The sequence below is a fragment of the Megalobrama amblycephala genome, linkage group LG16 (genome assembly GCF_018812025.1).
Source record: "Megalobrama amblycephala isolate DHTTF-2021 linkage group LG16, ASM1881202v1, whole genome shotgun sequence".
Classification (NCBI taxonomy): Eukaryota; Metazoa; Chordata; class Actinopteri; order Cypriniformes; family Xenocyprididae; genus Megalobrama; species Megalobrama amblycephala.
In genome coordinates this window covers 27898410-28011816 of record NC_063059.1, presented here as the reverse complement: position 1 = coordinate 28011816, position 113407 = coordinate 27898410, and the positions used below count along the sequence as shown (strand labels likewise).

Here is a 113407-nt window from a genome sequence, read left to right as displayed (position 1 = left end):
TGAACATATTTAAACAGATGTTAAACAGAGTCAAGACTTCGGTTTTAAACAGTTGGTATTTTGAGTCTTGCAGTTTCGCATTCATTTGTAGATGAGTGATCTTTCTCATCCTGTGCTAATTCTGAAGAACAGTGTTGTACGTTCTATTAAATATCTGAAGAATAACAGTTCTTCTTGAGTATAGAAAAAGAGATAAAGCTTGATGTATCACAATGGTGACTTTTTAAATTCTGCCATTTGTTTTCCTTCCTAATATGAGAAAATAATTGTACTAAACATATTATCTGTCTGACATATTACATTAAATCACTGCTCATTGTCTAAAGCCTCAGTATCAAAAGCTATCTGAGGAGTGAACCACACATGACTTGGCCTGGCGAAGGCCTCCGACTGAGCATCCACTCAGCTACACGTTTATTTTCAGCCTGACCAAAAAAAAAAAAAATCGCTCTCCCCCTGAAAAGCTGCTCAGCACTGGTTAGATTTACCTCCTCCTCCCACAAACGTTTTCACTGGGACATCGCAAAAAAACTGCTGCTTCTAGACCCGCTGTCAAAACAAATCCCTCCACAATGTGTTGAAGACTCGAGAGGCAGCAAATTAGTGCAGAAATCCTTATAATTCAGGTGAAGGACAAGGGGCTCTCTTATGCTTCCCTAGCCTTTTTTTAGCAGCCCTGAGAGCTCTTGCCATGGGATACTTCAATTGCTGTATCATGAAGTTAAGGGTCTGTTGTAGAATGAGGGGTGAAATGCAGACAAGCATAAGAAATATTTTCTTACTTTTTGACCTTCTTGAGTTAAAAAAAGGACGGGATGCCCATTGAAAAAGGACAGGATGACCATACAACTTTTGAGAGACAAATTCAGGTGACAGTGTACATAGAGAGAAGGTTTAGATAAAACTACATGGCTTTCTGGAATACTTTACTGTTTTACTGCTTCATTTTACTACTGTTCGACATTCTGGTGATACTTATTCCCTCTATTTTCATATGCAAAAATATGTCAAAACAGTAATTGTTTGTAAAAATTGATTGTTTGTAAAAATGGCTTGGATTGCAGATTAAGGGGGGGTATAATGCTATTTCATGCACTCTGATTGTGGACATGTTTCACCAAAAAATTTTTTTGAGTATGGCCCTTTATCATGCAATAAAGGGCGGAATTCCTTGTATAGGCACTTCTACCTGATAAGCGTGCACACACACATCACCCCAAGCAAGAGCACGTCCATCAACATGCTTCGTTCAGGTTACGGAAGCCGAGAGATTTTTCAACAATGGCTGTGTCCCAATTCAGAGGCTGCACCCTTCGAAGGCTGCATACATCATCAAGGCAGTCTCATTTAAGAAAAATAACCATTAGATTGCAACGTAAGAAAGAAATTACAGTATTTTACACCTCACAATGAATATCAGTCAATTTTATTATGGTTACTTTTCTTAAATAAGACATCCTTGATGACGTATGCAGCCTTCAAAGCGAACTCCGGAGGACGCAGCCTCCGAAATGAGACGCAGCTCCTGTCACCAAAGGAGTTTGTTTTTGTTTGTTAGGGAAAGATTACCTTTTTCAGCTTCCCAATAACCCAGCGTTAAGGGAACAGTTTGTTTTTCCGGGGCAGCAACGGAGTTGTGCACATATGTTTGTTTGTTCCCGGGATTTCGGTGATGAATGTTTTGTAAATGAGTCCCAGCATTTCAGCATTGGCAGCATCGTTTCAACTAGCAGCAGTGATTCAATCTGCGTCTGAGGAGATTGTAGATGGGTGTTATCAAAGTCCCTTCCCTTTAAGACAAGTCATTTCACTCGGCGGCCATCTTTGAAACGCCTCTCGGGCATCCTGGGCAACTATGGAGTTCCATATCTCTTTGAATGGGGAAACATCAAATTCTCCAAAACTGTTCGCCAACCTTACGATTAAATTTCATATTTGAAATCACCAATGAAATCTAACAACAACCGGCTCATAAATTTAGTTTCTAAACGCTCGAATCATGACAAAAAAAAAAAAAAAAAAAACTGTATTTTTCAGGCTGGATCAAGCTAATGCGCATGCGCAGACCTAAATGCGCGTCTCTTCGGAGGCGCGCGTCTGACTGTTTCTATAGAAACCGGTGATTCTAACGGCTGGTTGTTTTTTATAAAGTGATGAAAATGTCCTGGTTTTCATTGTTTTTCATTGGGCCATTAAATTGACCGGTGTTACGAGATTTTCGGTTTCTGAGATTTTCGGTTTCCGAAGGCGGAGCATACATGAATATTAATGAGTATATTCATATATTAATAATGCACGTGCAACTGAGAATATTACTTCACATTGTATCTCAAGACATTAGTGGATTATTCCATAAAGGTAACTATTCTCAGCGTCGCGGCTGACTTAGGCCTATGCCTAAACTACAGTTGTTTACTTCTAAGTAACAGTTTATATGTTTTCATTAGTATGCACGATTTGTGCAGTCGTCTGTAACTGAATAACAGATACTTCGTGTAACAGCAGAGCAACCTTCAGCTATCGTCTACAGTGAGTTCAGCTCGTTGTGCTCTTCCTTTGTACCTTGCGATGTAACAGCTGATAGGCCTATATAAATTTCTTTTTAACTTTCATGCTTGTTTGTTAAGTAACAAAAAACAGCTGGGAAAGATCAGCTCTACAGCAAAATATAGATGGGCAAACAAGGAGGATGAGGAAGAAAAACAGGATGAAGAGGAAAACGAGGATGAAGAAGAAAACTAAAGATATAGATATTTTTTGTTAGTTAGTTTTTGTAAGTTTGTGAAAGCTATTTTTGTTACATTTGGATTGCTAATATAACAGGTATTTTTTTTTAGTTATTATTTTTCTAATACAGAAGAGACATTATTTCTATCATTATTTCATTCGTTATTTTTGGAAACTTGTCATAATAAAACATTTTGAGTAACCTCTGAGAAGCCTATCTGAATTTGTTTCTTTGCTATAACAATTTTCTATCCATACAGAGGAGGCATAGGCCTACTTTAAATGTAGCCTATTGAAATTATAAGGCATCTTTGAGTAAATTGCCGGGCCGAGTGTCCTGGTTTTCGGTAATCAAAATGGTCACCCTAAGTTACTGGATTTTTGTATCCAGATTACATGTATTCCGTTACTCCCCAACCCTGCATATATCCGAGAGAAACTGCTTCTCGAACAAGAAAAAATGTGAAGCGGGTCTTGATTTTGTCCATCGGAAATTGATTGGATCGTTTGATGGTTGTGGATTGTTATTGCTGTGATCTCATGTAAGCGACAGATTGTCCCGCCCTCGCGCCACCTGAGAAGAGATGTTGCTGCAAGAGTGGGGAAGATATTTTGAAGATTAAGAGAGCACATGATTTAAAAAAAAAAAATAATAATAATCATAAATCATTTATAATAAATACTGATATATTTAATTTAAAAAAATCACTTCATGGTGATTTTAAGTCAGACATTATGGCAAAACAAACTGTGACAGAGTCATCAAGATCCCAACTCGGAGCATCTATCCTTTGCTTAAAGCCTCTTCAGAGCAGTGCAAGGTTAGTCAGAAAAACAAGTCAGAAGGTGGAGATGGAGGAGAGAGACTGAGATAGCGAGACTGTAGGTTTAAAAAAACACTGGATTTTCCACTAATTCCTCATGAAAGTGATTTAAAGTGGGCTGGGGAGGGAATTAATGCCTTTGGACACAACTCCTCAAATACATTATATTCCTGCTTGTATACAGTGAGATGAGAAAGCAGCTCGCAGCAGGAAGAGGACATGAGGCGGAAGTAACCTGGACCAGCTGGGCCTTCACAGCCATCTAAACAGCATGTGATTCCTCACAATAATAATCAAAGTAAGAAGAAATTTTTCAGTCTGTCAGCAAAGGTTTTTTAATTGGGTGAAACAGTATTGGTACATACACAATAGAGCAGTGGTTTCAAATGGGTGGGTCGCAGGTCTGTTCTGATTGGGACGCAGACATTAGAGTTAGGGTAGCATTTTTTCAATGCATTCATTTTAATTGTGTTTCTCTTTTGCATGTTTGGATTATGTTAAATGTATACATAATGTGTAATTTAAAATCTGAGTACCTGAAGGACGACCTGTTGATAAGCAACTGCAATATCTGTGAAGCCAAATGTCAGCTGAACTTGTGTGATGAAAACATTTCATACAAGATTTTACATTTAGGGTCAGTCGATTAGTCATTTGGCTCCCAGCAATCTGTTGTTTGAGACGAGAAAGCAAACACAGAGGGTAAAAGTGTGTTTGGACGGCGTTGTGAATGGAAAAAAGCGGGCATGGCGTGGGAGGAACAGTCACTTAGTGCTCACATTCATAGCCACCTAACATGCCAAGGTTAGGGGTTAATGTGTTTCCATGGAAACTGAAACACTGGAGCCGTGAGACTGAGGAGAGATTTCCCTTCGATTTCTTTCTTTTTTTTCAGACGAGATGAGAGGACAGATGACAGAAAGTGACACAGATCTGGAGGGAGATAATTGCTAAAACGTAGTGACCTAGATGAGGATTTGGCTTTGCCATAGCAAAACTTCAGTGTCATAATTTTAATGCAGTTATGATTTTTTAAAACAGAGGTGGCTTTTATGATGTATAGGATTCTTTCAACATTCAAGTAGATTCACAACCATTCAAAATTTTGGGGTCGTTAATATTTCTAAATGTTTTTGCTCACCAAGGCTGCAATTTATTTAATCAAAAATATGTTATGAACAATATGGTTTCATTAATTGACTATATTAACATGAACTAACAATGAACAAAACTTCTGTAACTTCTGGCCCTCTAGTGGTTAAAAAACAAACCTGCATGCATTTTGGGGAAGAACATTGTTTTGGTTGTGCTTCGGCTCTTCACGAATATAACCCTTAACAATAGATAATACTTTACAATGAACTCTGAGCTAGGCTACATATGGCATTTTATCGGTTAAATAAATCTGGTATTATAAAAACGCTATCTCAATGTATAAATGCTGTAGATGCTAGACACACACGAGCGAGTGACATATGTACGCAATTTCCTGCGAAAACCATACCGCACAGTCTAAAATATAAACACTTATAATAGGTTTACCATAGTGAACCAGGGTACGACAAAAACACATTACATAGTGTACATTTAAACATATACTTATACCTTTTTAAAAAGTTATATTTGTTAAAGTCCCCCTGTAGTCAATAATTTTGTCCCTTAAAACTCATCATTGATCACCAAAATTACATATTTAAAAATTTCTTCGTGCTTCAGAATAGCTTGAATGTAATACACCCTTGCCTCATTTAGTACAGGCGGGTCTATGAATATGCTAATTAGTCCCGCCTCCACTCACTCACACGTGCTCAGAGATCCACTAGGTCAACTTACTGAGGTAAACGCTGCACAATTGTATTGCTTTTTACAACGTCAGACACATAACGGTAATTAATATGATTAGCTTTTTGCTTGACTAAGTTATCAAACATCTAATAATGTGTTGCTAATGTTACACAAACCATATTCTATTCGCCATCTCAGATTCAGACAGTTCCCTCCTAAAAATCAATATCCTTAGAAATGCTTTGAACAACTCATAATGTCAGTGGAGAAAGGCATATAGTTCATCATAACATCGTAAAACACCCGCCTTATTGCTAAATCTCCCCGATTTTTCATATCAACAGAAAAATATACAGGGATAACCTGGCTTCTTTTGAGACTCCCTTGAGTGGTCGGTTAATGATATCCTAAAGCCTGCCGTCACATTGACCTGATTGGTTACAAGGTAGTTACGTCTTTTTTAACTGCAGTTTTAAAGGTCCCGTTCTTCGTGATCCCATGTTTCAAACTTTAGTTAGTGTGTAATGTTGTTGTTAGAGTATAAATAAAATCTGTAAAATTTTAAAGCTCAAAGTTCAATGCCAAGCGAGATATTTTATTTAACAGAAGTCGCCTACATCGAACGGCCAGTTTGGACTACATCCCTCTACTTCCTTCTTTAATGACGTCACTAAAACAGTTTTTTGACTAACCTCCGCCCACAGGAATACACAAAAAAGGGGGGCGTGGTCTTGTTGCGCTCCCACGGAGAAGAGCAAGAGTTGCGTTTGTAGAGTGTGACGTGACCGCACGTCACTCACGGATAACTGAAAATGGGCAAAGAGGCGGGACGAAGTTGGAGCCCATGCGACTTGTTGCTGAAACCACGCCCGCCCTAGCTATCTATCTTAGATACTATCTAAAATATTAATAAAGATAGCAATATCATTAGAAAGTACTAAAGGATTACTGTCAATCTACGGTGATTTTTTTACGATAACGTTATAGATGCTCCAACACCAGTAGGCTAATTAATTTGTGTGGGGTGTGCAAATAACAAATCAAATGGGATTTCATACCTTTATAATGAAATAGAGATCGCGAGATGAATCCAATCCGTGGCACTTGGGTAAAATATATATATATGTACCAGATGTATATCTCTCAAATGTTCTCTCAAACTAATGAGCACGTATCCAAAGTATAATTTTTCAAAATAGTGCAGCAGTTTTAGTTATATCCAAGCAGTGCTGTCGGAGTTATCCTCCTGGTATTGTCATTGTAGTAAATCTCAGGAACAAAACTTTTAGCCAATGCCACGACGATCCAACAACGTGTGTTCCGCATGCGAGCACATCTACACAGACTGACATCTGTCTCGAGTATGCAGCAAGCCATATATTGTATAAAATAATACAGAAAAAAGCACAAATACGAGTGAGATGCCAAATTCAGCGGCTGAAATGAGCTGCTGAGGTAACATGACGGCTCACAGACAGCAGCGGCATACCTGTCACTCAAGTGACCACGCCCTTAATTATGCAGAACTTTAAGGCTTAATATAATTTAAACGGATGAGCTATAAAAAAATTCACCCCCCTCAGAGTTGTCATGAAGGGCAAATTCGCAGTATAGACCAAAACCACAATATGAACCAGACCGTAAACATGTTTTTTTCTGCTGTAAACTTGGCTAATTTAACATGATGGTCAATGAGATTCTGCTCACTTCTGCAGCCTGTCCCTAGCGGTCAGTCGATGAATTGCAGTTTAATTCACTTCCGTATTGGCTTCACGAGAAACAGGGGGAGGTTGCCGCTTGGGGAAGAGGCGTGACTTTTCCGGGCACGGTGCGCTAAACTGCTGTCGAATCACAACACAGGAACCGCTGGCACAATCAGAACTCGTTACGTATTTCTGAAGGAGGGACTTCATAGAACAAGGAAGTCATCAGCCCGTTTTTATGACAGTGGAAACAGCGGTATACAGATAAGTAAATTATGTGAAAAATACTGTGTTTTTTTACACGCAAAACATGAACACATGTTATATTGCACACTATAAACACAATCAAAGCTTCAAAAAACCACGAAAAACGGGACCTTTAAAGAGAAAATACTCAGCAATGGTGTTGACATATGAATTTGCACATCTTAAAGCATATTAAAAACACCACATAGGCATATAAACAACATTAAAAACTTGATTTTCACCACAGGGGGACTTTAAAGGTGCCCTCGAATGAAAAATTGAATTTATCTTGGCATAGTTGAATAACAAGAGTTCAGTACATGGAAAAGATGAACAGTGAGTTTCAAACCCCATTGCTTCCTCTTTCTTATGTAAATCTCATTTGTTTAAAAGACTTCCGGAAAACACGCGGATCTCAACATAACACCGACTGTTACGTAACAGTCGGGATCATTAATATGTACGCCCCCAATATTTGCATATATGCCAGCCCATATGCTAGCATTAGACAAGGAAAGGCTGTATTAACGTCTGGATCTGTGCACAGACAAGGTAAGCAAGCAATAACAACAGCGAAAAATGGCAGATGGAGCAATAATAACTGACATGATCCATGATAGCATGATATTTTTAGTGATATTTGTAAATTGTCTATCTAAATGTTTCGTTAGCATGTTGCTAATGTACTGTTAAATGAGGTTAAAGTTACCATCGTTTCTTACTGTATTCACGGAGAAAAGAGCCGTCGCTATTTTCATTTTTAAACACTTGCAGTCTGTATAATTCATAAACACAACTTCATTCTTTATCTCTCCAACAGTGTAGCATTAGGCGTTAGCCACGGAGCATAGCCTCAAACTCATAGAGAATCAAATGTAAACATCAAAATAAATAATTTACTCACATGATTCGATGTATGCACACAGCATGCATGACGAACATCTTGTAAAGATCCATTTGAGGGTTATATTAGCTGTGTGAACTTTGTAAATGCACTGTAATATAGTCGAGAGCTCGTGTGGCAGAGAGCACTCGATTTAAAGGGGCGGTGCGCTGAAAAAATCAGTGTATAGTTAATGATGTCCCAAAATAGGCAGTTAAAAAAATTTATTAAAAAAAATCTATGGGGTATTTTTGAGCTGAAACTTCACAGACACATTCAGGGGACACCTTAGACTTATATTACATCTTGTGAAAAAGCATTCTTGGGCACCTTTAACATGTTTTGTAACATTTTTACTAACATTAACAAAGATTTATGAAACAAATGCATGCAATATGCAATAGTCTTTAGAAACAAATTGTTCATTGTTAGTTTATGTTAGCTAAAGCATTAACTAATGTTAAGACCTTATTGTACAGTGTTACCAAAAAGTAACATTGTGAAATATTAACATATAAGATAACAGTTTTCTATTATTATTCTTCTGTCACTACTCCAGTCACATGATCCTTCAGTAATCATTCTAATATGCTGATCAAGATACATTTATTATTATCAATGTTTAAAACAGTTGTGCTACTTAATATTTTTATGGAAACTGTGACACATTTTCCCCCATGATTCTTTGATAAATAGAACGCTCAAATAAAACAACAAGGCCTTCATACTACTCCATACAAAGAGAATGCACACAGCTCACTAGGAATGCATACTAGCAACAGTACAGCGGGTTGATGACCTCCAACATTTAAATCGATGTCATTGTAAACGCCCCTTCAGGCAGTAATGCATGGAATCTGTCATAGAACGTGGTCAACCCTGCTAAATACAGAAAATCCTGTTGTCAGGCTATTATCAATTATGTGGAATTTTGTTAATCTTAACATTCCTTCTACAGCAATTATAGTTTTATTTACTGAGAAATTCTGCCAATTCTAAGAAGTCCTCCATCATCCAGCTTGACAAACTAGAGCAGATGTGTATATTTGCTGTCAGCTAGGCCTATGTATTAGCTTTAAGTCAGATATATTGTGTAACAGCAAATGTAAAGCTAAAAAAATTATCACAAGGAAGAATGTGTTGGCTTTTTTTGGCGCAGCCATTTGCGTGATAGATAACTGGTAACTTTATATTATGTGGAGGAAAAATGCTCACACATCACTTGGTTTCTCTGTCGAACCGGAACCTCTTTATTTATTTTTGGTCTATATGGAAGACATGTGATCAGTATGAGGAAATACAACAGATTTAGGGTTGCATTATTGTATTTAAATAAAATGAAACTAGTATTTAGCTCATCATTCATTTAAAGAAGAAAGGGGAAAAAATCACAGAAAGTGTAATCCACTTTATTGGTTGAGAAGTGTTTGACATTTAACATGTTCATTATGACTGTTTAAGGAAGAAGCATGTGGAGCAGCAGTAGGACTAATAATCAAACTGATGAAAACGGCTTTGAATTGCTGATTTAATTAACCCCACATCTTTCTATTGTAAAGATGCAGTCATCCTCTTGTTTATAAGCGATTTTAAACTGTAAGAGAGCGCCATCTGCTGAATATTGAAGGAAATGGTATTGTAGATATGAATTGAAAAAAAGGACCAAATGTATCAGACTGTTGAATGTAATCTAAACTATTATAACTGTTATCTATAAAATTTAATCAACATCAAATACATAAATAAATAATTAATAATAAATCCATATAATAACATTAAATGCTCTAATTGAATATATTTTAAATAATTGGACAGTCTCTATTTTATATTAATCTGAGATCTCTACCATTTTGATATTCATTGTTTTAGACTAAACAGGAATAATATTATAACTAATGTTAGATATCAAATAAAATCTGAGGAATTCACTACAGTTATTTACTATTTTTTTTACCTTTACATTCAAAATACATGTTTTTTGAATTATGTTTTTTTTTTAATCTTTCATTTAGAAAGATTAAGAAACATTTAGAAAACAACTTTGCAACATCACTAAATCACTTTTGATCAACATTTTTGTTGAGGTGCAAATAAACAATCTTTTCTTTGTTGACATCATTATAAATGAGTAAAAGCTTATTAACATAAATGTCCACGAAAGCTAATGTTCTAAAGCTCTCCGTAAAGTACACAGCATAAAGAAGATAAGCTGGAGAACAACAAGAACAATGCAAGCATTGTACTGCTACATGACAGAAATAATGCTAACTTGTCCATTTAGAAGATCCAAATGTGCAGATTCTGCACGATTCAGCAGTTCAACAGCACAAATTCTCTACATAAGTAGAAAAGGCCATTTAGACAAACCTTATTACTTGTATTTAGAAGATTAAAATGTAGTTTGTGTTTTAGAGTATTTAAAATGTTTATCTTAATCAGTTAGAAAGCAAATGCACATGCTAAACATGTTTTGTATTAAAATGATAAAAATGATAAAAGTATTCTATATGATATCAAAATGATTCAAAACAGTTACACAGTAAACAGCAGTGTACGCAGAGGGATCCGTTGCTTCAAACTGGAGTCTTCTGTGGAAGTAGAAAGGAACATTGATTATAAACAATGACGCATTGTTAGAGCAATGGAATAATATTCAGTAATTAAGCAAAGCTTGATCCAAACGGCAGTCTTTTGGAAAATACTCATTAACCGAATAGACAAACCATGACCGAAAGTTCAATCACATACCATTTCTGAACAAACTCATGACACAAAATGCTTAAATATGGAATAAATGACAATGGAACATTATTATAATTAAATGGATACCCAAAATGGTTTTCACAATGGCTGTTCATTAAATTTTCAATAATCTAAGGGTTCGTTTACATGACAACAATGCACTAAAAACGGAAAAGATTTTCCTTTGCGTTTTTCGCATACAGGTGTAACCCCTCACCCAGGTCCTACTTGCCCCGCTCTGCACGGGCCTCAAATCTGGGTCCCTGACATGGGAGTGGGACGCTCTACCAAGGAGGCTAAAGACTGCAACCCCTAGCGTCAGTCGCCAGAGCATCTCTTGAGATCAGAGGAGTGAGGTTTACTCGCACAGCGACTACTAGCTGGCCTCCGTTTCACTGGCAACAACATTGTCAAAATGATCTCTGATCACACCGATCCACAAAAAAGATTAAAAACACTGTATTATTTATGCCAGGCCAGTAGATGGCGATGTCACTTGTAAAGAAAAACGAAGTGCCTTTAGACTGAACACATAATACATATGCACATGACATCACCGTTTTCAAACATTCACGTTTTTGTAGTTTACATGAAGACAACACTGGTATCGGGTTTAAAAATGTGCGCTTTGAATCCCGTTTTCGAAAGTTTGCGTTTTCAGGCCCCCCAAATGCTGTATGACTCCAAAATGCTTTTCATGCTTAAAAACGCATACAAAGTTTTCCGTTTTAATTTGAAAACGATGTCATGCAAACGACCCGTCATTATATGTTCTAGTTCCATAGGAACCTGTTTTTCTTAAAAACATTTTTAAGGTTTTCTGCCCTAAAATGCTTTTTGCTGTAATAACCTCCCCTGATTAAATATATCTAATTGCTAAGAAATGCTTGTAATATAATATAGGTGTAATTCAAACAGTAATCAACACCCGTGAAGGTGTGTTAACATATCAGAATCAAGAATTCAACAATGACATGGTATAAGCTGTAAACCATTTACCTAAATCAGCACAACTATTAAGCCAACAAGCAGGCCAATTGCCAATATGGTGGCGATGACGGCCCACACACAGACGCCACTACAACTGCACAAGCGATGCTGCAAGAAATACTTGGCCTTGCGCAGTCGGGCTTCTGTTAGTGGAGGGTAACGGGCGTCATTCAAACTCTCCATAGCAAAAGATTTGATGAGACAGGCACGATGATGACTCAGCTGGTCAAATGTGTGTCTCCCATGATATCTGCCCATTCCACTGTTTCCTTGGAGAGAAAGAGTGAGAAAAGTGGACAGGTTGAGATGAACCGGTCAATATATCATTAAAAATAAGTTAAACCATTATATATATATATATATATATATATATATATATATATATATATATATATATATATATATATATATATATATATATATATATATATATATATATATATACACACACACACACAGTGCTCAGCATAAATGAGTACACCCCCTTTGAAAAGTAACATTTTAAACAACATCTCAATAAACACAAAAACAATTTCCAAAATGTTGACAAGACTAAGTTTAATATAACATCTGTTTAACTTATAACATGAAAGTAAGGTTAATAATGTAACTTAGATTACGCATTTTTCAGTTTTACTCAAATTAGGGTGATGCAAAAATGAGTTCACCCCACAACAAAAACTACTACATCTAGTACTTTGTATGGCCTCCATGATTTTTAATGACAGCACAAAGTCTTCTAGGCATGGAATGAACAAGTTGGCGACATTTTGCAATATCTATCTTTTTCCATTCTTCAAGAATGACCTCTTTTAGAGAGGATGGAGAGTGATGCTCAACTTGTCTCTTCAGAATTCCCCATAGGTGTTCAATTGGGTTCAGATCAGGATCCACTGAATCACTTTCACCCTGTTCTTCTTCAGAAATCCAACAGTGGCCATGGAGTGATGGTAGCATCTTCTCTTTCAGTATAGAGCAGTACATCTGTGAATTCATGATGCCATCAATGAAATGCAGCTCCCGACACCAGCAGCACTCATGCAGCCCCACATAAGGACACTCCCATGGTGCCACCACCATGTTTCACTGTAGACACCATGCATTTTTCTTTATATTCCTCACCTCTGCGATGCCATGCTGCTTTGAAGCCATCAGTTACAAAAACATTTATCTTGGTCTCATCACTCCAGAGTATAGAGTCCCAATAGTCTTCATCTTTGTCAGCATGGTCCCTGGTAAACTCTAGGTGGGCTTTTTTGTGCCTGGGCTTTAGGAAAGGCTTCTTTCATGGATGGCACCCATGCATGCCATTCCTCTGCAGTGTATGCCATATTGTGTCATGGGAAATAGTCACCCTAGTTTGGCTTTCTACTTCTTTAGATAAATGCAGTGAACTTGCATGCCGATTTTCTCCTGGACGTCTCTGTGAGATGGTTGCAGTTTCAGTCTTTTTTTAAAAATTTTGTACCACTTTTGCTACAGTATTCTGACTGATAAGTAAAGCTTTGCTTATCTTCTTGTAGCCTTCACTTTTCTGGTGTAAAAAAATTATTTTCTTTCTCAGGTCTTGTGACATTTCTCTTCCATGTGGTGCCAATTGCTGACAGCATGAAATGGGAAGGGGTTTTAACACCCTTTTATAGTCAGCTGTCTGCTAGTCACCTGTGTAATGAATAATTAGACTCACCTGTGGTTGAATTCTTGTTAAATTAGACATTTGTAGTCTAAAATTTAACTTTGCTCTAGAGACTTTCAGTGGGGTGTACTCATTTTTGCATCACCCTAATTTGAGTAAAACTGTAAATTTTGTTTAGTTATGTTATTAACCTTACTTTCATGTTATAAGTTAAACAGATGTTATATTAAACTTAGTCTTGTCAGCATTTTGGAAATTGTTTTTGTGTTCATTGAGATATTGTTTAAAATGTTACTTTTCAAAGGGGGTGTACTCATTATGCTGAGCAGTACACTTTCTTTAATTCATTTAATAGTTGTATATCACCATTAATATTTATTATAAACGGAGTGATATTTAATTTCTTATATTAGAATAAAATATTTTAAATATTAAGTGATTTCTCATACATACAGATATAATCAATTAATATTTAAAAATTATAATATTTAATGTTTTAATATAAGAAAATTGACTCATATAATTTAATGTTATATAAAATATGATATTTATTTTTCTAAATCAAAAGTTGTATATTCTAAATTCAACCTTACTATTATTTTGCCATTATTATTTGTCGAGTGATTTCTTATTGGTTTGCTTACCAACACCTCCAAAAGGTAAGGTATCAACAGTGTAATGCATCAAGACATCATTAACAGTCACTCCTCCACTGGTGGTTTCAGTTAACATACGCTTGATCACCTAAATGGAACAAAGATCAACTTGGAGATATTGAAATTGACTTAAAATGTGAATTTCTGCCTTCCAAAAAACATTGGTAATCAAAAGAATACCGTTTTATCAGAGGAAAACACATAGAGTGCCAAAGGCTTTTCCCTTGTGTTGATAAAATGTATGGCTTCACTCAAGTCATTAACAGTGACAATGGGCAGCAGCGGTCCAAAGATCTCTTCTTGCATGATTTTGAAATGGGGCAAAACATCCCTCAAAACTGTAGGAGCTGGTGGGGAACAAAAAAATTTTTTTTTTTTTTTTTGCTTTATCAAAGTCAAATCATAGGTAATTTCACTCTTTGCCTATAAAAGTTGGCCTTACCTATGTAACACTGTGAGCGATCACTCTCTCCTCCAAGAGCAATTGTACATTCATTCATCAAAGCTAATACTCTGTCGAAGTGACGTGTGTTAATGATTCGGCAATAATCTGGAGAGCTTTTAGGGTCCTTTTGGTAGAACTCCTGAAATGAGTTAAGATTGTAGATCACGTCTAACTACCAACGTGTGAATGGAACACAATTTAATATGAAAAAAAATTAAAATAAAAATACACACCTGCAGTGTGTTTTGAATCTCTTCAACTATTCTATCTTGGATGCTTGGCTCACACAGAATGTAGTCAGGTGCAATGCATGTCTGGCCACAGTTTGCAAACTTCCCCCAGGTTATTCGTCTGATATAAAGATGGACATTTGGAAAGCTGTTATTTTTACTGACAGTCTGTTTCCCAAAAGCTTTAAATTGCTTAGTATTTAAAGAGTTAGTAAAAATGAAAATTCTGTCATCATTTACACACCCTCATGAAGAATTCAAATGAAAGTCAATGGGGTCCAAAACAAAACTGGATCCCATTGTCATTGTCATGCAGGACAAAATCAACATTGAGACATTTTTCAAAATATATTTTGTATCGCACAGAATTAAAACAAACAAATCAAACAGGTTTGGAATGACATGAAGGTGACTAAATGACAGAATTTTTATTTTGGCTGAACTATCCCTTTAACATAAAACTGTATAATACCGGCATGCCACAGCAATGTCACAGTTCTTGTCAATATAGCAAGGGCTTTTCCCACCCAGTTCTAAAGTCACTGGTGTGAGATGATGAGCTGCTGCTTCCATAACCAGTTTCCCCACAGTGCTGCTCCCAGTGTAGAAGATGTGGTCGAAACGCTGCTTCAACAGCTCCTGGGTCTCTGGAACCCCTCCTGTCACCACTTGATACATCTCCTAAAATTATTCAAGAGTTTGTCAAGCTGTTCTCAAAGAACTTAAAACAAACCTGAGACTGAATTATAAAAACATGATGAGTTTATGGACCTTATCTAGATACAGAGGAAGCAGTTCTTTCATAAGTCTAGCAGAGTGCTCACTCAGCTCCGATGGCTTCAGCACGGCTGCATTGCCTAAATAACAAGAGGAAGTGAAAAACACTGCGTGTGTGAAATCTCATTTGGTGTTGGTGATACTTCTCAATGAGCTAAAAGAGATTAAAAGTCAACATGAAATCAAGACACCATTTACTTTCTTAATGCACATGCCTAGTCTTTCTTCAAAATGTAATAATTTGCACCACCAAATGCATAGTTCAGTCATGAAACTATTCCAAGCTGATTAAGTAGGACAAACTGAAATTAAACAAATTAGTTCAGTCAAATTAACTTTTATAAGTATTTAGCGCTTTCATTTTCTTTCAAGTTCACAGAACTAATATATTTTAAGTAAACTGTTATATTTCATTTGTTTTGAGTTTTATTGACTTATTACTTTTAATTTAGATGAACTTAACGTTCCAAATCAAGTCTTGCCCAACATTTTCTTCTGTTTGTAAGTTTCATGTTGGCTGTAATTAGAATAGATCCTAATACCAGCTGCAATGGCTCCAACGAGGGGTTGCAGGATCATGGCCCAAGGGTAGTTCCAGGTTCCAATTATCAGCACGACACCCAAAGGTTCAGGCTTTATGTAAACATCATCAAGTGCACTGTTGAGATTCTTCTTCACAGGCTGTGGAGCTGCCCAGTCCGCCATGTCACTCTCCGCCAACTTGATGTCATTCTCAATGCCGATCAGCTCAAAAAGTGAATTGTTATACGTATTCTGTTTGATGACAGTGACAATAAAGATTAAAAACAGTCAGTGTTCCTAAAATGGAAGATTTTTATCGTTTCAGGAAACAATAATCATTCAGAATGGCTGCTGTACCCTGTTGAGGTCTTGTTTTAGAGCTTGGTCAATGTCTGCTTGGCGTTCAGTGATGAGCCGGTGCAGGGCTCTGAGCTGCTGTTTTCTGTACTGCAGGGGGCGGGATTTACCCGACTGGAAGGCCTTCCTCAACCCATCAACAACCTGCTTCTCCATTTGTACAGCTGTGAATGATACTTTTCCAACAAGATTGAGAAGAAAGAAAGAGCTATAAATCAATTAAAGGTTTAGTTAACAGAAAAATGAAAATTCTGTCATTAATTACTCACCGTCATGTCGTTCCAAACCCGTAAGACTTTCATTCATTTTCGGAACACAAATGAAAATATTTTTGATAAAATCCAAGGGCTTTCTGTCTCTCCATTGGGAGCCAACCAACTACCACATTCAAGGTCCAGAGAGGTAGTAAAGACGTCATTAAAGTAATCCTTGTGACTCCAGTGGATTAACCTTAATTTTATGAAGCGACATAAGCGCTTTGTTTGCAAAAAAAACAAACAAAAACATTACTTTATTTTAGAAAATACTGACCTGCAATCCAGTAGGGGGAGCACCACGACGCATGCGTGTTTTGTATTGACTCAAGACCGGAAGCTGTTCCGTGAAAGCACTTTTGATATTATTATTTTGTAAGTGGTAAATTATGTTTTTTTTTTTTTATTGGCGCAAACAAAGCTCTCATTCACTTCATAAAATTGAGGTTAAACCAGTGAAGAGACATGGATTACTTTATGTCTTTAATACCTTTCTGGACCTTGGATGTGGTAGTTGCGTCGCTCCCAATGGAGGGACAACAAGCCCTCGGATTTCATCAAAAATATCTTCATTTGTGTTCTGAAGAGGAACAAAGGTCTTATGGGTTTAGAACGACACGAGGGTGAGTAATTAATGACAATTTTTATTTTAGGTGAACTCACCCTTTAACACTTGGATTTAGCTTGAGCAAGAATCTTTTTTAAAAAAAATCAAACATTTAGATATAAAACATATTTATACTGTCTTTTTGCAAAACATTTTGTTACAGCTGAATGAACAAAAATCAACGGCCTAAAGAACACTTATATGAGTGTCATGTTGTGGCTGTAGTGAAGAGCATGATGCAGGAGTAAACAAACTGTCTTAATAATTATTGTACTAATAATTAAATAAGGCACATTTAGGAAAATCCCAGGAATATAGGATATTTAATCAGAATTAATACTGGACAAAGGAACTAAGGAAAAAGGGCTTACTGTCACCGTCACACTAGTGAGACGCCTAAGTTTGCTTCACTATATTACAATTAAATCCTAATCTAATCATGACAAACTATATTTCGTTGGAAAGGTCTAAGACTCCTAAATAGATCTATTTTTTTGTTGTTGTTGTTGTTGTTACAAATTATGTAGGAACAGTAATAGATTAATTTATGACAAGAGTGCACATCAAAAATCTACATCATAACAGGAGTTCTGACCTTTGTTACAAAAAGTCTTTTTTTGTTGTTGCCTTTTTCCTTCCCCATCACGTTTTAGTAATCATCATAAATTATTTATCATTTGAAAGCTTAAAAATCTCAAAATTCAGACTGTGAAAAACATTTTGAAATCATTACCATGGAAATGTACTTCAAAATCTTTTAGCAGTCTCCTCCCCCTTAGTGGGGGTTGTCATATTACAAAATGTATTATATAAACTAAAAAATATAAATTTATAAAATACAAATATTTTATACAGTACATTTTCTTTACAGTATATTTAAACTTTTTTATACTTTCATGTTTTGAAAAGATTTTTCTCACTTCTGCAAAAATCTGCTGATTGTCCAACCTTAGGTCTGCATTCAAAAGTGTTCATGAATTAGAACAATATGAGTTGAGTTTGACAGTTAAGGGGATAAATACATGAGGAGCGTCATCAAAATAAGTAACAGGTGAATTAAATCAGTAACTAATTATGGGACAAAGAACACAGGCAAACCAGAACAGGAAACAAAACGAAAACGGAACATGCATGATACAAGAAACTTGGTTTTAACAAAAATATCAGCAAAACAACTAGACTTATAAACATTTCAAATAATGTTAAAGACATTAAACATTCAGTAATAAAATAAGAACAAATAAAGAAATTAGCAAAACCACAAATAAATACAACTGAACAACGTCCAAGAAATCGATAAGACTTCATTTGTTAACATTAGTTAATATATTAACTAACATGAACTAACCTTGATCAATATATTTGTTACTATATTTGTTAGCCTTTGTTAACTTTACGCCAAAGTCACTTGATTTCAGCCGTTGGCAGTTTGACACGCGATCTGAATCATGATTTGACACACTGATTCATTTATGCTCCGATGCTTCCTGAAGCAGCGTTCCTGAACCACTGTTCCTGATAACAGTCTTGATAGATTTCCTCCAAGGCAGTCTACTTCTGTTCATGGAGAAGTTTGACTTAATTGATATTTGGAGGGAGAAGTTCGCAAATGCTAAATCTTACACATGGGGTAACAAGAATCGCTCAAGACATTCTCGTCTAGATTATTGGCTTGTACCACACTCTTTTAAACATCATTATAATGTTTCAGTTAGTATTCTTCCCTCTCCCTTAACGGATCACCACACTGTTCTCCTTTCTACTCCTCTATCCGCAGGACACTCAAATAGAGGCTCTAGAGCCTCTTATTGGAAAATTAATTCCTCTCTATTTAAACATGACAAATTAAAAAAAAAAAAAGAATTTCCTTTCTGATTCGATACTGGGTGAAAGCTTCTTCTGTCAAAAAAATTTGGCCTAAATTGGGAGTTGCTAAAATATGAAGTAGGAATGTGCATTAGGCATTTTAGTAGCAATTTGGCAAAACAGAGAAGGTATGAAGAGAAGATGGTCATATCAAAGATCTTAACACTTCAGAGCAAAACTCAGGATGGCTGACCTGACAGAACTTGCAGAGCTCCAATCTATATTAGATAGTATTATAAATACAAGGCTGAAAGTTCCTATGTCCGCTCAAGGAGAAAATGGCTAGAATGAGAACAGAGTTCAGCTTCTTTTTTAGAATGGAAAAACACAACTCGAGGAATCTTACCATTAGTTCGCTGCAAATTAATGGCATTTTGACAGATAATTCTAAGGTAATAGCCTGTTTTTGTAATAATTTCTATTCAGAACTTTATAAATCTAATTACTATAAGGATTCAGCCCTTCTTTTCTTTCAGTCATTAAAGGAGGTTAAATCAATATCTAAAGATGAGCAGCTTGCATGCAATAAAACTTTAACTATCGCGGAAGTAACTGAGGGGATTGAGGGCCTTAAAAATAACAAATCTCCTGGAACCGATGGCCTAACGCTTTTATCTCTTCAAAAGCTTGGGTTTGGTGATCCATTCTGCAAATTTAAAACAACTCTTTATAATAATGCCAACTGTTCCATCAACCTTAAGTCGGGTACTTCACCTAGATTTCAGTTGTCAAGATGAGTTTGTTAGGGTTGCCCTGTATCCCCTTATTTATTTCTTGTGGCTGCACAACTTCTTTCCTCCTCTCTTTTGAGTAGTCAACTGCAAGGTATTACTATTGACAACAAACATATACTTATTAGTCAGCTAGCTAACGACACTGTTTTTAAAAGATGAATCACAGATTCCGATTGCCATACAATACATAAATTTTTCCTCTAAAGCCTCTGGTTTAAATTTAAATCTTAACAAATGTGAGCTGTTAGCTTTTTAAGCCTGTCCTTCTTCCTCCCTTTACGGTGTAAGGATGATAAAGTGATAAAGATGGTAAAGTCAGATGCAAATGGAACTTTGACCCAGTTACTGGGAAAACTAAAAGGAAATTCAATTCGTGGTTACAGAGAGATTTATCTTAGAGGACAAACCCTTATTGCTGAGGGTATCTCAAGAATGACGTACCCAGTATGTTCAGATATAGAGTACCTCAGAGATGACGTGTTTTTGTAGGCCAACCCAGAAGTTGGCGGCGCACGGGTTCCCTCGATCTAAAGCCTATGCATTTTTCCCATAGACTTTTGGAAAATCGCAAAAAAAAAAAAAAAAATGCTCTGTGTTTAACAAAGGGTTATGACACTTACACAATTTGTCTATCAAGATAATCTTTACAAGTTAACACAACATTTATACATTTTGAAGCCTAAATAAAGTCATCAGATATAAAAAGTTAACAGTAGGCTATAAACGGACTACAGCACACCATGGTCGCGGAGCCACGTCGTCACCACCAAGCTTCCTCAAACTTTATTTAAAAAACAACGTTATTTAAAAACATGCTCGCTGATAATGATCTGTGCTGTGTATGAATACTTATCCACTTTTTCATGAGAAATGCTGTCCAAATGTCCTGTTTGTCATGATGACGTCTAAAGTCCCCGCCAAAGGAAGTAGTCCCTTTTAGCAACTTGTTAGCAACCGCCGTTTTTAAGACACAATAAAGATTTTTTAAAAAAATCATAAGCGGGTTATAACTGGTGTGTTTTATGTCATAGATTTTCTGTGGAAGCATAAGAGGCATCATGTTAAAAAGTCTGTGGTTATTAATAATACTTTCAAGATAAATTGGCTAAAAAAGTACTTAAACCCTGTTTCATTCTGGAATATTCTTCCTATTCTTGTTTTCTCTAAGGTGGGAGGTCTCCCTTTCTTATTGTTGTGTAACTACAACATCATTAAATTGCCTCTTAAATTATCTAATTTTCATAAACAAGCACTTTTGGCCTGGCACCTAATTTATAAACACTATTTTAGTCCTCACCGGTACTTTATTTGGAATAATTGTGATATTCTTTATAAAAAATAAGTCATTGTTTTTTTCCAGATTGGGTGAATAATAATTTCATTTTGGTCTTTCAATTAATCAATGCTAATGGACACTTGTATTCATATTCACAGTTTTTGAACAAGTATAACAAACCTGTCACTCTACGAGATTTTGCTATAGTAATGGATGCCATTTCTTATGGAGAAATAACTCTTTTCAGAGACTCAGATTTCTTTGTCAGTTGCTCATCCTTTTGATACAATGATTGGAAATATCTGTTTTTTATCTAACTCTTCTGGTTGGAAAATGAGAATTAGACAGTTATTTCAGAAAGATATTGCTTCTCTCCCTTACATTGAGTCCTACTGGAATGGCGAATTTGTCAATATTCCATGGAAAGTGTGGACTTTGTCATCTAAATATTTAATAACCATAAGGTCAAGGATGTGTCCTACAATTTACTTTTTGTACAAATTACATCTTTTTTATCCTCTAAAGCTTTCCTTTAAAAAAAAAAAAAAAAAAAGTTTCCTGACATTGATTCTTTATGTTCGTTTTGTGGTGCTGAAGATGAATCTATTTCTCATCTCTTCTGGGAATGCTCATATACAAATCTGTTCTAGAAGGATTTCTGTATTTTGGTATGCACATTTTTATCACAAAGTTTTTCTTTATTATACAAAGATGTTTTATTTGGTCTGCACAGCTTTGATAAAGATGTAAAGGACCAATATTTTTTTGATAAATTTGTTTATTTTTCTAGCAAAATTTCTCTTACATATATGTAAATTTCAGGGTGCTAAGCCTTACTTTTTTATAAGGAACTTAAATCCAACTTGCTTTCTTTACATCCATCAACTCCAAAGCCCTTAAAACAATACCGACATCGAAGACGCCCTTTGAAGCTAAATGCATATTTTTATGGTTGTAAGCCATTAAATGGACAGACTGGACTGGTGAAACCTCTGATGATTAGTCTACAGTGAAGTACGAATTTGATGTAAACAATAGGTCTACATAATATTCACATGCTGTCCATATGGGTATAGCCCAATAGTTACAGCATGAAATAATAGGCTAATATTTAAAGCTATAACATTTAAAGATATAACATTTTTCTCACAATTCTTACTTTATAACTCGCATTTGCTGAGGTCTGAGAAAAAAAATTCAGAACTGCAGGATATAAACTCACAATTCTGGGGTAAAAAGACAACATAACTTAATATCTCACATTTTATATTTATCTTCACAGAACTGTGAGGTAGAAAATTACTTTTTATTATTTTATTCCGTGGCTTCCATAGACTGCAACTGCAGAACTGTCATTATATTGTTTTGAGGTATTAAAATTGATTTAATTGTAAATGGGAACTGTTTGGTCTAATTTAATGTGATCATGATTTACATGCGATGGTTGTTCTTAATAAAAGAGTTATAAAGTATGATATCCATGAATTATTGTAGTTGTTTTTGTTTATGGTCCTATGACAAATCGTTGATAAACTGCTCTGGTAATGTAACTGTTTACAGCACCCATAAACAAATCTTCACACAAAATCAAAACAATGTGCAGACTTTCTTTCACAGTTGACAACTCCGTGTAAAATACATCAACAACACTTTTTAGACTCTTAAAACTAAAAAGTTAGCCACAAATGTCAGCCTACCAGTGGAATTAAATGGGTTTAAAACTAACTGCATGTTTATAGAGTACATTTTCATGCCACGAGACTAAAGAACCTTTTGTTCATGTTTAGACACAGTCGATCACGTGCACACAGTAAACGTATTGAACATCAAGGAATCTGTTTGTGAAGATCACGCAACCATTCAGGAAACATAATACTTACATAAAATCGTTCAGGGTAGCGGCATGTATCGGCTCTGGTGCTGTGACGGCGCGGGAGACTAGAAGACAACCGATTTTATCATGTTCATCAGAGGGCGGCGCATCGGTATTGGGGGGGCGGGGGGAATCACATGCTCTTTATAAAGAATGCCTACAAAAGTGTCTGTAACACAGGCAATGGCGTTTATTCAATATGATAGACAAGACCCTACTATAGGAGAACGTAGGACAATATATTCTAACTTTCATTAATAAAAATGTAAATAATTCAGAAGTGGCACAGAACTCTCATTTATGTTTTTACTTCATTACATAATGTTTGCTAATGACCAATTACTGTAATCAGAGCTATTATAAAACATTAACAATAGTTGTATCAGTGTTTTATATTGCTTATTCCTTGTTAACAGAAGTCCAAGTAAAAATGAAGACATGAATCTATATCATCTGATTTCTCAATATTGTGAGACACTCTTTTGTCTAAATTGTGAGTGCTGGATATACATTAACATCTGTAATATGCAAGGAAAAAAAAATACACATCAAGAGCCCTCTAAAATGATGGGTTCTTCAGGTTGTCCTCCGCTTGTCATCGCAAAAACCTCTGCAAAGCACAAAACAAATTAAATAATTTCATGTGTAATGCTTTACAATAGGAAGCCAATTCAATGCACATGTCATTGATGACTAAATCAGAGTGGATTAGACACAGTCTATTGCATGCACAGTAAATGTATAAAACATTAGCTAAGGTCTGTTTATTAAGGTCACGGAACCATTCAGGAAACATTAACTCACTTCATTTCTTGTCTAGTAAGTACAATAGGAAGAAATGTCATTTGAAACTGAATGTGGATTGTTGACTGTATTTTACAACATCAATATTCTACAGTATAAAAGGCAAATGCTTCTATTTTACAATCGGCTGGGATCATGTAGAGCCCTTTGAAGATGCATTGAAACTGCAATTTGGACCTTCAACCCATTGATCCCCATTGAAGTCCACTATATGGAGAAAAATCCTGATATTTTTCCCTCAAAAACCTTAAATTTCTTTTTGACTGAAGAAAGAAAGAAACATCCTGGATGACATGGGGGTGAGTAAAGTTTCAGGAAATTTCAATTCTGGAATGAACTAATCCTTTAAAGGTGCCATAGAATGGAAAATTGAATTTACATTGGCATAGTTGAATAACAAGAATTCAGGACATGGAAATGACATACAGTGAGTCTCTAACACCATTGTTTCCTCCTTCTTATATAAATCTCATTAAAAGACCTCCGAAGAACAGGTGAATCTCAACATAACACAGACTGTTACGTAACAGTCTGGATCATTAAGTACACCCCCAATATTTGCATATGTCAGCCCATGTTCAAGGCATTACACAAGGGCAGCCAGTATTAACGTCTGGATCTGTGCACAGCTGAATCATCAGACTAGGTAAGCAAGCAAGGACAACAGCGAAAAATGGCAGATGGAGCGATAATAACTGACATGATCCATGATATCATGATATTTTTTGTGATATTTGTAAATTGTATTTCTAAATGTTTCATTAGCATGTTGCTAATGTACTGTTAAATGTGGTTAAAGTTACCATCGTTTATTACTGTATTCGTGGAGACAAGAGCCGTCACTATTTTCATTTTTAAACACTTGCAGTCTGTATAATGCATAAACAGAACTTCATTCTTTAGAAATCTCTCCAACTGTGTGTAATGTTGGCTTTAGCCACGGAGCAACATCAAACTCACTCAGAATCAAATGTAAACATCCAAATATGGCGGGGAGCGCGAGCATATAAAGGGGCCGCGCACTGAATCGGAGCATATTTAATGATGCCTCAAAATAGACAGTTACAAAAATTCATTTAAAATAATCTATGGGGTATTTTGAGCTGAAACTTCACAGAGACATTCAGGTGAAAGAACATCTTGTGAAAGAACGTTCTAGGGCACCTTTAACAACAAAGCCCAAATTATTAAATTCAGTTGCTTTTTATATTTAGATATAACAACACTTGATTATTGAAAGAAAAAAAAAACGTAAATTGGAAAGGCAGGTTTTGCATTAAAGGTGCAATGTGTCAAATTTGGGAGGATCTATTGACAGAAATGCAATATAATATACATAACTATGTTTTCAGTGGTGCATAAAGACCTGACACAATGAACCATTATGTTTTTATTACCTTAGAATGAGCCATTTCTATTTACATACACCACAGGTCCCCCCCTCCATGTCATGTCATCATTTTGCGCCGGCATGTTTCTACAGCAGCCCTAAACGGACAAAAACTCTACAGAGCGCGGTTTCATCACTATGTTGTTGTTCTTCTAAATCGTTCATGCTTTTAGAGGCAGCTTGCATCGCCACTACGCTGAATACACACGAAGAAGTAATAGTAGTAGTAGTAGTAGTAGTAGCATGGTTTATTAGAAGCAGAGACCATTCTTTGTTAGAAGTAAGAAGTAACCTCATTTCTTGACTGGCTAACATACTCTCTGCTGTCTCAGACAATGACATCTTTAACCAAAGTCCCTTCAAGACAAGTCATTTCACTCAGCGGCCATCTTTGAAACACCTTTTGGGCATGCAAGTGCAGCTTCTATCTCTTTGAATGGAGAAACATCAAATTCTCCAAAGCTGTTTACCAAGCTTTTGATTAAATTTAATATTTGAAATCACCAATGAAATCTGACAACAACTGTATCATAAATTTTGTTTAAATTTATGATAGTTTAGTTAAAAAAAAAAAAAAAACTATATTTTTCAGGCTGGATCAAGCTAATGCGTATGCGTGTGTGTGTGTGTCTCGATAGGAAGCGCGCATCTGACTCTTTCTATAGGAACCGGAGCTTCTAACGGGCGCTGCAGTGACGCGATGACATTACCAATCGGCAATTGCCTCTTATTTAAAAAGTAGGACTTATTCCGCCATATTGCGCGTTGCACTTTCTCCCATTCAAAACAATACGAGTGACACGTTTTGTGTTATTCTATAGTCTTTGCTTTGACTTGTGTCGGCCAGACAGCCACCGTAGCTTCTCTGTTTTGCTTTAGAAGGGTTTGCAACCTCACTGCTAAATGCCACTAAAATTTACACACTGCACCTTTAATATTGATATCTTTCTGCAGTTGAAACACTGGTTGAGAAATTGCATGTGAACATATCAATCATCGTGTCTTCTTCTTCTGTGCTTTTTACTGGTAGCGTTGCATTACCACGCACGCCCCCTTCTGGACTGGAGTGTGGATCACCTGTGACTGACTGCATACATCATGTGACTGCATGAACCAAACCGTGACGTCCATACCCTCTGGTTCAGGACGAATACACGTACCGTTATACCCCTAAGTACCCTAGTATTAAATATCCTGTAGAAAACATTATAATGCAGTGCTTATTTACTACATTTACCCAAGTCGTTTGGAGAAAACATCTCACCTTCACCACAAAGGCCGCCAGTGCAGCAAGCAAAGCAACCTGCGCCATCTGACGCCACCGAGTCAGATTTACTTGCTTTAAGAGAAAAACACGGGCCCAACGTAACTTCTCAGTTGTATGCGGTGGGTAGCGCATCTGATTCACTCCCTCCATGTTCAGCTTCTTAATAAGACAGCTGCGAAGGTGACTCAGCTGATCGAAACCATACTTGCCATGGTAACGACCAGTTCCACTATTCCCTGTTACAATTACATAACAAATCCATTGCTTGTGTTAGTTATTTTTCTACTGATTTAGAAAGCCATGGAAATGAATAAAGATACTCACCAACCCCACCAAAAGGCAAATCACTTATGGTAAAATGCACCAGACAGTCATTGGCTAAGAGCGCTCCACTAGACGTCTCTGATATCATCTGTTTAATGACCTGTGAGGAAATACTAATTGTTTGTTTGCTGTTTTTCAGGAGGTGAGAAATAATGAGTCACTCTATTGTACCTTACTACTCGAAGAGAAAACGTAGAGTGCTAGAGGCTTTTCTCGTTCATTGATGAACTGAATGGCTTCTTTTAAGCCATTGACAGTGATGATGGGCAAAATTGGCCCAAAGATTTCTTCCTGCATCACTTTGGATCCTGATTTCACATCCCTCAAAACAGTAGGAGCTGAAGCACACAGGAAAAAATGAACTCATGGTCATGACACCATAACATATTTCCTTAATTTATGCTAAATGGGTACATACCTATATAACACTCTGATTCATCACCGTCTCCTCCAATTGCCACTGAGCTTCCCTCAATAAGTGCCATTATCCTCTTAAAATGCCGTTGATTAATAATCCGTCCGTAGTCTGCAAAACTCTTGGGGTCATTCGTATAAAACTCCTGTAAGTGAATAAATAAAATAGTAGCTACGTTTACATGCAACCAAATAAATAGGACTGATTATTTGAGAATTGGAAGGGGTGGTTTAGACCTGAAATAATCTGTTCAGAAGGTAAAAATGAAGTACGAAAACCCTCGAATCAGACTATTTCTCAATCAGATTAATTAGTGCAGTGATCCATAAGTTTTACATCTTACAAACGTGCGTATGTTTATTTCCCCTTTTGTTTTATGAATTGGTCAGTGGAGGGGACTGAATTTACTAAATATTTGCTAAAAATGCTTTTCTAACATAAGTCATCAAGGCAAAAATGGCAATTGTGCTCAAGGTAGCTCTGGTGACATTATCGCGACGACTTTCTCCGGTTCTGAACGCGATGACTAGTCTCAGCCTCAGACGTCACGCCAACGGACCGCTGGCTGAACATCTGATGCATATGGCATACTTTTTCTGGAACCACTTCAGGAGTTTCAAAGTCGTCTTGCACAGTGTTCTTTAATTAATAATTTACAGATGCACACCGGTTTGTTATTGTAGGGACATCGACTTTACATTTCACACCCCTAAACATGACGCGGAACAAAACAAACTGTAAATGGTTGCATTACACGTCAGTCAAACTCTTGGGTGGTCCTTGGCCAATGAAGTCCAGACCTTCTGTCATCCGTCTGAAGGTCTGGCTTCGCAAGACTACGCAATGACTGGCCACTGTGCATGCTCTGAAGTTTTGTTTGGGATACATGTAATGCACATGTAAACGAATATGTGAATCAGATTGCAAAGTTTATGGCTCATTATACTTCCATAATCTTATATCTGATTGGAGTCCTTCAGAAGTTTGGACTGACAAAAATTAGTGCATGTAAACATACCGGTACATAACATTGTCAAAAGAGGATATTAATACATACCTGGATGCATTTTTGGATCTCATTAATTACTTTGTCTTGGATACTGGATTCACAGAGGATGTAATCAGGTGCAATGCAGGTCTGACCACAGTTCATATACTTTCCCCAAGTAATGCGACTGAGGATGTAAGAACATTGCAAAGCAGCATTACATTGAATAAATTTGATTAGTATTTCCTAATTAGTTAACACATACACAAAGTATGGATCAAACTTGATTATTCTCGAGCTCACCTGGCGTTTTTCTAAACTACTATATGCAATTATTTAGCTTTAGGTTTACACAACTCATGGCAAACTCACCGGCAGGCAATTCTGATGTCACAGTTCTTGTCAATATAGCAAGGGCTTTTCCCACCCAGTTCTAAAGTCACTGGTGTGAGATGATGAGCAGCTGCTTCCATAACCAGTTTCCCCACAGTGCTGTTCCCAGTGTAGAAGATGTGGTCGAAACGCTGCTTCAGCAGCTCCTGGGTCTCTGGAACCCCTCCTGTCACCACTTGATACATCTCCTGAACACATAATAGAGATGATAGATGAATTAAGCAAGTAAAATTAAAAGTTATATTTTAAGTAGTCAATGAATGAAGTATTACAGGGTCCAGATAGTGAGGCAGGAGCTCCATAACTTTGGCTGTGTGAGAGCTCACTTCTGATGGTTTCACCACTGCAGCATTACCTACAGAATCAAACATGTCAGAGGCAGCTTTCAGTTATGATGAGAAAGAGAATATTATGAATGGTTGGTTTTGATTTTCACACAGCATATTATAGGCCAATAACTAAAGAAGAAAAACCTTTTTTTCCCTGTTCAATTTGAGACTACACAATATTAATAATGGTTTCAAAAGTTTTGGTGGAAAACTACTGGGAGACCATAAAGCTTCTCCAAAATTTCTCTCTTCTTGCATGAAATACATGTTTTAAATCTATTTGAAAACACAGCAATTGTTTTCCTCGGATTTACACAATTTATATGGGTGTAATAATAATACGGAAATCTGTAAAAATGTGGGGAGAGAAAAATATAAAAAAAAAAAAAAAAAAAAAAAATAAAAAAAAAATCACATCCCTACAGTTCAGAGGCCGCGTTAGACTTTCTCATTGTCCGACATTTTGAAGGACAGGGTCGTTCTGTCATAATCTATTATTATCCATCATTTTAGGTTTCATATTTCAATTATATGAAAATAAGAAATTTAATAGCTTATGTTTTTGTTTAGATTTTCATGTTTATTCAAGCACTTACAGGACAAGCATATGTATTTATTTATGAAGAGAAAGTTAAACAGACTGTGCGTCACTTTTCAGTTTTCATAAATATTTGTCCAATAAATCGCAATAAGCTATGTTCTTTGTTACTTTTGATATGAAACAAAGTCTCAGCTTTCAAATTCTGTCCTTTTTATTATGAAATTCAAACAATAAAGTGGCCAAAAATAGGAAATCTGTGCAAATGTGGAAAAATTACATCCCTGCAGTAAGTTATAATGGAATATTGTGTTGGAATTAGTTGTATTGACCAATTTTGATACTTTAATGATGCTTTTTGGACCCGTTCCAAAAAGCGTTCCATTTACACACATAGTAATAATCACATGAAGCTGAAGATGATGTCAACAAAAGGTGGATTTATGCTTTACCTGCAGCAATGGCACCCACAAGGGGTTGCAGGGTAACTGCTATTGGATAGTTCCATGCCCCAATGATGAGAACAACACCAAGAGGCTCTGGCTGTATGTACACATCATCTGAGATAGTGAGAAGATTTTTATTCACAGGACGAGGAGCTGCCCACTCAGCCAGATTGCTGACAGCCAGATTGATTTCTCCCTCCAAGCCAATAATCTCAAACATCTGTGTTGCATTTTCACTCTAGAAAACACAGCCATTATGTTCAATACAAATAGTCATCCAAATAAAACACGCAGAGACTGCAATTTTAATTCACCTTATAGAGGTCTTTTCTCAGGGCCTCAGAGATGTCTGTTGCTCTTTCTGTAATGAATCGCTTTAGGTTTTTAAGTTGTTTAATTCTGTACTCCAGGGGTTTAGATCTTCCAGTCAAGAAAGCCTCCCTGGCCTTCTGAACAGCCAGCTGCTCCCGAGACATTCTGGAAAGTCAGTCTAGACTGTGAAAGAATTCACAAACGAAGGTGAACAGGTTAAATGCATTCTTAAAAAAATTAAGGACAGATTAAAGTGGAAAGCTGAAAAGTGCCATTCTAATTCAGTGCAGAATGCATATTTCGCAATGACCATAATATTGTGCAACATGTACTGTACCCTTTTGAAACATCTGCACATTTATGACTTTGTTAGGTATACATTAGGTATATTTCTATGAAATTTACTATAAAGATTTCAGTGTCATGCCTTACTTTTGATAGCTGATGCCCAGGGGTGTATAGCATCATAGCTATAGTTTATTAAAGTTTTACTTTACTCGAGTAGTATTGTACTAATATTGTACATACTTTGTAGGTCATATTTAGTCAAAAAAAAAAAAACTTATGCTCTGTGCATAGCACATGTCTGAGGTAATTACCAGAGAACAGAATTTAGCCTTGTCCCCCAAATGCATTTAGGGTAACACACTGACAACAGAAGCCACAGGCAAGAAATGTGAACACTGTATTTTTGTTGAAGCACTTACATTAATTTCTCAGTTTATTTCAGTTGTAATGTTGTCGCTAAATCGTCTTTTCCGGTGGATTTTCTAGGCGGAGGATCTCTTGTTATGCAATTCCTGTAGGTGGGTGAATTGTATGCAGTCAGTGCTACTGATAGCTAAGATTTTCATTCACCTAGATGACTCGAATGTTTTGAATCAGTTTTTACCTCGGTTGTGTCAACTGCTTGGTATGACTTCAATCAAGCAATAGAATAAACATGACAACCAATAATGACCTAAATAATTAGTTCCGTTATGTACAGCTCTCCATAATCAGCACATTAAGAAAATTACGATTAAACATGTTAAAGGATTAGTTCACTTTTAAATTAAATTTCCTGATAATTTACTCACCCCCATGTCATGCAATATGTTAATGTCTTTCTTTCTTCAGTCGAAAAGAAATTAAGGTTTTTGATGAAAACATTCCAGGATTTTTCTCCATATAGTGGACTTCAATGGAGCCCAAACAGTTTAAGGTCAAAATTACAGTTTCAGTGCAGCTTCAAAATGTTCTACACGATACCAGACGAGGAATAAGGGTCTTATCTAGAGAAACCATCTCTCATTTTCTAAAAAAAAAAAAAAATAATAATAATAATAATTATATAAGTTTTAACCATAAATGCTCATCTTGAACTAGCTCTCTTCTTCTTCTTCTCTATTTGAATTCCAGCAGTGTAGACACTGCCAAGTGTATTACTGCCCTCCACAGGTTAAAGTTTGAACTAATTGTTATATACTTGCACTAGCATATTGTATATGACAGTTTAGTTCAAACTTTAACCTGTGGAGGGCAGTAATACACTTAGCAGTGTCTACACTGCCGGAATTCAAATAGAGAAGAAGAGGAGAGCTAGTTCAAGATGAGCATTTATGGTTAAAACGTATATAATTTTTTTTTTTTTAAGAAAATGAGCAATGGTTTCTCTAGATAAGACCCTTATTCCTCGTCTGGGATCGCAGTAAACTGTAATTTTGACCTTCAACCGTTTGGAGGCCATTGAAATCCACTATATGGAGAAAAATCCTGGAATGTTTTCATCAAAAACCCTAATTTCTTTTCGATTGAAGAAAGAAGGACGACATCTTGGATGACATGGGGGTGAGTAAATTATCAGGAAATTTTAATCAGAGAGTGAACTAATCCTTTAACCTGTTGCTTTACAAAGATATGTGCAAAGAGAAAATTCTGAATCTTTTTCTAAAGCTTGGAAAAACCTTTGTTCAAAAGCAATTTCATTTTGATACGTGCTACTTTCACTTAATTCAATTAATTTAAAGTCTTCACACAGTAACCACGTGTCAAGTGCAATGTCTCGGGACATTTTACATTCGCAATCTCTGACGACTGAAACCTTCAAACTAAATAAACCGTACGATAATTACAATCAGCAAGATTGTGAAGGTGCGATAAGCTGACAGGGAATTTTCAAATCCCTAAAAAACAGACCTGCTGAGAGCTGAGACGTCAACATAAGCTCACATCTATGCGTCGGGGTCATTGTAACACGCAAATACCATAAACACAACAAACTTGTCTACCTGCAGAGGCGCGTGAAAGTTCAGAGAGCCGTTGAGTCACATTCAAATCTCATCGTGTTTTGTGTCCGGCTGCAGATATAGGTACTCAATATAAAGATATAATCGTTTTTTTATTACACTAATTACACAAATTACAAGGAACTGTAAGTTACGTGAGACGTTATTGAAACCAGCCCGACGATCTCTATAAAACGATTACTGTAATTTCTTTATCTACTAATTACAAACGACTTTGATTGGTCCATCTTCTAAGCCTGTCATTCAGCGATGATAAAAGTAACAGGTACCACGTGACAACGATATCTACGAGCTGGCGCAGAAGCGGTGTGGAAAATAATTTACACCTAGAAATGACATCGAGAAACGTTAATAGACTTTGAATTTAAAACATATTGCTAAGAGCAAAATAAGAGAGAAAAAAGTAACTAGACATATCTTACCTGCCCGCCCACGTTTAGTTTTTCGCTGTTCCTCTGCTGTTTTTATTGAGGTTTCAGACGTCCCACCCCATCACTGCGCCATCCACTGTTTATATTATGTACTACATGTAGCCTCTTTACAAAAAAGTATTGGATATTGGATAAGGTCTGCTGTTTGTTAGTGTAGCCTAATAAATTAGGAATATAATAATAATAATAATAATAATAATAATAAAACAATTACACTAGCCCTTATAAGTACTCAATTTTGTTTATGGAAGTGAAGAAATTATTTATTGCCAATGACAGGTGTTGGATATATAATTGTCTGAGTAGATTTGTATGGTTTATTATTTCAGTATATTTTATTATTTATTTATTATTGTTTTATATTTGATAGGCCTATATCAATATATGGTATACATTTAGTCTCACAAAGTACCATGCATTTTCATCTGATAAAATACTATGGTATCAGTGTCATGCTTGTTGTAAATTTCTCATAGCCTTTCTGCTTCCAAATGCAATGATACTTTGAGTCAATGATATCATGATGCAAACATCAACTGCCTCTTCTATAGCTCAAGTTTCATCCCTATGATGTGTAAACTCTAAAGATGACATAAAAACAAGAGCAGCAAATGCAGCAGAGTTGGATTAATGTAGGTCTATCCAAAGCAAGCTGATAATGTATGTGGATTATTGCATATAAGTGAATATTACAATTGGTGCTTGAAACTTATTACTGTATTTACAGGTAGGCCAGTGTATACCATTAAATCACAGAAGGAATTCTTGATCATGACAACTTATGGAAACTGACAGCCACGATCATACTGTTTTCAAATGCTAAGTGACCTTAGTGACACTGGAGAAGGGCTCACCCATGCCAGTAGCCTCACCCCTTTTAATTTGAAGCCTCATGGAGGGCATGTTGAGACATGATTACTGTCACTCAGCATGTGATTAATAATCAAAGCATGTTAAAACTTATGATTAACAGTATTATCCCATATATATCTTGCAATCAAAACTTCTGGAGATGCTGTGTTGCAAAAAATATTTTCTTACTCAATATTTTTGTCTTGTTTTCCAGTACAAATATCTAAACATTCTTAAATCAAGATACTTTTACTTGAGAACCAAAGATATTAAGTCTTGTTGTCTGAAAAAATCTATCAAAAGTATGTTTATGCTTAAAACAAGAAAGCATTTCTGTCAGTTGTTAAAGAAAAAAATAATCTAAAGTGAAAACTAACTTTCTTACTCAACTGATTCTTGTTTTAAGCATAAATGTCATTCAGTTTGTTAAGGTAACAGAATAACAATGAAAAATACATCTAAATCAATTATTAACCTTAATTTCAACAGTTAATTCCAACAGAAACATCCACTTTTGGTATGGCAAGATGTCTTAAAATATTTCTTTTTCTAACATTTAAACTTAGATACATTATTAGATTACCCTTTGACTTTATGAATACACATAAATGACAGCTTTATGATTTTTTTGTTTTTGTTTTTTTTTTTTTTTTGTTTTGTGCATTCATTTAAAGACCGCATGTACCATTTTTTTTTTTTTTTGTCACTGGTGTTACCTTACTTCTCTGGCAATTTTAAACGTTTTTATGAAATATTATTTCTCAACTTTTTCAGCACATGCAGTCAGAGTTACAGAAAAATAATGATAATGCAAAAAATAAGGAGATTATGTGTTATTTTATTTTAATCAAAATGGCTGCTGCAAGGTATCAATCCACATGTTGTCAATCATGGTAAACTCACTAAATCAAGTAGTTTAATCCATTTGTATTCTAGTTTTTTTAAAATTCGCTAACAATAAAGTAGGTCATACCAGTGACTTCAACTAAAAGCTTCATATGAAATTATGATTTTCTAATTAAAATTTCTGATAACTGAAAAGAGACAGTGGACTTTCCATTGGCCTTTCTTCATTCTTCAGATTTTTGTTAAAGGTAACACCACTGAGTCAGTGACACAACTCCAGGGGACCGCTACTTTCATTATATATTTTATAATATTTATTTGGCATTTGTTTTTGTTTTTTTAATGTCATTTAAATCATATATTTGATAGTTATGTATACATTATTGTATTTTAAATGGTAGAAAAACCTCTTTTAAGTAGATTCATACTGTCTTCGTTACGTTAAGTACTGTATTATTACTGTATTATTACTGTATTGTTTCCTGTCTATCTAAAAGAAACTATAATACGGTAGAAAACCCTGTTTCTGAGCTCAAAATAAAGCACTTTCCCTCTGTACATGACTGTGGGGACAAGCACCTCTGGAAAATTTTTATAATTAATTAAAAAAACAAATATTGCCACATTTATGACTCAAGAAGGTGTAATTGTTCAAATAACATATTGTTTCATTTTAAAATATATAAAAAATTGTAATCCTAAAGTTTTTTTCAAGTGTAATATTTCTGTAAAGGCTAGGGACAGAAAAGTGGCCAGTTAATATTATTTAATGGACCTGAGCTAACATGAACTAACAATAAACAGTTGTATTTTGTTACTAACCTTTACAAAGATGAATAAATACTGTAACAAATGTATTGCTCATAATGTTATTAACCAATTTTAACTAATAGGGCCTTGTAAAGTGTTACCGCATAAAGAAATTTTACTACATAGAATTTGTTTTGTGCAGAGTTTTACCACCAGATGATGCCAGTGAGCTCGTCATTGTCAAAGGTAAACAACTTTAGGTTTATATTGGCATGTTGATACAGGCTACCACCGCCAGGGGGAGCACTAAGTGCTGTCATTTTTGTTTTGTACCATTAAAGATAAATTAGCACTGAATCACTGTAATTATCACTCTTATTCAACATTATGAACATTTCGAGTGCGTATTTTTCTTGATCATATTAGATATAATTCCCCTTAATCAATCTTTCTTTCTTTCTTAATAAAATGAACCATTTTCACTTTTCTCATTTTACAGCGTCCTTAAAATGCTCTTCTCGTTTGCATTCTCTAATTTCTTGCAGAGCCCAGGCTTTGTTTTCTCGAGCTGACGGGACTATCCCTCGCGGCGGAGGACGACGCACGCGCGTGCGCGGAGGAACACGACATGCCAGTCTTCTCCTGTAAGAGCTCGGCTCTGTCCGCTCTGTCATTGTAATGCAGCAAGCTGTGATCATGGACAACTTCTCCGAACGACCCGAAGATAAACGTTAAACTCCCCTCACCTAACGGATCGTGCTTTTAGCGTCTTTTCTTGCGCTTCTTAGAAGTGAAGCACTGGTGTTTTCCTGCATTGTCCCGCGAGATCGAAAGCAGGACAGAGGGGTGAACTGAAGAAATGGTGTAACACAGCTGCTATCATATGGACCTGAAGAAGAGCACCATATCGATGAAGAAGAACGGCTGACTAGGCTATTGCATTAAACGGAACATTTGTTTTGTGAACTGACCTGCTATTATGCAGGCGATGCTGCTTGTCTATATGTAAAATCGATGTCGTAACACATCCAGATATTATTTATTGCGATTTATCTGCTACATTGTAATCGCAAAATCTGCTACATTGTAAATGCAAATCGCTGGCTGTCATTTTAGCCAGCTCGCGATGGGCAACTCAGTGACCCACCGCGCCGTTATTGACTTAACGAGGCTCTATTACAGTAAGGAGAGGGCGTCTGCAGCCTCTTTCTTTCCTTTTAAACTCAACTGACATCATGTAGCTCGGGAGGTTTGAGTTGGATCAATAGCCATTTCATCAAGCTATTTTGCGAAATGGCTTGTTAACTGGGTCAGAGAGTGACAGCGAAACTTAGGGTCCTAGAAACGCATCCTCCGCATCTATATCTACTTCACGTTCAGCTATTTATTTGTTTTGATTCCTACTTCGTCTTCATTTTAAGCCTGACAGCTGTTAGTCAACTCTCAAGTATACTAAGTCGTCTTTTGCATTGATAATTTGGGGATGACAGGATTCTTGAACAGACTGTCGTCTGGATTAACGAGAGTTTGAGGAACTTGTCCCTGACAGCCTCTCCATCACAAGCTGTAGTGTATCACCTGCCAAAAAATGGAGACGGTGGGAGACTTTGAATACAGCCGAAAAGACCTCGTCGGACACGGAGCCTTTGCAGTCGTCTTCAAGGGAAGACATAAAAAGGTAAATAAGCGCATTGATGTGCATCATTGTTCACTCGGACTGCAAATCTGGGCCATGCATCCCTATTAAAGTGAGGCATTTAAATGTCAAATTTGCATGGAAAAAAATGCATTTTAATATAGAGAAATATAGATTTGTGCAGTCAATGCATTGTGATTTTCACATCTTGTGCAAGCTCTCGCGGTCATGGCTATTCTTGATTAGAAACCGTGGGTTGTTTTTATGTAACGTGTGCTAGAATAGGTCACATACTGCTGGAGTCATTCATTCATAAAACAGCCTCCGTGAATAAGCCGTCTGACGTCAATAGTGGCCGGTCTACTTTGGGCGGAGGGACAGGACGCAGATTTTGTTATGATTTCTGCTTTATTATTTTTTTTTACATTGCCTAAATACAGAGTGTTGTTATGAGAAAATGGCAAGCCGTTTTAAAACTATCTAGTAGCTTATCTATTTTTTAATTAGTGTTTTTTTTTTTTAAATGACTTGTCCAGTATTGACTTGCATTTTATTTTTTACTAGCTAATCATTATAATCTGAAATAGTTACCTGAAGGTATATGACTCGTCCATAGACAGCAATATAACCACCACTTTCAAGGTACTAAAGACATCGTTAAAACAGTCGACGTTATTACAGTGGTTCAACCTTAATTTTTTGAAGCGACGAGAATATTTTTGTGTGTGAAAAAATAACAACTTTATTCAACAATCTCTTCTCTTCCCTGTCATTATCCTTAATGCAGTGAGCACAGTGAAAGCTTCCGTGTTTACGTCCGAATGCTGGCTCAGTATTGGCCAAAGCTGCACACGTGACGTGAGCAGCTCGACGCATGTGTGTGATGCTGACGCAGGAGCCGGCCAATAATGAGTCTGCGTTCTGACTTATGAGCGCTGGATGTAAACAACATATGAGAATGACACAGAAGAGAAGATATTGTTGAATAAAGTCGTTATTTTTGTTTTGTTTTTGCGCACAAAAAGTATTCTCGTCACTTCATAACATTAAAGGTGCCCTAGAATTAAATATTGAATTTATATTGGAATAGTTGAATAACAAGAGTTCAGTACATGGAAAAGACATACACTGAGTTTCAAACTCCATTGTTTCCTCCTTCTTAAGACCTCCTAAGAACAGGCGAATCTCAACATAACACCGACTGTTACGTAACAGTCGGGATTATTAATATGTACGCCCCCAATATTTGCATATGCCAGCCCATGATCAAGCCATTAGACAAGGGCAGAACGTCTGAATCATCAGACTAGGTAAGCAAGCAAGAACAATAGCGAAAAATGGCAGATGGAGCAATAATAACTGACATGATCTATGATATCATGATATTTTTAGTGATATTTGTAAATTGTCTTTCTAAATGTTTCCTTAGCATGTTGCTAATGTACTGTTAAATGTGGTTAAAGTTACCATCGTTTATTATTGTATTCACGGAGACAAGAGAGTCGTCGCAATTTTCATTTTTAAACACTTGCAGTCTGTATAATGCATAAACACAACTTCATTCTTTATAAATCTCTCCAACAGTGTGTAATGTTAGCTTTAGCCACGCAGCATATCCTCAAACTCATTCAGAATCAAATGTAAACATCCAAATAAATACTATACTTCCATGATCCGATGTATGCAAGCAGCATGCATGACGAACATCTTGTAAAGATCCATTTTGAGGGTTATATTAGCTGTGTAAACTGTGTTTATGCTGTTCAAGGCAAGCGCGAGCTCCGGGGGAGTGGGAGCACGAGAATTAAAGGGGCCGCAACCTATTTATCGGTGCATAGTTAATGATGCCCCAAAATAGGCAGTTAAAAAAATGAATTAAAAAAAATCTATGGGGTATTTTGAGCTGAAACTTCACAGACACATTCAGGGGACACCTTAGACTTATATTACATCTTTTAAAAAGAAGTTCTAGGGCACCTTTAAGGTTGAACCACTGCAGACATGTTGAATGTTTTAACAATGTCTTTAGTACCTTTCTGGACCTTGAAAGTGTTGATTATATTGTTGTCTATGGTCATATACCTCACAGATTTCATCAAAAATGTCTTAATTTGTGTTCCGAAGATGAACGAAAGTCTTAAGTCTTACATGAGGGTGAATAATTAATGACAGAATTTTTTGGTTGAACTAACCTTTTAAGATATTAAAAAGATCTCATTTTTGATTTTCATTCTGATTGGCGGGAATATCCTGATATAAATATTTTTAGCTGAGCTGATAATCAATTTTATATTATGATTAATAAGCGATATGATGGCAGTAACACACTTTACCTTTTTTCGCGATTTAAGTAGTAGTGATATTTCAGTGATATTTTGTGATGTACATCCGAGTGAAACGGATTATAGAAAAAGAAGATATATAGAACACGGACTTGCTTCAATTCACCGGTTGTTGATTAGATGAAAGACAAATCTGAACGCAATGCCGTCGATTGTAAGAAAAGGGTGGGTTTAATGGGAATAAATGATTGAAGATGTCTGGCGGTTCACCAGAAGGTCTAGTTATGACATTTTAATTAAACAAAAAGAAAAGGTCAAAGAAAAAAAACTGTGACATATGCATGAATTCACAAAAATATTAATAATATGCATTTAGGAAATAGATTAATTTCCATTTCATGCCACTTTAAAAGCATTCAAACTCTCTAGAATGTAGAATGAAAATCAGGAATCAAAACACTCACATGTACAGTTGAAAAAATGGTTTACTGTTCAGTTTTGTTGAAACCTGGTCTAATCTGATCAAATGCTAATATTGGCCCAGACCGATATGGTCAATGATTTATTATAAGAGCTATCTCTGCTTATATGTTTGTGTGTGTGGAAATGCTCAGTGTATGCACAGTATGTAGTACAACATCATCAGCTAAATATAGCAGGAGTAATACGATACATATTTATGATCACCTGCCTCATGCAAAGCAGCTGACTCGATACTACCAGTGAGACCGTTTTATTTTCATCCTACAAACATATTACTGTGTTCATCATCACACATGCTTATGATCACTGATTGACACATTTTAGCTGGAAGATGATGTCAAACATGCAGACTGACAGAAGACATTAATTAGCGGCATATATAGGACATTTCTACTGGTTTATTGGTTCAGTAAAGCTTGAGCATTTCAGTCTCTCGTTCCTGGATTAGATGTGATACTAAAATCAGAGACTTTGAATGCTCATCTATAAATGGGGTCAGTATAAAAGCCAACAGCGTTTTCTCTGGGTTGCCTTCAACACGCTTGGCTGAGTCGGTTTTCAGTGAGGCCAGATGAACGCAGCCACTCTTGCGTGCTGCCAGCACTTTGTTATGGCACAGTGTGCTGCAGGAACATCTCTTATTAACCTACATTTACATGAAAAGCATCGTTCTATTCATGGATTTCCACTCTGCATTGGGGACACAGTTTCTTTAAGCTGGTGTGCGGCCCTATGGAATCCCACCTTGCACAAATGCCTCTCCCAAAGGCTAAAATCCCAATTATACTATCAGCTTTGTGTGGTATCAGGTCACAAGTTCAGAAATAGATGCAGCATGCTGAAAAGAATGGCCTTGCAAATGTTAGTGATCTCAACCAAAGACTCCCACTTACAGGATAAAACATATAAATTATATAATTCATATAAATGTAATTTGGCACATGTCACCAATCTCCGCCATCCCACCTATTGATAATTGCTCTCTCTGTGTAATATTTGCAGAAGACTGATTGGGAGGTCGCCATCAAGAGTATTAACAAAAAGAATCTCTCCAAATCCCAGATTCTGCTTGGCAAAGAAATCAAAATTTTAAAGGTGAGTGTGTGCGTTTTGGCATATGTGGTTTATGAGGACACAAATGTGTATAATAACATGGGTTTTACAACGTAAACATGGTTTATGAGGACACTTCCTGTGTCCTCATAAATGTAAGAAACTTTGTTTCTTCAGTAGAACACAAATGATGATTTTTAACTCCAACCGTTGCGGCCTGTCAGTCGTATAATGCATGGCAATGGGAACTCCATCTATAAGAGTAAAAAAAAACATGCACAGACAAATCCAAATGAAACCCTGCGGCTCGTGACGACACATTGATGTCCTAAGACACGAAACGATCAGTTTGTGCGATTATGTCCAACTGCCTTGAGCATCCGGTTGGTGAGGATGCCGGAAGTGATCTCTCGCGTGTATATGTCAATGAGTGCGAGCGATTCAGCGATTGAGCATTCAGACCTCACACACCGAATGCTCAAGGCAGTTGGACATAGTGGTGTATTAGAGGAAAAAAATGATATAAATACTGTATATCGGTTTCTCGCACAAACCAATCATTTCATGTCTTAGGACATCAATGTGTAGTCACGAGACGCAGGGTTTAATTTGGATTTGTCTGTGCATGTTTTTTTTTTTTTTACTCTTAGGCCGTGTGTCCACCAATAGTGTACTTTTCCAATTGTTTTCAATGGGAACGCCACGTTTTTTAAACGCCAGGAGCGTAACGAGGCGTTGAGCGTCTTTTTCACGCTCAAGCGCAGAGAGCTCGGCGTTTTTTACTGGTCGCCTCAAGTTGAAGAAGGTTCAACTTTGAGTAAAACGCTGCGCTCATCACTGTCACTTTTTAGCCAGCCATCCAATCAGAGTGGAGGAGGGGCGAGACAAATACTACACCGGCCAACCGTCACAACATTCTTGGTGTACAGCGACATCAAACAAACAGAGAACGAAACAAAATGGATGAGAAATTAATATTGCTGGTCTCCGAACATATATAGCAAGTAATTCCACATTGTGTCGACATTTTTTGTCTGAAACAAATTACCTGCAAAATTAGTTAAAGTAATAGTGCCGCGGATATTCCATATCATAGCAACAAAGCGTCTCAACTGAAAAAAACTGCTGCACAGCTGAAGCGCTCTCAAGCGCTCACAGATAGGCGTTTTAAGCAAAGCGCCAAGCATTTTCAGCTGGCTAAAAACGCTTAGGTGGACACACAGCCTTATAGATGGAGTTCCCATTGCCATGCATTATATGACTGACACACCGCAACGGTTGGAGTTAAAAATCATCATTTGTGTTCTACTGAAGAAATAAAGTCACCCACATCTTGGATGCCCTGAGGATAAGCAGATAAACATCAAATTTTCATTTTTGGGTGAACTATCCCTTTAAGCAGCAGTACTGTTTTCAACATTGATAATTTTAGGAAATGTTTCTTAAGCATCAAATTGGCATAATAGAATGATTTCTGAAGGATCATGTGACACTGAAGACTGGAGTGATGATGCTGAAAATTCAGCTTTGCCATCACAGGAATAAATTACAATTTAAAATGTATTACAATTAAAAACATTTATTTTAAATTGTAAATGTTTACTGTATTTTTGTGTTTACTGTATTTTTAATCAAATAAATGCAGCCTTAGTGAACACAAGAGACTTTTTTCAGTACCACAGTAATTATAGACAGCATCTATTTTTTGTTTATAGGAACTCCAGCATGAGAACATCGTGGCACTCTATGATGTCCAGGTAATGGCATTTTACTCATTTATTACTCTGAATGCTCTGTTCTCACTAACTCTGAGCAGATATGCCTAGAGCTATTAGTGCTCTACTATCCACTAAGAGCTGTGAGGGCCTACAGGACTGGCCCAGTTCTTACATAACACCACCCTTCACGTGACAAGTCACATGACCTATCCTATACTAAGCCTCGCTGTACATTGCACGAGGCCTCTTTGAGAATATCACTCACATTATTCTCTAATGCTTTAAAGTCATTCAAGAGGACGTTATTTGTAAAGATATAACTATTAATGCAAAAATACATTGTGTGCAGCCCTTTATAAGTGTCTTATAGGGTACATTAGAGAATAATGTCACTGACCAGGAGGTATTAAGATTTTTTCTCAGCATCCTTGGGGCTGAATACTGCATACTGTGGTGAAAATGCCAGCCAGTTCAGTTAGCAAGCTAATTCATCCATCAATACTCTGCCTTCCTTTCTGCATCCCACCAGCAGTCTCATATAGGGGGAGGGTTTGCCTTCTCTGGAATGGTGTGGGCTGTTTAAACACCATTTCATTGGTCCAAACCCTCGGCTGACAGAGCAGGCACTGTTCTGAAAGGACGTTGATGTCTACGGCAGGATCAAGGGCAAAGCGCTGTAGGTTTAATTATGGCTGTTCTGACTCAGTCACCTATACAGCTTTGACATGTAATGCTTCCTAGTATAGTGAGGAGTCATTAAATATCCTGCACTTCCCACACAGCATGCGTCTTCCTGTGCTTATATAACACTCCCACCCGACACACACCTGCAGTGCTGATGGGGGCCCTTAGACCCCTCATCTTTCAGTTAAGCATGCTTTTCTGAATTCGTTTTTGTGCTGAACATTTTTGGTCTTCTCCTGGAAGACACTTGAGAAGAAGAGTGATTTTATGTGTAATCTATCTCTGCTCCAAGTGCAGAAGGTCTGAGTACACTACAAGTTGTTTACATCCATCTCACTGATCTCTCTAACACAGATAGTTCTTGATGATACACTGTTTATCTCCATCTGAGAACTTTTTTTTTAGTTGGTGTGAGAAATTATAGTGTTTTGTCTTGGCTGTGACGGTTAGCACCAAATTCTGTCCCACTTGGCCCGAGGTGTGTTTTTCCTCTCTGCGCTGAAATGGAGAAGTGGGTGTCAGTGGTGACGTACTGTAGCTGTTCATCAGCTGTTTCTGGAGACTTGCATGCTGAGTCGCTGATTCAGTCAGACGACCATAAATACGTTTGTGCAACACTGAGATCAGCTTCCTGCTAACTCTTGTTTTCTACATCATAGGGTCAGTCTGACTGAGGTGGAAATTTATCTTTATTTTATCCTGGAGATAAAATTCAAGTCATTCCCCCACTATATTTAAAGGGTTAGTTCACCCAAAAATGACTCACCCTTATGTCGTTCCACACCCGTAAGACCTTCGTTCATCTTCGGAACACAAATTAAGATATTTTTGGTAAAATCTGATGGCTCAGTGAGGCCTCCATTACCAGCAAGATAATTAACACATTCAGATGCCCAGAAAGCTACTAAAGATATATTTAAAACAGTTCATGTGACTACAGTGGTTCAACCTTAAAGGTGCCCTAGAACGTTCTTTCACAAGATGCAATATAAGTCTAAGGTGTCCCCTGAATGTGTCTGTGACGTTTCAGCTCAAAATACCCCATAGATTTTTTTTAATTAATTTTTTTAACTGCCTATTTTGGGGCATCATTAACTATGCGGCGATTCAGGCTGCGGCCCCTTTAAATCACGCGCTCCCTGCCCCCCGAGCTCTCGACTATAAAACAGTGCATAAACAAAGTTCACACAGCTAATATAACCCTCAAATGGATCTTTACAAGATGTTCGTCATGCATACTGCATGCATGCATCGGATCATGTGAGTATAGTATTTATTTGGATGTTTACATTTGATTCTGAATGAGTTTGATAGTGCTCTGTGGCTAACGGCTAATGCGACACTGTTGGAGAGATTTATAAAGAATGAAGTTGTGTTTATGCATTATACAGACTGCAAGTGTTTAAAAATGAAAATAGCGATGGCTCTTGTCTCCATGAATACAGTAATAAACGATGGTAACTTTAACCACATTTAATAGTACATTAGCAACATGCTAATGAAACATTTATAAAGACAATTTACAAATATCACTAAAAATATCATGTAATCATGGATCATGTCAGTTATTATCGCTCCATCTGCCATTTTTCGTTATTGTCCTTGCTTGCTTACCTGCATAACGTCTGATGACTCAGCTGTGCACATCCAGACGTTAACTGGCTGCCCTTGTCTAATGCCTTTTATAATGTTGGGAACATGGGCTGGCATTATGCAAATATTGGGGGCGTACATATTAATGATCCCGACTGTTACGTAACAGTCGGTGTTATGTTGAGAATCGCCTGTTCATCTGAGGTCTTTTAAACAAATTAGATTTATATAAGAAGGAGGAAACAACGGTGTTTGAGACTCACTGTATGTAATTTCCATGTACTGAACTCTTGTTATTCAACTATGCCGAGGTAAATTCAATTTTTGATTCTAGGGCACCTTTAATGTTATGAAGCGACGAGAATACTTTTTGTGTGCCAAAAGAACTAAACAAAATAATGACTTTATTCAACAATATCTAGTAATGGGTGATATCAAAACACTGCTTCATGAAGCTTCGAATCTAGCTGCAATTATACTAAATACTTTTATAACATACTAAAGTACTCCGTTCCCCAGTGGCAGTCGCACTTTTCTTTGTAATGGTCATGTTGAGTGCTCGAAAAATTAGTTTGGATGCCTGAAGGTAAAATATAGCTTTCTTTTCCATTTAATGATCTCACTATCACTTTGCAGATCTGTCACTTTCACTAACTTATGACACTGTAAATACACAGCATGTGAATACCTGCTTGATTGCTTCTCAAATTAAATAAATGGCCGTTCATCCCAGCAGACACTGTGAGCCGTACGCTACAGTTGAACGTGACCTTCATCAACCACACTTCTCTTGATGGCAGCACAGAGCCCTGGGGAATATTGATGGTGCTCCCTTCCGAGCCCAATTATGCTACTGTGGACTGTTTACAATCCACTGTCATTAAAGATGTTAGGAGGATTGACTTTTTTATACCCAGTCAGAGGTGTCTAGTTAAAGGAGAGCAACAGGGAGTGCTTGCCCTTTCACATTTCAACTGTGCTGTAAGAGGTGGCCCTCAGATCCCACTACACCACACAAAGCATATGTAGCACGGTTGCACTACGGCCCGGACCTGCAGCTCTGTTAACGATCTCAACCCACATGATGAAGAAGTGTGAATGGAGGCTGCTTGTGATTAATGCCAACGTCAATGCCAGTTCACACATGCTGCTTGCTTAGAACACATACACAGAGAGATGTTGGAGCATTATTGAGCTTTTTCTCAATGGGGATCTGTACCATTGGAGCTGAAGATATCACCATAGCCGTTTAATTACAGGCTTGCAGTGAGAGCTGAGCAGCTCCAGTCAAACGCTATTCAGTGGTGTCCCTGTTCTGGCAGAGAGAGGCTGGAGACCTGCTGTAATAACAGGGTGGTGATTCTTTCTTCTGCCTGAGCGAGTGTGCTTTGTGTGCTTTGCCTTTTAAAGGGATAGATCACCCAAAAAAGTCATGTAGGGCTTCATGATTAATCAAAGCAAAACCAAAATATTCAAATGTTATTCAATAATATACCAAATATTATTCTTCCCAAGCTTGTAATGAGATGTGCTTATAAACAGGCATCAAAAGAGAAGCTTTAAGGGCTCCCTGCAGATTTCTGCCAAAATAAATGCTTAATGTTAAAAAATAAATAAGTATTTGCTTTAAGTATTTAAAACATAAATATTAGTATTGTAATTTTACAGTTGTACTTTAAAATAAAATATTATTTTTCTTAAAGACCCCCTGTGGTGAAAATCAAGTTTTTAATGTTGTTTATATGTCTGTGTGGTGTTTTTAATATGCTTTAAAGGTGCCCTAGAATCAAAAATTGAATTTACCTTGGCATAGTTGAATAACAAGAGTTCAGTACATGGAAATGACATACAGTGAGTCTCAATCACCATTGTTTCCTCCTTCTTGTGTAAATCTCATTTGTTTAAAAGACGTTACGATGTTACGTAACAGATGACATAAAAGATGTTACGTAACAGTCGGGATCATTAATATGTATGACCCCAATATTTGCATATGTCAGCTCATGTTCAAGGCATTACACAAGCCAGTATTAACATCTGGATCTGTGCACAGCTGAATCATCAGACTAGGTAAGCAAGCAAGGACAATAGCGAAAAATGGCAGATGGAGCAATAATAACTGACATGATCCATGATTACATGATATTTTTAGTGATATTTGTAAATTGTCTTTCTAAATGTTTCGTTAGCATGTTGCTAATGTACTGTTAAATGTGGTTAAAGTTACCATCGTTTATTACTGTATTCACAGAGACAAGAGAGCCATCACTATTATCATTTTTAAACACTTGCAGTTTATATAATGCACAAACACAACTTCATTCTTTATAAATCTCTCCAACAGTGTGTAATGTTAGCTTTAGCCACGGAGCAACATCAAACTCATTCAGAATCAAATGTAAACATCCAAATAAATACTTTACTCACATAATCCGACGCATGCATGCAGTATGCCTGATGAACATCTTGTAAAGTTCCATTTGAGGGTTATATTAGCTGTGTGAACTTTGTTTATGCACTGTATTATAGTCGAGAGCTCGGGGGGCAAGGGAGCGCGGGATTTAAAGGGGCCGCAGCCTGAATCGGTGCATAGTTAATGATGCCCCAAAATAGGCAGTTAAAACAATTAATTTAAAAAAATCTATGGGGTATTTTGAGCTGAAACTTCACAGACTCATTCAGGGGACACCTTAGACTAATATTACATCTTGTAAAAACTGGTTCTAGGGCACCTTTAAGATGTGCAAATTCATATGTCAACACCATTGCTGAGTATATTCTCTTTAAAACTGCAGTGAAAAAAAGACTGTGGTTTGAAATTGCTGGTCTCTGTGATGTCACAAACTACCTTGTAACCAATCACATCAACGTGCGGGCAGGTTTTTGCATATTATTAACAGCGAACAAGCAGGGTAGTCTCGAGAGAAGCCAGGTTATCTCGGTATATTCTTCGGGTGATATGAAAAATTGTGTTTAACAATATGGCGAGTATATGATGTATATTACTAGGTTATGATGAGTATATGCCTTTCTCCACTGATGTTCTGAGTTTTTCAAAGCGTTTTTAAGGATGCTGATTGTTAGAAGACAGATGTCTGACTCTGACATGGCGAACGGGAACATGGTTTGTGTAACATTAGCAACACATTATTAGCTGTTTGATAATGTAGTCAAGCAAATGGCTAATCATATTAATTACCGTTATGTGTCCGATGCCTATGGTCCGACGTTGTAAAGATCGATACCATTGTGCAGCGTTTACCTGAGTAAGTTGAGTGAGTTAATCACTCAGCTGGCGTGAACGACTGAAGGCGGGGCTAATTTGTATATTCATTGATTGGCGTATAATAAATGAGGCAAGGGTGTATAGTTACATTCAACCTATTTTAAGGCAAGATTTTTTTTTTTCACAGGAAAAAAAATGTTTATGTAATTTTGGTGACCAAAGATGAGTTTTAAGGGATAAAATTATTGACTACAGGGGGACTTTTTGGAAAATGTTTTTTTCCCCCATGCGATGAAAGTCAATAGGGTCCAAAGTTGTTTTGGACACCACTCACTTTTAGTGTATGGACAAATACACTTTGATACAATTTTGTTAATATTTGTCAAAGTTAATACAATTTTGAAACATTCTTCAAACAATCCCTTGATTAAACAGTAAAGTGTTCTTCAAATGTGCAAAAATCATGTAAATTTTAGGGAAAAAGAAATTTGTAAGGAAATGTAAGTGCTGGAAGGATTCTAGATTGGGAATATAAAGTTGGAGGGAGGAGTGGGCAGGGTTTTGAGTCAGGGTGGGAGGAGCCAGGTTTGTTTATGAGTCACATATGCTATCTGTGTGTCAAAGCAAAACTTGAACTTCCTGTTAGGGAACAGCGTGTCCCAGTGGAGGACGGATTGACTTGTTGTCTTCAGTTTTCTGAGAAGGAGGGGAGGAATGAATACAAATGAAGAAAATCAACAATGAGTGGTGGCTGCAGGAAAACAAAGACAGCATGGGAACATCTGGAAACTGTTAATGCTTTCCTCGAGAGCTGCCTGCATGAACTAATAAGTGTTCAGCTAATAAGTTGTGTTCACAATGTTGGATGATACCTCTTTGCCATTTAGCGATAACACATTCATTCACTTTACAGTATAGTAGTGTTCTCTAAATGCCCACCTTTAAGGTTTGTTTCTCATTTCTTTCCTCCAAGTCCAAGTGTAGGCTGTCTGTTTATTTACTAGCCCTTTGTGGGCTGTAGACACAAGATGTTTATTTGTATCTTTATCTCTTTCTCTATCTTACAACTGTGAAGGTTCATGGCCTTGCCACAGGCAAAATGATGTGCTGTTGTTCTTCACTACCTGTTCTTGCTGATAAACATACTCAAGGGTCAGAGCTCCAGGGACATTGCTTTAGAAACAATTTCATCTGAAAGGACAGTCTGTGTCTATAGAATCACGACACCTCAAGTATTCATTACATCCCTAGAATGTTGTGTTCGCTTCTCATGTAGATTACTAGAAACCGGTTGAGTTTCTAAGAAGAACTCATCCAACTCTCGCAATTGGTCGCACATGTGGTGTTTTTCAAATATTCCTAGAATTTAAAGCCCTGCTTTGGCTAGTATCATCCTTATGTAACCCAACACTTCTAGTTATGATGCAATACTCTCACTGCCTGGCTGGAGCATGCTGCCTTTTGACTTTATGTCATGCCTGCATTTTCTGATGTTTTAAAGCTCATGTTTGCTCTGGAGATATGATTGGAACGCAGCTCAGCTCTGTCTTTGTTTTTGGTCAATGGTGCTTTGTTGTAGGGTTGACCTGATTCCAAAATTTTACAGTTAAAATTTGCCAACTCTTGATGTCTGATGTTGCACCGAAATTAATTTTGTACCAAAACACAGAAATTAAAATTTTATTTTAATTTTTTTATTTGAAACAGAAAATAAAGTTTTGGTAATTAAATTGGGTAGTTGAACTCTTGATAAAGATGATAAATGAACCTGCCATAGTAACGTTCTTAGGGAATGAGCTGCCTATCGATATTTCAGACAAACAAATTTGACATATTGTGAATCTTTAGTCATTTTTGGTCAGGGTAAAGTTTGTCCATAACATGTTTACCTGTTATAGCTTATTCACGTTGTGTGCACGAAATAGACATTGACACAGTCAAAATGTGTCATTGGAGTAGCATTGATTAAGTGGCGCTGTTTTTGTCAATGATTTCGGCCCTTCAAATCTAATTTATCCAAACAGAAAATTCCTTTTTTTTACCCCTGTTTTAGCTGAATATTTCAGTTGCCAAAATTACAATGCATTTCTAGTCTGCTTTCAACTGTATTTTTTTTTTTTTTTTATCACTGATATTGGCTGACTACATGGTGCCGATATATCACATTATTTTCCATTTTCATCTATAGCCAGGCATGCTCACATGCTCATGTTCATATGAGAAAATATAAATGATACAGCCACTGTGCTTAAATCATGATGCATATTGTTAGGCAAAAGCCCAAGTGGAATCTCATCTCTTGCCAAGAAGTAAAAAAAAAATTGGCAGAAGAAGATCAGGGCGGCACTTGTGTGTTTGGACATGTAGTTCCTTATCCATAGCTGTTTGTTTTTCTTTTCCTGCCCACACTTGGTCAACGGCTCCTTTTATTGCCTCTCATCAAATGGCCTGTGTGTTTGTTTGTGTGTATCATGTTCACAGCCAGTTGGCTTCAGATAAACTTACAGATGAGGTCAAGTTTAAGAAATTACTGATATGTGATGGCAAAATTAAAGGTCCCGTTCTTCGTGATCCCATGTTTCAAACTTTAGTTAGTGTGTAATGTTGTTGTTAGAGTATAAATAAAATCTGTAAAATTTTAAAGCTCAAAGTTCAATGCCAAGCGAGATATTTTATTTAACAGAAGTCGCCTACATCGAACGGCCAGTTTGGACTACATCCCTCTACTTCCTTCTTTAATGACGTCACTAAAACTGTTTTTTGACTAACCTCCGCCCACAGGAATACACAAGAGCTGCGTTTGTAGAGTGTGTTTGTCGCCATGTCGTCGAAACGCTGTTATTTTCATCCCGCAGTCCAATCACCGGGTCTGATTCCGGCTCAAATTGATAGGGTAAAATTAAAGACATGTTTACAATAACACTGAGCGCGTGCATCTTCACGTTATGGTAAGAGGCGTGACCTTTCCGGGCAAGATGCGGTAAACTGCTGTCGAATCACAACACAGGAACCGCTGGCACAATCAGAACTCGTTACGTATTTCTGAAGGAGGGACTTCATAGAACAAGGAAGTCATCAGCCCGTTTTTATGACAGTGGAAACAGCGGTATACAGATAAGTAAATTATGTGAAAAATACTGTGTTTTTTTACACGTGAAACATGAACACATGTTATATTGCACACTATAAACACAATCAAAGCTTCAAAAAACACGAAAAACGGGACCTTTAATTACATCCTTGAGTTGATCGACCCCTCTACCCATCCGGAGCTGCTCCATTTCTTTTCTCCTTCTTATCCCCCACCACAGCCAGCTCAAATCAGCCCAACATGCAATATGCAATCAGACTGACAGCCAGTGGTTGTGCCCCTTGTGGCCCCTTGGCTGCATTGATCCCAGATCCCATAAATGGATCTACAGTAGAATTGTGGAGGTGGGCTTGTCTGGGATCAGAGTACACAGAAGAAGGAAGTACCTTTCAGAATGCAAATCTTGTCTAGCCATGAGCCCATGAGCTGCTCATAAATTTTGATTAAGATTATGAAGATAAACACTTTTTTCTTTGGAATAACAAGGACTAGGGATGAATCAAAATAAAAATTCTATACTATTTTGTCCAATTAAATTCAAAATTAAACACTTAAAAACTAAAATCACTCATTTTAAATGCTGCAAGTTTATTCAGACATCAAAACATTATAATGTACAGTATGAAAATGGATATTTATTTTGAGATTTTCTTAGGATTACATTTAGCAGTGTTATTAATGTCACAATCATACCCTGTTTATTTTTATTTTCATTTTAATATCGAGTTCTACTTCATTGTTTGTTAACATAGTTTCTAATTAGTTTCGCACCTGTTCCTTGTTCTGTTTATTGCATTCTCTGTGTATTTAAGCCCTTAGTTTCCTCTGTTTAGTGCTCATCATCGTCACTGTTTAAAGTTGCTTTGCTCATTCTCCGTGTTAATTAAAGTCTCTAGTATCCTGTTATTCCTGTGTTTTGTTCTTCTTTGTATTTAACTACATAGCATAGACAGAATGACTTACCAGCTGTCTGTTTGCTCTGCTTAGAGCAAGAAGATTGCTCAGTGTTTGACCATAGAGTTTTTAGATCTGGCTCACCTGACCCACTACTCAGACTACTGCCTGTGCATATTCTATAACATTGGACTCAACATCGCAACCTCAAGGGAGTTTGCTTAGTTTGTGGAGTGGGTGCTGATGCAAAATAAATCTGCTCTCACTGTTTGCATCGCAAATGATGATAACGCCATTACTTCGCAAATCCCACTCTAGATTCAGAGCCAAGTCAACCTGCAGCAATGCCCGCAGAGAAGCAGCCTGAGCCCGCCGCAGACTCTGAGTCTGAGCCCAAAACAAAATCTGACCAGGTGCGTGTGCTGCCTTCAGGGCATACTGGTTGAAATCGACTGCATGATTCATGCTGTGAGCTGGGTCTCAACGGATTTGTTTGAGCTGGATGAGGAAATATTTTCTGCTCTACTGTCACTGTTTGTTCAGTCCAGTCCCAAGTCATCCTCATCTCTGCTGGTTCAGCCTAGACCCAAGTCTTCGCCACCATCTGCTTTGTCTCCCAGAACCAAGTCTGTTTCGTCGCCACACCACCCAGTGATACCCACCCTCCCTCCACCCTTCCTCGCCCTCCAGTTCTGCTGGGTCCCTTCAGCCCTTTGGCTCCTCCTTTGGTGTCTCTGCCCAGCTGCTTGGATGTGCCTTGGGCTTTCCGATCTCCATCTCGGCCTTGGTGTGGTGATCCCCTGGCTCCCACTCGGGCCTCCGAGCCCATTGCTCCACCTCAGCCCATTGAGCAGTGGGCTCCGCCTTGGCTCCTCCCTTCCTCGTCCCTCCGGCTATGCCTTGGTCAGTCATCACTCTGCCAGCTCCACGGACTTCCGGTCCCTTCAGCTGCTCTTTGTCCCTCCACCCCTTCAGCTCTGTCAGGCTCCGCCTTCCCTTCGGATCCGCTTTGGTCCTCAATCACACTGGCTCCACCTCAGTCCTCCAGCACCCCGTCTCCACCTCGACCGCTCGTCACCGCCATTCTGCCTTGGCCTCCAGGACCAAGATTGTTGCCTGGTCTGGGTGTCTCCTCGGGTCCGCCTGCGTCTCTAAATCACCTGGCTCCAGCGCTGGTGGTTGGAGTGCTTATTCATGTTGTGTGCATAAGACATTGATGAAGTCAAAACACATCATTGGAGAAGCGCTGATAAAAATTTTTTTTCAGCCAGATATTTCCGGTGCATCACTAGTTATTAAAGATTAACTTTAAGTGAGTGTTACATGACGGCAAGGGTAATCTAAATTTAAAAATAAGGGAAATATTAAGGATTCTGTTGTTTTCAAAAAGTCCAATAGAGATTTTGAACGTTTAGTCATCTTAAATGGGTGAGGTAATGAGATATGAGGAGAAACAAAAGGTTATGCGGGCAGATGAAGGGTTGGCCACTATTACAAACTCTTACCACACACACTCTCCACAGGCAACCACTTATCAGCAGCACATAAAATGGCCGCACTTTCCTTGTTAATGGACTAGTCCATCACAACTGCATTAATGGGCTGCCAACATCAATTCACAGAAAAAATTCCATGAATCACAAAACTTGCAAATCAGATGGTGGAGGTAGTTCTATAGATTGGTGGCATGTCTTGATTACTGTAACAGACCACTTCTTTGCAAAAAAACAACAACAAGGGTCTCATGTTTTTTATTTGGCCAGCATTCTGCATCTAATTCCATCAGTATTGACACAGCAGCCTTAATAGCTGTTATGAGGCTAGTGTGTCTAAATGGTTTCAACACCAGGATGTTTGCATGCCAGGATTTGAAACGTGAGTCGTCTTTACTTACGCACGTGCCTGGCTTTCCACAACCACCTGGTTGCTGGAGGACATGGACCTGTGTGCAAACAAATCAGTGTCATTGATGGATATTTGTGGTTTTGTGCTGTTTCTGAGTAAAATTATGTGCCTTGTTTTTTCTTTCTTTCAGGAAACGCCAAGTTCTGTATTTCTGGTTATGGAGGTGAGTGTAAAGCATGTATTCTGCCCTCTATCTCTCCCTCTCTCTTGTTTTCTCTCTTCCACATGCTCTTGTTTTAGTCATGAGGCCACAGCGTGCATAATGTTCATGGCTATTCTTTCTAGTATTGCCCAACACTGCAGTCTCTGAAGGAGAAACAAACACATCAAGAGGCCAAACTAAAAATATCAGTTCAGAGAAAGCTGCTCTCAAAAACACTTTCAAGAGCTTCATTATTAACTATCTTTAGTGTGTAATATCAGTCCAACATTTCTCATGTATGTACCTTCTGATAATGTAACCTGCTGGCTTTCTGAGTATTATTTATTGGGACTTGTCTGTGTGACCTGAGAGGGTGTTTTGCAGCTAAAGTTTGGCTCAAACTAGAGGTTCTCTTCGAAAACCTGTGGTCTGACCTGAGACCCGAGCAGGTTCAGGTCCAAAACTTTGACGAGTGCCTCAGACTTGGGTCGGGTCTGATATTAGTAGCTTTGGGTCTTGGGTAATTTTATTATTGACGTTATTATTATTTAAAAACAATACATAAATAATTTAATTATATAATAAATTAATTATAAATAATAGTTATTAGTTAACACATTTAAAAAATAATGTAAATTAACAAAATATTAAAAATTATAGATCAAGGTTATTGTAGTTAACTAAAACTTAGAGCCCATACACACGGAGACACGTTTAGCTGTATGCGTAAAAACTTATATATCTTGTATCGTATCGGCGTTTCGTCCAGACGATCCAGCATTTTGGGAGCCTGAAACTGCTATTTTTTGAAACCGGGTCCCAGAGTGGATAATTCTGCAAACGACACCCTTGCATTTTCGTATGTACAGCCAATCTGTATATTTTGTGAAACGATGATGTCATCACCCCACGTCTCGACTCTAGTCAGACACTGCTACGTCACGTAACGGCAACAACAACAATGTCAGACTACATGCATGCTTGTGTTCATGCTGCAGAAGCTACTGAGCCTATTAGCTTTACAAAAATAAAGCTTTATTACTAAGCTTTACTAAAGTTTGTTTAAAGCGCGCAAGGTTTATGCGCATGCTCCAAGTCTTCTTCTCCATTTTTAGTGTATCTCTGTGGCAGAATTACAGTGCCACATACTGGTCTGGCATGTATACAACATTGTTTTGAGTCAGTTTCAGTGGTTTCGTGTGTACGCAGATAGCTCTTGAGATGACGCAGAGTTTACGGAATTTTTTTTAGAACGAGGAAAAAAAAAATCAGATAGGGAAAGCTCTGGCTTTGTGTGGATGTGGCCTAAAAGCATTAAAAAATTGCTCTTTTTGATTCATTCTGTAGAATGAAACTTTTTTTATTTAAAAAGCCCTCAATAAAGGCCCCCTAACATTCAATCTGAGGTTTATAGATGTTATGTCATGTTAACTGTAGTGTATTATCTCTGTACTCAACACCCAGTATGCTCAGGGCTATTTCTCTCCCGCCATCAATGATGTGGAAATTTACTGGCCACCGATACAAGCTGACAGTCCCATAATACTGCATCACTTCATCAGATTCATTGATGTGTATGTCACTACACTGACCTTCCTCCTCCTGCAGCCCATAAAATATCCAGTCCTCGAGCCTCAACATAGTTTTTTTATTGTTCTGTATTGGTTTCAAAGTTGAGTTTTATTTTCTCTGTTTGTTTCCTCTTCAAGTACTGCAATGGAGGGGACCTGGCAGACTATTTGCAAGGTAAGCAGCTTGTGAGGTAAACACATCATTTGATCAGGCTGCTCAAATAAAAAGAGCATTGTTTTTAAAGCACATTTTAGGGAAGTCCACTTATTGGGTTTCTAAAGTTTCTTTGCACATTTACCGAGGATGTATTTCTCAGTGAGCTAGAGTTGAAGTGTCTGTCTCCAGGGCACAGTCTTAAATCACACTTACCGCCAACACTCTCAGAGAGTCACTGCTGCCTCCATTATCATATATATTTACAGCTCATAGAGATTTGTCCACATACCCATTGTGTTCTTCATTTTGGTGTTTATTACCAATCTTTGTTCCATCAGAGAAAACTGGTTGGTCTATAAACCATGTTTTCACTGAGTGTATGACGGAGAGGGCATAATAGTGATGACTCTGGTGCCATTTACTTTGTACGTGTGATGTTGGCTGGACTGTTACCCCTTGTTATGTTCAGACGGCGTGTTATCTTTGTGTAACCATGGTCTTGGCCTCTTACCCTTCTCCTCTGTTTAATTATGCAACCGTTTCTTAGTTATACAACCTCACAGCTATGCCAAACACTGTTTTGGGATCAGTACGAGGTTCATTGTGATCATAATTGCTTTGTTTACAGAGCAGATTGAGTGAAGGGAATCCTCTTAACAGCTCAGTGGATTACACCAGTTTTGTTCTAACAGGGGACCTGGAGCGCCATCACTCCATGTAAAACCCCTGAGCAGCTTCTGATTTTAACATTTACACCAATCAGGGACCTAGAGAACATGACTCTGATGGTCTTGGATTAGCTCAGTGCAGTGTACAGCTTTATTTAAAGGGATAGTTCATCCAGTTTTTTTTTTTTTTGCAATTGTTATGTAGACTTAAACATTTGGAATTCCACTTGTCAACTTTTTAAACTTTTATCTATCAGTAAGAATGGGTTGAAAACGACAAACCAGTCAGTAATGTTTTGTCATGTATGCCATTTTTCCAGTTTATTAGAGTTATAGTAATTGTATAATTGCTAGCTATTATTGCAAATTTTGAACAAATTATACATTTAAATGAGAACTGTACAATTGCAAATATAAAATTAAAAAAAATAATTTCATAAAAATAATACATTTATAAGTTTTTGTGTTGGTCCAATAAAAAAAGTGTTGACAGAGCAAGCCAGGTGTGATGAAAAATCATGGAAATGAATGAAATCTTAAAGGTGCCCTAGAACTTTTTTTTAAAAGATGTAATATAAGTCTAAGGTGTCCCCTGAATGTGTCTGTGAAGTTTCAGCTCAAAATACCCCATAGATTTTTTTAAATTCATTTTTTAACTGCCTATTTTGGGGCATAATTAGAAATGAGCCAATTCAGGGTGTGTGGCCCTTTAATTCTCGTGCTCCATGCCCCAAGAGCTCGCGCTTGCCTTAACATAAAAAAAGTTCAAACAGCTAATATAACCCTCAAAATGGATCATGTAATCATGAATCATGTCAGTTATTATTGCTCCATCTGCCATTTTTCGCTATTGTCCTTGCTTGCTTACCTAGTCTGTTGATTCAGCTGTGCACATCCAGACGTTCTGCCCTTGTCTAATGCCTTTCATCCAAACGTTAATACTGGCTGCCCTTGTGTAATGCCTCGATCATGGGCTGGCATATGCAAATACCCCGACTGTTACGTAACAGTCGGTGTTATGTTGAGATTCGCCTGTTCTTCGGAGGTCTTTTAAGCAAATGAGATTTATATAAGAAGGAGGAAACAGTGGAGTTTGAGACTCACTGTATGTCATTTCCATGTACTGAACTCTTGTTATTTAACTATGCCGAGGTAAATTCAATTTTTGAATCTAGGGCCCCTTTAAAAGGTCATGAATATTTCACTAGTCTAAATATAAAATCGAAATGTTTCTAGTTATGCTCAGTTCTACGGTATTTCTTTCGCTATAAATTACTTTTTTTATCCTTTAAAACAGACATAATGTAACAGTGTGGTCCATTGTCTATAGTTACTAGTATAGTATAGTGTAGTGGATTGAATGTATGAAGCACAGCTCACACAGAAGTCACTTTCAAACCAAGCAGCTTTCTTTTGGTCAACAACACAGTAAATTTGCGACCCACTTAAAGTTGATGCAAAATCTGAAATTCACAATCATGTGGATTCCTATTGAAATGACTGGATTGTGTCCGCAAAAAACTTGCCAAACCTTAAAGATTTTGCCCTTCAAAACTAGTAAATCTGTGGTTTCTTAACACATAAGGCCAATTAATTTTCAGCAAATGTCCTTCTTAGAAACATTGCGTGATGTGTGTAAGCGATTATACCAACTGCAAGGGTATCTGGTTAAATGGGGTTTTTATAGAATGTCTTAATGGATTTTATAGCCATGTTTCTCAGCGACACAATGTCTTTGCTCTTCCAGCCAAGGGCACTCTGCGAGAGGACACACTGAGGGTCTTTCTACAGCAATTGCAGCAGCCATGCGCATCCTCAACAGCAAGGGGATCATACACAGAGACCTCAAACCTCAAAACATCCTGCTGTCCTACACGGGCCGCAAGAAGTCCAGCATCAGCGGCATACGCATCAAGATTGGTAACACTCTCCAGATTTGATTTGTTGCCTATATTACTATATGTATACAGTATTGTATCAACAGTACAATTCAAATGTCTGAGACCACATTACAAAATTTGACTTAAACCTGGATATAAATATATCAAGATGTTTGTAGTCCACTGTGTATGTACCTAATCTTTCATAACCAACAGTCTATCTACTCTTTCCGCTCTCTGATCTCTCACACAGCCAGTTCTTTGTTTCCATTGTCTCAGTCTGTGCAGAAGTTATAAGTCGTGACTCTCAGACAGCAGTATGTTGCTATTAATAACACCGGTGCTCTCTTTGTTTAACAGCTGACTTTGGCTTTGCAAGATATCTCCAGAGCAACATGATGGCGGCCACATTATGTGGATCCCCAATGTACATGGTCAGTAGTCACATGCTGTATTCTGTCTCACTGTCTCAGATTTGTGAAATACAGCAGCGGTGTGAGACTTGGGCAGCATCATGTTCTCATAATCTGTAATGTATCGCATCTCTTCGCAGGCCCCAGAGGTGATCATGTCCCAGAACTATGATGCCAAAGCTGACCTGTGGAGCATTGGGACTGTCATTTACCAGTGCCTCGTGGGAAAGCCACCTTTCCAGGTGAAGTTCATGACAGTGAAGTTCATATATTAGCTGATATTCTGATTTGCTGTTTTTATGTGAAGTTGTGATAATGTTTTTTGTGTATATATGACTAGGCTAACAGTCCCCAGGACTTGAGGATGTTCTATGAGAAGAACAAAACTTTGGTGCCAAAGTAAGAGCATCTACTATTTTTGTTTTTATCATATTGTGTTTTATATGCGTCATAATGCTCAAGATTGTATAGTAAAACCATCATTGTCCCATATTTTGTTTGAGTTGTTTTAGATACTGATACCTAAATAACAGTGAGGCCGATATAATGCTTATACTGTATATACCCTATTGGGTAACACTTTATTTTAGGATCTTTTAACTAGTTGCTTATTAGCATGCATATTACTAGGATATTGGCTGTTTATTAGTACTTATTAAGCACATATTAATGCCTTATTCTGCATGACCTTATTCTACATTCTTAATCCTACCCAATACCTAAACTTAACAACTACCTTACTGACTATTAATAAGCAGTAAATTAGGAGTTTATTGAGGGAAAAGTTGTAGTTAATACCCCCAATTGTTCTAAAGTTTGGAGTCAATAAGATTTTAAAAAAGAAAAGAAAAGAACGCTTGCATTCAGGACGCATTAAATTGATTTAAAAAGTCAGTAAAGACTTACAAACGATTTCTATTTCAAATAAATGCTGTTCTTTCTGTTTCCTCAAAAATATTAAGCAGCAGCTGTTTTCAACATTGATAATGAAAAATGTTTCTTGAGCACCAAATCAGCATTTTAAGCTGTGTTCACACTACCAGAGACACAAAGCGACGTGATCCCGTTGATTTCAGTGTAGAGCTGGGGATTTCTGACGATTTCCGGCAACATGAGTGACAGTGACCACTGGCAGCAGAATGTATGCATGTCTAACGAAGCAACAAAGTTGAGATATGTTGAACTTTATGCAAATGAAGAGCAACTTTCAGGAGCGACAACCAATAGGAGTGAAGTCAGGTGTGATTGAGGAAAAGTTGATTAAAATGTAAAATAACTTTTCCTCCATCACTACACTCCAGTACAGGATGTAGTGATGGAGGAAAAGTTATTTTAGAGGTCAGCAACTTTTCTGTAATTTATTATATACAATATCTCTGTGCACTAGGGCTGCAACGATTAATCGCGATTAATCGTTTGCAAAATAAAAGTCTGTGTTTACGTAATATATATGTGTGTGTTCTGTGTATGATAATTATTTATATATAAATACACACACATACAGGTATAAAGTTTAGAAATATATGCATGTATTATAAATATATATATTTATATATATTTTATATTACATATAAACATAAATATTTTATATATAAATATAACATTTTTCTTAAATATATACATGTATATACAAATACATGTGTATTTATATATCGTCGCTGCCCGATGAAACTCACCTATGTCCAAAACGGTTACTTTTCAGGAAGTGAAAAAAACACCGTATTTCAAAAGCAGTTGAATGTAGCGTTGTCATACTTGGTACGGCATCTTTACATGTAACCATATTCTTGCCAGTGTAATGATATAATCCACATTTGACCAAAATTGAGTTTAAATGGACATACGTGCATATTTTACAGTAACGGTGGTCGATACGCGTTCTTCCGATCATTAATTAGAATGGCCAAGTCGCGTTTCATATTGACAGATGAATACGCTCAGTTATTAAATAGCCTACGTCTTAGTTTATTAAATATGCTTAGTTTATTTAATATTAATTATAAATTTATTAAATGTCTCTTGCAAACTATGAAGGGACAATGAATCAATACACTGACATGGTAATGCTAGACAGATACTTTGTTTGCACAGTCCTACCGTAATTTTGTCACTCCTAGACGTACGTCTGGCGTCAGGGGGGAAACGTTTACTTGAGAACAGTTGTCAAAACAAACGTTTGCTGATACTTTACCTCACAGTGTTATTCGGCTATCCAGTGCTGAGCTTCGATGAAACTTCACGAGATCGGCGAGATGCTTCCACAGGGCGGGAGATACGCTGCGTGATTGACAGCTTTGACACCAAATGGATATACGTGAAAATCAGATGACATGATTTCACAACTTTTCATTGGCCATTTAGATATGTGAAGCATACTGTATACGGAAATGAACCTGGACATTCAATCCGTCGAAAAATCTCAAAATCGGCAAAATGGACATACGTGGTTTTCATCGGACAGCGACGATATACATAATTATTATACACAGAACACACACATATATATTATGTAAACACAGACTTTTATTTTGCAAACGATTAATCGCAATTAATATGTGCACATACGGTGGTACTCGTAGTCTGACTCCAAACCTGAATGGTTTGGTATACCCAGATAGACCAGCACTTGTGCTTTCTCAGCAGATAAATAGTCCCAATTAGAAAGAGCACTCGCTGTTTCTCATTCATCTTTAATATTAAGCATTTTATATACTGATTGCATTTATATTTAGTCTTTTCCCTCCAAAATGTTTGTTTTTCTGATTTGGTGTCAACAGCATGGAATGACATTCATGAATGCCATTCATAAATGTTACTAGGCAACCAGCAGTGTGAACGCCCACTAACGCCCTCACTTCTAGCCACTGGTGACATGGAGCGACAAAGTCACTGGCAGTGTGAATGCAGCTTTTGAATGATTTCTGAAGGATCATGTGACACTGAAGACTGGCGTATTGGCTGCTGAAAATTCAGCTTTGCCATCACAGAAATAAATTACATTTTGAAATGTATTAAAATAGAAAACAGTTTTTTTAAATTAAAATAATATTTCACAGTATTACTGTTTTTACTGTATTTTTGATCAAATAAATGCAGCCATGGTGAGAATAACAGACTTCTTTCAAAAACATAAAAAATCTTACTGACCCTAAACTTGTGAACAGTAGTGTATGTACATAAGATTGCTGAAATGAAAAGAACTCTTAATTAACAATTTCTTTACTCAAAATTTAGTGAAAAATTAAAATTTTTGATTATATTTTATTATTAATCTCTATATGGCCAATCATTGGGCGCTGTTTTCTAAATAACTAAAGCTTTCTGTTCACAGCATCCCGAGAGAGACGTCTCCTCAACTGGAAGATCTTCTGCTGGGGCTGCTCCAGAGGAATCAGAAGGATCGTATGGATTTTGGTCAGTGTATTTATGTTGTTTCAGTGCCTTGTGGGAGGATTTCCACCTCAGTGTTCCCTTTCCTCATTTCTCATATTTTTCTGTCTGCAGACGCTTTCTTCAGTCATCCTTTCTTGGAACCAACATCCACTATTAAAAAATGTAAGTAAAGAACATTTGATGAGCAAATTTGATGAGTTAAGGTGTGGCTGGACATTAAAACAGTTTTTTTTATTTATTTTTTTTTACCCAGCATGCCCTGTGCCAGTGCCCACATGCTCTGGCTTGGTCTCAGACAGCACGTGTGGCAGCTCTCCTTCCTGTCGTTACGTCTCTCCACCGGTAAGTACCTTACATTGTCAATGCTGAATGCGCTGTCTCAGACATGAGCAGTTCCTAATCTAGGGTGTTGCATGAGATGATTACAGCATTGAGAAGTTTAATAGCACTGACTCAGCTCAAGGTAATCCTGCGTTTACCTCCACTTTTGTTTTGAAGTCCCTGCCGGACATGCAGACTCTCCCCGAGGACGTGCTGTCCTCTCCACCTCTCGGCCCTCCCAACTACCTGCAGCTGTCCAAAGAGTCAGGCGGCAGCACCAGCAGCAAGAACTCCTCCTGTGACACGGATGACTTTGTGCTGGTGCCCCATCTCTCTGGAGAGCAGTCCTGTGAGTTACATCACGTCACCGAAAACATGTCACCCGCCTACAATGCAAAAATCATTTAATAATCAGTATTTTTGTCTCGTTTTTCTGTATATAAAAAAGAAATCTAAACATCCTTCAAACAAGATCAATTTATTTGAGAAGCAAATTTTTTTTTTTTTTACTGTATTGACCATTAATGTGAAATAAAATAATTTAAGGTATTTTTGATGCACTCTTTTTTATTTTTCTTGCATAAGGAAAACAATGTACTTTAAAATGATTTTATGTCATTTTAATCCTAAATCTAGCTATATTTGAGGTTTATCCTGAAAACAAGAAACACACTTAATTTAACTGAAATGTTCTTAATATCTTAAAATAGTCTTAGAACAATTTTGTAAAATATTAATATTTTAATATTAAGTACAATATTTTAAGAATGTTTAATATGTTTACATATTTTTAACTGGAAAACTTTTCAGAGAATAAACCTTGAATTAATTTTATTTTTCAATGTAATTTAAGCCTTTTTATATAAATCTTGAAAAATATAAAATCTTGAAAAATACATGCAGTTCAAGATATTTTTTAATTTTGTAAGATACTAAGTTTATAATTTGTGTTTCAATATTTTGACTGAAAAAGAATAAATCTCAAATTAATTTTATTCTTACCACATTAGCTGATAATTTAAGCTTATAATTTAAGATAATTTAACTTTAAGCCTTTTTATAAATCTAGCAAAATATAGAAAATATTGAAATTTATATGTGCATGGTGTAAATTCTCTCAGTTTTGTTAGATATTAAGTTTATTAAGTATGCTTAGATATTTTTACTGGAAAAAATACAGAGTAAGAAAATTAATATTTGCAGTGTATAATTTTCGCATGTTGTTTTTTCGTGTGTTATGGGGACTTTCCATAGACATAACGTTTTTTATCCTACAAGCTGTATGTTCTATCCCCTAACCCTAAACCTACCCATCATACCTTCCCAAATTTTCTGTGCTTTAGATTTTCAAAAAACATAATTTATTATGATTTATAAGCTGTTTTCCTCATGGGGACTTAAAAATGTCCCCACAAGAACAAGGATTTTGGATATTGCCATCAGGTGTAACATAGGTTATACCTGAACCACACACACACACACACACACACTCTAAGCACTAGATTTGAGCAGCTGCTGGAGCTGTTTGCGTGTGTTTTAGTGTATAGAGAGAGGCGTCAGCTGAGTCAGCACTGTGAAAGCCTTCCAGCGCTGATTGTGCTCTCACACACTGTGATTTGCTGGTGTATATGAGAATGTGTGTTCTTATGACTTTATTTCTTTCTCTTCTCCTTAGATGACCTTCCAATGGGGGCAGTGGGACGCAGGCCATCCAGTGAATTCCTTCTGTGTGGAGGGTGAGTGTGACGTCACTGATATGGTTCACTCAAATTGCATTACAATGCTTTCAAACCTCAAATCTTCACACATGCATGTATACTTGCATCGAGCTGTGCAGATGTTAGACATGGTTTAGTAGGCCAAAGATACACAGTTCACAGTCAATTCCAATGAGCAGACAGGAATATTAACTCCGTATAAATCATCTTGATCCTTTTTTTGTCTGTTTGCATCATGGAAATATGGAATTACGGATTAGCAGCACACTGATCTGTTGACTTTCGTTGATGTCATTGGAGATATTTTTGGTGCTGTCCACTCCCGAACTGTATAATCATGGAGGTGAAAGCCAGGGCGAGCTCATGATTGGGTGGTGTGTGTTGTTATTGCAGGAGGAAGCTGGTGTGGCACTTCTAGAGGTGAATCACACGGCTGGTGAATGAGTCCTGTGGGAGTGAATGTGTGTGTGTTTGTGCTCCTGCCCTAAGAATAGACACCCTGCTGTCATTTCTTCCCATCTGCATGTGATCTAAAACTGTTTCCACACCGTTTACTTGTGAACCGACCTCTATTTTTGTCCCGAGGTGCAGATGCATCCATCGGCTGTTTTGTGACTAGACGTTTGTCATTGTGCTGTTATGCTGTGGATCTGACATGGATTTTCCAGAGCTGACAGAGTGAAAGTTAAAACATTCAAATGCCGCCCATATTTTGTCTGTTGCTCGTGTAAAACAGAAGCTGTTTTGCTGTTGTGAGAGTCAGTGCATCTGCTTCGAGTCACTTCCTTCTGCTCTGTGGCTTTTCTGTTTCCCTCTCTTGTTCAAGCGAGACGTACTCCACCTTCACTGTCTCCTCTCTGTCTGTTTATTCTTTTTCACACATATCGGCCAAAAGTTAGGACATGCTTGACTGAATTTATTTTTTATGATTTAAAAAAATATTAAACATAAGAGATGCACCCAAAAGATAATTCTGTTACAACCAATACATGGCAAATATTAAAATTCATACTATTTTATCTAAATTAATTCAAAATAAAACAACTTTTTGTTTTAAATGCTAAAGTTGAATTTAGTCACAACGATATTATAATACACACAGAATTTAAAATGTTCATTTTAAAGGTGCCGTAGAACTTTTTTTTAAAAGATGTAATATAAGTCTAAGGTGTCCCCTGAATGTGTCTGTGAAGTTTCAGCTCAAAATACCCCATAGATTTTTTTATTAATTTTTTTAACTGCCTATTTTGGGGCATCATTAAATATGAGTCGATTTAGGCTGCGGCCCCTTTAAATTCTCGTGCTCCCCGCTCACGGAGCTCGTGCTTGCCTTTAACAGCATAAACAAAGTTCACACAGCTAATATAACCCTCAAAATGGATCTTTACAAAGTGTTCGTCATGCAACATGTCTAATCGCGTAAGTATGGTATTTATTTGGATGTTTACATTTGATTCTGAATGAGTTTGAGGCTATGCTCCGTGGCTAAAGCTAACAGACTGCAAGTGTTTAAAAATGAAAATAGCGACGGCTCTTGTCTCCGTGAATACAGTAAGAAACGATGGTAACTTTAACCACATTTAACAGTACATTAGCAACATGCTAACGAAACATTTAGAAAGACAATTTACAAATATCACTAAAAATATCATGATATCATGGATCATGTCAGTTATTATTGCTCCATCTGCCATTTTTCGCTATTGTCCTTGCTTGCTTACCTAGTCTGATGATTCAGCTGTGCACAGATCCAGACGTTAATACTGGCTGCCCTTGTCTAATGGCTTGAACATGGGCTGACATATGCAAATATTGGGGGCGTACATATTAATGATCCCGACTGTTACGTAACAGTCGGTGTTATGTTGAGATTCGCCTGTTCTTTGGAGGTCTTTTAAACAAATGAGATTTATATGAGAAGGAGGAAACAATGGAGTTTGAAACTCACTGTATGTCTTTTCAATGTACTGAACTCTTGTTATTTAACTATGCCAAGGTAAATTCAATATTTAATTCTAGGGCACCTTTAATAGATTATTTGTGTTGTGTTTTTAAAGATTTAAGTGAGAAGTCTTTTATGCTCACCAAAGCTGCATTTTCTCATCAAAAATACAGTAAAAACAGTAATATTATGAAATATTGTTAAAATTTAAAGTAACCGTTTTCTTTATTAATATATTTTAAAATGTAATTTATTCCTGCGATGCTAAAGCTGAATTTTCAGCGTCATTACTTCAGTCTTCAGTGTCACATGATCCTTCAGAAATCATTCTAATATGCTGATTTGCAGCTCAAGAAACATTTCTTAAAATATTATCAATGTTGAAAACAGTTATGCTTAATATTTTTGTGGAAACCGTGATAGTTTTTTTTTTCAGGATTCTTTGATGAATAGAAAGTTTAAAATAACACCATTTTTTAAAAATAGAAATATTTTGTAACATTATAAATGTCTTTACTGTCACTCTTGATCAATTTAATGCATCCTATAGCTGAATTGAAGTATTATATTTTTCTGTATTTATATTCTTACTGACCCCAAACTTTTGAACAATATCTATCTATATTTTCTATAGATAGATAGACAGACAGACTCATAATTTATGTCCTGTTTGGTTTGTTGTGCCATGCTGAACTGACTCTGGGTCAAACAAAGAAGCTCTCTTTGTGTGCAGTTGTTGTGTAGCCTGGTTAACCGCTCACGTGTAGCTCACTCTCCTCCCTCACTCATTACATAATCCAGTAGACTGGAGCTAAAACAGTAATGTGCAGCTTCCTTTCTCCCTTTTAGCTCCCCTTCCTCCTTATCAGACCTTAGCATGGTGCGCGCATACCTCCCATAAATGACCCCGTCTTGACATCTGTGAAAAAACATTGTGTTCCTGATAGAATAAGAACGAGCTGTTTTGTTTTCTTTGTCTGTGACTGGTGACGGTAGGCGGACCGAGCACGTGCCACTGCCTAAAAAGCACCGCCCACATCTCTTCCCTCCTCCTTACTGATTGGTCAGGGCTTTGTGTTTACACTGTAGCTCCGCCCCATGTGCTTCGGCCATGCCTTCTCAGCAGAAACGGCTTTTGCTGAAATCATTGGACAAAGAAACTTCTCACACTTTACATTTAGTGATTGCATGTTGAAGGAGACTTTGATCTTGAGGATTTTGTCAAGGTTTAATGGCCTAAATGGGTTTGGAAAAGCATTCTGACTGGATTGCAACCTTGTTTTCTGGGTTTCTCAGGCCACCACCACAACCATCCACCGGACAGACCCCAATGGTGTCGCCACGGAGCGAGACCACGCCAATACCTGTGCCCACACAGGTACGAAACTACCAGCGTATCAAACAGAACCTCTCCAGCAGCCCAACCACAACACTTTATGGCTCTCCCAGGTAAGATATCCAACAACAGGAATGTGTAACTCTGCTGCTTGCTTTAAGTGGCATCATATTCATGTAAAGATCTGTGACCTGATTTGTCCAACTCATTACTTATCAGTTTCCTAAACCGTCTCACTTGTATATCTGACGGGGAGATTTTGCTAAGTGGGATTGTCTTTGATAACGGATGGGTTTAGGTCTTCAGTCAGGTGTCTAGTAGAGTCTGGAGATTATGACTGTTGCTTGTCCCCCATTAGTCACACCAGACCTCAGCAGCTGCTAGACTGCTTCACTCTGACCTGCCCTGCGTCTCAAAAAAGTGATTAAGCTCATCACAGCAGCCTTGCTGTTCCTTGTGCCCAGGGCCAGGCTGGTTCACATTTTATCTCTCCGTTAGTCACCATGCTGATGAAGTGGCCCTGGGCACTGATTCAGATATGATATTTGAGTTACGATTGTCTTCCAGGTGCCAGTGCACATTTCTGAGCTTACCAAGCTTTGACAGGGGTGATGTTTTTGTGCCATTAAGCTTATTTATGGATTGTTTGGGAAGACAGGAATATTGAGTATCTCACTTTTAGTGAAATAAAATGCGAGGAACTCTTAAACTATCAACGCTAATGACAGAGGACATCCTGCAAATTGGGTGTTTCATATACAATGGCCTAAAAAAGTAAAATGTAGGAATTCCTTACCATTCAAGGCATCATTTATTGATAAAAAATATATATATTTTGTGAAAAAAAATTTGTATTTGAATATATTTTAAAATGTAATTTATTCCTGTGATGCAAAGCTGGATTTTCAACATCATTACGCCGGTCTTCAGTGTCACATGATCCTTCAGAAATCATTCTATTTTGCTGATTTGGTGCTTTATTGGTATTATCAATGCCACTTAATTTTTTTGTGGAAACCATGATTTTTTTCAGGATTCTCTAATGAATTTAAAGTTCAAAAGAACAACATGTATTTGAAATAGAAATCTTTACTGTCACTTTTGTGATGGAAAGAGTGATGTGACGTATAGCTGTCAAACGATTAATCACGATTAATCGCATACAAAATTAAAGTTTGAGTTTGCCTAATATATGTGGGTGTACTGTGTGTAATTATTATGTATATATAAATACAAACACATCCATTTGAGAAATATTTACAAGTATATGTATTTATGTATATTTTTATATAATTTATATTATATATAAATACATTTTTTGTACATAAATAACATATTTCTCTTAAATATATACATTAATTTGTGTGTATTTATATATACATATTAATTACACACATTACTCACACATATATTAAGCAAACTCAAACTTTTATTTTTTATGCGATTAATCGCGATTAATCGTTTGACAGCCCTAGAACACACACACAAAATGAACACACCCCCGGAGCAGTGGGCAGCCTTTTTTTTTTTGCTGCGGCACCCGGGGAGCGATTGGGGGTTGGTGCCTTGCTCAAGGGTAATGAGTGGAAGAGAGCGCTGTTCATTCACTTCTCCCCACCTACATTTCCTGCCGGTACTGAGACTCGAACCCACAGCCTTTGGGTTACAAGTCTCTAACCATGAGGCCACAACTGCCCTCTGTGATCAATTTAATGCATAGTTAATGTGATGAACTGCACCTGTGAGTTACTCTCTTGGGACACCTGTGTGATCTTGAGGAGAAGACCAGTTGGTTTTAACATAATTGCATAATTTTTGGTTACGAAAAGTGAAGTTTGTGCTGTTTGAGTGAAATACAATTGTAAAGTTGTCAAATACTACTACAGTATGATATTTTTGAATGTATACAGGTCAGGCACAGTGCGGCGCTCTAACACAAGCCCCATGGGCTTCCCTAAAATGGTGTCTGGGTCACCAAGCCCTGCAGATACGGTCCAAACTGTGGGGCGACGTCTTTCTACAGGCAGTTCCCGGCCCTACTCCCCCTCTCCACTAGGTAAGAGCTGCCGCTGTCATTCCTGTTTTATGTTTACTGGGTAACTGTATTTTTAAGGATTGACATGTCCTGACGTGCCTATTTTATGCGTGTCTGTCTGTGTGTAATTGTTCCCCAGTGGGCACTATTCCTGAGCAGCTTGGCCACTGCTGCTGCGGACACCCCCAGAGCCACGAGGCCCGCAGTCGCAGCTCCTCAGGCGGTGAGTTTATATGCAAAAGATTGACATGAAAGAACCCACAGCACTGCTGTTTCCTCTTCAAAGTGACACCATTAACAGTCTCACAAGCAGTAGCCACAGTCCCTTCCTCCGGTTAGGTCACAGCATGTCTGCGTTATTCTAATCTCCATGGAGACAGCTGCTCGTTATGGCTGAGAACTCATCAAGCGATCGGGAACAATGCATATGCTGTAGAAACAAACAGACTCGTGAGCTTTTGTGTGAAACCTCTTCAAACCTATAAACCTTCAAACCTGAATGGTCTTGTCTAAACAGCAGACAAACTCAGCGACCTTTTTTTTTTATACTTTCAGTTCACTGAAGTTTTATGGTACACATCTCAAATATAGAAACTGCAGTGCCTCCTAGTGGCTGAATCATGTAGCATCTGATGAGCCATTGCAACAAAATGTTATAAGTCGGCATGAAATGATAATTCACCCTATCTATTACACAAATGAATGTTGTAGATCTTATTGTAAACAAAATTCATCCATGCATATTTTTCATCTTCAAAAATGGGTAACACATTTTTCGGTGTCCTCGTTACATGTAGTTACTACTGTATAATAATAACAGTAAATAATGCATAATTACATGCAACTAACCTAAATCAAACCCTAAGCCTAAGTTCCTTATTGTTAATTAATACCTTAATATATACCTTATACCTTAAAATGATGCATAACCTAAAAAAGTTTGACCTTGTAATGTTTAATCATAATGTCATACTTGGACCTTGCAGTGAAAGCAACAGACTTATCTCTGGTGATGTATACAGGTCTTCTCCAATCATTTAGTCTGCCTAAACCCCACCCCTTTCTGTAAACTCACATTCATCTGCCTTCAATGTTGAGTGCAGTGCCCACACCTCAAAATCCAGTCAACAGCCAATGGAAATAAGGACACTTTTTATGTTTTAGGTTCCCCTGTGCCGTCCTCTCAGTTACTGGGCGCTCGTCTTCAGAGTGCGCCCACGCTGACTGACATCTACCAGAACAAGCAGAAACTACACAAGCAGCTGTCTGACCCAGTACACCCCACCTCATCCGCATACCCCACCAGCCACTCCCCTCAGCTCGGTCGCCCCGGCAACCTAGGAACCTCCCCAACCAAGCACCTTGGCTCTTCTCCTCGCACCTCTGACTGGCTAACAAAGTCACCGCTGCCCACCATCATCGGCTCGCCCACTAAGGTAAGCTGCAGGAGTTTTTGGGTGAATGTCTTTCTGGCCTAGATCAAGAGCTTTTGACATTTATAATTTCATTTCTTCTCATATAGGCAACCGCTCCATTTAAAATCCCTAAAACTCAAGCCTCGTGCAACCTCCTGGCCCTGGCCTCTCAGCAGGGTATAGCCGACAGCCCCACCCCAGTCAGGATGCTGATGGATGGACGTGACCTCTGTGCACATCACTGCTCGGCGTATCCCAGCAGCCAACAGCCTGCTCCAGAGGCCAGCAAGACTTCCTTTGGCAGGTCGGCAAACGTTTGTTCAAACAATATTTCATATGTGCATAATGCAAAAAAAAATGCATAATAATAAGCAAGCATGCAAAGGATGAAAAGTGACAGTAACAACATTTATAATCTTACAAAAGATTTGTTTTATATAAATGCTGTTCTTTTCAACTTTATAATTATCAAATAATTCTGAAAAACATATACCAGTTTCCACAAAAATATTAAGCAACTGTTTCTTGAGCAAATCAGCATATTAGAATGATTTCTGAAGGATCATGTAACACTTAAGACTGGACTAATGATCCTGAAATTATTTGCCAGCACAGAAATAAATTACATTTTAAAATATAAGAGAAAACAGTTATTTTAAATAATATGAATTCATAAATGTAATATTTTAGGGTGTTGCACACAACATTTTACAACCTGAACTAACCTTGCTTTGTCACAAAAATGTTGACTTGTTGACTTGGAAAATGTTCTATGATGTCATTTCCTGCATTATGTCGCCCCCCCCAACATACACCACATGACATGATTTGCTGTGTTTATTTATAATTCATAATAATTCACCAAATCTAATGCTTAATTCTTCAGTTTTTAAGAAACATACATAAGAATTCAGATTTCCTATTCAGGTGTTTTTTTTTGTTTGTTTGTTTCATTTCAGGACAATTGACATTTCTTATATTCATTATATCAGGATTATGTTTTATTTATTATATCAGGACTCTGACATTTATGCCCCACAGAAATATCATAAAACAAAAATGAAAAACTTTTTTTTTTAAAAAGAAGGAATGTATTGATGTCATTGTTTGTATTTTTTATGTATTTGAATAAATGAATAGATTTGGACAAGAAATAAGAGTCATGTCATTGACTCCTTTATTATAAATTCCATATGCATATAAAAACAAGCTGAACTTTTATTCCCTCAGGTCTGTAAGTGCTGGCAGACTGTCTGAGCAGCCGGTACGGATCACTTTGGGAGGACAGCCGTACAAGGGCAGCACAGACAGCCTCAACACAGAGAGGCCCATGGACACAGGTAGCCCGCTGTTCTCATTTTGTTATAGTTTTTTGTAATGTCCGATATTTCATACCAATATTATTTTATTTTTGCTAAATGTAACCACATTGACATCATTTGAGCTTCTCCTGAAAGCTTCTGGCCTGCATGAAGTTCTCTGATTGGCTGCCAGTGTTTGTATGTGTAAGTCTGTGAGTGACCCCTGTGTGTGCATCCCTCCCCAGCCCCGGCAGGGACATACGGTTTGGCAGCGGGCGGGGCGAGTCCCCGAAATGTTGTGTTCACGGTGGGCTCGCCCCCTAACAGCAGCACCCCTCCCACCTGCAGCCATCTTGCCTCCCGCCCACGCACCACCTCAGGTGAGGGGCTTTGCCTCATAAACCAGCCCCATACACCACTGCTTCAGCTGCCATACTACATGTTTAATGCCTAGGTCACTGCCATTGTTTTTGAAGACCTTCTGATGGTAGTCCCTAAGGACTATGTGGCTGATTTCTGTGTCTATGTGTCCGCAGTAGGCTCCAACAGCTCTGCTGGCTCACTGTGCTCCACAAGTGGTAAGGTGTACATGGGTTCTCCCCCGGGCATGACCATCGGCAGCTCCTCGCCAGGAGCGGAAGCGGCTCCCAGCAGCCTGCGCTACGTCCCTTATGGCACCTCCCCACCCAGCTTGGATGGATTCATCACCTTTGAAGCACCAGAACTGCCGGAGGAGACGCTGATGGAGGTGAGAGAGCTAACATGTAGAGTAAGGCTCGCACCACTGATTTTATTTTTCTAATTACATAATTTAGTCTGTGTTTACTTTAAGACAGTGACTCACAATATGTCATATTATATGTTTATATGAATATGTTATTTTCATGTTATGAACAATAACTGATAAATGTCATATATTATTATTTGTTTTTTAAGTTATGTTTTAAGCTTTTAACATTAGCGATAGGGGGAGAGAGAGGGGAGTGGGACTGGGAAAGGACCACGACCAAATATTATAAGTAAGTGATAAGGTACGAGAGTCTGTGCTGTATCATTAATAAGTCACGGCTGAAGGGCGTTGTTAGGCACTACTCAAAGCGGAGTGACTTATTCACAATACAGCACTAGCCTCGAGTACCTTATTGCTTTTATAAAACGATTAATACAAATATTAAAGCCAAACATATGTATCAATGCAACTTTCATGAAGCAAACTTTCACTAAAGCCTTCCTTTCGCCGGAAAAAATAGTCCCTGACCGTGAACAGCTACAGAAGTTACATTATTACACCATTAGATGGCAGCAAAGACTGTCTTTATGAGTGTGTCAGTCAGTAGCGAAGACTTTTATATTGAAAAGACTGAATTGTTGTGAACACGGAATGAGACGCAACTGACAAATGCTTTGACTAGCACTGTCAGTCACGGGAAAACCCTTTAAATTTTAAAAGGACAGGATAATACATATTACCTGAATGCAGGTAATAAACTCGCTTACTCGATCGTTTTCTCACAATACTCTTCTACATAATACAGGAAGCTTCAATGAACAATATCAATTGAGAACATACAGTTTACGTTGCTAAGAGTGGTTGCTAAGGATGTTGTGTAGTGATACACAGAACCGTTGGGTGAAGCGGTCATAGCCGTCTTTTATCGTGAATAAAACACAGCTATTGATCAATCAGAATCAAGGACAGAAACTAACTGTTTTATAATAATTATTATTATAAATCTACACTACCACTACACTCATAACTCATAAAGTTATTTAAAAAACGCTAAAAACTAAAATTGATAATTTAAAGTAAATTTAGGCATCCCAATATTATAATGTGCATTATCAAAAATTTATATTAATTTTGAGATTAGATAAATATTACATTTAAAGTAAAATTGTCAATAACTACTCACCTTCTTGTCGTTCCTTTCATTCATCTTCAAAACACAAATAAAAATATTTTAGATTAAATCTGAGATTTCTGTTCCTCCATTGACAGCTATGTAACTACCACTTTGACGCTTCAAGAAGTTCATAAAGAGATCATAAACTAATTCATATGAATTGAGAGGTTTAAGCATGCTTGCTTAAAGTGTGAGAACCAATGAGGTTCATTCTTGTGTGTTACGCAGCACATTTGAGCTTCCCCAAGAACCAATGAGGTTTGTTCTCACGTGTCAAGCAAAATTCAATCTGTTCATCATATGGATTAGTTTTACAATGTCTTTTATGAACTTTTTGAAGTGACAAGGTGGTAGTTGCATAGGCTGTCAATGGAGGGACAGAAATCGCTCAGATTTCATTAAAAATATCTTTTGTGTTTTGGAGATAAACGAAAGTCTCACGGGTTTGGAACGGTATAATGGTGAGTAATTGATGATGGGTGAACTAACCCTAAAAGTGTTAAAGTGTTTTAAAAATTAACTTTAAATGAGCGTTAGATGTGTAAAGGGAATGAATATATTCAATATCGGCCAATACCAATAAATAAAAAAAATTAAAAAATTAAAAAACCTCTAATATCAGCCAGCTAAAGTCCTGTGACTAGGTTACTCAGACCAGACACGTCAACTAGCAGTGTTGTTATTGTAACTAAAACAAAAACTACTGAAACAAAGCTAAAATAAAATATAAATATTTGATGGAAAAAGTTTGCAATAAAATATGTAAAATAAGTTGAAGAGATTAAATTACTAAACTAAAACTAAAATAAAAGCTTATCAAAATATGTTTAAAAAAAGGAAAAAATTACAAAAACTTAAATTAAAATAAAAACTGAAAATATACAAAAAAGGAAAATAAATAAATACTATAATAGTAAATAAATAATACTAAAATAACACCGGTGATCTAGTTACTGAATCCTGTATGCTGGTCATATAGCTCCGGATTTCAGCTAATGCACATCAATTCATCCTGTTACAGAACAGTCTGTACTGGATAAAGCTTTTCTTGGGAAACACTAACAGGTTTATGTGTGTGTATGGCAGCGTGAGCACACAGACACCCTGATGCACCTGCGGATGATGCTGTCCTTTACGGATTGTGTGCTGGAGATCGCTTCTCTACGGGCCGGAGGACCTGATCTGGGTGCATCTGCCGCCTCTCTCTATCCGCCTCAGGACAGCGTGGTGGTGGATCAGATCAGTCAGCTCAGTAAGGAATGGGGGTAAGAACAGTGCCTACGAACACTCACAAACTTTAACACTGAGGCTTTATAGCACACATTATTTAATGCTTTGGTCATCATCTCACACAGGCAGGTGGAGCAGCTGGTGTTGTACATGAAAGCCGCACAGCTGCTGGCCTCCTCGCTGCACCTGGCCAAAGCTCAGATCAAGTCTGCCAAGCTCAATCCTTCCACGGCCGTCAAACAAGGTGAGCTGCTACATTTGTTGACTCTGATATAGTGTTGTCAAAAGTACCGACCGTGATACCAAGTCGGTACTGAAATTTTAAAAATGGGACGCTTTGAGCACAGCACATTTTTAAAATTGAAATTTTCTAGTTTCTAAAATGAGCAGATTTGTTGTTACAGCAGAAGTACAAGAAATATCTTGGCAGGCCTTCAAATGTTTGAAAATAGTGAATATCATGTACCTTTTCTCTGAACTTCAGTGGTGAAGAGTCTGAACGAGCGCTACAAGAGCTGCATTTCCCTGTGCCGCCGCCTCACGGACAAACTCAACCACTTCTTCTCTGACAAGCAGCGATTTGTGGATGAGATCAACAGCGTAACAGCTGAGAAGCTCATTTATAACCATGCTGTAGAGATGGTGAGTGAGAATGGTCATGGCAACCTTACTTTGAGTTTCGTTACGTGATTTTATGAGTGGTTAACATTGGTGTCATGATTTGTATGTGTGTTACAGGTGCAGTCGGCCGCACTAGACGAGATGTTTCAGCAGACAGAGGACATCGCATATCGCTACAACAAGGCATCCATGCTGCTGGAAGGCCTGTCCAAGATCCTTCAGGACCCAGCTGATGTAGAGAATGTCATCAAATGTGAGTTGAATTTAAAAATCAGTTTTAACCCTCTGGTGCTGCTCGCATGACACTGAAATGACCTTTTTTTATTTCAATGAAATGAATGTACTATATTTTAGTTTGATAATGTTTTTTATTTCATATTTTGTATTTTAGGGGATTTTATGGTACTAATTATGGAATAGTTATGATCCATTTATTACCTGTTAATCACTTTTTGAGCATAGACCTGAAAATGAAATTTCCAACTTAAACTGTCATAAATCTTAAATGCTTTGGAGCAAAGACTTAAGTTTGGTTTGTTTTTAAAAAAGACACTTGGAAGATTTTTGAAATTTGAAGTGAAAAAGTGAAACTAAAATAAAGTTATTGGAGTTTATTATTATTATGAAAAATGCACAAAATTGCATAATTTTATATGAAATATATGTTTTCCAAAACATGTTTTACTCTAAACTGTGAGACAATCAAAGCCATATCTAAACAAGTTGTGTTCCAAATTTGAGGTTGATATCTCAAAAAATGAGCTTTCAGTAAGATTTTGTTTGGGCGCAGTACCAAACGTTTCCACTAGATGAAATTCGTCACCCATTAATTTCCAATGCAGTCATTTTTGACTACAAACAATACAAGTCTGACTATTTTTTTTTCTTTCGAATCATGTCCGTGATTTGTGTGTGTGTTCACATAACAAGTGCCAAAACCTTTACCAAGTTTCGTACCACTCCGATGAATTAAAAAAAAAAAAAAAACAAATTCAGTCAGAAATGACCAAACAGCACCAGAGGGTTAAAAAAAAAGAATGAATATCTTGGCAACTACTTAAACTAAGTTTAAAGGGTTAGTCCACCTAAAAATGAACATTCTGTCATTAATTACTCACCCTCATGTCGTTCCACACCTGTAAGACCTAATTAAAATATTTTTGATGAAATCCGATGGCTCAGTGAGGCCTGCATTGCCAACAAGATAATTAACACTTACAATGCCCAGAAAGCTACTAAAGACATATTTAAAACAGTTCATGTGATTACAGTGGTTCAACCTTAATGTTATGAAGTGATATCTAGTGATAAGCAATTTCAAAACACTGCTTCATGAAGCTTCAAAGCTTTACGAATCTTTTGTTTCAAATCAGTGGTTTGGAGCGTGTATCAAACTGCCAAAGTCACGTGATTTCAGTAAACGAGGCTTCATCACATCATAAGTGTTTCAAAATTTCAATGGTTCACCACTGGGGGGCATGACTTTAGCACTTTGATGCCTCACTGATCCTTCGGAGCCAATGCAGACCTCACTGAGCCATCGTATTTGAGTAAAAATATCTTAATTTGTGTTCCAAAGATAAACGAAGGTCTTGGAACAACATGAGGGTGAGTATGACAGAATTTTAATTTTTGGGTGAACTAACCCTTTAAGTTGAAGTACTAAAATTACTCAGAATAAAGCTAAATAGATATATTCAACAAAAACAAAAAATTTAGTTCCAGAATTGTTAATACATCTCATTTATGTGTCTTTGGTTAATGCTTCTAACACGTTTTCTCTTTGTGTTTCCTTTGCACAGACAAGGCAAGTGTGGACCGGAGGATCTCAGCTTTGTGTTACTGCACCGTTACCCTGTACGAATAAAAAGACTGATCTGTGAAAACTTGGCTGATGCTTTCACTCCAGGGACCATCATCTTCTCAAGCTACAGAGAAGACTAAACAAATCCCTTGTTTTTGTTGCGTAGCAGTCAAAGCACTTTCAGTTCCTTTTGATTCCTTTCAATCACAAGCAACAGACCAAGTATTAAATTTTTTGCAGACGACATTTTGAGAAGGATGTGCACAAGTTCACTACCAAAGATGAAAACTAAACAGAGACTTTATAGTATGAAAAAAGCCGTTGGACCTGCATTTAGATCCATCTTCTGTTTTTACAACTTAAACGGCCGATATTTTTTCCCGTTTTTACATAAACTGAAGGGACTCTGGACTGGGAATCCTGGGAGGCCCAACATTGAACATCAATGCAAATCAGTTCATCTTATTGTTTTATACTGCACTCTATTGCTCTGATTATTTATTGGTTTTAGAAAGATCCGCTAGTGTTATTGATGATAGTGTTGTGCGGCCAGTGTTGGACTGTAATTACTGGTACCACACATACAGTCACGTGATTGAACTTAGGAGGAATCTGTAGTATTTACAAAATCAGTTTTGAAGCAAATGCACTTTATTGAGGCAGATGTGGAAGACGCTTGTCCTAGAACATCTGGGAGAAGGTGGAGATGATGACCCCTCCATCCGTCTCCAAGATCAGCATATGGCTCTAGATTTCTATATGTGAAATCCTCTGAAAATGAGTGTCTGGAAGGCCCGTGAGCATCAGGTTGGACATCGGCGTCACATAACAGCCTCATGGTGAATCATACATAATGGTCAAAATACTTGAGTCGTTACTTACCTTTTGATTCAGCCGTACTGAAACATTTTTATGTTCATATTAATACTGTAGCTTTTTTTAACCGACGTGCGTGAGCTGTAAATACTTGTACATTCTACATGTGTGTTTTTATTTTGGAGTGAATGCGAGCGAGCACAGCGTGATTGAAGAAGGTGGATGCTGCCGCCACCAGCCCTGCCTGTCAAATTAAGAGCACAAGATTTCCTTGTTTTTAGGTTTTTTATTTCATTGTAGAGGTTATAGATGAGGACAACTTCCGCAGAGACTCGAGACCTCACTTTGCATGGCAGCTCTTGATTAACGCCCATGAATATCTTGTGTACGACAATACATTGACTTTGCGGGACGTGGATGTTGTAGGTAAATGGGAGAGAGTACGGCCCACTGCCAGGCTCTGCTTTTCTCCATTCATCCACTGTGCTCAGGACAGTGTTTGTGTAAATGCACTTCCCAGATGCAGTGGCCAGTTTCAGGATACTGAAGAACTGAAAGCATGACTTCGGGGAGTCTACTTTGACTTGTACATGTTTTGAACACCTCGCTCCCTCTCTCCTGCACTCTGCCTGTGTTTTTATTTTTAATAATGGCCCCTTGTGAGCCTACAAAGCCTTTACTGTACAGAAAAAGAAGGCTGATGTCCTTTCTGCCACTTTGTTATACAAAATCCATGCATATCTGTAGTTGAAGAACTTCATTATCCTGAGCAGAACTGTGTACAAATGATCCATTAGAGAAGACTAGTACAGAGCACATGTACCTGTGAAACGTTAGAATGTACTTGCCCTTCGGTTAGCAACTTTCCCTTTCCGAATAAAAACTTACATCCAGCCTATCACAGCCCGACACGACATGATCACGGTCGATGCAGCCTGAAGGTTCATGATCCCTTGACTTACAGTGACAAAATGTTTTAGTCAATATGTGTTTTACCAAGGGCATCTATGTTGTCTGAAACTGTAGAAATACAGCTTTTATTAAACTGATCAATTTTATCCTGTTATCTGAGTCTCAGTTTGTGTCATGTGCTTTGCAAAAGTGTTGGAGACTTAAGCATACTGCTGTATTTATTTGTTACAAAAAGTAACTTTATGGGAACGTTAAAATAACATTAGAATAGCGTTATACAAACCAAAAAACTAACATTCTATTTCCATTAAGAAAACTTTCCTGGCTAACCAACCAAAAACTAACGTTCTGGAAACATTATAATAACGTTATGAGAACATTAGAATAACATTAAACAAACCAAAAACTAACATTCTGGGAATGTTAGATTAATGTTAGAATAATGTTCTGGGATCCAAAAACTAACATTCTGGAAACATTATAATAACGTTATGAAAACATTAGAATAACATTAAACAAACCAAAATCTAACGTTCTGGGAATGTTAGATTAATGTTAGAATAATGTTCTGGGATCCAAAAACTAACCTTCTGGAAACATTATAATAACGTTATGAGAACGTTAGAATAACATTAAACAAACCAAAAACTAACGTTTTGGGAACGTTAGATTAATGTTAGAATAATGTTCTGGGATCCAAAATCTAACGTTCTGGGAAAGTTAAGAAACATTTATTGTTTAATTAATAAAAATATCCGAGCACAATAACCATTATATGGAAGATTAAACAAGATTACATTTGTCCATTAATGGGTTTGCTTTAGGATTTACCTCATTTCACGGGAGACCCAGATTTCTTTAGCACCAATTAACAATGAATTCAACACAATCTATGGTTTTTAAAATCTGAAATATTTTCATTAAGAAATTAATTATTTGACAAAGTAGGATATCAATACATTAATTTCTTATCACTGAACATGCCCGTAGGCAGGGGGGGTTCGGGTGGTTCGAACGAACCCCCCCTCACTGCCAAAGGTCCAGAATTTAAGTCTGTTTTTTTTATGTGATTATTGTCATCATTGTTTTAATCAATGCTTGTGACAAATATTATGGGTTGCTGTTTCAAATTAATACGATACATTATTTTAGCTGGACGTGTGTGTGTGCCGCGCGTGCAGTTCAGAGAGTTCTCGCAATACACTTTTCAAAGCAACGGCGAAGAAGCATCGCCTCTGAATGATGGGGGGTAGGGGTTTTATATATATATATATATATTAAAATGATTTCTATATTTTCTCCACTCAATAGTCTACAATATAATAGCCTTATAAACGTAGCGTATTATAATAATAAAACATAGTGGGATATTCGTGATATTGGCTGTGCAATATCGACTTTTGTGATTGGCCAATACCGGCAGACTGGAGCCAATGGAAATGCTTCGGTGCGCGTCTTATTCCGCTGAGAACTTCAAAGCAGACCGCTTGAGGTAAATTATCTGGAATGATTAGTATATTGATTTACGATGCCTATGTGAGAGTGTTATGTCTGTACATGGGCGTCGAACCATTGTATGTGGGTGGGACAAGACCCCCTCAGGTGATGCTACACCACAAACCACCAACAGAGCATAAAAAATACCAAAAATAAAAATATTTTTTAAAACATCGCCAAGTAAAACGCTGCGTTTATATAGAACTGTCTCTTTACGACCACAACAAACGGGACACTTTTCAGACGCGCATTCCGATTCGCCTCAGTAAAAAGTAGCTTCAGCTGAACAACAGTGAACTGCGGTCAGATGAGATGTTGTCAGGCTATGTCAGTAAAACTCCAATCAGCCGTTAGGCTATATATATAGCTGAGCTCGCTGCATATTACTTTATTATGGGAAAACTAAAGCGCAAAAGAAGCTACGGGCACCGTATTTTTTATATATATATAAAAAATAAATAAATTAAAAAAAAAAAAAAAATGGTACATGAGGAAGCAATTTGATTTGGTGCATCAAAAAGCGTGCTCGTTATATACCAGCAGACAAGCTAATCCAGCACAAATTAGTGTATAAAAGGTCACCAAAATGAAGTATTTGAACCTCATAACAAAAGGAGGAGAAAAATTGCAAAAAGGTCCACTTTTTGAAAAAAAGAACCCCCCCTTTCAATAGGCTGGCTACGGACCTGCTGAATTGTACCAGTTTAGCACTGCGACATGCTTCTTTTGCTCCGTAAACAAAAACCTCTCGATTAACGTTGGGTTAATCATGTTCTCTTCACTAAGTTTGTAAAATCTATCCGAAATCATATTTACACATCTCACATCAATATTTATATTAATTATAATTATTCAATAAAGAGGCCAATAAACATTCATTTTTAAATTACGAGAGTGCGCGGCTAACTGTGGGAGAGAGCGCATGCTGAAGAAGCACATGCAGAGCACAGGCGCGCATTAAACCCAGCTAACAATTTAGTTTTTGGTTCACAGAACGTTAGTTTTAGGTTCACATAACGTTATTTTTTATGGTTTGTTTTTGGTTAGCCATGAAAGTTTTCTTAACGTTCCCAGAATGTTAGTTTTTGGTTCCCCAAACATTTGCATAACGTTAATCTAACATTCTCATAATGTTATTATAACGTTTCCAGAACGTTCGTTTTTGGTTTCCAGAACGTTTTTTTGTTGTTGTTTCTGGTTAGCTATGAAATTTTTCTTAACAGTCCCAGAATGTTATTTTTTGGTTCCCAGGACGTTATTCTAACATTAATCTAATGTTCCCAGAACGTTAGTTTTTGGTTTGTTTAACGTTATTCTAAAGTTCTCATAATGTTATTATAACGTTCCCAGAACGTTATTCTAACATTAATCTAATGTTCCCAGAACGTTAGTTTTTGGTTTGTTTAACGTTATTCTAACGTTCTCATAATGTTATTATAAGGTTTCTAGAACATTATTTTTTGGTTCCCAGAATGTTTTTTTCGGAATTTTCATCACCTTTAGAGAACTTTTAGGGAACGTTGTGCAAGGTCCTGAGAACGTCGCCTTCTACGTGGGAGGTTACCCTGTTAGAAATTTTACGTTCCCAGAACGTCCCCACTGGTGTTAAGGACGTTGTCTAGTAACGTTCCCAGTAGGACGGCATATATTGGTCAAAAATGTAACACAGAACATTTCCTAAAACTGCATTCAGATAGGCTACGTTTCATAACTTTAATTTTAGAACTATTTTTCAACCATGACGGGACGTGTCAGGGACGTCTTTTCAGCGGCCATTAAACGTAGGTTTGCTGGGCTCAGCTGCCACATTACCTCCTCTAAGGCAGGCCAAGGTTTAGAATTAAAATGGTAAACACACATGAAGATTTTACACGGATCGGGTCGCCGCATGAGGCGAGACGTGTGCAAAGATCACATACAGATGTTTTTCCTCCGTTGTTGGACATTTTTACATTTGGAATAAATTAACCATAAGTTAGTAATGACTGCCATACCAGCCTGCACAAGATAAAAAAGTGCACTATTTAACAAAAAAAGTTAAATTTCTCCGGGTGAACATCTTTTTATCTGGCACCTTCAATTTGTAACATATAGGTAAAATACAGATGAAAGAATGAAAAGCTCAATAATGAATTACAATGAGACTCTATTTCATAAATAGGCCTATAGGATGATTCTCTATTCAACCAGTGCTGGCACACATTTGCTTTAAAATCTTAAGCAGCTCAGTGATTTGAGTGTAGTCTTCTGGACATTTATTGTTCACAACATGGTACCTGTGGCCACACTTTCTCAAGATCCTCTGCAAAGGTTCACCCTTCTTTTCAATGTGCGTTTCAATATTCCTGCCTCTTAACTCATCTCCCCACGTAAAGAGCACCAAAGAGTTTGACCACACCATGTCCCCGAGGACACCCAGATATTTCTCCATAGCATGTCCGTCCCTCTTGCTGAAAGAGTCCACTGGGATAACGAGAAGAAAAATCTGATATCCAGGAGGGGCCAACATCACACTGCGCAGGATCTCCCGTTCCACCTGTTTGGCGTCAGCCAAACCGAAAAGACTCCAGCCCGGAGTGTCCACCACGGCCAGCCTCATGCCGTCCACCCAGCTGTATCTCCTCACACACCGAGCCGTCTTCTTCCCGGCCTCAAACTCACTGCGCCCGAGGATGAGGTCTCCCGCTGAACTCTTACCAGCATGTCTTCGACCCAGCAGCACGAGTCCTATCACAGAACCACACACTGAATCGACTAACCGAGACACAGAGAAGTCAATCAAAGGTAATGTATGTTCCCAATAATACACAACTCAAAACAAGTCTTTCCCTGAACCTTAACTATTGCCTGTTTCTGTCATAAGGCTTTACTTTTTAACCACACTTACCTTGTGTCTAAAAGTCATATAATACACGTGACCGAGTACAAATATATCTGTTGCTTTAACCATATATCACATGTGAAGTGTCCACCAACTTACCATATGCTGTCACAGAGCTCACTGCCATTCTTCATCTCTCCACCCCAGTCCGGTCTTTTACTGTCTTTACACAATGAACTCACTTTACAAAGTTTCAAAGTTCACTTCTCAGTTCTGTGGAACTCATTTAGTGTGACGCACATGTTCTGACATGGGAGGGACAGTCAGGACAGTTTAGTTAGTACAACAATAGCCTATATAATAAGGATTCAAGAGGCTATGTGGTATTTTCCACAGATAGAGTGAAAATTGGTAACCCATCACTTTTCTAAAGCAATAAGTGAACAAATCCCAGGTTCTTTAGAGAGAGAGTTATTAGATAAGTTATGTAAGCTTTTATCTAAAATAACTTGCCATGTTAGGCCTTGACCTTCTTTACTCTATTTAACAATTACAGCATAATTTTGACAATCTGTTCAAATTATTCTGGAAGAAATATTAAAATTTTCATTACTAAAACATATTTAGCTGCCTGTGTCAAGATTTTGTACACAAGACTGTTACCACATACTTTCTTCATTTAAAAGGAACATTTCATATAATTGACAGTGAAGTTACTTGGATTTTACAGCATGGAGGGAAGACAACTTAAGTGTCATTTCATTTTTACCAGTTTTGTTATTAACTAAAACTAAAATGATTAAAAATATATTTTTAATTGAAATATAAATTTTAGATGGGAAAATTACTAAAACAAATCAAATAAAACTAAATAGAAATATAAACAACAAAAACTAATAAAAATGACAAAAGCACAAATCAAGAAATTTACTAAAACTTAAAATAAAAGCTATTTTAAAATATAGAAAAACTACACAAGTATAATTGATTTTCATACATATTGAAGTGATTATTTGTTTGCAACCAATTAAACAAACAAACGCTATTACCTAAATTATTGAAAGATTTTTTTTTTTATAATTGTTTAACAGTAAATACAACCCAACATTTGCTCTCAAACTATCTAACCCCTACTGAGAAACAGCATAATTCAGGATAAATAGGCAAAGATTTTACTTGTCAGTAGTTTATAGAATAAAACAAAAATGTTCATTTTACTCAAACACATGCATATAAAAATAGTAAATCCAGAGAATCTGCTAATTTTCCAGAGCTGTATATATAATACAAGGTGTTAAAGGGTTAGTTCAGCCAAAAATGAAAATCCTGTCATTAATTACTCACCCTCATGTCATTCCACACCTGCAAGACCTTCGTTCATCTTCAGAACACAAATGACGATATTTTTGATGAAATCCAAGAGTTATATGACTTCACTTTCAAGGTCCAGAAAGATATTAAAGACATTGTTAAAAAAGTCAACGTGACTGCAGTGGTTTAACCACAAAAAGTATTCTCGTCGCTTCATAACATTATAAGTTTGAACCACTGCAGTCACGTCGACTTTTTTAATGATGTCTTTAGTACCTTTCTGGGCCTTGAAAGTGTTGGTTATATTGCTGTCTATAGAGGAGTCATATACCTTTAGCATTTCATCAAAAATATCTTAATTTGTGTTCCGAAGATGAACGAAGGTCTTATGGGGGAATGACATGAGGGTGAGTAATTAATGACAGAAATTTCATTTTTCTTTATGTCCCAAATCTTGGTAACAGGGTTGTAAAAATTGCAAATAAAAGTTTACATAATAATATTCAATAGAAAATAAACCCTTTTCATTCATTTCATAAGACAGCTGCTGGTCATATGAATTAAAAAGACAAAACACAAACTCATGAGAGGATTGTAACAGTTCATTCTTCTAAAATTTATTCATACATACATATATTTATATATATTTATACTTTGACTGCCACAGTGTGACTCGTATCACATTATTTCCTGACCTGTAAGCATAAATAGATGCTGTTCTCTTACCTCTGTTAAATTAACTGACAACAGTAATGGGTCATTTTCAGCACCACTGTATATAGTACATTCTCTATATTGCATCATTTATAAAAATATACAGATTTTCTTTTGCAAAACATTCTTTCCATGTTGTTCAAATGGCATGAGATCAAGGATCCATATACTGTCAGCATCATTTCTCCTCCCATCCTCTTATCCTTCCGACCACATTTCCATTCACAGCATTTCAAAGATCAGTAGCAGCCACACTGAATAAAAGTCACGGCACACGCCGTTCTCTCACCACCGCAGACTTTCACAACAAACTCCCGTGACTCCTTCAGGAAGTTGAGAAGAAAGAGAGAGTGGAGGAGAGAACAAAGCATACACAGAAAAGATGATGGGTGGGGGTGAACAGAAGAGGTGATGAAAAGAACAAGGTACACCGGAACAGGCCTGAACAGTGCACTTTTGCAACTCCTCAGCAGCCCGCTAGGGGGCGTCTCAATCCGGTTTATGTCCCAGGTTAACAGGGTGGACAAATACTTAAAAAAAGCATGAAGAAAATCCAAAAAACAAAGATCAAGTAAAACAAAGTTTTTAATATCGAGGCGTTGTTGATGAAGAGGAAGGCGCGTCGGGATGAGAGTTTGGTTGCAGTGCATAGAGAGACGTCTGAGTCGGAGCCACTTGGGTTATTGCCTGACGAAGAGCCACCCTGACACTCGCACACAAACACACAGAGGCGTGAGGACCTCTTTAACACAGTGGTGGAGTGTGAAAGGGCATTGTGAGCACTTCTCCCGATGGCCAGCAGAGAGCAATGTTCATTCTGCATTATGGGCCAGAGGAAGCAGCATTGTGTGTAATGTGTCTTCAGCCCAAGGGGCTTGAGTCCTGCACTTTATCTCTGTGCACAGTCTGTCCTCAGAGTCCAGCTCGCTCGTAGAACAACACATAGGCGTCACTACTGCGAACTTGGCTGGTTGACATTGGCGTGACTCTGGAAGAAGAAATTGACATATTTTGTTGACAATCAATTTTTTATTGAAAATCTGGGATTCAAAATCTAATTTTTAACCATATAAAACCTACTCTATCATATATGATATGCAAATTTCCAAGGCCTCTAAACTATGAACATGAGCAAAACTTTTCTGAAAAACTTTTCTGTCGTACACAATCTACTAGTATAAAATATAAATCTACACATGTCCACCTTCAGGTTGTGATACACGTGTCCTTATTGCTGTTAAATATTTATTGATATTTATTAGGGATGTGCGCAACAACTAATTTCATAAACGTTTAAACGAAAATTTTGCAACCGACTAGTCTAAACCCCCCAGTCTGTATACGTGATCCATTTGAATTAAACTACTTAATCTATGAACAGCTAAATCCCATACTGAATGCCACTAAAACAGGTCAGATAAATATCAGTGCTTCCCACACATAAACTTTACTTGGGCGGGCCGCCCACGTATAATAACGGCCGCCCAAGTATATGGAGACACAATTTTGCTTTTATTATTTTTATCCTCTTATACTTTTATATCCGCCCAATATAATAAAACCATCCGCGATCGATTAACTAGTCGTTCTGTACCTGCTCGTTATGTGTGCGTCAGAACTGTTTACTTCTGCTAACATTCCCACGGGCGCTGCATTTTGCAAAGTCACAAGGGGGCGCTGTTGCGCGTTCTACAAGCTCGCGCAACATCGCTTCAGACTGCTTCAAAGTGATTCTCAATCAATGAAAAGCGCAGATTTATGCCAAGCGATTGCTAATGAACTCAAGTTGATGAATTATTACAATGTCTACTTTATGGCCTTTATATAACATGTTTTATACGGTTGTAAGAATCTGAAAGATCAGCCTGCAGACATTTCAAAATAAGAGTACCTGTGTATTTCGGGCTTGTTTATAATTAAAAGTCACACGCTAAGTTTTTTCTTTTTCTTTTGGGCATTATTGGTATTTTTGTTACACAAATTGTATTTAATTTGATTTCCATTTAATTCATAGTAAATTATTATAGTCTCCCCCACAGGAAGAAAACACTAAGAACATTATTTGACACATATATTATTCATTATATAAATTTTACTAGTAAAATCTGTGTCCCATTCACTGAGAGAGACACACTATATGACAGCAAGGAGAACATAGGAAAAGGTGAACCATTTAAATGCTGTAATTTTGCATAATTTACAATGCATAATAATGCATAAAATTAGTATGTAATTAAATGTAATATGCTATGTAATTAAAATTTATTTCAATAAATGAAATTACTGTTAAAAATCACACATTATTTGTTGTTTGACACATGTAGTAGACCATTTTTGTGACGTGGGTAATAGGAGGATTTTTCACCCGGCTACCACCGCAAGTATATTTCAAACCTGTGGGAAGCACTGTATATGATAGCCTATTCTAAACAAATTTCTTCAAATAAAAGTTAATCCACGATAGTTAATCATAATTTAACTATGAGATCTTATCATATTTTATTATATATATATATATCATCAAACTGAATTTGTGACAGTTTAAGACTTTTTAAAGACCCATGTATACCAATAATGGATCTAAAAGATAAAGATTGACGCAATATATATTTCATTTAATATTTAGAATTGTATCATTATTAAAAATGTATAATTCATATATATATATATATATATTAGTTTTTATTTTTTCAAAAAATAAATTTGTATTACAAATATCAGCCAATTTTTCAGCCTGGCCCATACAATAGAAAGAAGATGTGTGTGTGGGAGGTGAAGGAACAGGAGCGAGGGAGGAGGATGGGATCCAGGAAAATAATAGCAGCTAGAAGGTGGAATGGAGCTCTGCTGACATGCTAACCATGAGGTTATATACCTTTGGGAAATCTATCTGGTACTCTACACAGTTATGCAACAGGATAAGAAAGAGCAGGAGGTGAAAGTAAAGAAAGTACCTGGAGTCGTTATATGTGTACCATTCCCCGTTTTCAGGATTGCAACAGTACGCTGTGTAGTGGCCTCCCATAGTCGTGCCTGAGTGATTGGACACTGCATACAAGTTATACACGGCACTACCTGAAACAGGAAGAAGATTAAGACAGTCAGGGTGGAATTAAACACCAGATACCGTTTACTGTGTAACCAAAATTCTAATAATATCTAGAAAAATATATAAATACTGCATTATAATTATAAACAACCCAAAAATCTTTCAGCTTCAAAAGTTTGCATTTTCAGGCCCCCAAAATGCTGTTGTCATGTAAATGAACTGCCAAAACGCATTAAAAAAGTTTCCTGTTTTTTTAGTTGAAAATGGTGTGCTGTAAACAGCCCCTAAATAACTGTAGATTTCCAGCATACTTCAACAGAGAGTCACTGGAAGACCCAGTTATGGTATTTTAACTAAAAAATGACAAGATCCAATTTTTTAATCAAACATATGCATGGATAAATTGTGCAAAATAAGATCTATACAGAATTTAAACAGAATTTTCATTTTATGCCAAGTGTCGCTGCACATTCACTCTAGGACCGAAGTGTCTTCACTCACTGCTTCTGTCAGAGGCGAACTCCCTGAGGTCCAGATCTTTCATGGGGAAGTTGACAAAAGTAGACAGTTTGCTGGTTCTGATGCGGGCTTCTGAGAAGCGCTTCAGATCTGAACAAGTGAAGCAGTTAAGGAGAACAGACTGTACACTGCTAATCTCAGAGAGACCTGTCACTGAACGCTTCAATCAGCACATTCCTGCACACACAAACACACCCTGACCTTATCTGTGATTACTGTCAACAAACACACAGACGACATCCCAGTGACATCACAACGAGATCAGATTGCATTAGAAAAGGATACGAAGAACTAATATTTTAGGAAACTTCTGAACTGTAAATTTCTTTGTACATCGTCTCCTGGCTTTGCATCTGTAACATGTCTGGATGAAAAGATGGAACAATTAGATGCTTCGGTATATATCTATTTCCACATTTTTAAAACGATAGGAATGAATGAAATGAATTACCGGCTTCTCGTCCCCATCCAGCACGTCTTCTTTAGTAAAGAGCCTCATGCAGTCCATTAGGCTCACTTCTCCATAGCCCTTCTAGGCAGAGGAACACCATTAACACCCACTCATTTCTCCAAATGTCCAAAGTGTGCATTATAAATCCTGAATGTGCATGTACACTTCAATGAACTGACCTTGGAGATAGGTAAGGAAAGATCCCAGAAGGGATCGAACACAGTAGAACAATAGCCACATTCACTGCAGGTCAAAGAGCTCTTCAGCTGGCCTACGAACAGATCTGAGGACAGACAGAGACACGGCAGAATTGTGCTTAGCAATGGAGCACAACGATAACCCAAAGCTGTTTGATCTGTGTGTAGTGCAGTGTTGTTATTTTTAACTAAAACTATGAAAATTACTTTTGTTAATCAAAATAATGCTGAAATAAATCAAAATATACATATTAGATAAAATAATAGTGTACACTCACCTACAATTTTGCTGTCTTCTCTCTCTAAGTACTTAGCCCACATCTTTTTCCCTTTTTCCTCATCACTAAAGAAAATTAACAAGACATATAAATTACAAAATAGTGCTCACAACATGCCATCCTGGACTACCCACACTCATACAGAGAGTACACTTACGACAAGTGATCAAAGTCTTCTATGTTTCCCCGAGGCCGAACAGTGACCCTGTTCACTTCATTGTGCAGCCCGTCTAGCAGGAAACGTAGAAACTCCTGAGCATCCTGTTGACTGGAAAGATCACATAAACATCTCAATACATTATAAAACCACAGCCAGCTATTGATAAACATAAATAAACTGAGCTACGTCACATTAATAAGATATTACATTGTTACTGATAATCAGGTAATTATATTCATGTTATGGCCAATAACCTGATAAATATTCAATATTAAAATCAATTAAATTTCTGTCATTAATTACTCACATCCGTAAGACCTTCGTTCATCTTCAGAACACAAATTAAGATATTTCTGATGAAATCCAAAAGGCTTTTTTATCCACCACAGAAAGCAATGTAATTACCACATTCAAGGTCCAGAAAAGTAGTAAAGACACCGTTAAAATAGTCAACGTGACTGCAGTGGTTCAACCTTAATGTTATGAAGCGACGAGAATACTTTTTGTGTGCAAAAACAAAACAAAAATGACGACTTTATTCAACAATTTCGTCTCTCTCGTTTACATTGTATAGACACTGCAGGCTCTTGGGTTCAATGTCAGAACGCTGACTCCTGCGTCAGCATCACACGCATCCGTCATGCTGCTCACGTGAACAGCGTCGGACAATACTGAGCCGGCGTAACCTGGACACCTGCACTGTCTATAAAACGTAAACAGCGTAGAAGACTGAAGATGAAATTGTTGAATTGTTTTGCCGCACAAAAAGTATTCTCGTTGCTTCATAACATTAAGGTTGAACCACTGTAAGCACATGGACTATTTTAATGATGTCTTTACTACTTGTCTGGACCTTGTAGATGGTAATTATGTTGCTTTATATGAGGGAAAAAAAAAACTCACGGATTTCATCAAATCTTAATTTGTGTTCCGAAGAGGAACGAAGGTCTTACGGGTGTGGAACGACATGAGGGTGAGTAATTGCGTGAATTGAGTTAATTGAGGCACCACCAAATTACAATGTACAATATGAAAAGCAGATAAAATAAATCGGCAGATAGTATTTTCACATAGTATTTTGCATTTTCTGAAAAAAGAAAAAAAGAAAACGTGAGTGGTGCTGGTCTGCTTCCACTTTGAGCAGAATAAGATGTATGTAAGATGAGACTTACTTGTAGCCTACAAATCTGGGGGCGTATCTCTGAATCTGTGTTTTGAACTCAGAGGGGCTGACGGCTTCACTGCTTGAAGAAGTCCACATTGTCTGGATCAGCTTGGCAAACTCTGTATTCATGACAAAGAGAGGCTTTCAGTAAGGTTTCAGTAAGAAGAAAGCACTGACCGCTGTGAGACTGGCAGGAACCGTGTCATGCCGAGCACACTCACCTTCCATTAGAGCAGTGTTTGTGCGGCTGTTGTTGTTGAGGTCTCGGCGGTGGGAGTTGTGAAGACAGTAGTCTCGCAGGCTCTGTGTGTTGCTAAGACACTGGAGGATGGAGTTCATAAAACACTAGCGAGAGAAAGAGACAAAGGAGGAGAAAATATTTATATTGGGCTGGTTATCGATTAAACAAATGAACTACAAGACTGGCTACTAATTATTTAATCAAATTTATTTATTTTTAAAAGCCCCCAAATTAAGCACTAAATAGACAAAGTGGCATTAGGCATGATAAAACATGTAATATGTTTAATAAAATTAGTTTTTGACATAATTAACTATTTATTATATATTTTAGGCATAATTAATAAATATTTACCAAAATGACACAGTACATGCTCACTAAGCAGAAATCAGAAAAAGCAAAGGTAGCTACAAAACAAGTGACACATAGTCTAGAGTTTCATAGCAGCAGCAGACTTGACTGCAATGTGCAAGGGTTTATTTTTGGACTGTACACATACTGTTGCTTGGCAAAAGCAAGTTAAGTGAGTGCGAGAGTGAAGAGACATCATGAAAAATAATCTCGTCGAATGGAAATAGACAGAGAAATGTGAAAGCGATATGAAAATATTTCTGCTTCTTGCCGTTTAGTTTCACAGTTTTGATCTATTTCTAGCATGTTGGACGCGTTGTATGTGGCATGTATATACGATATAAAAAGAAAACAAGTGTGAATAAGGACATTGGTCAACACTGTAGATCTTACACTCTTCAATGGAGATATTTTGAATTGATTTGCCAGTGTGTGTGAACAGAGGAATTGTAGTTATCACATTCTAAAGGTGAAGCGTGCCATTTCTGCATCACAAGCAGCTTCAACACATCTCCCACTGTTGGACAAATAGGTAGTCCAGCTCAAAAGTCATGCCACTGGTTGAGCCAAAAGTCCCACAGAATACAAATCCATACTTCACCTTTAAGAACAGTCAATACATCCCATTAAAAAACACTTACCGTATTTCCCAGATTACGAAGCCCCACCAGGCCCTGGGCACTCTTTGAGTTCTGAAAAACAGAGAGGAGACAGAACATTAGCACAAGTTAGAGGCTAGATGTCAGCAGTTACACATTTAAAGTAAGCTGTATAAAATGCACTGAAACATTATTCTCTTTTGGTTTGGTCAAATTAGTCAAAATTTTGCAATTTTGTGATGCACTAAGCACCATTCACACAGAAGTCACTATCAAACCTTTCTTTTGGTCAATGTTGCAAATTCACCGACTTAAATATGAGCGAAATCTCAGTGAGGAAATTGTTCGCCCTTGTGCAAAACAGCTGATCACATTGATTCCTATTAAAATGACTGGATTATGAAAGCAACGTTAAATGTGACCGCACCTTAAGTCAAGTCTCTCAATTGTTCCAGGAAATGGAGATCCATGTTTCCATATAATATGTTTTGGTAGAGGTGCTAGAGTGCTAAAGTGGACCGGCCAGTAATCTGACACTATGTTGTTTTCTGTCGTGCCAATGCACGGGAGGGGAAATATGATACGCCCTGTGCTGGAACTCTGACGAACTTACTCGGTGCTGGCCAGGATGTTCACACTGACCACATTTGTCCTGGCCACTGAGGGAACAGCAGTCAATATTTGGGGAACAAACAGTTTATATATCACACCAGTAATGTTTAACAAACTCATTAACTGGGTATTATCTAAATCCACGCTTCCATGGAAAATGCTTGTTGAACACCCATTTCACAGGAATAGGCTCACCAGCTCACTTGTCCTACTCTGCTGAGTAATGTCAGCACTGCCAAAAATAGCATCCTTTCACACGGGATGTCAGCTCATTGGCTGATTTGTCATTGTCACGGCAACACTGATCCCAGCAGCCATCTCTGATGGCCACATCTTCTCACAGGATTTTTACAAACATCTGCAAATATCAACGTCCAACCTTATACTATAATAAAACTGAGAAGTCAATAATATGAACCTCAAATGGGGAACACAAGTCCTGTTGCATGTCAAGTAGGTTTATTTTAGGGAGTGGTGATTCACTGTGAAGAAGCTGACATCCTCTGCTGTGTTAAATGAGATGATGCTGTTGTTGCTGCCAAAGAGCTTGTGGTTGTTTCTCAGCATAGTGGTGCAGCTAATAACCTTCTCGTAAGTTTACAACACGTGGTCAAAATGTGAAAAGTGCCTCAAAATTCCTGGAGAAACTTGTTAAAAGAACACCAGCCCGAATGATATGAGAGTCATAATGAAAGTCCCTATTGAAATTGCTCCAGCAAGGCTAAGCTGTAAAAATTGGGTGAGTAACTTTAATGCATTAGTTGCAGTTTTATTATTTCCATGTCTAATGAAGCATTAGAACATAATTACTTGATATGGGTTTCTGCCTTAAATGTTGTGGATACAGAGAGATTTTAGATGTCAAATCCTCCTCTATAACACTCTTTTTCTCCATTTCTCTGGTGGCCGGAGACTGTGGAAGTGGGTCACGGTGTTCTGTTCACCGTACTCCCCATTACAGAGGTGAGGGAAGACTAATCCTGCTTTTATAACAGCTCGCTGTGAAAGGAAAATGTGGAGCAAAAGCCCAGATAAAACTTCCAGACTGACTGCCTTCAGACATCAGCATACACTGACCCACATAAATATTAGTTCAAGTGCTCTGGTAGCTGGTTTAAAGATGAACCCGTCAGGTACTGTTTAGAGTTTATACCGTCTTTGTTTTATGTCAACTTTGTCTCACTCCCAGCCTAAGAATTCCACACATCTCCCAGCTGTTTGCTGACTTTAAACACTTTTTTCTGTTTAAAAAACAAAACTTTTTTAACTCTGACAATGTTCGAAGACCTGAATTTCCTCAAAACTCATGCTCCTTTGCCATAATTTGTCCACCACAGTAAGGGACAGAATCTGCATGACTTTAACAAGTGTGTGTAATATGGGTGGGAGCACTGGGTTCTGTCCCATGTACCATGTCTAGGTGTTATACTGGTACTAAACACTCCATCTAGACAGTCCTGTTTCAACAAACAATGATAAAGGCCCCGCTGGTACACCATGTCCTTTACAATCACATATTGCATGTCATACACTTCCAGGTCAAAAAGGGGTGACCAAGGAAAGTGACTTACAAAAGGTGCATGAAGAGAATCACGTGTACAATCATGTTTCTCATATAAAGATAATCATGTTTGTTCTATTGTGCCTTGTTTAATAAGGCTTTACAAAAAGTCAGTTCAATCATTGCAGGTGTAGAAGGAGGAAAAAAAAGCTTTCATTTAAAAGACACATTATTATCGTATAACATTTAGGCACCAAATATATGGCTCCTTTAATATATAAGTGTCCTGATGAATATTAAAGCACATTCCGTGAGGCTGAAACTAATCGCGAGGCAGATAATGGAGGCTCAGCGGCAAAGCCGGTAGTACGCCAGGCCGGTCCTGACCTCTATAGCACGGGGTTAGACTGAGAGCACGGCCGGATGCAGGAGTGAGCTCTAATGGGATTTCTGCTCATTACGTAACAATGAGCGGCCATTCTGAACCGCATCATGCGTCATACATCAACTGAATGCAGGCTGATGCCGATTTGCATTGTGCTGTTGCTTCACTTCAATGAAATAATGGTGTGTGTGCTTTCTGTCACACTCAATGTAAGGTATTATAGCATAAATAAGATTGATTCATCAATTTATCCCAAAGTGGCATGCCAGCATAAACATAACAGCAGTCGGTGGTTAAAATAAGTAAATGCACTGCAACAGCAAATGCAAGAAAGATTAATTTACCATTATACAAGCTTTGACCTGTCACATTACTGATCCCTTACAATGACTTAGAGCTTACTGACATGGTGAGTGCAATATTAATGACATCACATCATGAACTACTTTTTAAGGCTCATTCATGCTTTATTCATCTATTTTATGTAACTAATGCATATTTTTATTGCTAGTAATCTGATGACTACTACTTTTCCCACTAGTTACACACTGGGGAGGTCTATTTTCTTTTTACAAATACAAATTGAGTGGACTAGTATGTTAGCTTCCTGTAACTGAGAAATAAGCACTAGTACCTAATGAATAGATACTCAACCTGGAATAGGTACCAATACACGCTAGTAAGAAACTCAGACAGTATTCAATGACAAAAATGTGCGATATGTTAGCGGTGACAATAGAATTGTTACTGGTATGTTATGAACAAGTAGTAGTGAAAATAATAAATGGGCCTAATAATAAATATAAAAATAGATACAACGGTGTTTAAAGGAATACATGTTAAAACTGCTTGCCACAATACACCTAAGAAGCGTGTATTCATACCTTGGCGTGATTAATCAGAAGCCCAACGAATGTAGAGACCAGCATGGAGCCGGACAAAGAGTTTTTCCTCCGCATGTCCTGCCTTAGAAGTGGGAACGCAGTCGCAGGTGGCTCCTCTGGTATTGTAACTGTGTACGAATGTCGCATGATGGGCATTATCAAATCCTTCTATGGTGTATAAACACCAATTTTAAGAAATATTCCAGTGTCCTTTTTTAATCAAGTCATTCAGGTAAGCAACTTGATCAGGAAACGACCTCTACAGCGGTGCGAGGCAGCATTGGGGACGAATAAAAAGCATCGCGCGCTGACCAACACACTACAATTTAAGCACTTTTCACAATACAAAAAGCAAAGAAAGTTGTTCCCGAATGCAAAGAACAATTCCTTCACGTGTGTCAAAGTAGACGAGTTCTCAAAGAAAACAGACGGCAGTGAGTTGAAGCTGTCAGATTGCAGGCTGGAGGCTGAAGCCAGCGCGCGGGTCCATTTCTTTTCACTAGTGCCAGTCCCGCCCACACGAGCTCCGCGCACGAGCTTGACGAGCGAATACGACGTCACTGAGGGCAGCGGGTTAAACACGGCACAATGACAGAGATTTACAATAATCGTGTGGTTGTCAAGGACCTATTACTCATTTTAAACGTACCACTTTCAAACAACCTTTCACAGCTCTAAAAACGGAACACTCTAAATCAGTTTCAACATTCCTTACATCGAAAAGACACCTCAGGCAGAGTGCGCAGTTTGGTGGTGGGGCTCTGAATTACCCTCCTCATTTAAAGCTAACACGACTTCAAAAAGTTAATATTCTCTTTACATAAAAACATATACGTTTCATCAAGGTTTTCAAATGTTTTTGTAACAAGCAAGCATACATTGAAGGAATAGTTCACCCAAAAATAAAATTCTGTCATCAATTTACTCACGCTCAAGTTGTTCCAAACGTTTGGTAACACTTTATTATACAGTCCTGTTCCCCATGTACATACTACTAATTGCAATAACTGGGAAACAACTAGGTACTAACCCTGACCCTACCCATAAACCTAACCTTAACCCATGTAGTTACCTTATATTACCCAGTACTTTCTTTGGTAAGTACACATTAAGTACACCTAAATGCATGTACTGTAAAATAAAGAGCATTTTTTCTTCTTCTTTTCCTGAACACAAAAAAAAGATATTTTGAAGAATATGGGTAATCCATAGTATGAGGGAAAAACATACTGGTTACTGATATTTGTGTTCAGCAGAAGAAAGAAATTCATACAGGTCTGGAACAACTTGAGGGTGAGTAAATGATGGCAGAATTTTCATTTTTGGGTGAATTATCCCTTTAAGTAGCAGCTTGCCAAAAGATGTCCATAAACAACAGGAATGGCGCATGCCTGAGAAAGTAACCATAGCAACAGTAGGTTGCTTGAACACTTTTAACATTAGTATCATTGACATTGACAATATCAATACTGTCATTATTTATTCATCAGCTATGTTTGTGATAGATGAGTTTTACTTATAGATTTAACTTTGTATAAGATGAACCTCAGATTAGCCATTCACTATCACTTTAAACTGTCATACAACTTTACCAACAAATAGCTGTAAATATACATATAATGTTATGCCTAGCTACATGAAAAGAGAGGGGGAAAATGAGAAAAAAAAAAGGCTGGTTATTTGCTACATTCTCAAGCTGAGGACACATAATCAGATTTAAAACAGAACAACTACCAACAATGGTGAGAGCAACAAAAAGTGGGACAATATGTCTAATCTTTTGGGCTTGGCTACATACTCAACTCAGCTCAGCGGTCGCCCTCACTAAAGTACTAAAGAGAAGCATTAAACTTTGCCTGTAAAAGTGGCAGAGAAATTGGAACAGGGCAATGAAACACACTAAACCCCAAAATAGAACACCAGACTGAGGCCATTATGCTTATAAGATGGTAGGTCAAATGTCATCAGCTGCAACCCAGATACGGTGAAAACGCTTTAACCACACGTAATGTAACATGAAAGTTACCTAAATGAGAACAAAGTCACTTTTGAAGGCCACAATCTACATGCATCTCGCAGCCCTTTTGGACAAACTGTTGCTAAACTGCAGGACGTGCTTGATATTAAACAGTGTTATTAAAAGGACATTAAGCCATGAAAGAGATACTGTTCCCCAGGTGGCTTTCTGTGCGTGTGCTCCGAGAAGGGGTGGAAAACGCATAAGCAAAGTATACTGTGGGCTTCGGATTCATGCCTAAACGGTCAAATAGCCTACACACAAAAATACCGAAATGCAGTTTAGCGAGTATCCTTATAAACACAGTCGGCTATGTCTTTAGTGAATGTAAACTGTTGAGAAAGGAAAGGCATGTGTAGTATATTGGATCCATGCAGCTCTTAAAGTGACAGCAGCTGCATAAACCTACTGCCTGTAATTTATTTTAATCACAACAAAGGACAAAGAAAAATTAATTTGCTGTTCTTGAATGAATAACTTTTGTTGTAATGAGGATTAGTCTGTTTAATGTATACAGCAGTGCTATTTTACACTTGATTACTATATTCAGTTTCTGTTGTAGGCCATTACTTATCTGAATACCACTGTTAGTACATCTTCCTGAAAACCTAAGTTTATTTAATTAGTATTTTTGTTCTGTTGTATTTATTTGTCGGTTGTGTTTGTTATTCTTTTCTTTGTTCTTATTGTATTGCTGACTGTTTACTTGTCTTCTGTAACTATTTTGAGGACATTTTACTTACATTAGTTTAAGGGTTAGTTCACCTAAAAATGAAATTTCTGTCATTTATTACTCACCCTCATGTCATTCCAAACCCCTAAGACCTTTGTTCATCTTCGGAACACAAATTAAGATATTTTTGATTAAATCCGAGAGGTTTCTGAACCACACATTGGCGGCAATGACAATGTACCTTTCAAGGCCCAGAAAGACATTATACATCCTTCAACCTAGTATTAGTTTTTGCTGAAGTATCGAAAATTGTGAAATCTAAAATTCTAAAATTACACAATAAGACTTTGATTATATCACCCACCAATAATAATCATGATGTCAATATTGACCAAAATAATCGTGATTATGATTTCTGCCATAATCGAGCAGCCCTCTAGTTAAGTGCTATGTCGTTTAGTGAATCTAATTTTTATGACGCAGAAATGTTTTTCTTTATGGCTGTCTTAATCATGCTATATTTCACTGAAGCTGATTTAATAGTAAGGAAAACTGCAGAATGCTGAGCGTTTTCATCTGTGTTTATACAGAAACAGGAAGCTAGCTGACTTGCTTCTGGAGTGTCATTTCAGAGAGGGAGAAGGATCACTCTATCCCTTCCAGTCTTATGACTAAGTCTATGTACACAACAAACAGCAAATGAAAACATTTCCTCGACACGCACAGAACACAACAAGGGTGAAAAGGTAAAGGCAACAGGAAGGATTAATGCATTCTTGAAATGTGTAATTAGACACTTTGAATGAGTGCCAGAGATCCACCTTGGCTTTCAGCCAAAACACTTGATGTGCATCAGGGCACCACTAAAGTTTAATTTAATACAAACTGCTGAAATGTGTGAAGAAGACCCTTTAAAATAGCAGGTGACTTGCTATAAACAGCAGCACAAATTTTGGATGCTCTCATGATAAAAGAGGACATGTGGTCATTAAAACTGAGTGAGTGAAATTCAATTCCGCAGCGAGTAAACCTCAAACCTCAGCTGCCACATCCACACATATTTTCTAAACACAAGACACTTTGTACTCAGAAGGACAATTCAGTCTTCACTCGGTTTCCTCTTTAAGGGCCTCATGTGTAGAGAATAAGAAGTTCTGATTTCTCAGAAGTTATACGGCTGCTGCCAATAACCTAGTGCCAAATAGGGGGCAAAAAAGGAGTTTGAGCCTCATCGAAGCAGATGTGAAATGTTTTCAGGACACAATAAGCTTAAAAAAGAGGTTACTTAATATTGTGGCTCAGCCTACATACTAACAGACCTGTTATATAAAAAAATCTTGGCAAAATGAGTAAGTAGTAGAAAACGTGACAGGAAATGTTTACTCCTGAGGTTAAGAAGTAAAAAGTGTCTCTGTTTGAGACAGACTGGCATCATTAATAAAACCACTGAATGGACAGAGACAGACTGTGGCGGGGGAAACTGTGTTAATACTGGCCCAGCCATGCAAAGACTCAGTAACACTAACCTACCATCGGCTGGGAAACCACAAGATAGTTTAATAGTACTCAGAGACAGGGCCAATTGTAAACCCGACGCAGTCAGTGTTCTTCCTCACAATGATAAAACTGATTTGGTCAGCAAAAATACTTTGGATAAACTAGGATAAGTACATGGACATATTAGGCCAGAAAAAAAGGCCCTGTAAGCCTATTGTGCATTCTTGCATTACTGTGATGGTTACAAACGTCAGTACTCAAGAGGCTGATAGAATTACCTTCAGATGTCTGTGCCAGCCCACTATATTGTTACAATAATAATAATAAACCTAAATAAACAATACGTTAACAGCTTTACTAACTTTAACCATGCCACAAGTTCAGGGTTGTGCATTAGTCAGAATTGAATTAACAATGTCTTTTTATTTTAACAGTATATTCAAAAATTTAATTACTAAATAAGAATCTTGAATTTGATCTAAACAGGAACTAGGATTGAAATTCAAACTTTAAGGAAGTTGAAATGAAATCAACTGAAGTTCAAATTCATATAGTGCAATTTTTATCAAGAAAGTATATATATATATATATATATATATATATATATACTTTAAAGGTTTTATGTACTTTACAGACAGATTTATGGACCAGGTTGGGGGAACACTTAATTTCTCAGCAAACTGTTAAATTCTGTATTTTGCAAAATCTGCAAGAAAAGCACTGACTATAAAAAAAAGACAGTTCCCACTAATGCTCCTTATAGCACCTCTTGTGGCAACACTGGGAATGCAGTGAAAGCCTTTTTATCCTATATCCTATAGTACAAAAAAGCAAAAAACTAATACTTTCCTCCATTTCAACTGTAATAAATCAATAATGGTCTGCTTGGTGATAGTCTGACTGTCTTGAACCCTTTAGGGAAGCACTGAATTCTTGCATTAGTCCACAAATAGCCTGGAGTAACAAGGCATAAATGACCTGGATATCTGAAGCATTAGTGCAGCAATTAAATCAAGTTGACAAAAGCACTCAGACTTGCACTTGTTGAGCTGATTAGTTTCTGAAACTCATGTATAAACTAATGTAGTCTAGACTAATCATTTTAAAGTCAGACAGACCTTACTGCTCAGCGGTCCTCATTTAGCCTGGACTCCCTTGTTGAGAATTAGCTAAATTAATGACATAAACAGCAATTAATTTAAAAGAATAGCCACAGACTGTATTCCACAGCGCCTTACTTAGCATGGCATAATGACATGACATTTCAATTAATCTTTAGAAGCTCTATTAATCTAGCAGGGTTCTATAAATTTAGCAGCATAGGTTATGTTCAGAATAACATACTAGCATACTATTTACCTCATACTGTGCAAGTATGCTCTCTAATGTGTACTGTTTATTTTTTTAAAGCAAACAGTAGTATGCTGCACTGTTGTCACATGACCTGCTAAATAGTATTATTTTGCACTTTTAAAGGGTCCTTGATTATGATTTCACTTTTTAAACTTTAGTGTGTAATGTTGCTGTTTGAGCATGAACAACATCTGCAAAGTTACGATGCTCAAAGTTCAATGCAAAGGGAAGATTTCTTCTTTTACAGAAATTGCTTTTTAATGACTGTAGGGACTACAACGAGATTCTTCCTGGGTTAGTGACATCACAAACCCCAACATTTATATTAACCCTGCCCCGGGAACACACAACAAAGGGGGCGAGGCCAGTTTGGGCAGTTTTAGAGAAGAGGAGGAGTTGTTGTAGTAGAGTGTTGTTGCCATGCCGTCATTTTACGCTGGACTGCTTCACAAACGAGACATTCAATGCTGGATTTGCACAAAAAAGATTAACATGACGGCACATGCTAGTCGATGAGTTGAATCAACTCCACAGCAACTACACAAATTTATCCACTAACCGTTCAGAAACGTCCAGTTGCATTCTAAAAGTTGTAACTTCTTACTGAGTCTCTCCATCAGTGTCCGACTACGGTTTGAACAATGTAAGGCTGAACACCGTTATTGATAATCGACATTTTGGCTGCGTGAGATTCTCCAGCTTTGTTGTTATTGAGCAACCAAAGCGCGAGCTGTTAAAGCTCCGCCCTCTTCTGGAAAGTGGCCGGGAACAGGAGCTCATTTGCATTTAAAGGGACACACACAAAAACGAGTGTTTTTGCTCACACCCAAATAGGGGCAAATTTGACAAGCTATAATAAAAGATTTTGAGGTGAAACTTCACAGACACATTCTGGGGACACAAAAGACTTATATTACATCTTTTAAAAGGGGCATTATAGGTCCCCTTTAATTCATTTTTGAGTAGAAATGTCTCATGTCAAGAAGGAGATGTTGAAAATCACAGATGAAATTCTTTTCGGTTAATTTGTCATACAGAAATGAAAGGCCAAGTAGAGCACGTTGCATCATAATAGGGCTACACGATTTGGGGAAAGAAATCTGAAAAAAATTGTAAACAATTAAAAAAGCTGTTTGCTGTGCTTGTTTGCACACTAAACACTAGTAGTAAGAGTTTTATGGTAGTATGCTATTCCAAATATATGTGACCACATCAATCATTTGCAGCTTCCTAAGATGTGTTCACTTATATCACAAGAGACATTTGAAACACAGCTGTTTTAGTTTTGAAGCCTTTCAGCACAAACTCTCTGAGGGGAAGGGCTCTTGTGGGACACTTGAAAAAGGAGTGCAATGTAAATTTGAGGATCAGTGAAAAACACAAGCCTAACATAAGTATGTTATGGAAATAGATAGGTACTTTTAGGTCATTTTACCAAGAACATTTTTGTAACATGCTCTTACCTCTCTGACTGGTGAAGTGGAACGACAGCTGGAGGAGAATCGGCTGCTGCTGCTCTTCAGGCCGCTTCCGCCAAGACCCTCCTGCGTGGAGCTCCTTGATAGGCTGTAGCTGGAGCGAGTGCTGCTGTAGGAGTCAGATGCGTCAGTGCCTCGGCTCCGGTAGGACTGCTTCAGGCCACTGCCGCTGGAGGTCTCGCTCAGGCCCAGAGCTGACAGATCATGCGTCAAATCGCTCTGACTCACTGACTTCCTGCGACTGAGGGAGATGCTGGAGGACACGGGTGAGGTGGAGAGGTAGCTGGTGGTGGCCGGAGAGTAGCTGTAGCTGCTGTATCCCGAGCCTCCATTAAGGCCCGAGCCATAGCCCTTTGCCGGGGTGCGGCTCAGGCTCTCGCTGCGCCGGCCGGCTAGCAAATCTGTGCGAGGGATAGGCCGACCCCGGTCCAGCTCGGACGATGAGCTGTAGTTGCGGGAGCGGCTGGCGCTTGAGCTCAGGTAGCTGGAGGAGGAGAAGCCTGAGGAGGAGCTCTTATAGGGCAGCTTGTCCCTCTCGTAGGAGCCCAGTGACGGGGTCAGGGAGGAGCCATATGAGCTGTAGTGACTGGTATAAGAAGAGCCGGCATAGCGCTTCGCCGTAGAGGAGACACGAGACATGCTGGGAGCTCAGCCGGAGGTGAAGAGATTTCTGGCCGCATGGACTCTGTGAATAAAAGGAGAACCAGAATAAGAAAATGTGTGGCTTTTTCACCCATCATTATTTTCATGTTAAATTTGGCTTGAATGAAAAAAAATTCACCCTATCTATTTTCTGAATACATGTTACCTTTTCTGAATATATGTTACCATTGTGAACTATTCACCCATGCATACGTTTCATTATTTTTTTGACCTCGTAATTTTTTATCATTCATCTAATAAACAAGTAAATACACTGAAAACTACAATCAATTGTTTTAAATTGTTTTGAATTTGGACATCACAACATTATAATGTACTGTATGAAATTTACGAGATTTGCTATTACATTAAGAGTGTTGTTAAAGATTAACTTTAACTGAGCATTAAAGATGACGGCAAAGATAATCTAAATGTAAAAATAGGGGAAATTAGCATGCACAATTTAATATCTAATACCAGCCGATACTGATAAAAAACAAAAAACAAAAAACAAAAAAAAAGCTCTAATATCAGCTGAAAATGGCACAGATATTTTGTGCATTCATATCTGCTATGTATAAATAATTATAGTTATTTTTATGGGCATTCTATGTGAAAGTAAGAGAAGTTCAAACACTTTTGTCGAAGTGGCACCATCTGACATCTACGCTGACAGAAGAGACATTAATCACATACAACAAGCTCCAAAATTGTTCAAAAACCCTTTGAACAAACTTTCAGTGGCAGTATCATTACGTGTGTACTTCAGCCTTAGGGGAAGAGCGATCTCTCTTCAGTTGGGCAATTTTAGTCAAAAATGGTAGGATATAAACACTACCTGTTATGAATTTTGAATGACTCTGTGTCATGTCCTGAGGTCTCTTGTGTTCTGTGCGCTTGATCCTGAAAACATATTTGATGAATAGCAGCATGTGACTCTTGTCTAAACACAACACACACTGTGAGGGGTGCATATTACACAACCTACGGGGCATCTCTGCTAGCACAGGACCCTGAATGAAGCTGCGGAACAAAATGTGCCATTGTTTTTATAGAGGCCTGGTTTGGTGCTACAGCCCGAGTGGAGCACTGAGGACCCCGCAGTTTGAATGAAACGAGAGCTCCCAGAGCCGGGCCGTTTGTGTTAAAGGGATATTTCACCCAAAAATGACCCTTTTGTGTTCAGCGGAAAAAAGAAATTCATACATATTTGGAACAACTCGAGGGTGAGTAAATGATGACAGTATTTTCATTTCTGGGTGAACTATCCCTTTAAAGTGGCACAGTTTGTTCTTGTGGAGAGACGGGGTCTTGTTCACAAGGCAGTACAGCGTCTGAATAAATAAAAGTATCTGGTGTTGTTGGTCCGTGTTGGGTTCAGTGAGATGGCTCTTATTTCTTTAATCTGTCTCTGTGCTCTCTCTCTCTCTCTCTCTCTCTCTCTCTCTCTGAGTACAGCGTTCACAGACGCATCAATAATTCAACACGTAGATCTGGGGTAGGCAGCACACTGGAGGCAGTCCAAAGCACATGGCAGACCGACGCTAACATGCTTTCACCAGACGAGAACTCTTAAGACAGTTTTCCGCTGCTTTCACATTGTGTTCCCTCTCTATGCCCACAATAACAATAGCCACAAGAACCCTACCAAATGATATTGAGCAACCACCTTTATATTCAAACCGCTACACTAATACCACAAAAAAAAAAAAGAGTCTAAAAAGAGATAGAAGACCTTTAGTTTTTGTGTGTCGAGATTGTTACAAGACAACAGAAAAAAATCCAAAGGCATCTTCTTCACAGGTTTCAGGGATTAAACCTGAAAGTGCATATAACACAACATCAGGGTGATTGGAACTATGATAGTTTTGTGAAAACCATTTTATATATTTTTTTTAGGACTTTGTGATGAATATATTCAATTATAAATATAAAAGTTTAACCTTAACTGTCACTCGCATTTTTAGGGAACAGACCCCAACTTAAATTATTTTAAATCTTGAATACTTTTGAGCACAGACTTAAGTTTGGTCTCCTTATAAAGAAAAAATATGAAAGTGAAATAAAAAATAGTTACTGAAGTTTTAGTTTATGAAAAATGTAAAAATATGATTTCTTATAATTGACATATAATATATACAGTACAGTCCAAAAGTTTGGAACCACTAAGATTTTTAATGTTTTTAAAAGAAGTTTCGTCTGCTCACCAAGGCTACATTTATTTAATTAAAAATACAGTAAAAAACAGTAATATTGTGAAATATTATTACAATTTAAAATAACTGTTTTCTATTTGAATATATTTCACAAAGTAATTTATTCCTGTGACGTAATTTTCAGCATCATTACTCCAGTCTTCAGTGTCACATGATCCTTCAGAAATCATTCTAATATGCTGATCTGCTGCTCAAGAAACTTTTAATGTGCACAATTGTACAAAATATTTGTGTACAATATTTTTTTTCAGGATTATTTGATGAATAGAAAGTTCAAAAGAACAGTGTTTATCTGAAATCTAATCTTTTGTAACATTATAAATGTCTTTACTGCCTTTTGATTGATTTAATGCATCCTTGCTGAATAAAAGTATTCATTTCTTTAATTTCTTTTCAAAAAAATAAAAATAAAAATTCTTACTGACCCCAAACTTTTGAACGGTGAGGATAATGCTACAGAAATGCTGTTCTTTTGAACTTTCTATTCATCAAGGAATCCTGAAAAAAAAAGTACACAACTGTTTTCAACATTGAAAATAATCATAAATGTTTCTTGAGCAGCAGATCAGCATATTAGAATGATTTCTGAAGGATCATGTGACACTGAAGACTGGAGTAACGATGCTGAAAATTCAGCTTTGCATCACAGGAATAAATTACTTTGTCAAATATATTTAAATAGTACACAGTTATTTTAAATTGTAATAATATTTCACAATATTCCTGTTTTTACTGTATTTTTAATTAAATAAATGTAGCCTTGGTGAGCAGACGAAACTTCTTTTAAAAACATTAAAAATCTTAGTGGTTCCAAACTTTTGGACTGTACTGTATATTTAACAAAACTGTTTTACTCTAAAAACTGCACGAAAATCAAAGCCAAAATCTAAAATATAATCAAGTTGTGTTTCAAATTTTAGGCTGATATCTCAAAAATTGAGCTTTCAGTAAGAATTTGTTTGGGCACAACACCAAACTTTTCTAGATACCAACCAGGCTCCATTGGTGACCACATAAGGACTCTTCCATTTCCACATAGCCTATGTTTGAGTGACGTGAAACATTTATTTCCATAATGTTCATACAATTTACGAAACTGACATCCTATTCAGAAGTAGTATGGGCATAACAGCAGTATTTTGTTCGAATTCAACAAATAACAAACACATAAAAGACATGCAAAAAGAACAAGATGTTTCATTTTCATTGCTATTTCTAAATAAATGTGTGAACATTCCTTATGAGTCTAAAAATATTGTTGTTGCAAATTAAAAAATTACTGTTCCTCTGTCATTTGTCTTGAAAATCAGAAACTACAAATATTAAAACTACAATTTGTACTATATATAAGTGATATATAGTAAATTATTTTAGGTTTAGACTAAGATATTATTGTTTTAAGTATATAATGGCAAATGTCCCGGGACAGTAACTATATTTAGTTCAATCATAGAAGCTGGCTCAGTTGCCTGTCATCATCTTCTGTGAGAAATATTTAGAATGAAAAATTAATAAAGAAACTTTCATAATAAAGAAACATTATAAAGAAATTAAACAATCTTTTTAATAGAATAAGTTTGGACTATAGGCTTTTGTGTGTGTGTGTGTGTGTGTGTGTGTGTGTGTGTGTGTGTGTAGTATTACAATACAAACATTTCCCAAAGACCATTGGTTTAGCATGAAGGAAGTCAAGTCCAGTGTGAAATAGAGGTTTAGTCAGTGGTCAGTGACTAAGCTGTGGGAGTGTCATGTGACAGGTGGGGAATTGTCAGCCATGATGCCTGACAGACATCCGCACTTGCATTCATGCTGATAGATGTGCTGTCATTACACGCACACCACCACTGCTCCTTAACATTCACGTTTAACACGTCACATTACCTACTTTTAGCTCTTCCACATTTGGAAAGCTATGAAAGTCACCTCAGAGTAAAAAAATAAAAAGGTAATTGGCACTTTATTTCTATTAATTGTGACATAATATTCTACAATTTGACTTTAAATGTAAACATTAGTCTCAGAATTACCTGTTTTATTTTTTACTCTGAGGTAGAAACATCCCTAGTATCATATGTACAGTATTAGAACTGGTCTCCAGGAAGCCCTCCGTATTATTGCACCAAAACACTATGCCATTAAAAAAAATGACTTCAGTGACAGTAAGTAACTCATAAACTCGTGCAGGTGTTTTTGTAAGCAACACAAACAATATGCTGAAAACTTGAGGAGGCAAAGTCTTGGGTACAGCTATATTTACCCTGAAATGTGAGCAGATAAGAGCTCAGTGGCCAAACTGACGCCTCAGCCCTCACCACCCCAAACCACCCCCCTATCTGACCAAAGGCAATTGCCTCTCAACAATACTCAGTCTGCCAAACCAAACTCAAAATCTACCTTTTATATCTGCAGCTATCCAGTCATAAAACAGGACTTTCCACACATCAAACATGCACAGGTCTAGCATGGGTTTTCAAAGCTTATTCATTCTGTAAAAGAAAACATTAGACTACAAATTTAAAGACATCATTCTAGGTTTTTACATCATTTACAGTCAGCGAAGACAATCTGACTATCGAATGTGGAACACAGATTTTATAACAGGACTGACATTAGGGCCACTGTCTATGAAAACGAGACAATGACAACATGGGGATTAACGTGTAAACTAAAATAATCGCAATTAAGGTGTATAGACATACAAAACAGCTTTGGTGTTTTTCAATTTCAAATGGATGAACCCAATAACTTGCACTGGATTAACACACCCTAAAAATCTCCAGAGACAAACTGCAACCCTGAATGTTGTTTTTAAGTGTCACGGCTCTCTTTCGGTATCATGTGTGCAGAGTGCGCTCCGCTAGCAGGTGGGTGTTAGGTTCAGGGGTACCTACTGTAAGTAGAGCCGTTCTTGGTTCTAGCGGACGGAAAAACAGAGGTGGTGGTTCATTATTCCTTACATACACTGTTCATTGCTCAAACCTAAAAAGACAACAAAAAACACAGAGTTTAGGAATATTTGGCCAAGACAAGATTAATACACAAGAAATATAAAAGCATATATATGTTCATATATTTTCTATAAATGAGAGCCTCTTTTAAAACTAAGTTAACTAACATTCAGTATTTCCAGCCATCAGTTTAAATGCCAGACTTCCATTACAATCCAGATCCTGGTTAGGCTGAACGGCTAACAATAGAGAATATAATAAATTATGATTGAGAATGTCATGCGCTCTCCCCCACAGACCTCATAGCACTGGTATCCAGTCTAAACAGCTTAAAGTTAAAGAAAAGAGTGAGTAAATTTGAGAAGAGGCTCACCGGTAGCATTTTCCATGGACAGTGTGTTGCTTAAAAGGCTGTAGCCCCAGAGTGAGAGGACCAGGGAGGGATTGCATGAGCACAGTGATCCAGAATGCTAGAGATCATATTACTGAGCTGGTAAATATAGCAATTGCCTATGACCTCCGTGGGTCATTCAACACTCCTGCATTCCAATTTGTACTTAAAGGAATCACATTAAGACTTTTTATGGGCAGGATTGGTTTTACAGTATTATTATTATAATTACATATAGTTAAATGCACTTATATAAACATATTCAATAATTTTATGATTATTTTTTAAATAATTTCTTTAATAATAAATAAAATATTTTATATCTATATAAAAAAATTAATATAACATTTTATATTAAAATAATTAAATGTTTTTGTTTATATTTATTTTTTATATTGTATTTATATAGTTATATTAAATTAAAAATGCTAGATCTTAAATTATCGTCATACTTAAATTAGGTATAGCACTGGGAAACAGGTAGGCTAATATGACAGTTCTTTTCAACTCAAAATGTCTATGGCTTGTTTAACTGGGCTTTATAAGTCAAAAATAGAGTAACAGACATGGCAAAGGTCAAGAAAAGCCTGTCAGGATAAATATGGGAGTGTAAGATTTAAGTAATAATGGAAGAGTTTAATAGTTCAGTAATTATGGGAGATTGTAAACTTTAAAAGTAACCACCAACACCCATGACTTACTGTAACACTACTAACCATACATACAAACCATACTTAGGTTTGATATCTTATGTAACTCAACAAGATTATCATTTAGGCTACCTGTAAGTTTTAAGAAAAATACTGTTGAAATTGTGGCTTTGAACAAGTCTGACATGGAGTTTAATGGGGGAGATCGGAGTAATGAGCTGTAACACCATCAGTTTAAAGGGTTAGTTCACCCAAAAATGAAAATAATTTCATTTATGACTCACCCTCATGTCGTTCTACACCCGTAAGACCTTGTTCATCTTCGGAACACAAATTAAGATATTTTTGATGAAATCCGATGGCTCAGTGAGGCCTCTATAGACAGCAATGCCATTGTAAACCTCAAGATCCATAAAGGTACTAAAAACATTTTTAAATCAGTTCATGTGAGTTCAGTGGTTCTACCTTAATATTATAAAGCGATGATGAGAATACATTTTGTGCGCCAAAAAACAAAATAACGACTTTTCAACAATATAGTGATGGGCCGATATCAAAACACTGCTTCGGAGCTTTATGAATCGATTCAGTAATTCGGATCTCCAATCAAACGGCTAAACTGTTGAAATCACATGACTTTGGTGCGCTGAATCACTGATCCGATTCGTAAAGCTCCAAAGCAGTGTTCTGAAATCGGCCCATCACTATATTGTTGAAAAGTCGTTATTTAGTTTTTTTGGCGCACAAAAAGTATTCTCATCATCGCTTTATAATATTAAGGTAGAACCACTGAACTCACATGAACTTATTTAAATATGTGTTTTAGTACCTTTATGGATCTTGAAAGTTTCAATGGTATTGCTGGCTATAGAGGCCTCACTGAGCCATCGGATTTCATCAAAAATATCTTAATTTGTGTTTCAAAGATGAACGAAGGTCTTACGGGTGTAGAACGACATGAGGGATGAGTAATAAATGATATTATTTTTCATTTTTTGGTGAACTAACCCTTTAACCTCCTTATCTGTGAGAAAAATATTAAGGATTTATAAATCTCATAATTGTGGCAAATGTCAGCATATTTACTATCCTTTTTGTTTAATCTTTGATCAATCCTATGTTTACAAAAAATAAATAAATAAATAAGATTTTGAAGAAGTAAAATAAATTCACATTCAAATATTGAAACGTTGACATTTTTTTTTTTTTTACTACTCCTGGTTGTGTGTTAGTTAGCCTACATAAGTTGTATGACACTAATTTACACAGTTTATTAAGTTGTAGATTTATAAACAAATTTAGTTAGAAGCAGACAAATGAGGGAAAAATCAAGGTTTAATAAAACACTGAGTTAGTATGTTACACACTGCCCAGTCTCTCGTACTAGAGCAGCGTGTCACGTGATGGAGTGCGCGCTGATGGCTGCAGTGTACAGCGTTACATCACTAAACTTTACCAAGTAACGTTACTAGATAAAAGAAAGCACGAAAACATGAGCACTTTGAATAAATATCAAGTGTATATTTATATTTGCTTAAAAAGAAGAGAGAGACTGCACCCGACTGACATACAATTACACGATACTTAACGTTTATCACATTTATCGAACACAAAAAGGCTTTCCATGCATTTGAATACATTAAATCTGCGGGACTGGAGAAATAAAGACCCAACAACTCGAGATTTACCACTGCAGAACAGTGTAATTCCTCACATTTATTCGCAGCACAACTCGCCGGCCGATGTTATGTAATTAGTGAAACGTCTGGAAGCTTCCAAATCGGACCAGTAAATTAGTGGGAACGGCAAAGCAAGAATGTGCAGTGCGAGCATTCATAGCATTACTCACCGGAGTGAGCGAGACCATCCTCCTCTCCCCTACCCGCTCCTTTAAGGGAGAGCCCACCGTAAGTGAGCCCTCCACGCAAGCCACTTTAAACTCTTCCAGCCGATACACGGTAGTTCACTGATGCTCTTCAAGACAGCACAAATAATAACGGAGACATTTTTGTTGTTTCTATCCTTGTAACATTCCAAGCTCTTGACTTCTAGTAAAAAAACGGTCTTTCACTCAACGGTGACGTTGGCGAGCTTTTCTTTCAGCTGATTGGTTGGTCTGCTCTCGAACGTCAACTCAATGCCACCGCCCACACGGTCACCATGGCGACGGGAATAAACACTTTTGAGATCAGTAGTAGTGCTTGATGAAACAACAAAAATGAAAACTCTGTCATCATTTACTCATCCTCATGTTGTTCTAAACCTGTATGACTGTATTTCTCCCGCGGAACGCAAAAGATGATGTTAGGCAGAATGATATACACAGAATATAATATAGTCTATTTACATTTTCGAACCAATACTGAACAAGAATGCTAAAGTGATATGCTAAACACTAAAATATTTAGTTTTTTTTAGTTAACACTTTAGTTTAGGGTGCATTTCTCGCTACTAACTACTTGCTTATTATTAGCATGCATATTACGGTTTATTAGTACTTATAAAGCACATTAAATGATTTATACAAAATAATATATTGTGTTAATATATAGAATATAAGGAATTGCCACTTTTTATATATGTGACAGTATATTTATTTACTAATATATCATAATGTATGTAATTTTATATTCAGTAATACACTTCATAATATATAGATGTATATGTGATCAGATATGGTACTGCATATGTAATGTATTGCAGTATGCAGTAAAAACACACATATATAGAGAAATATATTATGTAATACATATCTTATATTTTTAAAAATTATTTACATTATAATACATTACATGTCTCATATTTTCAAATCTTAATGATGTTTGGTCAATCATTAACCTAACCACAGGCTCTACTTTTCAGCACAATGGTAACCCCAAAAACTCAGACATACCAGAAAATTAATTCGAAAATAATAGAACATTAAACATTAATAGATCTCCCCCTACATAACTCTGCTCAGAGAACATATGGTCCCTCTCTACATAGAGTTAAAATTAAACTGAAGCAGAGTTAAAGTTAATGAGATAATATGCTGTTTGTGGAGTTGTTTAATTTAATCTTCAGTTTTATCTTCATTTGATTTTATCTAAGGCTGTGGCTGGAAGTCCTTTGTAGTTATTGTGTTTCTCTTCAGTGATTATGCTTGTTAACAGCA

General features: G+C 37.3%; 5 protein-coding genes across 21 annotated transcripts; 1 reads left to right on the top strand and 4 right to left on the bottom strand.

Annotated features, from left to right (window-relative positions):
- Positions 1-9561: 9561 nt before the first annotated feature.
- aldh3a1 (aldehyde dehydrogenase 3 family, member A1) lies at positions 9562-23265 on the bottom strand. Its single transcript, XM_048161083.1, has 11 exons — positions 23141-23265; positions 16524-16699; positions 16187-16418; positions 15639-15724; positions 15340-15548; positions 14871-14988; positions 14635-14776; positions 14373-14539; positions 14181-14280; positions 11910-12169; positions 9562-10756 (listed from the first exon to the last, which is right to left on the bottom strand). The coding sequence occupies exons 2-10, from the start codon at positions 16677-16679 to the stop codon at positions 11910-11912; spliced, it is 1470 nt and encodes a 489-aa protein (XP_048017040.1). The 5' UTR covers positions 16680-16699; positions 23141-23265; the 3' UTR covers positions 9562-10756.
- A 34-nt stretch (positions 23266-23299) lies between these two features.
- aldh3a2a (aldehyde dehydrogenase 3 family, member A2a) lies at positions 23300-33184 on the bottom strand. 7 transcript variants are annotated; one of them, XM_048161085.1, is made up of 12 exons: positions 33050-33184; positions 31047-31139; positions 30342-30522; positions 30034-30265; positions 28987-29069; positions 28694-28902; positions 28391-28508; positions 27337-27478; positions 27090-27256; positions 26919-27018; positions 26592-26830; positions 23300-23743 (listed from the first exon to the last, which is right to left on the bottom strand). In XM_048161085.1, the coding sequence occupies exons 3-12, from the start codon at positions 30501-30503 to the stop codon at positions 23729-23731; spliced, it is 1467 nt and encodes a 488-aa protein (XP_048017042.1). In that variant the 5' UTR covers positions 30504-30522; positions 31047-31139; positions 33050-33184; the 3' UTR covers positions 23300-23728. The 7 variants fall into 7 exon arrangements, with proteins under 7 accessions (XP_048017042.1, XP_048017043.1, XP_048017041.1 ...); XM_048161086.1 differs by lacking the exon at positions 33050-33184 and adding an exon at positions 32518-32832; XM_048161084.1 differs by lacking the exon at positions 33050-33184 and adding an exon at positions 32610-32832.
- A 2885-nt stretch (positions 33185-36069) lies between these two features.
- On the top strand, positions 36070-79796 carry ulk2 (unc-51 like autophagy activating kinase 2). Its single transcript, XM_048161082.1, is given in 28 exon segments — positions 36070-37184; positions 40910-41002; positions 42676-42717; positions 54202-54234; positions 55923-55959; positions 58357-58401; positions 58404-58529; positions 58850-58923; positions 59043-59144; positions 59243-59301; positions 62234-62316; positions 62407-62457; positions 62549-62637; positions 62794-62965; positions 64292-64352; positions 67573-67725; positions 69523-69668; positions 69787-69870; positions 70812-71083; positions 71170-71366; positions 72293-72402; positions 72609-72743; positions 72900-73111; positions 75354-75532; positions 75623-75741; positions 75982-76139; positions 76236-76371; positions 77921-79796. Coding segments are annotated over 28 exon segments (3123 nt in total). The 5' UTR covers positions 36070-37094; the 3' UTR covers positions 77986-79796.
- A 3397-nt stretch (positions 79797-83193) lies between these two features.
- On the bottom strand, positions 83194-85358 carry LOC125249722 (GTPase IMAP family member 4). Of its 2 annotated transcripts, none has more exons than XM_048162061.1 (2): positions 84128-85358; positions 83194-83901 (listed from the first exon to the last, which is right to left on the bottom strand). In XM_048162061.1, the coding sequence occupies exons 1-2, from the start codon at positions 84153-84155 to the stop codon at positions 83330-83332; spliced, it is 600 nt and encodes a 199-aa protein (XP_048018018.1). In that variant the 5' UTR covers positions 84156-85358; the 3' UTR covers positions 83194-83329. The 2 variants fall into 2 exon arrangements, with proteins under 2 accessions (XP_048018018.1, XP_048018019.1); XM_048162062.1 differs by having other exon boundaries at positions 83194-83874.
- Positions 85359-85874: 516 nt separating this feature from the next.
- On the bottom strand, positions 85875-112305 carry usp2a (ubiquitin specific peptidase 2a). Of its 10 annotated transcripts, none has more exons than XM_048160345.1 (15): positions 112100-112305; positions 109153-109240; positions 104884-104948; positions 103389-104088; positions 93046-93096; positions 92034-92157; positions 91820-91931; positions 90645-90755; positions 90488-90552; positions 90192-90295; positions 90013-90093; positions 89847-89925; positions 89544-89651; positions 88948-89068; positions 85875-86981 (listed from the first exon to the last, which is right to left on the bottom strand). In XM_048160345.1, the coding sequence occupies exons 4-15, from the start codon at positions 104040-104042 to the stop codon at positions 86906-86908; spliced, it is 1686 nt and encodes a 561-aa protein (XP_048016302.1). In that variant the 5' UTR covers positions 104043-104088; positions 104884-104948; positions 109153-109240; positions 112100-112305; the 3' UTR covers positions 85875-86905. The 10 variants fall into 10 exon arrangements, with proteins under 10 accessions (XP_048016302.1, XP_048016303.1, XP_048016304.1 ...); XM_048160346.1 differs by lacking the exon at positions 112100-112305 and adding an exon at positions 109583-109706; XM_048160347.1 differs by lacking the exon at positions 112100-112305 and adding an exon at positions 109509-109624.
- Between the last annotated feature and the right edge of the window lie 1102 nt (positions 112306-113407).

Bases quoted from the DNA above. Each gene is read 5' to 3' on its own strand.
- aldh3a1 (XM_048161083.1), bottom strand. From the start codon at position 16,679: ATGGAGAAGCAGGTTGTTGATGGGTTGAGGAAGGCCTTCCAGTCGGGT. The intron at 15,725-16,186 runs GTATTAGGATCT...CTTGTTATTTAG, and splicing joins CGTTGGAGCCATTGCAGCTG to GCAATGCAGCCGTGCTGAAG. The intron at 14,777-14,870 runs GTGTGTATTTTT...AACTCATTTCAG, and splicing joins AGATTCAAAACACACTGCAG to GAGTTCTACCAAAAGGACCC.
- aldh3a2a (XM_048161085.1), bottom strand. From the start codon at position 30,503: ATGTCTCGGGAGCAGCTGGCTGTTCAGAAGGCCAGGGAGGCTTTCTTG. The intron at 27,479-28,390 runs GTATGTATTAAT...ATTCACTTACAG, and splicing joins AGATCCAAAAATGCATCCAG to GAGTTTTATACGAATGACCC. The intron at 27,019-27,089 runs GTACAATAGAGT...ATTTCCTCACAG, and splicing joins TTTTCTCTTCGAGTAGTAAG to GTCATTAAACAGATGATATC.
- LOC125249722 (XM_048162061.1), bottom strand. From the start codon at position 84,155: ATGGCAGTGAGCTCTGTGACAGCATATG. The intron at 83,902-84,127 runs GTAAGTTGGTGG...TGTCTCGGTTAG, and splicing joins GAGCTCTGTGACAGCATATG to TCGATTCAGTGTGTGGTTCT.
- usp2a (XM_048160345.1), bottom strand. From the start codon at position 104,042: ATGTCTCGTGTCTCCTCTACGGCGAAGCGCTATGCCGGCTCTTCTTAT. The intron at 90,296-90,487 runs GTGAGTGTACAC...GTCTGTCCTCAG, and splicing joins AGAAGACAGCAAAATTGTAG to ATCTGTTCGTAGGCCAGCTG. The intron at 89,926-90,012 runs GTAATTCATTTC...CTTTTCATCCAG, and splicing joins TGGATGGGGACGAGAAGCCG to ACATGTTACAGATGCAAAGC.